The sequence below is a fragment of the Rhinatrema bivittatum genome, chromosome 2 (genome assembly GCF_901001135.1).
Source record: "Rhinatrema bivittatum chromosome 2, aRhiBiv1.1, whole genome shotgun sequence".
NCBI classification, from domain to species: domain Eukaryota; kingdom Metazoa; phylum Chordata; class Amphibia; order Gymnophiona; family Rhinatrematidae; genus Rhinatrema; species Rhinatrema bivittatum.
Window position 1 is genome coordinate 338,846,776 of NC_042616.1, and position 113,070 is coordinate 338,959,845.

General features: G+C 46.2%; 1 protein-coding gene across 3 annotated transcripts; it reads right to left on the minus strand.

Annotated features, from left to right (window-relative positions):
• Positions 1-1,987: 1,987 nt before the first annotated feature.
• Positions 1,988-88,156, minus strand: C2H18orf21 (chromosome 2 C18orf21 homolog). 3 transcript variants are annotated; one of them, XM_029589847.1, is made up of 5 exons: positions 87,685-88,063; positions 76,880-76,902; positions 63,056-63,255; positions 18,780-18,994; positions 1,988-2,348 (listed from the first exon to the last, which is right to left on the minus strand). In XM_029589847.1, exons 1-5 carry the CDS (start codon positions 87,687-87,689, stop codon positions 2,195-2,197), a joined length of 597 nt encoding a protein of 198 aa, XP_029445707.1. In that variant the 5' UTR covers positions 87,690-88,063; the 3' UTR covers positions 1,988-2,194. The 3 variants fall into 3 exon arrangements, 2 of the variants coding, with proteins under 2 accessions (XP_029445707.1, XP_029445706.1); XM_029589846.1 differs by having other exon boundaries at positions 87,712-88,057; XR_003854624.1 differs by having other exon boundaries at positions 2,213-2,348; positions 18,696-18,994; positions 87,712-88,156.
• Positions 88,157-113,070: the final 24,914 nt, after the last annotated feature.

Here is a 113,070-nt window from a genome sequence, read left to right on the forward strand (position 1 = left end):
GTATCGCAACTCCCCTCTGCCTCGAAGTGTAAGAGTAGTAGTAGCAGCAACTCCCCACCCACTCTCTCTTCAATTTGTTATGCTCCACGTCTGTCAAGTGAGTCTCTTACATAAAGACACCTGTGGTTTTAGGCGTTGGAATAAAGATAAAAGTTTTTTCCTTTTAATTGGAGAATGGACGCCATCCACATTCAAGGAAATTAACAGAGACTATTTCAGCTGTCTAGATGAAAAGAAACTACCAACTTTAGCAAGAAAAAATTATAGGCAGTGTCAGGACCAGACGCCCCCCAGCCTGAGCGTCCCATCCCACACCCTGTAACATGTTCTACAGACACTATATGCATGTTTTTAAGACTCAAAGGCCTCTGGGCATACTTCTAGTCCCCTCCCTCCCCCCCACCGCAGTTTCTTATATCTACACATATACTGCAACCATACCCACACAAACCACAAGCACACTATACACATCCATACCCAGAACTCTATGTTCCTCAAGAGGCACGAAGTACCCATCATCCCTAGACAGGTCGGTGGGCTTCCCTCTGCCCCCATATCTCCCCCCCTCTTCCGCCTCCAATTTTCAGATCATATATCCACTGCAACTAATGATGAACGAAACATAACTGGCTAACTTCAACCAACATCTTAAACCTCCCCTCACTCAAAAAATGTCAAAAGTAGAAAATCTGTGAGGAGGCGAGGGGTAAACCTGCTTTGTGGCTCCGAGACCAATCTTTAGAGGCTGTGAGGATATACTGTATATATAATTATATATATATATGATTATATATAATCAGGAGTGACTGCCCAGTTCAGGTGACGTTTTCTCGCTCCAGGGAGGTTATAAAGGAATTAGCTTCCTCTCTTTTGTAGAAAAAGAGGACTGTGCCATTGTGCTGAACTCTCAATTTAGCAGGAAAAATTAGGGCTAATGGTATCCCCCCTGCTTATGTAGCTCGGTGCAAGCTGGTGACATTGCTTTGCGTTGTGCTGAGATTGCGGAAGAGAAGTCATGGAACAGCAGGATCCGATGGCTCTGGTATTCCACACCAGAATGCTGCTGAAAGGTTCTCATCAGCTGGATTTTATGCGACCAGTTTAAGATTCTGGCCATCACTGGCCGTGTGTTATTCGCAGCTTTCCTGGGCGGCCCCATTCTGTGCACCCTTTCACAGCAAAGATGGCCAGAAGTTAAATTTAGGTCCAGCTGGCTCGGCAGCCAAGTTTCAATAATTTCATACAGTTCCTGCTCTGGCACAGATTCCGGTAGGCCTATTATCTTAATATTATTGCGCCGGTTCCTATTTTCCTGATCTTCTATATGTTCCAGCAGTGAGGTATTTTGTGTGGTTAGGATTTGTACTTGCCTCTCCGCAGTTTGCAGCCAATCCTCCTGGTCTGGACACCCTTTGCTCCACGTTGTCCCTCTACTGCATGCTTAATATCCTCCATAGATGTTTGAAGTTTTAGGAGCCGGGCGTCCAGGGCTTCCGCGACCCTCGCTGATATTTTGATCAGGGCCTCCTCAGAGACCTCTGCTACCTGATTTGCACCGTCTCCTGCAATCGCAGCCATCTTGGCCATGTTGTGTTTGGGTGCTGTGAGCCTCGCGCCGATCTCTGGTGCATTACGGGTCCTGGAGCACTCGTTTCTGCGGCGATTTTGTTGCCGCGACTGTCTCCTACTGCCTGCAATCAGCAGAAGATGCGGGCGGAAGCAAAGAGCGAGAATGGCGGCCGATTTAGGGGGGAGAGGGCCCAGAGCTATCTCGCTATCCAGCTGCTTCCGATGACATCATCCCAGAAGTCGAGCATAATTTTATGCACACAGGGCCCTGGGTTAATTTAGTTCTGCCATTTATGTGCATAAAACCCAGTTTTGTGTGTATAAATAGCCTTGAAATTTACCCCCTATGGAATCAAATCACTCTTAAGAACATTTTACCCAATTTCAAGGATGTGACTGTAAAAGAAATACCAATAGATTAATAAAAACATCTACTTTAATAAGTTTAAACCAATTGGAAGTCTTACTTGACATCACATCCTCCAATAATACCTCATGTACTAGGAAATTCTCATTCCTGGTGCTAGCAGGAAATTCCCAGACAAGCTCTCTTTAAAACAGACATACAGTGTCCCAGCATGCTGGCTAGTAAATCTTAATCACAGCTGAATCCACATATCAGTTTTCAAAGCATAGAGAGAAAATTTTGTAAATTCCCCTTTTTTGATGTTGGTTTCTTATCCTGATTAAGCAGCATCTTTAGCCGTGAGAAATGAAATTTGCTCTTCCTGGCTGATTTTGTGGAGGTAGATGGTGATGAAGAACTTGAATTGCATGTTCTGAAAGAAGGGAAAAACAAACCTGAATGAAGGGAAAAAGCAAGTAGCACATTTACAATAAATCAGAGAAATTTCTTTTTCACTCAACACACAATTAAACTCTGCAATTCATTGCAAGAGGATGAAGTTAAGGCAATTGGTGTAGCTGGGTTCAAAAAAGGTTTGGATAAGTTTCTGGGGGGGAAGTCCATAATCATGCTGACTTGTGGGTGAATTTTAAAAGCCCTACTACTGCCAAAGCTGGGAGATACGCGCATATATTGGTCCAGCGTGTGCTGCGCGGATTTTAAGAGATGCCCAGGTATGCGAGTAAAAGTTTTTCATAGCAGGGGTAGGGCATGAGTGTTCCAGGAAATATGAATGAAACCAGCGCTTAAGTATTTGCGCACACCAGCACGGGCTGGGGGTCCCTATCCGTGTAACTTTACTTCTGCTATGGATGGCATGTAAGTCATGTAACAAAAAAAAAAACCAAACTAGGCTAGTCAGCAGGGTTTTAACGGTCGGGGCTAATAGGGTAAAAGGGAAGCAAATTAGCTAGGGGGTTTAGGAAGACCTCTCCTTTACTGGGAACAAACTGGGGAAACTCAGCACGCGCATCTACTAAAATCCTCCCCACTTATGCGATCAAGGCATTTAAACGCAGATGAATGTAAAATTGTATGCACACATACGTGCGTATAGCTGATTTTATACCATGCTTGCATAATAAAATCACACATCCATGTGTGCGTCTGCACAGGTCTTAAAATTCACTTTTTAGGGAATAGCCACTGCTTATTACTGGTATCAGTAGCATGTGATTTATTTAATGTTTGGGTATTTGTTAGGTATTTGTAACCTGGATTGGCCACTCTTATCTCAATCCCTTCTTGATAAAGCAGAAGAATTAAATGATTTTAATTCCTACAAATATTTTAAATTGGTCCAATAAAATAAAAAACACCTTTAACTTGCTTGCTGACCTTTATTAAATATTTCCTTTTTTTTCTTTTTAATCAACACAGACTTCTGTTTATAATCTGTCAGGTTTTGCATACAATTTAGCTATATGGCTATATAACAACAAAGAAAATCTTCAGCTATCTCAGCAATTAAGTCACAGATCTCGTGAACTATGAGACATTCAGAAGACTTGATGCCCATTTTCCTACCTAACACAAACATAATACCTGGGCCATTCCAAGATAGATGAAATTTGTTCTTTCCTGATAATTTCCTTTCCTTGAATCCAGCCAGACCAGTCCAGGTGCATGGGTTATACCTGCTGATCATCAGATGGAGACAGATAATAGACCTTCTACTTCATAGTATATAGGATCCCATGCTGACCTCAGACTGCCAGTACGCTGTACATTTGAGCCAAAGAAAGACATCTTGCTTGGCTTGGAGCTTTTATGGGCAGGTTTTACAGCATCCCATCCAGTTGACAGGTAGCTTGAGTATATTCCATGTGTCTTGGCTAATCTGACTGAATAAGAGGAAGATGAAATTTTGTACTTACTTAATAATTTCCTTTCCTTGAATCCTGCCAGACCAGTCCAGAACCCTCCCTAGTCTGCCAAAAGTGTTTGTCTGCAGTTTTTTCCTTTAGACCAGATATTGTATTTCATTTTCCACATGTAAGCATGTTTTGAAGTGTTTGTACTTCATTATTTTTTCTCTTGGAAGTTCCCTGGTTTTGCGAAGGAAGATTAACTTTGGTGTAGTTTGTTCTTAATCTTCCTTCGCAAAACCAGGGAACTTCCAAGAGAAAAAATAATGAAGTGTAAACACTTCAATATATGCTTACATGTGGAAAATGAAAAACATTAATATCTGGTCTAAAGGAAATAACTGCAGACAAACATTTTTGGCAGAATAGGGAGGGTTCTAGACTGGTCTGGCAGGATTCAAGGAAAGGAAATTATCAGGTAAGTACAAAATTTCATCTTCCTCTTATTCAGCCAGATTAGTCAAGACACTGGATGGGATGCTGTAAAACCTGCCCATAAAACCTCCAAGCCAAGCAAGATGTCTTTCTTTGGCTCAAATGTACAGCCAATAATGTCTAGCAAATGAATGCAGAGACGACCAGGTCACCACCTCATAAATCTCTAGCGGTGACACCAACCATGAAGTTGCCTGCACTCTTGTTGAATGAGCCCTCACCCTCACAGGAAGCGATAGACCTTTCTCGCGTAAGCCGCTGCAATAACTCCTTTAATCCAAAGTGGTTCCTAGAACCTAAAAAAGAACAAACAAATGGGACTGATTTCCTAAACTAATTTGTAACTTTCAAATGTCCCAAAAGGACCTTTCTTACATCCAAGGAACAATACTGAGAATACTCTTCTCCACACAACTCTCTACAAAAGGAAAGGAGAAACACAACTTGATTAACGAGAAATGAAGAGACCATCTTTGGAAGAAAGGAAGGGACTGTACGAATATTCACCTTGTCCTCCACAAACAACAAAAATGGTTTAGAGCACAAAAGAGCCTTCAACTCTGAATTTGCCAAGTGGAACAGATTTTCACCAAAAACTCCAATTTCAAGGTGAGAAGCTTCACCAAAATCCTCCTTAAGAGCTCAAAGGAGTGCCCTAAAAAAAAAAGTAAACATTCAGAATCCAAAAAGAGACAGGCTCTTTCAGTGGAGGTCTAATATGTTTCACCCCTTTCAGGAAATGAGTCATACCTGGATGACTCATCAATGGTCTACCATTAAACAGACCCCTATAAAATGCAATTGCTGCTACGTGTATCCTGAGGGAATTCAATGCTAAACCTTTAGCTAAATCCTCCTGCAAAAACTGTAAGATGGATGGACTCAAAGCCCCACGAGCATGAATCTGACGAGCAGCACACCAGTCTTCAAAAATCTGCCATACTCTGACGTAAGCCAAAGAAATAGAACTCTTCCTAGCACACAGCAATGTGTTCACTACCTCTTTAGAGTATCCCTTGTTGGATAAACAAGGACCTCTCAAGGGTCAGGCAGTGAGTCAAAACCAATCCATATTTTTGTCATGTAGGACCATGTTTCAACAGATCCAGACTCTGCAGCAACAGTATGGGACTGTCATCCAATAACCTGATCAGATCTGCACAGCACAGATGCCTGGGCCGATCAGGAGCTACTAAGAAAGCCATTCCCTGATATCTGTAGATCTTCTGTACCACTCTACCTATTAAAGGCCATGGTGGAAAAACAGAAACTGATGTTCTGGCCACATCCAGACCAGATGACCTTGACTCTCTTTGCTGGCTGTAAAACCTTCCCACTTTAGCATTTCTGTGGGTCACCATTAGATCCCACTCTGGCATCCCCCTGCAAACTACAATCTGAGCGAAAGCCTCCTCTGAAAGTTCCCACCATCCAGGATCTAATATATTGCAACTGAGAGAATCTATTTGAACATTCTGTTCCTCTACTATGGAGACACTGACTACCTTAAGTGCTTCTCTGCCCAGGTCAATATCAGCATCACTTCTGCTGATAACTGAATGTTCTTTACACCTCCCAGATTCACATATGTCATTACTGTGACACTGTCCGATAAACATCTAACTGCCTTCCCCCAAAGAATGAGCGCAAACTGAACCAGCACAAGCCAAATAGCTTTGGCTTCAAATGATTGGTGAATCACCTGGCCTCCTCTACTGCCCAAATACCTTGGGCCACCTGACTTGGCAATAAGCTCGCCAGCCTTGAAGACTGGCATCCGTTGTCACTACAATCCAACAAGAAGTTTCCGAATCCATTCCCTTCTCCAAATTCCTAGTACTCAGCTACCAGCACAAGCTCATCCTCACATGATCCAGAATGGAGTCAGATTGAGTAATCCTGAGATTGTGGATCCTACTTGGATAACAAAGTTCTTTGTAAGGGGCTCTTATGAATCCTTGCTGAAGGGACCAAGTCTAAAACTGCTGCCATGGATCTTTGAATGGGGGAGAGGAGGCCGTGAGACAGTGGGGAAGGGGCAGGCCTAAGAGAAAAGCTGGGGAGGACATCCCAGTAGAAGGATGAGGCATTGCAGAGGGCCATGCAGCGCAGGCAGCTGTGAGTCACTACAGAATGACATTCGGAAACAGGAAGGAACATTCAGCCTCTGCCTGAGAAGCAGCAACATGTCACTGACAAGGGGAAGTGGGCACATATGGGGAAAACGAAAAACCACATTGATCCTCCACTTGGGTCGAGCTCCCCGAGGCGAGCGCTCCAATGGACTGCGCTTGAGGGGACAAAGAGTTCCAGGGAGGTGAGGTGGAAACATGTGACTGGCCCCACCATACACCTGTAGGAAAACACCAAGGCGACTGATGTATGGGTGATCCTCAGACAGGCATAGCCTTGAGAGGAACCCAGGTCTGCAAGGTGAGTTCGACGTGTTGATAACCAATATGTCCTGCAATTCACACTAATTCTCACAAGCTAGCTGTGTTCTGCACAAGCAGAGTAATTCACTGCTAAGAGTCACAGGTGAGCTCTTACCTGTTTAATAGCCACTGCTGGTGTCTGTTGTTGTGAAATGCTAAGAGCAGAGTCTAGATGCTGGTCTAGATCTGGGCATCAGGCAATGGAGACTATGCCATGGTATACTGGTAGGGAAATACTGCTATATTGGATGATGTCAGCAAAAGGAAAATTACTTTACCTGATAATTTTCGTTCCTGTAGTACCACGGATCAGTCCAGACACCTAGGTTTTGCCTCTCCTCCAGCAGATGAAGACAGAGTATTTTCAAACAACCCTGCCATATATACCAAGGTGCCACCCACAGCCCTCAGTCTTACGTAATGGCAAAGCAGAATGGAACAAAACCAAACTATACAACTATCTTTCCTTCTATAATAAGGCTTAGTCAAACCCCAACCGGGAACAGAACTCGCAGAACCAAAAGAACAAGTGATAAGGTAGTACAAATATCCAGAAAAAAATATCATACAAGTACTTTAGTGTACACAGTCATGAGCGGGGCTCTGGACTGATCCGTGGTACTACAGGAACGAAAATTATCAGGTAAGAAACTAATTTTCCTTTCCCTGTACATGCCCGGATCAGTCCAGACACCTGGGATGTATCAGAGCTAACTTACCGAGGGTGGGAGCCAGAGAGGCCCGCTCGGAGCACCCCTTCTCCAAATCCCCGGAATCCAAAGCTTGAACATCCAATCTGTAATGCCTTGCGAAAGTGTGCAAAGATTTCCAAGTAGCCGCCCTGCAAATTTCCTGAGGCGAGATTTGATGACATTCCGCCCAAGAAACGGCTTGTGACCGTGTAGAATGGGTGCGAAGTCCCACCGGTACCATCTTACCATGCAGTAAATACGCTGAACCGATAGCTTCCTTCAGCCAGCGAGCTATTGTAGTCTTTGAGGCCACACTACCTCTTTTTGGACCACTCCACAACACAAAGAGATGGTCTGTTACACGGAAAGGATTCGTAACCTCTAGATATCGTATCAGAGCCCTGCGTACATCCAGTTTCCGTAAATCCTTCGCCATAGGATCTGATCGGTCCACATCGGAGAATGAGGGAAGCTCAATTGACTGATTCAAGTGAAAGGAAACCACCACCTTTGGGAGAAAAGAGGGAACCGTCCGCAAGGAAACACCTGAATCAGAAATCCGCAAGAAAGGCTCCCTGCATGACAACGCCTGCAATTCAGACACCCGATGTGCCAAAGAAATTGCAACCAAAATTACCACCTTCAGCGCGAGATCCTTCAGCGTTGTCCGCTTTATACGCTCAAAAGGCGGTACACACAAGGACGAAAGTACCAAATTGAGGTTCCAGGAAGGACACGGATGGCGAAGCGGAGGTCATAAGTGCTTTGCCCGTCGAAGAAAATGTGCCACATCTGGGTGCATCGCCAACATTACCCCCTGGACGTTACCTCGGAGACAACCGAGCGCCGCAACCTGTACTCGGAGGGAACTACGAGAGAGACGTTAGAAAGACCGGCTTGAAGAAAACCTAAGAACATAAGAAATTGCCATGCTGGGTCAGACCAAGGGTCCATCAAGCCCAGCATCCTGTTTCCAACAGAGGCCAAAAACCAGGCCACAAGAACCTGGCAATTACCCAAACACTAAGAAGATCCCATGCTACTGATGCAATTAATAGCAGTGGCTATTCCTTAAGTAAAATTGATTAATAGCTATTAATTGACTTCTCCTCCAAGAACATATCCAAACCTTTTTTGAACCCAGCTACACTAACTGCACTAACCACATCCTCTGGCAACAAATTCCAGAGCTTTATTGTGCGTTGAGTGAAAAATAATTTTCTCCGATTAGTCTTAAATGTGCTACTTGCTAACTTCATGGAATGCCCCCTAGTCCTTCTATTATTCAAAAGTGAAAATAACCGAGTCACATCTACTTGTTCAAGACCTCTCATGATCTTAAAGACCTCTATCATATCCCCACTCAGCCGTCTCTTCTCCAAGCTGAACAGCCCTAACCTCTTCAGCCTTTCCTCATAGGGAAGCTGTTCCATCCCCTTTATCATTTTGGTTGCCCTTCTCTGTACCTTCTCCATAGCAACTATATCTTTTTTGAGATGCGGCGACCAGAATTGTACACAGTATTCAAGGTGTGGTGTCACCATGGAGCGATATAGAGGCATTATGACATTTTCCGTTCTATTAACCATTCCCTTCCTAATAATTCCTAACATTCTATTTGCTTTTTTGAATGCTGCAGCACACTGAGTTGACGATTTTAAAGTATTATCCACTATGATGCCTAGATCTTTTTCCTGGGTGGTAGGTCCTAATATGGAACGTAACATCGTGTAACTACAGCAATGGTTATTTTTCTCTATATGCAACACCTTGCACTTGTCCACATTAAATTTCATCTGCCATTTGGATGCCCAATCTTCAAGTCTTGCAAGGTCATCCTGCAATGTATCACAGTCTGCTTGTGATTTAACTACTCTGAATAATTTTGTATCATCTGCAAATTTGATAACCTCACTCGTCGTATTCCTTTCCAGATCATTTATATATATATTGAAAAGCACCGGTCCAAGTACAGATCCCTGAGGCACGCCACTGTTTACCCTTTTCCACTGAGAAAATTGACCATTTAATCCTACTCTCTGTTTCCTGTCTTTGAACCAGCTTGTAATCCACGAAAGGACATCGCCTCCTATCCCATGACTTTTTAGTTTTCGTAGAAGCCTCTCTTGAGGGACTTTGTCAAACGCCTTCTGAAAATCCAAATATACTACATCTACTGGTTCACCTTTATGCACATGTTTATTAACCCCTTCAAAAAAATGAAGCAGATTGGTTAGGCAAGACTTCCCTTGGGTAAATCCATGTTGACTATGTTCCATTAAATCATGTCTTTCTATATGCTTTACAATTTTGTTCTTGAGAATAGTTTCCACTATTTTTCCCGGCACTGAAGTCAGGCTCACTGGTCTATAGTTACCCGGATCGCCCCTGGAGCCTTTTTTAAATATTGGGGTTACATTTGCCACCCTCCAATCTTCAGGTACAATGGATGATTTTAATGATAGGTTACAAATTTTAACAAATAGATCAGAAATTTCATTTTTGAGTTCCTTCAGAACCCTAGGATGCATACCATCCGGTCCAGGTGATTTGCTACTCTTTAGTTTGTCAATCTGGCCTACTACATCTTCCAGGTTCACAGTGATTTCGTTCAGTTCGTCTGAGTCATCACCCCTGAAAACCATCTCCGGAACTGGTATCTCCCCAACATCCTCATTAGTAAACACGGAGGCGAAGAATTCATTTAGTCTTTCTGCAATGGCCTTATCTTCCCTAAGAGCCCCTTTAACCCCTCTGTCATCTAATGGTCCAACCGACTTCCTCACAGGTTTCTTGCTTTGGATATATTTAAAAAAGTTTTTATGAGTTTTTGCCTTTATGGCCAATTTCATTTCAAATTCCCTCTTCGCCTGTCTTATCAATGTTTTACACTTAGTTTGACAATGCTTATGTTTTATCCTATTTTCTTCAGATGGATCCTTCTTCCAATTTTTGAAGGATTTTTTTTGGCTAAAATAGCCTCTTTCACCTTACCTTTTAACCATGACGGTAATTGTTTTGCCTTCCTTCCACCTTTCTTAATGCGCGGAATACATATGGACTGCGCCTCTAGGATTGTATTTTTAAACTATGTCCATGCCTGTTGAACACTTTTAACCTTTGCAGCTGCACTTTTCAGGTTTTTTCTAACTATTTTTCTCATTTTATCAAAGTTTCTCTTTTTAAAATTTAGTGTTAGAGCTGCATATTTACTTATTGCCCCAGTTCATCAACTGTTCTGCCCAGTTCATCAACTGTTGCGCTTCCGTTGCCACCGGGCGACTCTTGGTTCCTCCTTGGTGATTGATATAGCCACTGCGGTTGCACTGTCTGACAAAACTCTGACCGACTTCCCCCGAAGGATCGGGAGGAAGGCTTGCAATGCCAGAGCCACTGCTCTGATCTCCAAGCGGTTGATTGACCACTGAGATTGTTCTCTGGACCACTCCCCCTGCACCAACTTCCCCAGACAAACAGCTCCCTAGCCAGAGAGATTGGCATCCTTGGTGACGACTGTCTAGTCGGGCATTACCAGGGGAAGTCCACACTCCAGATGTTCCGAGACAAGCCACCACTCTAGACTGACTCTCGCGGAGTCTGTAAGCGGAAACGGTAGGTGAAACTGTTCTGACACAGGATTCCAGAGGGACAGCAATGCTGATTGTAAGGGACGCATATGAGCAAAGGCCCAGGGTAACAATTCCAGCGTGAACGTCATGGATTCCAAGACCTTCAAGTAATCTCTCACCCTGGGCATACGCATGGACAACAGGTCCCTCACCTGTCCCTGAAGCTTGATTACAAGTTCTATGGTGAGGAATACTCTCCCCTTCTCTGTGTCGAACAGGGCTCCCAGGAACTCCAGAGACCGCGAAGGGATCAGACGACTCTTGGCAAGGTTGACCACCCAGCCAAGCGATCGCAAGAGCTATAGCACCCGGATAGCTGTCTGACACAGGGCCTCGGACTTCGCCCAAATCAGCCAATCGTCCAGGTAGGGATGCACTAGCAAGCCTTCCTTCTGGAGTTGCACTGCAACCACCACCATCACCTTGGTGAACATTCTGGGGGCGGTGGCGAGTCCGAAAGGCAGAGCCCGGAACTGATAGTGATTTCCCAAAATGCAGAACCTGAGGAACTTCTGGTGTGATGACCGGATGCCGATATGGAGATACGCTTCCGTGAGATCCAGAGAAGCCAGGAACTCTCCTTGTCGTACAGAGGCGATGACTGATTGAAGGGTCTCCATTCTGAAACGTGGTACCCAAAGACATCTGTTGACTCTTTTGAGATCTAAGATCGGTCGGAAAGTACCTTCCTTTTTGGGGACTATGAAGTAAATGGAATAGCGGCCTCTGCGTTGTTCCGCGGACGGAACCGGTGTTATAGCCCCCAAGTCCAGGAGGCGCTGGAGCGTGCCTTGTACAGCCTCTCGCTTTTCTCGGTACGCGCATGGAGAGATCAGGAACTTGTCCCGAGGGCGCTGTACAAAATCTAAAGCGTAACCTTGACTTATCACGGTGAGGACCCACTGGTCAGACGTTAGCTTGGTCCATTCCTCGAAGAAGAGCAATAGTCTGGCTCCCACGATTGGTACTTGATGGACGACTGGTACTGAGGAATGGACCGGCAGTATCTCATTGTGAGGCCTTAGCCCCCGCCGCCTGAGGGTTACCTGGTCTGCCAAAACATCTGCCTCAAAAAGACTGAGACCATGACTGTTGTCTGTTTGAACCTGGGCGAAAGGACGATCTGGACGACTGCACCGGTCGGGGTCTCCTAGTACCATGGAACCGAGCACGAGCTGTAAACGATCCTCTTGACCTGGGCCAGTCATCCGGTAGTTTATGAACCTTGTTCTCTCCCAGAGATTGATCATGTCCTCCAATTCCTTGCCGAACAACAACTTTCCTTTAAAAGGAAGGGAACCGAGGTGGGCCTTGGACGAAATATCCGCAGCCCAATTCCAGAGCCAGAGGAGCCTGCGCGCGGAAACCATGGATCTGGCCGACGTGTGCAGATAGCCTGGATAGCCTCCCCCTCAGAGAGGTCGACATTGGCTTGGAGTTGCTGAGCCCAGCAAAGACCCGCACACAGCGTAAAATTACTGCACATCGCTGCACGGACCCCCAGCGCTGACACCTCAAACATTTTCTTGAGCTGTAACTCCAACTTTCTGTCCTGCAAGTCCTTGAGGGCCGTCACTTCCGTAACTGGGATAGAGGACTTCTTGGTGACGGCAGACACCGCTGCATCCACCTTCGGAACTCTCAGCAGATATAGCTTGTCCATCACTTTACTGACTTTCACCCCCTAAATCTGGAGTGTCCCATTCTCTAAATAGAAGATCCGTTGCCGAGAAATGGAAAGGGAAAGAAATGGCAGGACCCCTGAGACCCAGCAATACCGGATCCATAGCCCCCAACTGAGACTCCGCCGGTGGAGCGTCCAAGCCCAACTCCCCCAGGATGGCCGGAATAAGCGGATTCAACTCATCTTTCTTAAAGAGGCGAACCACTTTTGGATCATCGCTTTCCATAGCCTGAGCCCCTCGGCTCCCATCCTGCTGTGGATTTGTGTCCTCAAACCCCCCCCCCCCCCCGGGGGTTTGTGCTGTGGATCTGACGGTCCGACCCCCCTGTAGATCCCGCATGCTTCCTCCCTTTCCGGGAGCAGCCTGTGAAGGGATTTTTTTCCTGCCTTTTTCTCCTTAAAGGCCTTGTGCATCAGCAGCACAAACTCCGAAGAAAAAGAGGAATCAGAAGAGGTACCATCAGCCCCTTCTGGGCTACCCTCTGTTGCAGGAGAGTCCGGGCCCGCTGGCACATCCCCCTCGGGGACAATTCGCTGTGGAGATAGTGCGGGTGGTGAAAACCCCTCCCCCATCGCGGCCCGCGTGGCTGCCCAAAACCTTTCCAAGATGGCCTCCGTTCCCGCGCTCAGCAGGAACAGATCAGCTGGGGCCATGCTGCCTGCCGGCAGCCGCGTGGAAGACCAAGGAACCTGATGCCAACCTCCCCGGGGCAAAACGGAGGGTCCTTCCCCTCCGGGTAAGCAGCCAGCACATAGGCCCTCTCTTGATAGACGCACACGCAGCAAGCCGATCCCCGAGGTATCCTTGTCGCGACAAAAAAAAGACAAACAGCTGTAAAATGCGGCGAAACGTGGTGAAAACGGCGGCGCAGGGATGTGGGGAAGTGAAGGGAAGTACCAGAGAGCCAGCGCACAAAGTTAAAAAAATAACCCTTTTTTTGCACAGACAAATAGAAAAAAAATTTGCCCAATCGCTGTCCCTGCTCCTGTAGGGGTGAGTGAGCCAGGATCCCCGGTATCACCCCAATGCTGCTGACAACCAAGTGCAGGGTCCTCGACCCTTAGAAGCAGTGGTCTCGACCAGGAGGGATGGTCCCCTCAGGACCTAGCAACCTCCTGGGAGACTCACAGAACCTCCGTCGGTGAGGGACTTGCTTTCTCTGTTTTTTTTTTTTTGTAACCTATTAAGAATTAAAGGCACAGAATCCCCCTAATTTGCCAAGTCCAAACCTGACTACAATCCTACTCTACCAACTTATTGTAATCAGGTAATCAGAAGAGACTGTGGGTTTTGTACCTTCGCCATCTGCTGGAGACAGAGTAAGACCGAGGGACTGTGGGTGGCACCTTGGTATATACGGCAGGGTTGTTTGAAAAAACTTCTCTGTCTCCATCTGCTGGAGGGGAGGCAAAACCCAGGTGTCTGGACTGATCCGGGTAAGTACTGGGAAATAGTTGTTCTCTGTCTGCATCTTCTGGTAAAGGAACAATACCCATACATTTGGACAGGTCTGGTGGGATGATAAAGAATAGCTAATTCTTGTACTAGGTAAATTTTGTATTTGTATATAGTTTAAATATAGTTTAAATACTGTTTAAAAACAATGAAAGGTTTTCAATAAAATTTGACACTTTTTGCATAGACAAATGTGAACCTTTAACCAAAATTATACAAGTTTGTCACAATTACCACAGAATCTTGAAAACTCTTCTGCAGCAATTTGGGGCTGATCTGTCAATTGCACAAATTTTCAGGCAAAAAGGATTCAGTATTAATCAGTCATGCTTTGTTGACTACTAGGTTGAATTACTAGAGATGTGAATTGGAACTGAAATCCGACCCGATTCTGGTTCCGATTCACATCTATAGAGATGTGAATCGGAACTGAAATCCGAACCGATTCTGGTTCCGATTCACATCTCTATGAATTACTGTAATTCATTCAATCGAGGTCCATCTGTAGTCACCTTGAAGCAATTACAGATTGTACAGAAAATCGCTGCTATATCCACAGATATATTTGTAAGGAGTCTTCCCATTATCTAGCAGATTATTTAGTTCTTTGAGAGTATTAAGAGCTTCTGAGTTAAATTTACTTCATACTCTGGTTACCACAAGGAATTTAGCATTTAGCTGTACTGCACCTACCTTTTGGAACAGTCTTCCAATTAAAATGAGGCAGAAAGCAGAATTGCTTAACTGTAACAAGAAGTTCTCCAAGGACAGCAGGATGTTAGTCCTCACACATGGGTGACATCATCAGATGGAGTCCCGATGCGGAAAACTTATGTCAAAGCTTCTAGAATTTTGATTAGGCACTCTGAGCATGCCCAATAGCATACGTCAGTCTTGTAACATAGAATTACAATTAAAATAAAATAAGAAACCCAACTCCGCAGGGTGGTGGGTGGGATTCGTGAAGACTAACACCCTGTGTCCTCTGAGAACACCTGTTACATGTAAGCAACTCTGCTTTCTCTGAGGACAAGCAGGATGGTGGTCCTCAAACATGGGTGAATCCCTAGTTACAGTCTGCTCCCCAATACAAAAAGGGGACCAAGAGACACCCAACCAGGTGCCAACAGGCACAACACCACTGGTGCTGTTCGTAACAGAGGGGAGACAGCCTGAACCCAAACAATGGGCCCTAGGTTGGGAGAGTTGGATTCTACACCTCAAACAGGTTCCGAAGGACAGACTGGCTGAACCTACCGTCGCGTCAGCCATCTTTATCCAGACAGTAATGGGATGTGAATGTGTGGAGAGAACTCCATGTCACAGCCTTGCAGATCTCCTCCATGGGAACTGCTTGCAAGTGGGCCACCGAAGCTGCCATGGCTCCGACAGAATGAGCCTTGACATGACCCCCAAGATGCAGTCCTGCCTGGCCAAAACAGGAGGAGATACAATCTGCTAGCCAACTGGATAATGTGTGTTTGGCAATGGCAACACCCAACCTATTATTGTCAAAAGAAATAAAAAGTTGAGTGGACTGTCTATGGGCTTCTGTCCACTCCAGATGGAAGGATAAGGCTCGCTTACAGTTCAAACTGTGCAGTGCTTGTTTGCCTTGGTTCGAATGGGGTCTGGGAAAGAATATTGGCAGGATGATTGACTGGTTAAGATGGAAATACATCACCACCTTAGGCAGGAACTTAGGGTGCATACAAAAGATCACCCTGTTGTGATAAAATTTAGTATAAGGTGGATAAGTCACTAAGGCCTGGAGCTCACTGACACTGCACGCTTAAGTGACTGCCACCAAAAATATGACCTTTCAGGTCAGGTACTTCAGGTCACAGGTGCACAGCGGCTCATAAGGAGCTTTCAACAGCTGATCTAACACTACGTTGAGGTCCCAAGACACAGAGGGAGGCCTTAGGGGAGGCTTCAATTGAAGCAGGCCCTGCATGAAATGTACAACTATAGTCTGTACAGAGATAGGTTCACCATCTGTACCATGGTGGTATGCGCCAACTGCACTCAGATGAACTCTTAACAGAGTTGGTTTTCAAGTCAGCCTCCGATAGGTGTAGAAGGTAATCAACTGTTTTTGTTAGGGGCAGAACAGATCAAGAGCCCTTCTGCTCACACCAAATGGAAAACTTCCTCCATTTCAGTCCGTAGGTCTTTCCAGTGGAAGGCTTTCTAGAAGCAACCAAGTCCCAAGCAAATCTTCTGAAAGATCAAGTAGCTGTAAAATCAACCTCTCAATTTCCAGGCTGTGAGTGACAGGGCCTGGAGGTTGGGGTGCCATAGCCTGCCCTGATCTGGTGAAATCCCCAGACTGTTCGGTTTCCAGATGAACAATTCCCACAGGAGTGGAAACCAGACCTCTCTCTCAGCCAATGAGGGGCTATGAAGATCACAGTCCTTGGGTCTTCGCCACTAAGGGAATCTGAGGATACACATAAAAAAGACCCTTGTCCCAATGAGGGGCTAGGGCATCAGAGCCTGGTTTGCCGTCTGACCTGTACAGGAAGCAGAACCAAGGCACCTTCCAGTTGCAGGGGGACGTGAACAGATTTATGTCTGGGCTCCGCCAGAGGTGGAATATCCGATTCACTACCTCCTGGTCCAGGGACCACTCATGGTGTCTGAAGGCCTGTCAAACTCCACATTCTCCGTCCCGGCCAGGTACATGGCCCCGAGCACCATCCCGTGGGACAGGGCCCACAACTGGATCTGTACCACTTTCTGACACAGGAGGTATGATCCTGTGCCTCCCTGCTTGTTGACATACCACATGGCTACCTGGTTGTCGGTCTGGATCAGGACAACTTTGTTGGATAGCTGATCTCAAAGCCCATAGTGTGTACCGGATCGCCTGAAACTCCAGGAAGTTGATTTGAGAAAAATGTTCCTGAGCGGACCAAAGACCCTGGATACCGTGCCCATTTACATGAGCTCCCCACCCCAGGATAGATGCATCTGTGGTTAGTAAAATTCGAGTGGGGAGACTCGGAAACGAGATCCCCCGTTCCAGATTGGAAAGTACCCGCCACCAGGACGAGTCCCTGAGAGGCAGGGTGACTCAGATGCAATCCTGGAGGCTCTGAGTGGCATGGCAGAAGGCTCCATGCCAAAACCAGAAGGCACCTGAGGCATACTCAATGAGCTACCCTCCCCCGCTGATGAACCAGTTAGGGGAGTTCCAAGATCAGACACCCATCCTGACACATCTTTACCCAGACCTTCATCTGGCTGGGAAGAATCAAGCTTAGTAAAATCAGAGGAAGATAATACTCCCTGAGCCTCCAAACACCGCTGGCACAAGCTAGCGGGCACACCAGGCTGAGATGCCCGAATTTGACAGGCAGCACAGAGGGAAAGGCACTTAGGTTTCTTACCTATAGGCACCATTAGGCTGTTAGTATGCTTAACAGGTGACAACAAGTAACTGCTGTTTTCATTCCCCCAAAAATGTAGGCATCCCAAAACCTAGGTGCTCAAAACTTAGGCACCCTTATGGATAGGCGCCATAATGCAAGATGCCCCAAATTTAAGCGCGCAACAAACTTCCAACTTGTGCGCACAGGTAAGAGTGTGGCCACTAAAGGTGCTGTTTAACTTGGACGCACAAACAGAGGCCTGTCTAAACATCCAAAAAACACTGGATGCACAGCCTGGATGCACAGTTAGACGAACTAGTTGAACCGACAGTCCTGAAGATGGCAGCCTAACAAAAACACACAAAATGCCTTTGAGGCCTACCACACGGCGTGCAGCGAAAAAGTCTCAGAGTGGTGCCTAGCCTAAGAAGGCTGCTCAACCTGCCAGACTGCACATAGAGCGGGATGAACGTCTGAATGGTGTCCTAAGCACGGAGACAGGAGGAAGCACTACATAAAAAAAACCCTCCTCTGTTTCTGTCATTTTTCTTTTTTTTTTAAACTTACCTGAGATCAGCTCTTCCTGGCTGAGTACAGAGATGGTCTCTGGCTGCGGGGGGAGAGGGCATATACGGTCACCGCCGTGCTCAGATTCCTGCACCCGCTGCCTAACAGCTGTTTGAACAGCTAAGTCCACGCTGACTGCACAACCACTTACCGGACCAAGGCACTCATCTGAGGGACCACAGAAATTACCTCAGGAATTCTCATCTGGGGGAAAGACCATTTGGTATCACCACAGAAGAGCAGGGCAAATTAATTTTCTTTTTATTTCCCCTTTTCAAAGTAAAGCAATCCCCAGTAAGAAGATGCACGTCCATTATCTGTTGGAGATGGAGAATACTGGCAGGCTGTCACTGTAGGGGTATATATTTTGTGACGTCAGTTTGCTCTGTCTCCATCTGCTGGTAAAGGTACATAACCCACTGGGCCTGGATTCATCTGACCGGATGCTAAGAAAGTGGGGGATGAGGCAGAATCAGCTGCAGAATATTAACATTTTTTAAAACTTGAGAGCAAGAGACTGGGCTATCTCCACTCTCATCTGAGACAGGCAGTTTGGTATAAGAATTCAAGCATATACCTCAGAACCCTAAGAAAATGAACTAGTCCTTGGGATAGAAGACTTGGAATTTCCCTCTGTGGTCAACCACCACGGAACAGATACCTGGGTGTTATTGCTGGACTCCTGCTTTTAGGACATGGCTTGTCATCAACAAAGGCAAAGTTTGATTTACGCCCAGATGTTGGAGTCTTCACATCTGGAATCTTCATGCCATGTTTAAACTTAGGAGTACTGGAACCACTTGATGCTGCTGCCAGTAAGCTTCTGCTTGTGCCAGGATATTTAGTTATTTTTTTGCACATGTTACAAGTAACCATCTAGGAAAATAATCAGAGATAGAGAGAGAAATAAAGTAAGATTTCCAATAGCAAGCACATTTTTCCATTGCCTATCAAAAATGCCCCCAAATATGAACAATGTAATAAAAGTGGTATGTACTTATAAAGTGGCCAAAATCCAACGCTGCCACAAAGAATACATATGCATATTAAATCTGACTAGATGTTTAATATAAAGGCAAATTACAGTATCTGAAAATCATAGTCATAATAAAGTATATTGTAATCAAACTTTAAGAGAGCCACTAAATCATTAAAAACATTCTTTACAACATTTTCCTCTTGTTCTAAGTTTTTATTGGAAAATATACACATCACATATTCTAACAGAATTCGTATGCTTCTAACCCTGCACAATTATGCCATTTTAATACACTTATCTACATATTCAACATACACTGAATTTGAACAAAGCTTATTATGCAAACTGTAAACCTTACTGTGCAAAATATAACAAATATAAGTAATGACTGCACACAGGGAAAAGAATTTTATAACATCACAGGTAACTTATGCATTATCTACATGCATAATTATACCCATTTTCAAAGCAAGCTCATGCATGTTTCTTTTGAAAATCAGGCAAAACTATTTGCAGAAACTGGCCCACAGAAAGTTACACCCACTTTTTGCAATAAGTAACTTGTGTGTGTGAATTTACCTACATAAACCCAAACTCCTCAGTTCCACCCCCATGAATACCTCTTTATGTGCATAAAAGCATTCGCAAAATCTCAAAGCAATTTTATAACAAGCCATTTATATACATAAACCCATATTTTGTGTGTGTAAATGCCTTTGGAAAATTCACTCCATTTTTAACAAAACTATCTTTTCTCAGATAAAAAAAGCCAGAGAACTATCCCTGTATACATATTAGTTAGGACTGGATAAAGCAAAGAGACCATTTAGCATACAGTGAGAATTTAAAAACATTGGTATTTAAATTGTGCGTAGCTTGCATGTTGACAAAATCGTACCATTTTTTAAAGAACTCAACTGCGGAGTCCATTCTTATGTAAATTGCAGTTGTGCTAATCTCCATTATCTAACACTTAAGAATTCACATTTAACTATAAAATGCAGCTATACTAATGAATTGTTGCCTAGTTTAAGCAAGTCTCCAAGGAAAGGGTTTTCTAATTACTAAATGTGTGTCCTATATAAAGAACTGGAACCATTTTCTCTGTTTGACCAGATTTTCTTTTTTATACAAGAAACTTACTTATTGCTGATTTTTAGGTTGCATGCACATCATTTGCGAGGCAATAAGGACAGACTTTGCATCTCTCTGCTCTTGTATTAACAAAATGCTTTTTCTTGTTTCCTGAATTTTATATATTTTCAAAAAACCAAGGTTGATTTTTAACAGCATTCCTTAAACCTAATTATCTGCGAAGAATAGATTATCACACCTACGACATTCTTACAGCTCCAACTGAAATGCTTCAGCCATGAACAGTTCTTAGAAATTCATATTGGCATTTTAGCACCGAATGCATACTGTATTTTCCAAGACAAATATAGGGAGGCTAATTCTCAAAGGAACTCCTATGGGTAAATTAGTAATCTGCAGAACTGGCCCTTTAGAAGATTGTGTGATTTATACGCAACTTTTTCACGAATAGAGGTGAGGCATTCTGGGGTTAGAATCTGGATGGGGTTGGGACTTGTGCACACACTTTATGATTTTAAAATGCATGCGTATAAATTCTCTCAGCCAGTGTGTGTGTACTAAATAGCTGGTGTAATTGTGTGTCTGCAGTTTAGCCAGGATAATTTTCAGTGTGGATTTATGTGCATAAGCCTGCTTGAAAATTGATGTAATCTATGAATGATGTTGGAAAATTACTCCCAAAATGTTATCTATACATGATTGTTTCTCTTTATAGATATATCATACTCTTATACATCTGTCTACACCAGAGCTTTCCAAAGTGTGTGTCGCGACACTTTGGTGTGTCGCCTGAGGTGTGCCGGTGTGTCGCGCAAGCCCGGTGCACGTGACACACCGGCAAGTGGGAGCCAATGCGGCCGCCGGTGGAGCTCATCCCACTGGCGGCTGAGCAGCGAAGAATCGTTGTGCTGTGTGCCGCACACACACAGCCGGAAGATCGGTAAGGCCGTGGTGAGTTCACATCACCACGGCCCGAAGAAAAAGGGCACGTCTGAACGTGCAGGTCCTCCGCCTCCTTCCTGCCCACGCGGCCCCGGAAGAAAAATGTTGCCGGAGCCACACGGGCAGGAAGGAGATGAAGCAGCCGCGTGCAGAAGAGGAGCCGCGTTGTTGCAGCGGGCGAGAAGAGGCCCGGTAGCAGGGCCCCCACCGCGGATCGGATCGGCCCGAGAAGATCAGGGCCGCTGCAGAGCCGATCCTGCAGCGACCCGTGAAGAGGAGGCCCAGAGGTAAGAGAGAGGCTGAGGGCCCGTAGAGTGTGTGTATTAGCTGAGTTGAGAGATTGGGTGCCTGTATGAGCTGAGCTGAGTTGAGAGATTGGGTGCCTGTATGAGCTGAATTGAGAGATTGTGTGCGTGTATGAGATGAGTTGAGAGATTGGGTGCCTGTGTGAGTTGAGAGATTGGGTGTGGGAGTGAGGATCTCAATGTTTGCAGAGACAGCATGTGAGAGCCTGTGTGTGTGTGAGAGAGAGACAGCATGTGACAGTGAGAGCCTGTGCATGAGCAAGACAGCATGTGGGAGTGAGAAAGAGCCTGGGTGTGTGAGAGTCAGACAGCATGTGCAAGAGAGAGACTGTGTATGAATGATTGTATGAGAGAGAGAGCATGTGAGAGCCTGTGTGTGTGAGAGAGAGAGAAAGCATGTGAGAATGAGAACCTGACTGTATGTTTGAGGGAAGAAGATAGATGGAGAGAAAAGAAATAGAAAAAAAGACAATATGAAATGAATTGGCAAAAAAATAAGAAAGGGGAGGTGGAACAAAAAAGCCTGGGACCAACCAATTAGAAAACTAAGATCAGACAGCAAAGGTAAAAAAAAAAAAGAAATAAATTACTTTTTACTGATTGGTACATGTAATCTTTGTTAATGTCAAGAGTAGCACTTTCTCTATGCGGATCTCACAATGTACGAGATCAACATGGAGGAACTGGAAACCCACAGGGCCTGCACAGAGGAGGCAGCAGAATGGGCTTCAGTGCCAATAGCAGCAATCAGCGCCTCCCCAATAGCCATGCGGCATCAGTGGCAGCAGAGGAATGAGAGAGGCTCAGAGGTTGCTGGCAAAAGAAAGAGAGGGGGTCTGCCTTTAGTGTGTGCATGTGTATGAATGGGTGCCTGCCTGGGGGTGTATGTGTGTGAATGGATGGGTGCCTGCCTGGGGGATGGTGAGGGAGTGGTGTGAAAATGAATGGGAGCCTGCCTGGGGGTCAGTTTTAGTGTGTGAGAATGACTGGGAGCTTGCCTGGGTGTGTGTGTTTGTGTGTATGTGAGGGAGCCAGAGAGAGTGTGTATGAGAAAATCCAGGGGAGTAAGAGTTTGTGTGTGGGGTGTGTGTGTGGAGGGGGAGAGAGTGTCTTAGAGCCTGAGAGTGTGTCAGTGTCTGTGAGAGCGAGAGGTTATGGTGGGTATAAGAGCATGAATGTGTATGTATGTGACAGTGTATGTGTGAGAGAGAATGGACATGTGAGTCTGTGTGAGAGAGGATAACCTCTGGGAAATTGTAAAAAATGTATATGGTTTTAATTAATAGAAATTCTATTTATCAGTAGTTTTAAAATATTCTTTTATTAGTATGGTTTTACTATTATAACTGATGCTTTATGTTTCTTGATTTTGTTTGTTTTATGAGGAATGGTGGTTCTGTTTTTCCATTGTTAATACACAGAGTCTGGCTTCTTGGAGTTTCCATTTCAGTTTTTGTCTAATTTGTGCTCCTTTATTTTGTATTCTGTATTTGGTGAGGGTCTGTCTCTGATCTGTGTGTGTGACCATGATGAGAGATTCTGCTAGCATAGGGATCTATAGCAATCGGGTTTGTTTTGTTTCCTCAATAGGTGGTGTATTGGTATTCTAGGACCCAGTGTAATATTTACCCATGCTTTTTCACAGGTACGGTTATTGTTGTTTGAGTCCTTGGTGTTATTACTGTTATGTTACAATGGGATTGCAGTATAGATTTTGAGTGTCTTTTTTGTGAGGTTTTATTTTAGTTCACAATGTGCCTGGCAGTGGAAGGTGTTTGTGCTGCTGTTACTGTGAGGTGACACCAGCATTTGAAAATATCTTTTAGTATGATGAGCTGTAAGGGAAACATCCAAGCTCCATTGTTTGGGGGAATTTCAGTGGATGCACAGAGTTACAGAACTGGAGGTGCAGGATTTATATTGACATTCTGTCCCTTCCTATAAATTCCAGATTTCACTCTCATAGCCATATAGAATTAGTTGAATGAGGCTATCAAATAATTATATAGTGTGAAACTGGCCAGCTTTTTAAAATTATGCAGAAGACCCTTTGGACTTTTTTTATTAACACCAAATATTCAAAAGCTGTGTTCATCCCATCAAGCTCATATATCTCATTAAAGAGGTAAATCGAATAACACAATAACTTTGTTTTATTATTGTTACTCATAAATTATAACAATAACATTAATCTTGGAATATTATATATTTTTAATATAAACGAAAGGTTTTCACAAGATATGTTGTGTCGTGAAACATTTTAGGAAACATACATAAATTGTCGAAATACATTTCGTTCATTTAACCTTTAACCTCCGGTTTGCTTGTAGACTAATTACTGTGTCCTGAAATTATGTTTGTCTAAAAAGTGTGTCACCAACATGAAAAGTTTGGAAAGCTCTGGTCTACACCTTTATTTATTTATTGATCATTTTTGTATACTGACCTTCCTCACAAGATATCAAGTCGGTTAACAGTACAACAAATACTTCTCAGTACCTCCAATATATCTCATATGGTTTACAATAAAATGGACTTAAAACATACATAAAATAAAATAAAACACATAGACAAATAAAACTAGGCCTAAAATTGATCTCTCACCCCATTGGTCACATCTGAACATCATTTCTTCAAATAGTTCTATCCTAATAAATCATTATTAAACCCATTTCCCCAAATGTACCCTATCCTTCCTAACCACCATGACTATTGAAATACACCCTCTTACTAGTGGAATAAGATAAATCAAACCATGTTGATGTCATAATAGTCGAGACCATAATTAACTACTAGCCCCCTTGACTTCATTGAACGCCTGCTCGAATAACCAAGTCTTTATTAATTTTTTAAACTTCTGCATGCATGGCTCTAATCTAATATCGAGCAGTAGTGCATTCCAAATTTTTGGGCCAGCCGGGGAGAGAGTCCTCTCTCTGACTGAGATCAGATGTGCTAGCTTAGGTGAGGGAATCGTAAGCAATGCTTTCCCTGAAGATCTTAAATTACGGGCCGGGGTATGTATACGAAGAGATGCATTTAACCATTTGGTATTACTACCATAAATTGTTTAATGAATTAATATTAAGCATTTAAAAAGGATTCTTGCATGGATTGGTAACCAATGCAACTCTCTTAAAACGGGTGAAATATGATCATATTTTCTCTTATTAGTTAGTAGCCGTACTGCTGCACTTTGCAATAACTGCAAAGGTCGTAAAGCTAAATTTGGAACTCCCAACAGAAGAGCATTGCAATAATCCAATTTCGGTGAAATAATTGCCTGTAACACTGTGCGAAAGTCTCCTGTATGCAGCAGGGGTCTTAGTTTTTTCAAAATTTGCAATTTGTAGAAGCCATCTCTATTTATGGCTTTTATTGAAGCTTTCATGTTTAATTCAGCATCTAGGATGGGGCCTAAGTCTCTTACTTCATACTTGATCTCTTGACAAGGTAACAGTGACTTAATATCTGTTTCTATCTTCTCTGTTACTTTGTTACTCATATATAATATTTCTGTTTTTAAGCTATTTAATGATAGCGACATGTGGGTCAAGAGTTGTTTTATGGATGTAAAATATACTTCCCATAGAAGTGAGTCATTTATAGGTAGTAAAATTTGGACATCGTCCGCAAATAGGTAATGAACCAAACCCAGCCCAGCTAAAAATCTACATAATGGAGCCATATATATATTAAAAAGAGTGGGAGACAGTGAGGAGCCCTGAGGGACCCCAGTCTGTGTCTCCATGGTTTCCGATTCTGAGGTGCCCAATTTTACTTTAAAAGATCTCTTGGTTAAAAATGATCTAATCCAGGCAAGTGTTGTATCTTTCAACCCAATTTCTTGTAGTTTATCTATTAGGGCTTCATGATTGATGGTATCGAACGCTGCTGATATATCCAGTAAGATCAATAGATACGATTTATTCTGATCGAATCCTCTTTGGATCGTATCAGTCAGGGAAATTAGTAGAGTCTCTGAATTATGGGATTTCCGAAAACCAAACTCTGAAGGGAAAAGCAGTTGGATTTCTTCAAGATATTCCATCAGCTGTTGATTTACCACTTTCTCTAATAATTTCGCCACAAATGGGAGTATTGAAATGGGACGATAGTTTGCCATAACTTCAGGATCAAGTTGTTTTTTCTTCAATATGGGCTTTACTATGGCACATTTCAAAAGATCCGGAAATATTCCCTCTTCTAAAGATAAATTAATAATATCTGCCAACAGTTTAGCTATGATATCTGGAACTGTTTTCAGAGCCTTTGTTGGGATAACATCCAGAGGATGGTTGGCTGGATTGGACTTATTTATCAAATTGCATACTTCTAGAGAGGATACCGTTTCAAAGGAAGACCAGGTAACTGATGGATTACAGGGGAGTGAAATGATTTGATTAGGTTGATTTTTTTTAACTTCTTTACTATCATCTGGACTTTATTTGTGAAAAAGGTAGCAAATTCATTGGCTTTATCCTTGGGATTTTCAAAAGAATACATATTTCCTTTAGGTTTGGTAAGATCCGAGACATATGAAAATAATATCTTAGGATTGAATTGGAATTTATGTATCTTTTCAGAATAAAAATTTCGTTTAGCAGTATTAATCTCCCTTCCATACTCATGAAGAGCAGTTCTATAATTTGATAACGTATCCGCATTTTGCTTTTTTCGCCAGGTTCTTTCTAATTTTCGCAGTCCTTGCTTCAAGGTTTTTAATAGAGGGGAGAACCATGGGGCTTTATGTTTGTTAGCAGGAGTTATCCATTTCTTTATAGTTGGACAAATTTTGTTGGCTGGCTCCGAGGTGGACTCTATCCATGAGCTAATTGCTTTTAATGTATTGGAACGATCTAATTTTGCCATTTTGCAATTTTCAAAGCGTTTTATACAAATAAGGAGAAATTTCCTTGCCTGGTAATTTCTTTTCCATTAGTCCTTCTACACCAGTCCAGCGCTGAAAAGTGGGTTAATTCCGCCTATCAGCAGATGGAGGCAGACTATACTGATTTTTACTGTGACATCACAACCACTACATAGCAGCAGAGATCCAGTATCCTTCTGACAAAGCTTCAGCTGAGACTTTACCAATGAAGAGTAATTAAATATTTTACTCAAATTCTGAGAAGTTTCCCCTACAAACAAACAAGAGGGAAAGAATCTGAACACAAAGGAAAAGGAAAGTTTCTCAACCAAAACTTGAAACAGCCTGAAAACCCAGATCCTCGCTTCCTGGGAGGGTCCTGGACTTGTGTAGCAGGAAAAATAGAAAGGAAATTAACAGATAAGGAAACTTCTCTCTCATTCTGCTACACCAGTCCAGCCCTGAAAAATGGGAAGTACTAAAGCTTCATCTACCTGGGCAGGAGGAAGCGAGGGCTGCCCTTAAGGATCCCCTCCTCAAAAGCCATATCCCTCCGATGCCATGATGTCCAGCCGATAATGCTTCACAATATCAGCCAGCGCCAGCATCTCTGCCCAGGACGTGAACTGCGCACACATGAATTCCTGAAGCCACTTGCTCTTGGAGGCTGCCTCTCCTTTATGTGGACCCCCAAAAGGACAAATAAATTGTCCGACTTGCATAACCTGCAAGTATCGCAGTATGAGCCTCCACGCATCCAAGCACCTGAGAGAACGATACCTAGATCCACACTCCTTGTGAGAAAAAAATCAGAAAGAGAAATCGCCTGATTGATGTGAAAAGCCAAACTGACCATTGGGAGAAAGGTTGGCACTGGATAGAAATCCATCGCATTCGAAGAGATCACCAGGAAGGGATCCTGACATGAGAGGGCCTGAAGTTCTGAAACCCACCATGCAGAACAGATTGCAACTTAAAAAGGCAGTCTCCAGCAACAAATCTTTCAAACAACTCTGCTTTAATGGTTTGAAGGCATCCCCATTAGAGCTCTCAAAAACAGATAAAGGTCCCATGGTGGGGGTGTGTGTGTGTGCGCAATAGACCAGAAAGACGGCCATAGTGTTTTCACACCCCTCAAGCAGCAGGATATACCCGATGACAAGCAATAGAGGATCCCTCTATGGTCCCCTGGTAACATGAGATAGCTGCCACTTGCATCTTTAAGGCGTTCAGGGTGGTCCTTTACCTAGGCCACCCTGAATAAAGGCCAAGATGCGGGAAACCTTAGCCCGCCAGGGCAACTCTGATCTGGATTTACAGAAATGTTCAAACAGATAGCAGGCGTGGATGCAAGGCAAAGAAATGGATCATTTTCAGGACTTTAACAGCGTGGAAATCGCTGCGGAAGAAAATCCCTTCTTACAGCATCGTCTGTGCTCAAGAGCCAGGAAATAAGAGAATGGAGCCAGATCCTCCATGACCACAGGCCCCTGAACCAACAGACTTCGCGCCTTTGAGAGGCGCAAAGGTCGGGCCACTTGAAGCCGAAGTAGATAAGCGTACCAGGGCCTGCTTATAAGAGCCCACGGCAGGAAGGCATACAGTAGCTCTCCCTCTGCCCATGGCTTCACTAGGGCATTGATTCCCATTGAGCCTTGCTCCCGTCAATGGCTGAAGAAACAGCCTACTTCGCATTCCATTGGGTCACCATCAGATCCAGCTAAGGATGACTCCATTTGTGACAAATTACTTGAAACGCATCCATGCTCAACTCCCATTTCCCAGGAACTAACAAATTTTGGATGAGGAAGTCGGCCTGAACATTCTTCTGGCCTGTGATATGAGCTGCCGACAACAGGCAGAGGTGCCTTTCCCATCATGGGAAGAGGAAGGACGTTTCCAGTGAAACCCTGTGGCTCCTGGTACTCCCCTGCCAATTTACATAGGCCACCGCCATGGCGTCGTCCGAAAGAACCTAACCAGCTCTCCCCTGAATTAGTGGAAGGAAGTGGACGAGAGCTAGGTGAATCGATCTGGTCTCCAACCTGTTGATGGGCCAGAGGCCTCCTCCGGGGACCAACTCCCCTGAGCCACCTGAGTCTGGCAGTGAGACCCTCAGCTGGAGAGGATCACATCCATGGTAACCAAGCTTGAAGCGGGCACATGTAAACTCTGGTCCACAATACCAAATCTAGATTTGCCGCCATAAGCTTAAGTATCTGCAGAGAATCCCATGCTGAGGACATCAACAATTCGAGGAAGCTCTGCACCTGACTGAGTATCTTGTGTAGCTGCTCGTCCGTGAGAAACACTTGGCCCACCTGCGTGTCGAACCATGCTCGTAACTACTTTAGGGACTGCATGGACTCTAGAGAACCTTTTGCAAAATTGACTATCCAGCCCAAGTCTTGTAAAACTTGCGCAACTCAACGAGTCACCCGCTTTGCCTCTTCATGGGACAGAACTCAAATTAACCAATCGTCGATATAAGGGTGAACCGTGATTCCCTCGTACTGCAGAATCACCACCACAACCATCACCTTGACCGCATCAAGAGTCTTCACCTCCAGACCAAAAGGTAATACTTGGACCTGGAAATGTTCTCGCAGGACACAGAAATGTAGATGCCTCTGATCCCTGTTCCGAATGGGAATATGCAAGTAGGCTTCCAATACATCCAATGAGCATAGAAACTCCCCCTGTCGAACTGAAGCCAGGACAGAGAGCAACGTCTCCATGCTAAAGCGCAGAACTCTGGGACAGCAGTTGACCCCATTGAGATCCAGGATAGAGTGAAAGCACCCATCCTTTTTGGGGACAATGAAGTAAATGGAGTAATGTCCTTGACCTCGCTCTTAAGGGGAAATGGGCAGCACTGCCCGCAAAAAATGTAGTTTGACCATAGCTTTGCAAGGAGCTATCATAAAGGCATCATGAATGGGACAATGCAGGTCCAGGCTGTAACTAAAACAGATGATCTCCAAGCCGTTATATGGGCCCACTCCCTGTAGAACTCCTATAGGCGGCCTCCTACTGGTGTCAAAAGTGAATTAATCTGCAGGGCCTCATAAGGAAGCTCTGCTGGCTTCTGAGGTGGGAGCAGAATCCCCTTTTCTGCCTTTTGGCTCCGTGAAAGAACTGACCCCAGACTTTGGGATTCAAATATGAGGCAAAAGCAACCCCAAAATATTCTGTATTTGACCGATACAGCCGCAAAGCTCAGAACTGTCTGCGACCCCTTCCAGGTCTGTAGAAAGATAAGCCCTTATCCTCCAGTAGATGTTGGGAAATGGGGTCTCCGAGATTCTTAACCAACTGGTCAAGATCCTCCCCAAAGAGCAGCTGGCCCTTAAAAGGCAGCTTCCCCAGGCAAGTCTTGGTCCAGGAGTCCCAACTGCCTAATCACAAGAGGCAACGCACTCCAACCGACAGGACCACCAACCTGGCAGAGCGCCATAAATAAGTCATACTGGGTATTCGCCAGGAAAGCCATGGCCGACTCCATCCTGACCACCTCATCGCTCCTGGGGAGCTGTTTTATCCAACGAAGAAAAGCATGGGCCACCAGAGCCCAACAGATGGAGATCTGTGCCGCAGTGGCAGAAGCGACAAACAAGCTCTCAGGGGCGGCTCCATCTTCCTATCTTGAGGATCTTTAAGCGATATACACCCCCTCCACCGGGATAGTGGTGCGCCTGGTCACCGCCATAACCAACGCGTCAACTACTGGAACTTGAAAAAACCTCTGGACCGCCATAGGTGGAAGGGGATAGAAGCTGCTGCAGGAGATTGACTCCCTTCAGGCCCATCTCAAAAGACTCCCATTTCGCCTACAACTTCTCTTCCACCTCCGGGTGGAGTGGCTTATTGGATTCAAATTTTTCATAAGCTTTTACTGTTAAGACAGCATCAGTGACAATAGTGTACACTTGTTTGCATTTTCACTGAGCAGGTTTTCTATTGGACCAGCCCCGACCATGTTTCAAACTGTATCAGTATTAGTTTACAGCTCACAGAATCAACGCTGCTCTTCAAGCTACTGATGTAATCACAGATGGAAGAGGGGATATAAGAGTGCTCCCATGCTCAGCAAGACTTGCACAATAGAAATATCTCTTAGATACAGACAAGCGATTACATTCAGGATATGCTTTACTCTGAAGACAAGCGTAAATAGCTAGACAGCCAATAATCCTTGATTAAGAACTCCATTAATATCATGGCCGTTGTATCTGAGAGCTGTGTGGTAGACTGCTGGAAGCAGAAAATACTGGATCTCTACTACTAGCCCCATTTGCTAAGTAGAGGCTATGATGTCACAGTAGAAATTGGAGAAATTACTTACCTGATAATTTTGTTTTCTTTAGTGTAGACAGATGGCTGTGCTCCCCTACCAGCAAATGGAGATGGAGTCAGGTTTCAAAGCTGACGTCACCCTAGATACACCCCTGCAGTGAACTCAGCCCTTCAGTATTCTCTTCAAAAGCCACTATGGACATACTATCGAAAAAAACTTGATTAAAAAAGAATAACTGTAACTGTACTCAACCAGACACTGAACCCCAGCAAGATTATAGATGCCCTGATCTAGGGACTGGATGACGGTTTACTCATAATTTCTTGGAACGGATATACACTCCACAGGCGAATCCTTGGCATTGTTCTTGGGTAGTCGGGGGGCGAGATGCTGAGTCCATCTGTCTACAATAAGGAAAACGAAATCATCAGTAAGTAATTTCTCCATTTCCTAACGTGTAGCCAGATGGACTCAGGACCAATGGGATATACAAAAGCTACTCCTGATCGGGCGAGAGGCTGCCTGCAGTCCTGTTAATACTGCCCTTGCAAGGGCTGCATCTTCTCAGGCCTGTACATCCAGGTGATGGAACCTGGAGAAGGCCAAACCTTTATTCAAGCTGTCCTGCAAATTTCCAAAATGGGATTTTGACCGCTCAAGGGAAGACAGAGTTCCTCGCACCAGGCCTCAAATACTCTCTAGGCCTGTACATATGCAAGGGGCAAAGAGAACGTCCTAGAACGGAGTAAAGTGGCAATTACCACCACAGAATATCCTCGCTTCATCAGGCGAGCCCTCTCAAGGGCCAGACCGTAACACAGAATCGAGTCGGATCCTCATGAAGGACCGGTCCCTGCTGTAGCAGGTCCCTGTGCGGTGGGAGGCACAGGGGGGTCTCCACCAGGAGTCTCCACATGTCGGCATATCACTGATGCCTGGGCCAATCTGGAGCTACTAGTAGGACATCCCCTGAGGTGCTCGATTCTGCAAATGATCCTGCCCAGCAGGGGCCATGGAGGGAAGGTGTATAGCAACTCTTCTTCTGGCCAGGACTGAATGAAAGCGTCAGTTCCCAGGGACCACAGATTTCTTCTGCGACTGAAGAATCGGGGAACCTTTGCATTGTGAGATGCGTCCAGAAGGCCGATGGACGGGAGGGCCCCCAGAAATCTATCAGTTGAAAGGCTTCGGCCGACAAAACCCACTCTCCTGGATCCAGATTCTCCCTGCTTAGAAAGTCTACTCTGATGTTGTCTTTTCCTGCGATGTGTGAGGCTGAGATCATTTGTAGATGTATTTCCGCCCATTCCATAAGGAGGTCTATCTCCTGGCTCTTGGTTCCTCCCTGGCAGTTGATGTAGGTTACTGTTGTTGTGTTGTCCAATATTATGCAAACCGCTTGACCCTTGAGTCTGTGGCTAAATTGCAAGCACGCCAGCCTTGCTGCCCCGGCTTCCAGGCGATTGATGTTCCAGAGGGCCGCTTCCTCCATCCAACGTCCCTGGGCCGTGAGTTCCTGACAGCGAGCTCCCCAGCCCTGGAGACTTGTGTCCATTGTAAAAACCAGCCAGTTCGGGGAGGACAGGGACACTCCCCTTGCTCAGATGAGTTTCCTGCAATCACCACTTGTGGTGAGAGCAGATTCCCATCGTTAAGTGGAGCCGAATCAAATAGTCTTGAGACTGGGAGTTCCAACATGACAGCAGTGAGCACTGAAGTGGGCGCATGTGTGCTCTCGCCCACGGCACTACTTCCAAGTTTGCTACCATCAAACTGAGAACTTGGAGTTAGTGCCACACCGTCGGGTGTATTGTGTTCATCAACTGACACACCTGGAACATCAACATTCGTATCCATGTGGTCAGGAGGAAGACCTTTCCCTGTCTGGTGTCGAACCAGACTCCCAGATACTCCAACTGTTGGGAAGGCTTGAGACTTCTCTTGTCCAGGTTTTCTACCCAACCAAGTGAGGCAAGGAGGTCACCCTGTTGGTCACCCAGAGACTTTCTTCCACGGACTTGGCCCAGATCAACCAGTCGTCCAAGTACGGGTGTACCAGGATTCCTTCTCTTAATGCTGCCGCCACGACCACCATAATCTTGGAAAATGTTCTTGGGGCAGTGGCTAGGCCAAAGGCAGTGCCTGGAACTGATAATGGCGACCCAGTACAGCAAAGCATAGGAAGCGCTGGTGTTCTTGATAGATTGGAATATGTAGGTAGGCCTCGGATAGGTCCAGGGAAGTTAGGAACTCTCCCGGTTGTACGGCCATTATCATGGAGTGCAAGGTTTCCATGTGGAAATGACTCACTCGTAGATGACGGATGACACTCTTGAGGTCCAGGATGGGGGTGAAAGGAACCTTCCCTTCTTGGGTACGATGAAATAGATGGGGGCGTAGGTACTGGAATTACAGCTCTCATCCTGAACAGCCTTAAGAGAGTAATCTCCACTGCATGCTTTTTGTGCTGGGAGTGGCAAGGAGACATCATGAATATGTCCCGAGGAGTGCTGCGAAATTCCAGCGCATATCCTTCGCGTGTGACTTCCAGTACCGACTTGTCCGAAGTGATCTTGACCCACCTTTGGTAAGAGACAATTGGCCCCCTATCTCCTCGTTCCGAAGATGAGTTGGTAAAATTTCATTGAGAGATTTGGGACGATCCTCTTGGACTGTTGACTATAAAAGAATTGAGTCCTTCCAAAGGGTCGAGACCTCTGAAATGTCAAGTTTCTGTAGGGACGGAAATGTTGAGAGCCCCTGGACCGGCCCTCATAGGGACACTGGAGATTCACCTCATTTACTGGCCAGTTTTTCCAATTTGTTTCTGAATAGGAATGATCCTTTAAAGGACATCTTTGTAAGGTTGGCCTTGGAGGTTGCGTCGGCTGACAAATTCTGCAGCCATAGCTGTCTTCTGGCCACAATCACTGAGGCCACTCCTCTGGCTGAAGCATGGACTAAATCTGAGCCCGCGTCTTCTAAAAAGGCAGAGGCGGGTTCCATAACCGCTCTGGGGTTCATCCCCGAGTCATCCACATCCTGAGAGAGAAGTAGACATGAACGCACTACCAGGGCACAAGAAGCAACCTGTAAGGTAATTGCTACTGCATCAATGGCTTGTTTAAGGATAGACTCCAACCATCTATTGTGCACATCCTTTAAGTACATGCCTCCCTCTACTGAGATAGTTGTTCGCTTAGAGAAAGCGCAGACCAGTGAGTGCATCCACTTTGGGGAAACGCAAATGTTCTCTCACTGCTGGATACAGTGGGTATAGAGCTTCTAATGCCCGGCCCCTTTTGAAACCTGCTTCTGGGCATCCCATTCCAGGTCAATCAACTCCTGGATGGCTTCCAGTACTGGGAAGTAGCAAGAGGCTTTGCGCAAGGAAATCAGAATGGGATTCTTTTTTGGTTCCGTCATAGATTCCGCGCCAGAACTCCCAGTATTTTCAGGGTCTGGGAAACCAAGGCCAGCAATTCATCTCTCTGAAAGAACTGTAATATGGTTGGATATGGTTCCAATCCCAGGGGAATTTCCCTTTCTTCCAAGGGATCTTGCTCTTCATCTGTGCCATCAGGGTCCCCTCTAGGGATACCCTTAGTCAGCTGGGGCATGCCTCGAGATCTGCCAACAGGAATGGGAGAGGAAGATGAGGCCGGCTGGGGTTCCATCCGGACAGGGGCAAGCAAGGAAGTAGACTGGGCCTGTACAAAGGCCTGTAGACCCTGGAAAAATTCCACCCAAGAAAAGGCCACCGGGTCCATGCCTAGCCCAGGGGGAACTGGGTGGGTCCAGCCAAGTTTCCCTCTCCCATGGAAGCCCCAGCCAAGGGGTTACTCAGATCCGGAGTACTTCCAGTTAAGGCTGCCAATCCATCATCTGAATGGGAGAAGCCAGGCTTCCTCACAGTGCTGACAAGTTGGAATCCAGGTCAGGCTGGGAAGCCCTAATATGACAAGCAGCACAGAGAGCAAGACGCTTAAGTTTCTTGGCTGCCGGCATCATCGGTGATGGTAACTGTGTGCTTGATTGGCTCATACTTAAAAATTTATGCACACAAATTTTGAGCGCCTAGGCGGGGCGTGGTGAGGTACACGTAGACTGGGCACCCAGCTTTCCTGTATCCTGCACTTACTTTATTGTGTGTGTAAGAATGCGCATGACAGTTATGTATGCAGCGCGTGCGCAAAGCCGACGCACTACACGTACCGACGTACTATGGTGGGCAATCCGAGAGCTCAAAGATGTGCTCAAGATGGTGCCGCCGCGGCCTATCACACGGTGAGCTGACCAAGTTTAAAGTGTGGCCTAGCCTACTGGGAGGTCTGCTCAACCCACTCGTAAGCCCACTTCCCTATGTCCCAACAGGATCGGGAATGACATTGGAACAGCGCGCCGAGTAAGGAGACCAGAGGAAGTCTCACCGAAACCCCTCTTATCTGAAGGTAAATCTTCCTTTTTTTTTTTTTTTTTTTTAAACTTATCTGGGCTCAGCACTTACCGGCTAAGTACAGAGATGATCTCCAGCTGTTGGGGGAGAGGGCTTTGGCCGTTACCGCTGTGCTCGGCTTCCTGCACCCGCTGCCTTGGGCTGTTGACTATAAAAGCAAAGAAGTCCACAGCGGAAACCAGCTACTGGACCAAGGCACACCTTTGAGGGATCTCAGAAATCATCTCAGGAATTCTCAACTGGAAGAGGGACCTTTAGGTTTCACCACAGGAGAGCGGGACTCAATCTTTTCTCCAATTTAAATGTAGAATTTCTTCTTCCAAAAGGCACAGCGATCCCCTTAGGAAAAGCATGTCTACATCTGCTGGAGACTGAGAAATACTGAAGAGTTCAGGTCACTGCAGGGGTGTATCTAGGGTGACGTCAGCTTTGAAACCTGACTCAGTCTCCATCTGCTGGCAGGCGAGCACAACCCATTGGTTCTAAGTCCATCTGGCTACATGCTAGGAAAAAATATAGGTTGCCTCCATCTGCTGGTAGGGGAAAATAACCCATTTGTCTGGGCTGGACTGGTTTAACAGGACAAGATGGGAAAAATAATTTTTCCCACATTTGATTGTTTGAAAACCGCCGTGTCTGAATGTGAATATAAGTCTGTGTGCTGTGGAATAAAACATACTTTTATCCACAGTGAGAAGAGGCATTCCTAAGGCCGTGTAGGTCAGGGGAGAAAACATATACACACAGATGGCATTTTCGTACCTACATGCCTTCTTTTCAGCAAAAATCTACCTGCAGAAAAAGCAGGGGCAAATAACCATACATACTTTGTATCCATGGCAAGTTCCAAAAGGTAAAGTATGCACGTGCGTTCTCTTTGAAAATAGCTGCAAAGTCTACAGGTAAAAAACACATGCAAAGCTTATTCCAATGCGGACAGTATGGAAAGTGCCCCATTACTTTTTCTTTTAATCATTCTCTTTCTGCTACTCAGAATTGGGCTTCTTCCTGGCCACTGTATCTTCATTACAGGTCACCACAGATTCTCCCCACACCCACCAGCCTGGCTGTTGTAGTGACAGTTCTTGCCTTCCTATGAAGCCTGGTACAAATACTCTGTTCGGCTACTAGGTGTCACAGCAGCACAACAGCCTGAAACCTTTTCTCCAGAGGGGCTATGAATACTGTTTCCAAAGCATCCGCAGCCAGAGGTTCACATGCCAGGTCTACAACAGAATCTGTACCTCCCAGGCAATAGTGCTATTGAGCTATTGGAATGGCCCTAGGTCAATGTTATTAAATGCAATTTTTTTTTAAATGTTTCCTTTTTGTGTGTGGGGTTTTTTTTTTTGGGTTTTTTTTTTAAAGCAAACAAACAAATAGAAAGAAACAAAAAACTAAACAGCCTACACTCAGTTTTCTAAACTAGTTTGATTAAAAACTGCAAGATAAAGCACTTTAAAGAGCAGATTAAAAAATAAATTTTCATTTAGTAAAAGTAAATAAGTCTCACCAGAGTAAAGGTTGCCATGGTGCTCTGTACTGCTCATTGTTCACAAAATAAGCAGGGCCAGTAGAACTTGCAGATGCTTCTCAAATTTACCTGAACTCTAGATCAGTGGTTCTCAACCGGTGTGTCATGGCACACTAGTGTGTTGCAAAACACCAGCAGGTGTTTTGCGCACCCGCTACTCTTCCCCCCCCCCCCCTTTCACCTCAGCGAGACAAACACTGCTTCTGTTCCTGCCCGGGCTATCAGCACATTAAAGTCCCGTGGGGAACGGCAGCAGTGTTTTGTGGAAGCCAGCAACAGGAACGTGACTTTTCTTCTTCCCGTCCTTGTGGCCCGAAAGAGGAAGTGAAGTTTACTGGGCACGCGGGAAGAAGAAAAGGCCATGCATGTTGCTGCTGCAGAAGGAGCATAGCGCCGCTGCCCCCCCGCTCCGACCTCCCCTTCTCTCACCAGCGCGACACTAGCAAGAAAATATAAAATTAATAATCAAACTGAAAAAAAAAAAAGGCTGGGGTGGGGAGAAAAGCATAATATTACATTCTCAGCTGATTGCTCTGTGCCATGATCGATCGCAGCACAAGCAAACAGCTGAGTGCTGCCTTCTTAGCGCTGGTTTCCAGCCTGTCAGGACACTGCTTTTAATAGCAGCATACCAGCTACCTTGGCTGCTATGTGTGCTGCTATGTGTGCTGTAGGTGGGGGTGAGTGAGACAGAAACTGAGTCAGCATGTGTATAAGTGTATGAGAGAATGTGTATGTAATTAAGAGAAATGTGTGAGAGCAAGAGACTTCTCAGGAAAGTCACAGGTGTGTGTGAGAGAAAGATTGGTCAGGGACGTGACTGGTGTGTGTGTGTGAGAGAGAGAGAGATTGGTCAGGCAGGTGACTGGTGTGTGTGTGTGTGTGTGTGTGTGTGTGTGTGTGTGTGTGTGTGTGTGTGTGTGTGTGTGTGTGAGAGAGAGAGAGATTGGTCATGGGTCCTAAGGAAGAAGAGCATGAGGACAGAGCTTCAGCAGCCCTTGCTGCTTCTGGTATGTGCTATTGGCCTACAAGGGAAAGGAGTAGGAGAGTTACTGGAGAGGGTAGTAAGTAAAGGTGGCTTTTTAAGTTTATCTTTCTTGATTGACTGCCATTTTAATTATTAGGTATTATGTGATGTGTCTGCTATTATTAAAAATTCTCCAAACACCAATAAAATATTTCTAATTGGATGTTCCATTTATGTTTTGAAACATTTATTATATTCTAGTTTTAGAATTATTTTATATTTCTCAGGGAATGTATAAATAGAAATGTAGAGATAAAAACTGAACTGGAAACAGCAAGAAGCCAAACTCTGTATGCAGTAAAACAACGCAAAAACAAAATCATTAGCTTTATGGTCACTTTATACTATATTTGGTGAGGGTCTGTCTGTGTCCTGCATGTGTGATCCAGCTAAGGTGTTCTGCGAGCTTGTAGTTTCTTGGTAGGGATCTATAACAGCTTGGCTTGTTCTGTTTTCCTAATAGGAGGTGTATTGGTGTTTAGGGCCTGGTTTAATATTTGTAGTGTTGCCTTTTCATAGAAAGGTTGTTACTGTTTGAGTTCCGTAATGCAGGTGTAACTTTGTGCACATTGATTTGTGTACATTATTTCAGATACTGGAAGTCTGATAGGTGCTATATTTTTGTTTTGCACAGAATGCAGAGTGGCTTTTTTTGGGTTTCCATTCCAGTTTCTGTTTCCATATTTGTAATTTGTGGTCTTTCTGTACTTGGTGAAGGTTGATTCTGTGTGTGTGACCAAGGTGAAGTATTTTACTAGCTTGTAGGCATTTGTATCCATATTATTTGTTGTGTTTTCTCAAAAGAACATGCATTGGTGGTAAATTACTGTTTTTTAATAAGGAGGGCTATTGCACCTGGTAGGAGAGAGTGTTTGTGTTGCTGTTATTGAGATGTCACCAGAAATATCTTTTTTTGTATGGTAAATTGAACGGGGAATGTCCTAGTTCTGCTCTGCACCCACTGTTGGGAGTCGAGGGGGTTCCTGTGGAATGCAGAGTGTTTGTTTACATTTAGCCTGGTTATGGTCACATGTTCAGTGAGTCACGCATGTGAGAACCATCTGTCAGGTGTGTCCCGACAGAAAAAAGGTTGAGAACCACTGCTCTAGATGTTCTAGCTGTTTATATAACAGTCTCTAGCTATGGCTTTTTTTTTTTTAACCACTACAGGGAATCTATTAAAGATGATTAAGTCTTGGGTATTGGCTTTTGATGTTATATCTATTATGCAATTAAGAAATGAAAATCTGTTCTTACCTGCTATTTTTCGTTCCTGTAATACCACAGATCAGTCCAGAAAAGTGGGTTGTGTATCCCTACCAGCAGGTGGAGTCAGAGAACAATTAGAACTTTGGGCACTGCTACATAACGAGAGTGCCACCTGCAGTCACTCAGTATTGACCTGTACCCAAGCCCATGCTAACAGAACTAAATAACGAAGGGTAGCACCCAACCAAATTTCCGGACTACCACTTCGTCGCTGGCAAAAACCGGACCAAACAACTGCTAAAAACTGCTCCATGAATCATGTCTGCAAAAAAGGAGCTTCAACAAAAAAAAAAAAACTTAAGCAGGTTCTGACCAAGATAGTCTTTCGGTATCTGAAGAAAGGGGTGGGCCTCTGGACTGATCTGTGGTATTACAGGAACGAAAATTAGCAGGTAAGAACCAATTTTCATTTCCTGAACATACCCAGATCAGTCCAGAAAAGTGGAATGTACCCAAGCCACCCGACACTAGGCGGCAACCCGAAAGACCCGCACGAAGCACAGTCTCCCCGAAGGACGGTTCATCAGAAGCCTTAACGTCCAATCGGTAATGTTTCGTAAAAGTGTGAATAGACCACACCTGAGGTGTCAGTAACTGACACTCTGCCCAGGAGGTAGCCTGAGTCCTAGTGGAATGAGCTCTGAGACCCAAAGGCACCCGACGCCCTCGGCTATGTATGCCGCGCAAATGGCTTCCTTAATCCATCGAGATATGGTCGCCTTTGACGCTCTGTCCCCCTTCTTTGGGCCAGCCAAAGAGAACGAACAAATGATCAGAACGTCTAAAGTCACTGGTAACCTCCAGATAACGCAATAAGGCGCGCCGCACATCCAAAAGATGAAGGTCTCTGTTCTGAGAAGACTCCCGGGACCAGTTAGGGAACCCCGGAAGCTCCACAGGTTGATTGACATGAAAGGCTGAAACCACCTTAGGGACAAAGGATGGAACCGTACGTAATGATACCCGATCGTCATAAATCCGAAGAAAAGGATCCAGACAAGACAGCGCCTGCAACTCTGAGATCCGACGGGCCGAGCAAATGGCCACCAAAAATATTGTTTTCAAAGTCAGATCTTTCAGGGAAACTCCACGAAGAGGCTCGAAAGGAGTGCCACATAGAACTCGCAGGACTAAATTCAAACTCCAATCCGGACACACCGAACAGATGGGAGGACGCAAATGTTTGACCCCCTTAAGAAACTGAGCAATATCCGGATGTGCTGCCAGCGAACAGCCGTCAAAGTTTCCCCGCAAGACACCTAGAGCTGCAACTTGTACACGAAGCGAATTGAACACTAAGCCCTTAGTGAGGCCCTGTTGCAGAAAGTCAAACACCTGAGGAACATGTACCACTAAAGGGTCGCAGGAACGCTGATGACACCACGTCTCAAAAAGCTTCCAAACTCTCACACAGACCATAGAGGTGGCTGGACGTCTCACCTGTAGGAGGGTGGAAACGACTTGTTCTGAATAACCCCTCAAGCGTAAAAGTCACCTCTCAAAAGCCAAGCTGCAAGAGAGAAGCGATCCTCCCGATCTGAAAATATGGGCCCCTGACGGAACAGATGCGTTAGATGAGCCAGCTGAAGTGGACCCTCTAGAATCAAGCGTACCAGATCCGCGAACCACGGACGACGTGGCCACTCCGGCGCCACCAGAATCACCCTTCCCGGGTGCTGCTCTATGCAACGGAGAAGCTGACCTATGAGGGGCCAGGGCAGGAAGGTATACAGCAGAATCCCCGTGGGCCAAGGACACACGAGAGCGTCTATGCCCACCGAGCCCTGTTCTCGGCGACGGCTGAAAAAACGAACTTTTTTGCGTTCGCCTGCATTGCCATCAGATCCAGCTGAGGAGTTCCCCATCTGGCGCAAATGAAATTCCACACCTCGAGAGATAGTTCCAATTCCCCTGGGTCTAGTTGATGACGGCTGAGCTAATCGGCTTGCACATTCTCTACTCCCGCGACTTGGGATGTGGCAATGCCCTCGAGATGGCACTCTGCCCAGGTGAACAGAAGATGTGCCTCCAGTGCTACGGCGGGACTTGAGTCCCAACCTTGCCGGTTGATGTAGGCCACCGTTGTCGCATTGTCCGAGAAGACTCGCATCATTCTGCCCTGGATCCAGGGAAGAAACGCTCGCAGGGCCAGACGTACACAGCCCTGGTCTCGAGCCGGTTTATGGACCAGAATCTTTCCATCGCCGACCAGAGCCCTTGGGCGGACCTGTCTGCATACACCGCTCCCCAACCTGAGAGGCTGGCATTGGTGGAGATTATCAGCCAATTCAGTGTCCAAATCCATCCCGCGTTCCAGATAGTCCAGTGACAGCCACCATGACAGACTGGCTCTGGATTCCGGAAGTAGAGGCATTGGTAGATGGAAATTGCTCCGACACCAGGCTCCAGCAAGTCAAAAGCGCACGCTGTAAAGATCTTAAGTGAGCTAATGCCCAAGGAACCAAGTCCAAGGTTGAAGCCATGGAGACCAGGACCTGAAGATGATGCCACACTGTGGGATTGTTCCTTCAAAGAAGGGAATGTATTTGTTCCTGCAACTTCCCTATTCGGTCCGCCGCTAGAAACACTTTGCCCAGCAAGGTATCAAATTGTGCTCCGAGATAAATCAACTTCTCAGTGGATTCCAAGTGACTCTTATGCACATTGATTACCCAACCTAGGGATCGCAATGTGAACATCACCATGTGCGCTGATCTCTCGCAGTCCTCCCGAGACTTCGCGCGAATCAACCAGTCGTCCAGGTACGGGTGGACCAAGATTCCCTCCTGATGAAGGAAGGCCACCACCACCACCACCATCGTGAACGTGAGAGGAGCTGTTGCGAGACCAAATGGGAGGGCTCGAAATTGGAAGTGTCGTCCCAACACCTTTAACCGCAGAAACCTCTGGTGATTAAGCCGGATCGGAATGTGTAAATACGCCTCCGTGAGGTCCAGAGAAGCGAGAAACTCCCCTTTTCGAACCGTGGCCATCACTGTCCTCAGGGTTTCCATACGAAAGCAAGGAACCCAAAAGGCAACGGTTCACCTTCTGCAGATTGAGAATGGGCCGAAATGTGCCCTCCTTCTTGGGGACCACAAAGTACACGGAGTACCAACCTCGTCCCTGTTGAGCCTCCAGAACTGGGACATTAGCTTTGAGCTTGAGAAGTCGTTGTAGAGTCACCCGGATCGCCTCTCATTTGACACTTGAGGCCACTTGGGACTCCACAAAAACCTCCCGGACCGGGCGCAAGAACTCCAGTGCATACCCGTCTTTGATCACTTCTAAGGCCCAGCGGTCTGATGTAATTCTTGCCCATTCCATGTAAAAGTTGGATAATCTGCCTCCGACAGTTTCGACGATGGAATTGGTGCTCATGGCTTCATTGGGTTTTGTTTTTTTTTTTTTTTATTATTACTTCCTGCACAAGATGTCCCGAATCTCTTCCGGGCCGGCGACCCCCTCAAAAGGACTGCTGGCGCCCCGAAGCAGGTTTAGAAGCAGGAGGTGTGGAGTATCTACCCGCTCTGAAGCAGCGAGGGAAGACTTTCTTAGAAGATCTTTTATCTTCCAGCAACCAATTGCCCTTGGATTCAGCAAGCAGCTTTACAAGCTGATCCAGATCCTCCCCAAACAGGAGCTCGCCCATAAAGGGTAGATTACAAAGCTGGGACTTTGAGGACAAATCCGCCGCCCAATTTCGCAGCCAGAGGAGACACCGCGCTGACACCAAGGACAACATAACTCTCACCGAGGTCCTCACCAGATCATACAAAGCATCTGCAACATAAGCGATGCCTCCTTCTAGGTGGGCAGACTGCAGAGCCTCACTGTTGCCCGTACTGACCCCGGCAGCCGACTCCTGGACCCAACATGGACAGGCCCTCTGCATGAGGCTAGCGCAAACCGCTGCCCAAAGGCTTAGCGTGGCAACCTTGAATGCTTGCTTCAACTGGATCTCCAGTTTGCGGTCCTGCATATCCTTAAGGGCAGCCGCTCCAGCAATCAGGATAGTGATCTTTTTCGTGACTGCCGAGACTGCGGCGTCCACCTTTGGAATCTTCAGTAAATCCAAAACATCAGACGATAACGGGTACAGTTTCGCCATAGCTCTGCCCACCTTCAAGCTGGAATCCGGAGTCTCCCACTCCCGGGTCACTAGTTTGCGAACCTTCTTAGGCAAAGGAAAAGTTGTTGTGGGACCCTTAATGCCATCGAGGCCTGGATTGACGCCCTCGTTGTCAGACTCTTCTTGAGAAACCTTAAGTCCCAGAACTTCAAGGACCTGGGGAATAAGGGGTCTTAACTCATCCCGTTTGAACAAACGCACCACGCTGGGGTCATCCCCCTCCGCAGGAGGGTCATCGGGCTCATCAGTATCCACATCAATCGGATCCGGCTGCAGATCCAGGTCTGCCGCCCCTACTACCCCAGAAGCCGGCGTCGCCCCAGACCCCGGGACTGGATTTTGCGTACCCTGAGGAGAATCCCCTGTGGGGTGAGCCTGATCAGAGAGACGCTGACGAGGGTCTGTACCCAGACCTCTTTTCTCAAGCGGGTCCGAATCTGCCCCCAGGAGACCGGGCCGCTTTACCGCCGAGCGTTTCCTTGCCAGGAAAGCCTGGTGCATAAAGAGGACAAATTCTGGGGAAAACCGCTCCGGGTCCCCCCTCCCCCATTGGAGAGTCAGCTGGGGTGATATCATCAGTTCCCCCTGTGAGGTCTTCCCTCACCGGGGCTAGAACAGGCGGAGAATCCTCTTCCTGCGAAGCCGAGACAGACATTCCTTCCCCGAGGGAGGAGGCAAGAAGCCCTTAAGAGCCCTCTAACCCCGGGGAACATGCTGCGCATAAAGAGGCCGCATCTAAGGCCTGGCCGCATGACCCACACGCGCGGCAGACCTGCGATTCTGTTTTCGGTCCCATTCGCAGCAGCGCGCCGATAGTCTGAAGTGAAATAGAAAAGGGCGCGAATAAAAAAAGAAACGCTCAGAGCCACAATGCGGAGAAAATTTCAGTCAGGCAGGACCAGAAAAACAAACTTTTCATGAGGCTGAGGAGAAAAAAACCCAACAAAAAACGCGTGCAGCCATGCCGCGGGAAAGGAGCCTGTCTATAGTGAAATCGCAAGGCCCCCAAAGCAGGAAAGCGCTGAGTAAACGAGGCACACGGAGAAAAACTCACCCTTGCCCTCAGAAAACGACCCGGAGCCCCAGGAGCTGAGGGGAACACTGCTGACAGCTTCCCTGGCCAGCCTTAAAAGACCAGGTCCCTCCTGCACCTATCCTTAGCTCAGCACTGAAGACTGACAGTCAGCCGCAGTGAAAACAGCTCTTTTTTTTTTTTTTTAATTAAACTTTACCAAGACACAGAGAAAAGCTGTTGCAGGAGACAAGGGAGCAGCTTTAGCAGAGACGGTGGTGAGTAGCCAGGAGCCCCTGGTCATCAGACACCAAACTGTGGTGGGCGAAACCCTGACAGAAATATCCAATTCCCCGGACACCTGGCTTCTACTGAGGGATGGCCCACGAACGCGCCTAACACCTCAGGAAGCGACTGTAAACAAAATTAAACTCAAACTAAATAAAAAATATAACTAAAGACTGCAGGTGTGCATCTGTACCACCCGCTGGAGTCAGAGAAATACTGAGTGACTGCATGTGGCACTCTCGTTATGTAGCAGTGCCCAAAGTTCTAATTGACTCCACCTGCTGGTAGGGATACACAACCCACTTTTCTGGACTGATCTTGGTATGTTCAGGAACATTATTTTTTTATTTTCTTTTTTTTCTATACTGCCCATCATCAATCTAGGTGGTTTACAAATTTTACATACATTAAATTTTAAAATAAATAAAAATACAATACCATTACAAAATATAAAACAAACAACACGAATAAGCAAACCATGACCTTCCCCTCTAAGCCCCCTTGCTGCTTAACTCTTCAGTCCTGTCTCTTTGCCTTTAGATATTATAATCCTCCTTAAAAAGCCAGGTTTTTAGCATTTTCCTAAACAGCTTAAGTTGTCTCATTAGCTGTAACTTCTCTGGCATTGAATTCCAGAGTACAGGTCCTGCCACTGTAATCACTTGCTCACACACTATGTACAAGCTAGCTTCCTTCACTTAGGTGGTCACTAAAAGACCTTTATTCACAGATTTGTGGCAAATGACTGCAATCTGGATCTCAAACATCCATTTTCCAATTTATAGAGTACCTTATGTATTATTACACTTTAAAACGGATTCTAAAAGATAGTGGCAACCAATGAAGGTCCTTAAGTAGGCATGATATGTTCATACCTCCCCACTCCACAAAGTACTCTGGCCAGAGAATTTTGTAACAACTGTACCAATTTAATCATGTTTTTTGGTAACCCTAAAAATGTGATGTAACAAGAGTCAATATTATTTAGTACCATCATTTGCATAACTAACCAAAAATTATCAAACCCCAAATATGGCTTTAATCGCCGCAATATATGCAACTTGAAGTACCCAATTTTCACCAGCTTATGCACATGATCTTTCATAGTTAATTCGCAATCCAGCTGAACTGCCAAGTTACGTACAATGTTGAGATTACTTACCTGATAATCTCCTTTTCCTTAGTGTAGACAGATGGACTCAGAACGAATGGGTATAGTGTGCTCGTGCTAGCAGTTGGAGACGGATCTGATGTCAGCACGGGGCATATATACCCCCACAGGAAGCGTAGCAACTCAGTAATCTTCCTTGCAAAAGCTGTTATGGATGTGTGTACTAACGCTCAGTGAAATAGTGAAACAGGATTCCCCTGACCGATTGATAGTAGCTGGAGACCACCAGCATTTCCAACCGGAAGGCGTCGACACCTGGCAAAAGGGGACGCTCTTATGTAAACAAATGACATGGCTTACCTTGAATCGGTGAAACCCATGTACACTGGCAGCTGGGCGGGATGCTGAGTCCATCTGTCTACACTAAGGAAAAGGAGATTATCAGGTAAGTAATCTCAACATTTCCTGGCGTGAAGCCAGATGGACTCAGAACGAATGGGCTGTAGAAAAGCTTTACTCCCAGCCTGGGCGGGAGGCTGCCTGAGGACCATGTAGTACCGCCCTCGCAAATGCTGTGCCCTCCCTGGCCTGGACATCCAGACGGTAGAACTTGGAAAAGGTATGGAGGGAGGACCATGTCACTGCTTTACATATTTCTGCAGGCGACAGCATCCTGGATTCCGCCCAGGATGCCGCTTGTGCTCTGGTAGAATGAGCCTTGACCTGTAGAGGCGGAGACTTCCCGGCCTCTACGTAAGCTGCTCAGATAACTTCTTTAATCCAGCGGGTGATGGTGGGCCGCAAGGCCGCTTCACCTTGTTTCTTTCCGCTGTGCAGGATGAACAGATGGTCCGTCTTTCGTACTTCTTGTGTCACTTCCAGATATCTGGGAAGCAATCTGCCAATGTCGAGATGGCGTAATAAACGCCCGTCTTCAGATTTCTTCAAACCCGCCATGGTAGGCAAGGATATGGTTTGGTTAAGATGAAACTGTGAAACCACTTTAGGGAGAAAGGAGGGTACCGTACGAAGATGGATAGCCTCAGGAGTGATTCTGAGAAATGGATCATGGCAGGACAGTGCTTATAGCTCTGAGATGCGGCGTGCTGAACATACAGCCAGCAAGAACACCATCTTCAAAGTGAGAGAACGGAGAGACAGGCCCCGAAGGGGTCTGAAGGTGGATCCCGCGAGGAAATCCAAAACAAGGTTGAGGTTCCATAAGGGCACAGGCCACTTCAGTGGCGGACGAATATGCTTGACTCCTTTCAGGAAGCGAGAAACATCTGGGTGTTTGGCAATGGTCTTGCCATCCCTCCTGGGACCGTAGCAAGACAGCGCAGCCACCTGAACCTTGATGGAGCTGAGGGAGAGACCCTTCTGAAATCCATCTTGCAGGAAATCCAACACAATAGGAATTGTGGTCACATGTGGATTGGTGCCATGAGTGTCGCACCATGCTTCGAATACTCTCCAGATCCTTACGTAGGTGAGGGATGTGGAAAACTTGCGAGCCCGGAGGAGTGTATCTATCATGGGCTCCGAGTAACCTCTTTTCTTCAGTCTAGCCCTCTCAATGGCCAGACTGGAAGAGAGAATTGAGCTGGATCCTCGTGGAGGATGGGACCTTGACATAGAAGGTCCCGTAGAGGAGGCAGGGGAAGAGGCTCCCCTGCCAGCAGTCTTCTCATGTCCGCGTACCAGGGTCTTCTTGGCCAGTCTGGTGCCACTAGAAGAACTAGTGTTTCTGAATCTTGTGGATGATGGCGCCCAGCAGAGGCCACGGAGGAAAGGCATATAGCAGAGTCCCTGGAGGCCATGGCTGAACCAGGGCATCGATCCCGTGTGAGAACGGATCGCGCTTGCGACTGAAGTATCTGGGTACTTGAGCATTGGACTTGTCTGCCAGTAAATCCATGTCCGGAATCCCCCAGTGATCCACAATCATCTGGAAGGCTGTGGGTGACAGCTGCCACTCTCCCGGATTTAGGCTTTCTCTGCTGAGGAAGTCTGCCATGGTGTTGTCCTTCCCGGCAATGTGGACGGCGGAGATATCCTGAAGATTCGCCTCTGCCCAAGCCATCAGTGGGGCGATCTCCAGAGATACTTGTCGGCTTCTGGTTCCGCCCTGACGGTTGATGTATGCCACCGTGGTGGCGTTGTCGGACATTACTCTGACTGCTCTGTTCTTCAGTCTGTGAGCAAATCGAAGGCATGCCAATCGGACTGCCCGAGCCTCTAGACGGTTGATGTTCCACGCTGACTCTTCTCTGTTCCACCGCCCTTGTGCGGTAAGTCCCTCGCAGTGGGCTCCCCAGCCGCTCAGGCTGGCATCTGTGGTGAGCAGAGTCCACGTGGGGGAGGACATCTTCGACCCTCTGCTCATGTGGTTGGACTGCAACCACCACAGTAACTGGGTCCGTACTCTGGCAGGCAGAGGTAGGTGCGTGGAATAGTTCCGTAGACGGGGGCTCCAGCGAGAGAGCAGGGAGCGTTGCAGAGGTCTCATATGGGCCCTTGCCCAAGGTACCACTTCCAGGGTGGATGCCATGAGACCGAGAACCTGCAGATAATCCCAAGCTATGGGCCGACTGGCTCCCATCAAGTACCGGATACGTGTCTGGAGTTTTAACCTTCTCTTGGTAGTGAGACTGACTGTGTCTGCCTGGGTGTCGAACTGTACTCCCAGGTATTCCAGCGACTGGGAAGGCTGTAGGCAACTCTTGCTGAGATTGATTACCCTAGCCCAAGCTTTCCAGAAGGGCGATCACTCTGTCGGCTGTCCGATGGCTCTCCTCTCGTGATTTCGCCCTGATCAGCCAATCGTCTAGGTAGGGATGGACCAGAATTCCTTCCCGTCTGAGTGCCGCTGCTACCACGACGACCACCTTGGTGAAGGTCCGCGGTGACGTGGCCAACCCAAAGGGCAAAGCCCGGAATTGGAAGTGGCGTCCTAGAACCTTGAAGCGTACATAGCGCTGATGATCCAGATGGATCAGGATATGCAGGTAGGCTTCCAACAAGTCTAATGCCGTGAGGAATTCTCCTGGCTGTACTGCGGTCTTGACAGAGCGCAGAGTTTCCATGCGAAACCTCGGGACCCTTAAGTATCGCTTGACTGACTTGAGGTCCAGTACGGGCCGAAAGGTGCCCCCTTTCTTGGGTACCATGAAATAAATGGAATAGTGTCCAGAATTCACTTCCCAGGCAGGTACTGGGATGATGGCTTTCAAGGACAGGAGCCTCGCCAGGGTAGCTTCCAATGCTGCCTTCTTGTGTATGGGACAGGAAGATTCCACGAACTTGTCCGGAGGGAGGTGATGAAAGTCCAGATAACACCCCTCTCGGATGATGGAGAGGACCCACTGGTCCGACGTAATCTCGACCCATCTGGGGTAGAAGAGGGTTAACCTGCCCCCTATGGCTCCGTCCCCCAGATGAATCGGCGGATTCTCATTGTGAGGCGCGGCCGGGACCTGAGCCCGGGCCTGCTCCCCTCTTGCGCTGCTTGGTCCGAAAGGACTGATTCCGGGCCTGAGGACGAGGTGCCTGGTAGCGACTCCTGTAGGGAATGAAGCGCTGGGAGCTTCTACCCCTGGAGAGCCTTGGAAAGGCGTGCTGGTTCCTTCTGAACCGATCTTCCGGCAGTCGAGGTACTGGAGAGGCGCCCCATGTGCTGGCCAGTTTATCAAGGTCGCTGCCAAACAGGAGAGAGCCCTTAAAGGGCAATCTGGTGAGGCGTGTCTTTGAAGGCGCATCGGCTGACCATTTCCGGATCCAGAGCTGCCTCCTGGCGGCTACGGAGGATGAGATCCCCTGGGCTGTTGTCCGGACTAGGTCTGATGCAGCATCCGTGAGGAACGAGAGAGCTGACTCCATGTCTGCTGCTGGAGCGTTGTTCCTGAACTGTGACAAACAGGAACGCGTCACCACTGTGCAGCAGGTTGCGATCCGCAAAGATAGAGCTGCCACCTCAAAAGTCTGTTTCAGAATGGCGTCCAGTCACCAGTCATGAGGCTCCCTGAGGGCCGCCCCCCCTTCGACTGGAATGGTAGTGCGCTTGACCACAGCGCTAATCAAGGCGTCCACCTGAGGGCATGCCAGCAGGTCCTGGATAGCTGGTGCCAGTGGGTACATGCCTGTCAAGGCCCGACCCCCTTTGAATGAAGCCGCTGGTGCAGCCCATTCTAAATCTATCAATTGTTGTGCTGCTTGCAAGAATGGAAAATGGCGGGCTGTAGGACGAAGACCTTCCAGCAGGGGTTCTGCGCAAAGGGTACCGTAGCGCTGGGACCTGTAATATCCAACTCCGCCAGGCACTGAGACACCAGGTCGGAGAGATCCTCTTTAGGGAAGAACCGCCTCATGGTTCTATATGGCTCAATCCCTGAGGGAAGCTCCCCCTCGTCCGGGGGTTCAGACTCGTCCGGTGAAACCTCCTGGTCTGACTGATCCGGACTGTCTAGCGGCGGGAGGTCCCGCTCACGATAAGGGCGTGAGGGTCCAGGAACAGGATCCGCTGGAGCCGCAACCGCAGCAGCAGCCGCAGTCGCAGCCACAGCAGGAACCGCAGGGCCTGGACGGGAAGCCGTTTGCATCTGTACAAAGGCATGAATTCCCTTAAAGAGATCCACCCAGGAAATTGAAGCAGTCTCTAATCGCCGGGTACCAGATCCCCCGGGATTCCAGAGTGGTCGAGACTGCCCGCTAAATCCGGGGTAGCCCCTGGGGAACTGTCAGCAAATCGTGGCTGAGTCTGGTCCTGGCCCGAGGGTCCCACGGCCTCCTCACATTGGGCACATAGGGAGTCTGGCTCTTCACTGTGCGTGGCTCTAAGCTGGCATGCGGAGCAGAGGCCGAGGGCTTTAATGCCGGAGGCAGGAGGCGCCCCCGCTGAAGACGCTGAGGCGTTCTGTTCCATTGAAAAGTATGCGCTTAATGATATGCGGCAGCAATATACGCTTAATAGAACAGACGCACAATAATATGCGGCAGCAATATACGCTTAATACAACAGGCGCACAATAATATGCGGCAGCAATAACAGGCGCACAATAATATGCGGCAGCAATATACGCTTAATCTAACAGGGGCACAATAATATGCGGCAGCAATGTACGCTCAATGATATTCAATATGCTCTCAGCAATATACGCTCAATGGTATTCAATATGCTCTCAGCAATATGCGGTCAGCAATACACGCTCAATGGTATTCAATATGCTCTCAGCAATATGCGGTTAGCAATACACGCTCAATGGTATTCAATATGCTCTCAGCAATAAGCGGTCAGCAACATACGCACAATGATGTATATAATATGCGCTTAGTCATAGACAGGCGCCTATTACGGGTGCTCAATACCTGAACAAGGCCAACAAAATGGCGCCCTCCACGGCGTGCCGCCTACAGGCCACACCGCCGATCCTCGGTTCCTCGGAGACCAAAAGTAAGAGATGTACGCCTTACCTGATCCTCGGCGCTTCCCGGCTGGAACCCGGGCGGTCTCCGGCTGCGGGGGGAGAAGGCAAGTACCTTCACCGCCACGTTTGAGGATATGCACCCGCTGCCTCGTCCACGCCGGGACCGAGGCACCTCGCTCGCCACGCCCGAGCCTCGCCCGGGGGCTACGTCCCTGCCGCGATTCGGCCACCGGACCGAGGTCTTAAACCTCCGGGGGATCACGGAAATCACCCCGGGAAACTCTACTGGGGGAAGGACCCCAAGGGTATCACTGCAGGAGTGCGGGGCTCGATGTCGTAGTAGAAATTTAAGAAGAAGAAAGTAGATTGGAAACACGCTCAGCGAGCGTGCAGGCTCTCCAAACTGCTTTGGAGACGGAAATTACTGAGTTGCTATGCTTCCTGTGGGGGTATATATACCCTTGCTGACGTCAGATCCGTCTCCAACTGCTAGCATGAGCATACTGTACCCATTCGTTCTGAGTCCATCTGGCTACACGCCAGGAAATTGACAAGAGTACAAGATCAATTCCTTCAAATGACAAAATCGGCAGCCTGGCTCTGTTCCCCCCGAGGCCGCTCCGAAATCGGAGCGGCCTCGGGGGAACTTCTTTTTTTGTCCCTCCCCACCTTTCCCTCCCTTCCCCTACCTAACCCACCCCCCCCAGCACTATCTAACCCCCTCCCTACCTTTACTCCGCGAGTTCCGCGCGATCAGGCTGCCAGCGGCCACGCCCCTGGAACGCCCCCTGGCCGGAACCACACCCCCAGACCCACCCCGGGCGCCGCATCACCTCCGACACACCCCCCAAGCAAAGGCCCAGGACTTGCTCGCGCCGGCAGCCTATACAAAATAGGCGCGCTGGCGCGCGAGTGCCCTGAGCACATAAATCTACCCCTTAGGTTCTATCTTAGGAGTTCCCACCCCAGAAAGAGATCTAGGCATCATAGTGTTTAATACATTGAAATCGTTGGCTCAGTGTGCTGCGGCAGTCAAAAAAGCAAATAGAATGTTAGGAATTATTGGGAAGGGAATGGTGAAGAAAATGGAAAATGTCATAATGCCTCTGTATCGCTCCATGGTGAGATCGCACCTTGAATACTGTGTACAATTCTGGTCGCCGCATCTCAAAAAAGATATAGTTGCGATGGAGAAGATACAGAGAAGGGCAACCAAAATGATAAAGGGGATGAAACAGCTCCCCTATGAGGAAAGACTAAAGAGGTAAGGACTATTCAGCTTGGAGAAGAGATGGCTGAGGGGGTATATGATAGATGTGTTTAAAATCATGAGAGTTCTAGAATGGGTAAATGTGAATTGGTTATTTACTCTTTCGGATAATAGAAGGACTAGGGGGCATTCCATGAAATTAGCATGTAGCACATTTAAAATTAAGCAGAGAAAGTTCTTTTTCACTCAACACAATTAAACTCTGGAATTTGTTGCCAGGGGATGTGGTTAATGCAGTTAGTGTAGCGGGGTTTAAAAAAGGTTTGGATAAGTTCTTGGAGGAGAAATCTATTAGCTATTAATCAAGTTGACTTAGGAAATAACCACTGCTATTACTAGCATCAGTAACATGGGATAGACTTAGTTTTTGGGTACTTGCCAGGTACTTATAGCCTGGATTGGCCACTGTTGGAAACAGGATGCACAGGATGACTCTCTGGGATTCAATCTCTCCTGCTAAGGAAGTCTGCCTGATGGTTTTACCTTCCCTGCTACATTTACCAATAAGCCTGATACTTTTGATGCAACTCCAACATTGCTCTCTGCTTCAACAGCAAGAGGTAACGGGGAATTAGACTGTGACAGCAACCAACAAGGGCCCTGACGGACGTCTGGGAAACTAAGTATGGGGGTGACCTGTATGGCATGGCAGATGCTACCATAAGCTTGCTGGGCAGACTGGATGGACCATTTGGTCCTTTTCTGTTGTCATTTCTATGTTAAGAGTAAGATCAGATTGGCTTCTGCCAATTGCACATCTGGCCTGCCTCCTGTACTAGAGAGCAGTTGCAGATGCATCCTTGTTTGTTTACATATGCCACAGCCATGGCATTGTCTGACATTACTCTGATTGCTCTCCCTTCAGCAATGGGAGTGCTGGTCTGACAGTTCTTGTCTCTAGCCAATTTATCGACCACTGACTTTCATCTTTTGATCATTTTGCTTTGACCACTTGGCTTTAGCAATGGATCTTCCAACCTTCCAGGCTGGTATCCGCAGTGAATTTGATACGTCAGGTGACTCTAGTGCTACCCCTTCAGCAGGTTGGATCCTCCAGTCCCAGCCTCTTATATAAGAACATAAGAAAATGCCATACTGGGTCAGACCAAGGGTCCATCAAGCCCAGCATCCTGTTTCCAACAGTGGCCAATCCAGGCCATAAGAACCTGGCAAGTACCCAAAAACTAAGTCTATTCCATGTTACCATTGCTAATGGCAGTGGCTATTCTCTAAGTGAACTTAATAGCAGGTAATGGACTTCTCCTCCAAGAACTTATCCAATCCTTTTTTAAACACAGCTATACTAACTGCACTAACCACATCCTCTGGCAACAAATTCCAGATTTTAATTGTGCATTGAGTAAAAAAGAACTTTCTCCGATTAGTTTTAAATGTGCCCCATGCTAACTTCATGGAATGCCCCCTAGTCTTTCTATTATCCGAAAGAGTAAATAACCAATTCACATCTACCCGTTCTAGACCTCTCATAATTTTAAAAATCTCTATCATATCCCCCTCTCAGTCGTCTCTTCTCCAAGCTGAAAAGTCCTAACCACTTTAGTCTTTCCTCATAGGGGAGTTGTTCCATTCCCCTTATCATTTTGGTAGCCCTTCTCTGTACTTTCTCCATCGCAATTATATCTTTTTTGAGATGCAGCGACCAGAATTGTACACAGTATTCAAGGTGCGGTCTCACCATGGCGATACAGAGGCATTATGACATTTTCCGTTTTATTCCCCATTCCCTTTCTAATAATTCCCAACATTCTGTTTGCTTTTTTGACTGCCGCAGCACACTGAACCGACGATTTCAATGTGTTAACCACTATGACACCTAGATCTCTTTCTTGGGTTGTAGCACCTAATATGGAACACAACATAAGAAAATTAGGTCTTACCTTTGTTAATTTTCGTTCCTGTAGTACCAAGGATCAGTCCAGACTACTGGGTTATGCCTCCGCACCAGCAGGTGGAAAAAGAGCAAAAAACTTGATGAGCTCCACTATATATACCAGGGTGCCACCCACAGCCTGTCAGTATTACTCAATGTCAAATCAGTGGATATTCCCCATTTAACTAAAACTATCTACACAAAAACCAACCAGGGGAACCATGGGTCACTTATCCCAAAAGAACCCAGATTCAGAGACCAAACCGAACTGGCAAAACAGCCAACGACAGAGAAGAAAACCTTTCGTCCACCACAGCAGACTCTCCGAAATAAACGGCAGAAAAACAACGGGCGGGACTCTGGACTGATCCTTGGTACTAAAGGAACGAAAATTAATAAAGGTAAGACCTAATTTTCTTTTCCCTGTACGTACCGGATCAGTCCAGACTACTGGGATGTACCAGAGCGCACTACTTAGGGGGGGGAAATGGAGAGGCCCGCTTTCAGGACGCCTGCTCCAAAATTTCCCTCTCTGGAATCCCGCACGTCCAGTCTATAATGACGCGCGAAAGTGTGCAACGACTTCCAGGTCGCTGCCCAGCAGATCTCTAGAGGGGAGACCTGTTGAAACTCGGCCCAGGACGCAGCCTGAGACCGCGTAGAGTGTGCCTTCAGCCCCAACGGTAGGGGGCGACCTGCAAGAAGATAAGCCAAATTTATTGTTTCCTTCAGCCAGCGAGCTATGGATGTCTTAGACGCCATATTACCCTTTTTAGGCCCGCTCCAGAGAACGAAAAGATGGTCTGACACCCGGAAGGCGTTTGTAACCTCCAGGTAGCGCAAGAGAACCCTGCACACGTCCAACTTCCGCAGATCTCTAGAGGGCACATCCGGATGCTCGACATGGGCAAACGCAGGGTGATCTACTGACTGATTCAGATGAAACGCCGACACCACCTTGGGCAGAAAAGAAGGAACGGTTCGGAGAGAAACCCCGGACTCCGAGATTCTTAGGAACGGCTCCCGACATGAGAGAGCCTGCAGTTCCGAAACCCTCCTGGCGGAGGTGATCGCCACCAGGAAGATTGTTTTCAACGTGAGATCCTTCAAGGTGATCCTCTTCAGTGGCTTAAAGGGAGGCTGACACAGGGCCCTGAGCACCAGATTTAAGTTCCAGGACGGACAAGGTGAGACAAGTGGAGGGTACAAATGTGTTGCACCCTTTAGAAAACATATTAAATCGGAGTGAGAAGCTAAGGGCCTCCCATCCACTGAACCGCGTAGACCCCCAAGGGCCACTACTTGGACCTGCAGAGAAGTACAGGACAGTCCCTTGGTCAGACCATCCTGTAGGAAAGACAGGATATCAGGAATGGTAGCCCGGGTAGGCCGGACCGACCTAGCCATGCACCAGGATTCAAAAACCTTCCAGACCCGCATATAGGAACGAGACGTTGACACCTTGCGGGAGCTGAGCAGAGTGGCCACCACCGCATTCGAATACCCTTTACCTTTCAGACGGCACCTTTCAAAAGCCATGCCGCTAGAGAGAAGTGATCCACCTGGTCGAAACAGACGGGCCCCTGATGCAGAAGATTTGACAACGGCAGAAGCCGAAGAGGCGCTTCCAGGGAGATTGATGAGATCCGCAAGCCAGGGCCTGCGTGGTCACTCCGGGGCCACCAGAATAACTTTCGTGGGGTGATTCTCTATGCGACGCAACACTTTTCCTAGGAGAGGCCACGGAGGAAAAAGACGTACAGGAGGATCGACGGGGGCCATGGGAGCGCCAGGGCATCTACCCCCTCCGCCCCTGGTTCCCTGCGGCGAGCGAAAAACCGCGGTGCCTTCGCGTTCAGATCCATGGCCGGTCGTCCCCATCTGTCGCAGATGAGCTGGAACGCGACATCCGCCAGTTCCCACACGTCCGGGTCAAGATGATGACGGCTCAGGAAATCCGCCTGCCTGTTGTCCACCCCTGCGATATGGGACGTGGCGATCTGAAGTAGATGCTTCTCCGCCCACTGCATTAGCAGGCGAGCCTCCAGAGCCACTGGCCGGCTCCCTATTCCCCCTTGACGGTTGATGTAGGCCACCGTGGGCGCATTGTCCGACAAGATCCTGACCGCTTTCCCCAGGACCAGAGGCAGGAAAGCTCATAAGGCCAGGCGCACCGCCCTGGTCTCCAGGCGATTTATCGACTAACAGGACTCTGTCGCCGACCATTGTCCCTGGCTGACTGCCTCAAGCAGACCGTCCCCCAGCCGGAGAGACTCGCGTCCGTAGTAACCACCGTCCACTCTGGGGTCACGAGGGAGACTCCCTGTAGAAGGTTGTCCTTTCTGAGCCACCACTGCAGGCTGGCCCGTGCTACCGCCGGCAAGGGCAGCGGGAGTTGGTACTGTGCGGAGACTGGTCTCCAACGGGACAGCAACACCGACTGCAAAGGCCGCATGTGCGCAAAAGCCCACGGAACCAGCCCCAACGTCGAGGTCATGGACCCAATCAACTGCAAGTAGTCCCAGGCCGTTGGCGGCCGCATCCGTAGAAGGCCTTGACCTGATCCTGCAGCTTGCGGCAACAGTCCCAGGAGAGGAAGACCCTGCCAAGACATGTATCGAATAACGCTCCCAAAAATTCCAGGGATTGTGACAGTTGGAGATGGCTCTTGGCCGTATTGACCACCCAACCAAGGGAGTGCAATAGGTGCAGGACCCGCTGGACCGCAGACCGGACAGAGCTCCTCTGACTTGGCCCGGATCAGCCAATCATCCAGATATGGATGGACCAAGAGACCCTCCCGGCGGAGGTGGGCCGCCACCACCACCAGGATCTTGGTGAACGTCCTGGGGGGTGTCACAAGGGCAAAAGGCAACACTTGGAACTGATAGTGTCTTCCCAGAACAAGGAACCGTAGATATTTTTGATTGTCCTTCCAGATCCCGATGTGCAGGTATGCCTCTGTGAGGTCCAGAGAGGCCAGAAACTCCCCCGGACGGACTGATGCGGGCACGGACCTCAAGGTCTCCATGCGGAAACGCGGGTTCCAGAGACGACTGACTCCCTTCAGATCGAGGATGGGTCGATACGTGCCTTCTTTCTTTGGCACGACGAAGTATATGGAGTAGTGTCCTATTCGTTGCTCCGCGACCAGGACTGGGACGATAGCTCCCAGTTCTTCCAGACGGACCAACGTCTGTAGGACCGCTTGCCTCTTGTCCGGATGTCCGCAAGGAGAGGGGAAACACCTTGGCCGGGGAAGGTAAGCAAAATCTAACGCGTAGCCGTGTCTTATCACTGAAAGGACCCATTGGTCTGAGGTGATTGTGGCCCAGGTTTCGTAAAAGAGGGACAGTCTATCCCCCACCTTTGGACTCGACACCTGGACTGGCCTGACATCACTGCGTAGACTTGCCACTCGGCGCAGCAGAGGAGGAGGCAGGTCTGCCAAAACGCCTCCCCCGAAAGGGTTGGGACTGTTGCCTGCCGCCTCCGGAGCGAAAGGAAACAGAAGAGGAAGCAGAAGACGAAGAACCAGGGTGAGAGGACCGGGGCTTCCAGCTACTCTGGTATCGGGAACGAGAAGAGAAAGACCCCTTAGAGCGCGGTCTGTCCTCTGGCAGACGGTAACCCCTCCTATCTCCCAGCAGCTGAATCATGTCGTCCAGTTCCTTCCCGAACAGCAGCCTGCCTTTGAAGGGAAGAGAGCCCAGATGAGACTTGGAAGCCCCATCCGCCACCCAGTTTCTCAGCCACAGGAGATGTCTGGCTGTGACGGCAGACACCATGGACCGAGCTGAGGTTTGGAGAAGATCATGTAGGGAATCCGCACTATAGGCCACCACCGCCTCTAAACGTCCGGCCTGTCTGGCTTCCTCCTCAGAGAGACCCTCCTTGGCGAGGAGCTGCTGGACCCAACGGAGACCCGCCCGTAATGCAAAGTTACTGCAGATCGCCGCTCGGACTCCCAGCGCAGAGACCTTGAAGATCTTCTTCAATTGGACTTCCAATTTCCTATCCTGAAGATCCTTCAACGCCGTGGTACCCGTGACCGGGATAGTGGTCTGCTTCGTCACTGCCGAGACTGACGCGTCTACCTTCGGCACCCACAGTAGTTCCAGTGCGTCTTCCGGCAAGGGATACAGCTTCTCCATGGCCTTTGAGACCTTCAAGCCCAAATCTGGCGTATCCCATTCTCTAAAAAGCAGATCAGTGGAAGAAAAATGAAAGGGAAATGTTGTAGGGGGACCACTCAGGGCCAACAACACGGGATCCATGGAACCACCCCGGGGCTCCCCCGGAGGTTCCAGTAGCCCCAATTCCTCCAAAATAGCGGGGATAAGAGGAGCCAATTCGCCCTGGCGGAAGAGGCGAAGGACCCTCGGGTCATCGCCCTCCGAGGCCTGCCCCTGGCATGCCGATCCATGCGCGGTACCATCCTCGCCCTCTGCCCCCCCTCGGGGGCGAGGAAGGGTCCTCCTGCTCCTCCGACATGTCCGAAGAGTCCACTTCATCCCTAGGTGGGACGGCCCGCAGTGGCCGTTTGGCCTTGGGGGGGCCCGGTATTTCCTCCGCACATGGACGTCGCACCTTGGTGCCGCTGGGGGTGTCCCCACGGGATCCTGCTGCGAGGAGCGTCTCTCTTAAGGGCCTTGCGGGCTTTAAAAGCCCTATGCATGGCCAGTATAAAATCCGACGAAAAGGAGGTACCGGAACCGTCCGAATCCGAATCGCAATCCCTGTCCCTCCCCCGCCCCACGGACCCCGTGGGGGAAGCCGTCCTCGACGGGGGTCGCTGTGGTGAGAGGGAGGGAGGAGAGCCCCTGGCAGCGTCCACAATAGGCCCAGAGATCGCGGGGGCCGGTGGTAAAGTGGGGGGGGGGTCACGTCCCCCCTAGCTGACCTATGAACCGCAATGGCCACGGAGGTTCGCCGCAACACGACCCCCCTGAACGCCCCTGACGTCCCCTCTCCCCCCGGGATGCAAGCCGAACACAGCCCATCCCAGGAGAGGCGCGCGCTTCAGGATCCGCATGCCGTGCCGACTGAAGAGAACCACGAAAAAAGCCCGCGAAAACGCGCAGAGAGAAGGGGAGAGAGGAGCGGAACAAGCGAAAATAAACAGTCGAGGTCAGGGAACCGGCGCGGTGGAGAGAAGGCTTTCAAAATTAGTTTACTTTTTTTTTTTTTTTCCTCAGAACTCACCGGCGCTGTCCCTCACAGAGTTCTGAATCGGGCCGTCGGGGGTGAGTGAGCCAGGCTCCCCGGTAACACCCCGGCTGGGCTGTGAGAGCGGGATCCTCGACCCCTAGCACCAGCGGACCGCTCTACCAGGAGGGATGGCCCTCTCAGGGCCTGCCCACCTCCCGGGAGCGCTGAAGACTGCAGCCAAACTGAAAAACAACCCCCCCCCCCCTTTTTTTTTTTTTTTAAAGCTTAAAACTTAATTAAGGGAGGCTGGAGGGACAACCAGAACAATCAACCTGCCTAGCTATCCCCTAACTTACAAAACCTCTCTTTCCGAAATAAAACTAAGACCAGGCTGTGAGCTATGCACCCGCACCACCTGCTGGAAACAGAGAAATACTGACAGGCTGTGGGTGGCACCCTGGTATATATAGTGGAGCTCGTCAAGTTTTGCTCTGTTTCCACCTGCTGGTGTGGAGGCATAACCCAGTAGTCTGGACTGATCCGGTACGTACAGGGAATGTGTAATTGTAGCATGGGTTATTTTTCCCTATATGCATCACCTTGCACTTATCCACATTATTAAATTTCATCTGCCATTTCGATGCCCAATTTTCCAGTCTCACAAGGTCTTCCTGCAATTTATCAAAATCTGCTTGTGATTTAACTACTCTGAACAATTTTGTGTCATCTGCAAATTTGATTATCTCACTCGTCGTATTTCTTTCCAGATCATTTATAAATATATTGAAAAGGGTCCCAATACAGATACCTGAGGCACTCTACTGCGAAAATTGTCCATTTAATCCTACTCTCTGTTTCCTGTCTTTTAGCCAGTTTGCAATCCACGAAAGGACATCGCCACCTATCCCATGACTTTTTACTTTTCCTAGAAGCCTCTCATGAGGAACTTTGTCAAATGTCTTCTGAAAATCCAAGTATACTATATCTACCGGTTCACCTTTATCTACATGTTTAACGCCTTCAAAAAAGTGAAGCAGATTTGTGAGGCAAGACGTTTTCTGGGTAAAGCCATGCTGACTTTGTTCCATTAAATCAGGTCTTTCTATATGTTCTGTGATTTTGATATTTAGAACACTTTCCACTATTTTTCCTGGCACTGAAGTCAGGCTAACCGGTCTGTAGTTTCCCGGATCGCCCCTGGAACCCTTTTTAAATATTGGGGTTACATTTGCTATCCCCCAGTCTTCAGGTACAATGGATGATTTTAATGATAAGTTACAAATTTTTACTAATAGGTCTGAAATTTCATTTTTTAGTTTCTTCAGAACTCTGGGGTGTATACCATCCGGTCTGGGGGTACCTGTAACCGGCGCTGGTAACCCTAAGCGAAAAATGAGCAGACAGTAAAGACTGGTGAAAGGGTCTGAAATGGGCCAGGTTTAGTGCTTCCACCATGAGACCAAGCTTTAAAAGTAAGACAAGCTATTTTAAAATGGATTCGCAAAGTGAAAGGAAGCCAGTGCAGACTTTGCAGAACACTTCTGCAAAGTCTGCACTGGCTTCCTTTCACTTTGCGAATCCATCCACTTTGCGAATCCACGTGTTGTCACGTGATCATATTTTTGCTTCCCAAAAATAAGTCTGGCAGCTGTGGTCTTAATTTGTTGAAGACAGTAAGTATATAGCAGGTGAGGAAATGCAGCGATATAGTGTGTTGCAACAGTCTAGCTAATTAGGTGTAAAATTACACAAGTTGCCAAATGTATACGCATAACTGTTGGCCCTGTCCCACAACACCCCTAGTCTGATCTTTTTTTATGCATATCTGTTCATGTGAAACATAAGGGATGTCTAAATTCCATGTAGATGAAGCAATTAGCTATTACCCCCAATGCAAAAAATCACTGGATGCCCAACACACTCTTTTTTAAGGCGGCAAATTTAAATCCAGTTCTGGAGGTGGTGTAAAATGAAGCCACGAGTCAAGGGCTAATAGGAAATTAAAAAAATATGGTCCTCTTATGGTTCCTTCTACTTAGTATTGTCGCGAAACTTCAATTTACTACTTGCAGTGTTGAAAAATAAATATATATTCACTTGAATACTGTGTACAATTCTGGTCGCCGCATCTCAAAAAAGATATAATTGTGATGGAGAAGGTACAGAGAAGGGCTATCAAAATGATAAGGGGAATGGAACAGCTCCCCTATGAGGAAAGACTAAAGAGGTTAGGACTTTTCAGCTTGGAGAAGAGACGGCTGAGGGGGGATATGATAGAGGTGTTTAAAATCATGAGAGGTCTAGAACGGGTAGATGTGAATCGGTTATTTACTCTTTCGGATAGTAGAAAGACTAGGGGGCACTCCATGAAGTTAGCATGGGGCACATTTAAAACTAATCGGAGAAAGTTCTTTTTTACTGAACGCACAATTAAACTCTGGAATTTGTTGCCAGAGGATGTGGTTAGTGCAGTTAGTATAGCTGTGTTTACAAAAGGATTGGATACGTTCTTGGAGGAGAAGTCCATTACCTGCTATTAAGTTCACTTAGAGAATAGCCACTGCCATTAGCAATAGTAACATGGAATAGACTTAGTTTTTGGGTACGTGCCAGGTTCTTATGGCCTGGATTGGCCACTATTGGAAACAGGATGCTGGGCTTGTTGGACCCTTGGTCTGACCCAGTATGGCATTTTCTTATGATTTAAAAATAAATAAATAAATTTCTTCTGGACGCACAATTTAGACGCCCATAGCAAGGGGCGCTTAGCTATGGGCGTCTTCAGTAACCACAGCAAAATCAACCAGAAGAAGCGGGATTAAAACGGATGTTCGTATTGAGCACCTGTTGCAACTGTGAGCGCCCGATGCATTTGAGCACTAGAGATGCAGAATTCTCCCCTAGCATGTCCTTTTTTAACATAGCCCTTCATTTACCGTATTTTTCGCTCCATAAGACGCACTTTTTTTTCCCCCAAAAGTGGGGGGAAAATGTCTGTGCATCTTATGGAGCGAATATTAAAAAAAAACCCCAAACACAACTACAACCCCCCCACTTGCCAAAAGTCCCTGGTGGTCCAGCAGGGGTCCGGGAGCGATCTCCTGCACTCGGGCCGTCGGCCGCCAGTATTCAAAATGGCGCCGATAGCCTTTGCCCTTACAATGTCACAAGGGCTACCGGTGCCATTGGTCGGCCCCGTCACATGGTAGGAGCAATGGACGGTCGGTGCCATCTTGTGTTTTTTGAATACTGGCAGCCGACGGCCCGAGTGCAAGAGATCGCTCCCAGACCCCCGCTGGACCACCAGGGACTTTTGGCAAGTCTTGGGGGGGTCAGGAGGGTTGTAGTTAATTAAATTTAAAGGGTTGGGATACGGAATGGGGACAAAAAAACAATTTTATGCCCTCCCCTAATTTGCTCCATAAGACGCATAGACGCCCGGGAACAGAGCCAGTTCAGCACACAATTTGGTTTTTTTTTTTAATTTTCCTGCTCGGAATCCTAGGTGTGTCTAATGGTCAGGTGCGTCTTATGGAGCGAAAAATATGGTAAATACTGCATCAGATACTCAGTGAATGTGGCTGCGTGAGCATTAGGAAAACGGGAGCTCAATATGAGCACCTGTTTTAACGCGCATCTTATTGAATCAGCCCCTCAGTGTATTCAGGAGTTGATGTCTGAGGATGCGCTGATATACAAGTCAACCACCTATTGGAGCTCAAGCCCAGCTTTGTGGCCTCTGAGCTGAGTGTTGTCTGTGACTCGTCCCCATAGTGATACTTATCTCACATACTGCCATCCTAATCTCCGTGTCTAATGCCCACAATGACACCTTACAGTATTCTGAACAAATTAGTGTGTTTGCCTTTATATTATGAATCTTACCAACAAGCTTCTTGAGACCTTGTATCTTCTCAGAAGCTTTATTTGCTTCAAATCAAGTCGATGGCACTTTCCCTCCAGCTTCAGAAGTTTCTGGATCTGTGATGATGCCTTCATCTTTGGTTTGAGTCGCACTGTGTAGTTACCAGGGATCAGACATTGAAAACAAAATGGACATATCTTTTCCAGAGTGGTTTTAATAGCTAGAAAACAGAGCACATCATTGTAATTTGTAATAGCTAAGTGAAATAATTTTTCTTAACATTTATTATTCTCATGAAGCAACAGTTTAGCAGAAAGTGTTTTCTGCAGACTAAAGTACTATGCTCTACTATGAAGGTACTTTTCAAAGCCATTTCTATGACTAAAACAGTGCTTTACCCATGGAAGTGAGTTTTTAGAAAACTGCCCTCCTTCCATGACAGTAAACTTATGTTTATAAAGCCTCCTTGCACATACATTTATTTGCAGCGACAAGAGGCATCGGTGAGGTTGAGGAGGAGTTTGGGACTATATGCATACTTTTGAATTTTCAAAATTATCCACACAAATTTCAGGTCTAAATGTGTGCAGGTAGTTTTCCTGGGCTAATGATCAAAGAGAAAGTACTTGTCTACCTTCCCTTTGAAAACTGCTGCAAAGTCTGCAGGTAATAAGTACCTGCAGGCTTTGTGCTTAAATGGCAATTTTAAAATGGAGAAATTACTTATCTGGTAATTAGTTTTCCTTAGTGTAGACCGAAGGACTCAGGACAAGTGGGTTTATGCTCCCCTGCCAGCAGATGGAGATGGAGCAACCTGACGTCACAGTATACGTAACCCTGCAGTGACCCAGCCTGCCAGTATTCTCTTCAAAAGCAACTGTGGACAGAGTAGCAAAAAACTTGATTAAAAACAAGAAAATAGAACTGTACTCAAACAACCATAACTGAACTCACATAAGATTCTAGGTACCCCAAGCCAGAGACTGGATGAAGAATTACCAGTAATGCCTTGGGACCCAGAGCCCCACCGGAAGACTATTCACACACTCATGCAGCAGCCGAAGGAGGGAAGCTGAGTCCATCTGTCTACACTAAGGAAAACAAAATTATCAGGTAAATAATTTCTCCATTTCCTAGCCTATAAACAGAAGGACTCGGGACCAGTGGGATGTACCAAGGCTACTTCCCAACAGGATGGGAAGACTGCCTGCTGTCCAGTCAACACCGCGTGTGCAAAAGTTGCATCCTTCCAGGCCTGCACATCTACACGACAAAACCCTGAAAACATGTGTGAGGAGAACCATGTTGCAGCTTAGCAGATATTGGCGGGAGACAACAGACTAACCTCCGCCCATGTCACTGCCTGAGCCCTAGTGGAATGAGCCCTAAACTGAGTAGGCAACAATTTTCCCACATCCACATATGCAGCCGTGATCACCACCTTAATTCAACAAGTTAAGGTAGCCCGTGAAGCTGGAGTGCCCGGCTTACTCTGCCTTGAAGAACAAACAGGTGATCCATCTTTTGAAAAGACTCAAGAGACCTCCAGATACCGCACAACAAGATACCTAACATCCAAGGAGCGCAAAAAGCGAAACTCCTCTGTATTCCTGACTTTATCCAAGGATGGCAAGGAGATGGACTGATTCAAATGAAAGTCTGAGACTATCTTGGGCAAGAAGGATGAAACAGTACACAGTACCCAAAGGAATGGCTCCCGGCAAGACAGTGCCTGCAGCTCATAAATCTGACACGCAGAACATATAGCCACCAGGAACACAGTCTTCAAAGTCAACTGTAAGGAAAGGCTATGCAGTGGTCAGAATTTAGGGCCTGCCAAAAAGTCCAGCACCAAATTAAGACTCCACAATTGAACCGGTAACTTCACGGGAGGTCTAAGGCGCTTCACTCCCTTCAAAAAACGGGCCACGTCAGGATGAGACGACAAGGAAACACCATTCACCAGGCCTCAAACAGGCAAGAGTTGCAACCTGCAACTTCAAAGAATTAAAGAGTCAAGCCTTGATTCAATCCATCCTGCAAAAAATCCAGAATGAGAGGGATCTTAACTGAACGAGGAAGAACACCCCGTCCTTCACACCAGGCCTCAAAAACACTCCAAACCTGCACATAAGACAAGGAAGTGGGGAACTTGCGAGCATGGAGTAAAGTGGCAATCACCGCAGAAGAATAACCATGCTTTAACAGATGAGCCCTCTCAAGGGCCAAACAGACAGAATCAAGTCTGATCCTCATGAAGAACCAGTCCCTGCTGAAGCAGATCCATGTGTGGTGGAAAACAAAGGGGGGCCTCCACCAGGAGGCGTCGCAGATACGTATACCAGACGCCTGGGCCAGTCTGGCACCACCAGGAGTACTAGCCCCCTGTGCCTTTGATCTTGCGAATTATCCTGCCCAGCAAAGGCCACAGAGGAAAGGCATAAAGCAATCTGTCTTCCGTCCAAACCTGTACCAGAGCATCTATTCCCAAGGACCATGGATCGATCCTGCGACTGTAGAAGCGAGGAACCTTTGCATTTCGAGAAGTAGCCGGCAGGTCTAGGAACGGAAGACCCCAGCAATCCACAATGAGCAGAAACGCCTCACCTGACAACACCCACTCTCCTGGGTACCTGCTGAGAAAATCCACTCTTATGTTGTCTTTTTCTGCAACGTGAGAGGCCAAGATCTTCTGGAGATAACCTTCTGCCCATTCCATCAGCTGATCTATTTCCTGCAACACTTGCTGAGACTTGGTTCCTCCCTGGCGACTGATATAGGCCACCGTCATCACATTGTCAGACATCATGTGAACTGTTTAATTCCGCAGCCTATGGCTGAACTGCAAGCATGGCAGCTGTACCGCGTGGGCCTCTAAGTGTTTGATGCTCCAGCAGGACTCTTCGGCATTCCAGCACCCCTTAGCAGTTAACTCCAGACAGTGAGCACCCCCAACTGTGGAAACTCGCATCTGTCATACCAACTAGGCCGGAGAGGACAAGGGAACTCCCATTCTCAGATGATCCTCCTGCAACCACCACTGGAGGTGGGAGCAGATTTCCATTGGCAAGTGGAGCTGAACCACATAATCCTGAGACTGCAGATTCCAACAAGATAGCAGAGCATGCTGAAAAAGACGCATATGCACCCTTGCCCACGGCACCACTTCCAGGGTAGCTGCCATCAAATCAAGTACCTGTAGGTAGAACCACACAATCGGGCATATGGTGTTCAACTGATGCACTTGAGACATCAATCTCTGGATCCAAACTTCTGGTAGGAAAACTCTGTCCTGTCCCATGTCAAATTGGACCCCAGATACTCCAACGACTGGGATGGTTGAAGATTGCTCTTGGTCAGGTTCACCACCCAACCGAGCTCCTGCAATAAGGAGATCACTCGTGTGTCACCAGGCAGCTCTGTTCCTGAGATTTGGCTTGAATAAGCCAGTCGTCCAAATACAGGTGCACCAGGATTCAGTCTTTTCGCAAGGCCGCAGTTACAACCACCATAATCTTGGAAAATGTTCTGGGAGCAGTGGTGAGACCAAAAGGCAATGCCTGAAACCGATGTCACCCCAACACCACAAAGCGTAGAAACTGTTGGTGTTGCAATCTGACAGATCCAAGGAGGTCAGAAATTTCCCCAACTGCACTGCCATTATTACAGAGCATAAGGTTTCCATTCAAAAACGAGTCACCTTCAAGTGACGGTTGATCTTCTTGAGATCCAAGATGGGACGAAAGCAGCCTTCCTTCTTGGACACAACAAACTAAATGGAATATCACCCCACACTCTGAGACGTGGGCACTGGAACAAAGCCCTCAGTCTGAGGAGCTTTTGAAGCGTGAACTCCACTGCCTGCTTCTTCTGCGGGAAGTGGCAAGAGGACACCATAAACATGTCCAGAGGAATACCTTGAAATTCTAGTGCATACCCCTTTGTGTATCACCTCCAGGACCCACTGGTCCGATGTGATCTCAACCCACCTCTGATAAAAGGAGAGAGACATCCCCCTATTTCCTGTTGCAGAAGGTAGGTTGGCAAACCTTCATTGGGAAGCTCAGGAAGGTCCACCACCCGAGCCCACTCCTCTCTTGGGCTGCCGGGGACAAAAGGACTGAGACCTGCCAAGACTGCTGAAAGGTTGTACCTCTGTAGGGACGAAAAAGGCCTGGAACCCTGAAAACAACTCCTCATACCAAGGGGCGCTGTAACAGTTTCTCATCCTCTGGCAATGAAGGCACCACAGACTCACTTCACTTACTGGCCAGTTTCTCCAACTCGCTCCCAAACAAGAGTGAGCCTTTAAAGGGCATCTAGGTAAGACTGGCTTTGGAAGCTATGTCAGCTGACCAATTTCGCAATCAGAGTTGACGTCTGGCCACTATCACCAAAGCCACCTCTGGCCAAGGTCCGGACCAAATCACAGCCTACGCCTGCAAAAAAGGAGGTTAGCAGCAGGCTCCATAACGTTCCTTCTAGACTCATCAACCTCCTGAGAGAGAAGCAGACAAGATCTCGCCACTAGGGCGCAACAGGATGCAGCTGTAAATTCATCGCCACTGCCTCAAAGGATTGCTTAAGAATAGCCGCAATCCTATCATGTGCATCCTTCAAGGCCGCTCCTCCCTCTACGGGGATAGTCAACTGCTTAGACCCAGCACATACCAGAGCATCCACTTTGGGAAAAAACAAACACTTTCTCACAGCCGGATCAGGGAGTACAGGCATTCTAATGTCAGACCCCCTTTAAAATTTGCCTTTGGGGCAATCCCATTCCAGATCAGTCAATTCCTGGATGGCATCCATCGCCAGGAAAAAACAAGAGGCTTTACATAAGGAAACATAAATGGGATTCTTCCTTGGCTCTGACTAGCATCTGAACCAGGAACACCCAGCTGTTTCAAGGTCTGGGAAATCAGGGCTGATAATTCATCTCTATGAAAGAACCACAGATATGGTTCCAGCCCTGGAGAAATTTTCCCATCTTCCAGGGAATCCAGATAAATCTCATCAGTGCCATCCGGATTCCTGTCAGGAAGCCGGGGCAAGCCCCGGAACTTGAGCATAGGACTGGAAGAGGGAGGAGACACCGGCTGAGGGTCCAACCGAACAGAAAAGGGGGAAGCGGAGGAGTGTGCCTGAAGAAAGACTTGTAAGCTTGAAAAATTCCACCCAAGAAAAAAAAGCAGCCAGGTCCTGACAAAGCCCAAAAGAAACTGGAGCTGGTCCCACAGAACTGCCCTCACCAGCAGAGGAGCCAGTCAAGGGAGAACCAAGATGTGGCATCCCCCCAGTCAAGGCCATGACCAACCCATCAGAATGGGAAGATCCAGGCTTAGCAAAATCAGAGGAAGACAACTCTCCCTGAACATCTGAGCAGCACTGACACTGATTAGAAGGCAGATTATAAGAACATGCCATACTGGGTCAGACCAAGGATTCATCAAGTCCATCATCCTGTTTCCAACAGTGGCCAATCCAGGTTACAGGTACCTGGCAACTACTCAAAAACTAAGTAAATCCCATGCTACTGATAATAGCAATAGCAGTGGCTATTTTCTAAGTCAACTTGATTAATAGCAAGTAATGGACTTCTCTTCCATTAACTTATCCAAACCTTTTTTAATCCCAGCTACACTAACTGCACTAACCACATCCCCTGGCAACAAATTCCAGAGTTTGTGCACTGAGTCAAAAAGAACTTTCTCTGATTAGTTTTAAATGGGCTACATGCTAAATTCATGGAGTGCTCCCTTGTCCTTCTATTATCTGAAAGAGTAAATAACCGATTCACATTTACCCGTTCTAGACCTCTCATTATTTTAAACACCTCTATCATATTCCCCCTCAGCAGTGCCTTCTCCAGTCCTAAACTCTTTAGTCTTTCCTCATAGGGGAGCTGTTCCATCCCCTTTATCATTTTGGTCACCCTTCTTTGTACCTTCTCCATCGCAACTATATCTTTTTTGATATACAGCGACCAGAATTGTACACAGTATTCAAGGTGCTTTCTCACCATGGAGCAATACAGAGGCATTATGACATTTTCTGTTTTATTCACCATTCCCTTCCTAATAATTCCTAACATTGTTTGCTTTTTTGACTACTTCAGCACACTGAGCCGACGATTTCAACGTATTATCCACTATGATGCCTAGATCTCTTTCCTGGGTGGTAGCTCCTAATATGGAACCTAACATTGTGTAACTATAGCATGGGTTATTTTTCCCCAATATGCATCACCTTGCACTTATCCACACTAAATTTCATCTGCGATTTGGATGCCCACTTTTCCAATTTCACAAGGTCTTCCTGCAATTTATCACAATCTGCTTGTGATTTAACTACTCTGAATAATTTCGTATCATCTGCAAATTTGATTACCTCACTCGTCGTATTTCTTTCCAAATCATTTATAAATATATTGAAAGGCATGGGTCCCTGAGGCATTCCACTTCTCACCATCCTCAACTGAGAAAATTGTCCATTTAAACCTACCCTCTGTTTCCTGTCTTTTAACCAGTTTGTAATCCTTGAAAGGACATCGCCACCTATCCCATGACTTTTTACTTTTCCTAGAAGCCTCTCATGAGGAACTTTGTCAAATGTCTTCTGAAAATCCAAATACACCACAACTACCGGTTCACCTTTATCTACATATTTATTAATTAACCCCTTCAAAAAAAGGGAAGATTTGTGAGGCAAGTCACCTTGGATAAAGCCATGCTGACTTTGTTCCATTAAACCATGTCTTTCTATATGTTATATGATTTTGATCTTTAGATCACTTTCCAATATTTTTCGTGGCACTGAAGGCAGGCTAATTGGTCTGTAGTTTCCCGGATCGCCCCTGGAACCCTTTAAATATTGGGGTTACATTAGCCACCCTCCAGTCTTCAGGTACAACGGATAATTTTAATGATAGGTTACAAATTTTTTCTAATAGATCTGAAATTTCATTTTTGTGTTCTTTCAGAAACCTGTGGTGTATACCATCAGGTCCAGGTGATTTACTACTCTTCAGTTTGTCAATCAGGCCTATCACATCTTCTAGGTTTACTGTGATTTGGTTCAGTCCATTTGAATCATTACCCATGAAAACCTTCTCCGGAACGGGTATCTCCCCAACATCCTCTTCAGTAAACACCAAAGCAAAGAAATTGTTTAATCTTTCCGCGATGGTCTTCTCTTCTCTAAGTGCCCCTTTAACCCCTCAATCATGTAATGATCCAACTGACTCCTTCGCAGGCTTTCTGGTTCGGATATATTTTAAGAAGTTTTTATTGTGAGTTTTTGCCTCTACTACCAAATTCTTTTAAAATTCTCTCTTAGCCTGTCTTATCAATGTCTTACATTTAATTTGCCAATGTTTATGCATTATCCTATTTTCTTCTGTTGGATCCTTCTTCCATTTTTTAAATTAATATCTTTTTTGGCTAAAATAGCATCTTTCAGCTCAACTTTTAACCATGGCAGTAATAGTTTGCCTTTCTTCCACCTTTCTTAATGTGTGGAATACATCTGGACTGTGCTTCTGGAATGTTTTTTATTTTGTTTTTTTACAATGTCCATGCATCTTGCACACTTTTTACCTTTATAGCTGTTCCTTTCAGTTTTTTTTCTATTTTTCTTATTTTATCAAAATTTCCCTTTTGAAAGTTTAGCACTAGAGCCATAGATTTGCTTACTGTCCCCCTTCCAGTCATTTATTCAAATTTGATCATATTATGATCACTATTGCCAAATAGCCCCATCACCGTTAACCTCACTCACCAAATCCTGTGCTCCACCTAGAATTAGATCTAAAAATGCTCCTTCTCGTTGGTTCCTGAACCAATTGTTCCATAAAAGTGTCATTTATTCCATCCAGGAACTTTATCTCTCTAGCATGTCCCGATGTTACATTTACCCTGTCAATATTGAGGTAATTGAAATTTCCCATTATTGCTGCACTACCAATTTGGTTAGCTTCTCTAATTTTTCTTAGCATTTCACTGTCCGTCTCACCATCTTGGCCAGGTGGAGAGTAGTATACTCCTATTACTATACTTTCCCCCAACACACAAAGGATTTCTACCCATAAAGATTTGATTGTGCATTTAGTCTCATGCAGGACCTTTATCTTGTTGGACTCTATGCCATCCTGGTCATAAATCGCCCTTCAAACCGCCCTTCATTAAGACAGACACCTTCCTTCATCAGTCCACAGACATCTCTCTTATTCATACAGACTCTCACCAGTCGTATCCAGTCCCAACCAAAATATTTCTCAGACTAAACCTCTCCCGGAACCTCATTCATCATGTGCACATACAACATCCCAATCATTTACAGCCAGAGGAGAATCTCCTTACCTATTTCCACAAATGTCTTACAAAAAAGAATCATTCCAATCATGACGTCACCTTTGAACCAACTTCTAGGCCTCACGCTACTCTCAGTAACCCTACTCAATGCACAATCTTTAACTAAAAAGACACACATCCTCAATGATTACCTCCTGGACTCCAACCCAGACATCTGTGCCATCACAGAAACCTGGTTAAAAAACTCGGACATTGCCTTAACCAACCAACTACCTATCCAGTTATATGACATCTTCACCTTCCATAGACACAAAAAAAGAGGAGGCGGACTTCTTCTAGCCTCCAAGAAAGAACTCAGACTGACCGCTCACACCATCAAGACTGAATCCAAATTGGAACTAGGATTAGTCAAATCAAAACTGCTACAAATTTTGTTAGTCTACGCTCCTCCAGGAGTTTTAGAAACTGACCCCTCACCCCTCATAGAATCCATAGCAAAACATATTAACTTAGACCTACCAACAATGATTATGGGTGATTTCAACCTCCATACAGACGCTATACCGCGATCTGCGAAGCCTTCCTCACCACCCTCACTGCAATGGGATTCTCTCAAACTATCAACAGCCCCACACACAAAGCTGGTCACATCCTGGATTTAATATTCATTAACTCTAAATTCACGTGCACAGTAGATCCCACATGTACCCCTATCCCCTTGGTCAGATCATTTCTTGATAGAATCTTCCTTCTCCACATACAAACAGACCCACACCTCTCCACATCGCTCCACCATTCAATTCAGGAAATCATGTCCATCTGATATACTCAGCGAGCAGCTCTCCAAGGAACTCTCCAACCTGGACCTATCTAATCCCGAATCAGCCCTATCCTCCTGGCAAAAAATTACTGAAGCAGTCGCAAACAAATGGTGCCCAATAACCTCCAAAACAATCAATCCAAACAAAAAGGGAAATCAACCCTGGTTCAGCACCGAACTAAAACAGATGAAACAGGACTTACGCCATAAAGAAAATAGATGGCGAAAAACCCCCAACTCAACTACCCTTTCAGCATACAAGGGTTTCTTACATCGCTATAGGACCTGCATACTACAAAAAAAAAAGGAATACTACGCCAACAAAATACACCACTACCAGTACGACGCCCAGGCCCTATTTGCTTACGTAACACAAATAACTAAATCAACCCCGCCACCTATTCCAGATGAACAAGCTCTATCCAAGGCTAATGAACTCGCCTCATTTTTTCAACTGAAGATTCTAAATACCCTCGCCCTACTTCCGCCTAATACAACACCTCTCAAATTAGATGAGAATCTCAATTCCTTCTTTAAACCTAAGTTGGACAGCTTCGAATTAATCTCCACCAAAGAGATTGAAGCCCTTCTAAAAAGACAGAAACCATCTAGTCATCCAGCTGATAATATCCCTTCAAGACTCCTGCTTCTAATCCCAGACACGATCTCAGGACCTCTAACAAATATCATCAACAGCCTCCTAACTCAAGGAAGCTACCCAGACAGTCTAAAAACCGCTTCTCTTAAGCCCCTCCTCAAGAAACACAATCTAGACCCTAACGTACTAGCCAACTTTAGACCCATCTCCAATCTACCATTCGTTGCCAAACTTACAGAGAAATTGGTAAACACCCAGCTTTCAGAATATCTAGAGGACCATAAGATCCTACACCCTTCGCAATATGGCTTCCGGAAATCACGCAACACGGAGACCCTCCTCATTTCGCTTACAGACCATATTATAATGGGGTTAGACAAAGGACATTCCTTCTTATTAGTTCTGTTAGACATTTCGGCGGCATTTGACACCGTCAACCACACCATCCTTCTGGATCGCCTAGAGGATATCGGCATCTCCGGATCAGCCCACAATTGGTTCAGGTCCTTCCTCAGCAATAGGACTTTCAAAGTCAAAATCAATAACAAGGAGTCACCGCTAACAAAATCTTCCCTTGGCGTACCACAAGGATCCTCCTTATCTCCAACCCTCTTTAATATATACCTCCTCCCCCCCTGCCAATTACTGACAGACCTCAACCTAATTCACTATCTGTACGCAGATGACGTACAGATTCTAATCCCAATAAAAGAATCCATCTCAAAAGCTCTCACCTACTGGAACAACTGCCTTCTATCCATTACTAATCTACTCAACAGCTTACATTTGGTCCTCAATGCCTCAAAGACAGAGCTTCTCCTCATCTCTTCAAATGAAAACAATCTGCCTCCAACTCCACCACACAATGCTCACATCACCTGTACGCACGTTAGAGACCTTGGGGCAATAATAGACAATCGTCTAAACCTTAAAAAAATGGTCAACACAACTACCAAAGACAGCTTCTACAGACTACAGGTTTTGAAACGACTGAGACCACTCTTATTTTTCCAAGACTTCAGGACTGTCCTCCAGGCTCTTCTGTTCGCCAAAATAGATTACTGCAGTGCCCTCTTTCTAGGCCTCCCCAAATCTACCACCAAACCACTGCAGATGTTACAAAATGCGGCAGCGAGACTGCTGACCAACACCAGCCGCGGTGAACACATCTCCCCCATCCTCAGAAATCTACATTGGTTACCAGTAAATTTCAGAATCCTGTACAAATCTATTACCCTAATACACAAAACCATACATAAGCAACTTCAACTCGACCTGGAAATCCCTTTCAAACTCCACTCCTCTAACAGACCAACGAGAGATATCCACAAAGGCACTCTGAAATTTCCCCCTACTAAAGCCTCACGCCTCTCCACGACCAAAGACAGAGCTTTTTCAATAGCAGGCCCATCTATCTGGAACAACATCCCAGCAAATCTCAGATTGGAACCCTGCCTCTTAACCTTCAGAAAAAGACTAAAGACGTGGCTCTTTCACCAAGCCTTCCCAGATCCTCCGGATAATCACTAGCTTGAGCCGCACTTCTTACAAGGTCTTTGACACACTTCTTCCTGAACAATGGACACTGGCATCTCCAGGTTAAAGCACTTGCTCTAACCCGTTAAATTATTCGTATCACGTTATATTTATTCTTCCTGCCTTTATCTTCCTTCCAGCTTGTCTTCAAGCCTCCAAGTTTTATACATTCCTTGTTGATTGTAACTTTGACTTATTCCTTTTTCCTTTGTTATCCATTATTAACCAGAATTGTTACCTTAGTTTACCCTTGTTAAAATGTAAACCGATCCGATATGGTTATCTACTATGAAGGTCGGTATAAAAAACTGTTAAATAAATAAAAATAAATAAATAAATCACCACCCTGCCTAGCAAATGCTCCTCTCTGTCATTGCAATATAATTTGTACCCTGGTATAGCAGTGTCTCCTTCCACCATGCCTCCGAGATGCCAATTAAGTCTATGTCATCATTCACTGCTATACATTCTAGTTCTCCCATCTTACTTCTTAGACTTCTGGCATTAGCATACAAACATTTCAAAGTTTGTATTTTCATTGTGCTTTTTAATTGATAGGGATAAATTGGAATCTTTTAGCTCAGTTGAGTTTTATATTAAAGGCACTTGGGACTACTTTTCTTTTTATTGTAACCTCACTGTTGGGATGCCCTAATTCTAATGCGTCATTAGTATCCTTTGAAGATACCATAGGGAGATGTGCGGCCATCATCTGCTGGAGACGTAGAATATTGGCAGGCTGGGGGTCACTGCAGGTTTATGTATACTGTGACGTCATTTTGCTCTTTCTCCATCTGCTGGCAGGGGAGCATAAACCCACTGGTCCATAGTCCATCTGTCTACACGCTAGAAAATTATCCCCTTTAAGGACACTTTTGTGATGAACAAATACAAATTAGCTAAAAAATTCACAATAGGCTCTTGCAATTACAATAAAGAGTTCCAGCTGTAACAAATTCGACACAAAAGAGACATTTTTAGCCCGTGGAGTTTGCGATGTTCACAGCACTTATTGCCATTACACTTCAGCCAATTTTCAAAAAGGAAACCATGGGTATTATTCCCTTTGAAAATAACCAGTTGCAAAGTCTGCTTGCTAAAAGAAACTGCCTTCTTTTCACCTATTTGTGTGTGCGGCTGAGGGTGCAAGCACACAAATAACACTTGAACTTTTGAAAATGGCAGGTACACATGCTGCTTTCCTCCCTGATCTAAACTTGGCCCCCAGGAATACCTTTGATTAACTTAGTTAAAACTACGTGTACCATGGAAACCTGTGCGTATTTTGAGCCAAGTCATTTGCCCAAGCTTTGAAAATTATCCTTCATATGATTTGCAAAATAAATACATTCAATCATTTTCTTGGGTAACATCAGACAAACCCTCTTATGAACAGCCCTTAGAGGGTTTTATAAGCCCTTGTGAGGAGGATCAAGGTTTGATAGGTCTTTGGGAGAATTAAATTATTAGATTGAAAAAACAAATAGTGAAAATTAAATTTCTTCAGTGTTCACATGCTCCCATAGCTAAAAATATCACAATTTTACAGTGTATTTTCATTTACAGTGACAATTCCATAAAGAGGAATAGCCTAGTGGTTAGAACAGTGGACTATGAACCAGGAGACCAAGGTTCAAGTCCCGCTGTCGCTCCTTGTGACCTTGGGCAAGTCACTTTACCCTACATTGCCTCAGGTACAAAAAACTTAGATTGTAAGCCCTCTGGGGACAGAGAAATTCCATTCAGTACCTGAATGTAAACCGGTGTGATATCTCAATTGAGATGAATGTCGGTATATAAAAATAATAAATTTTATTTTATTTATTTATTTTTAATTTTTATATACCGAGGTTCTTATAGAGACTATAAATCACTCCGGTTTACATATAACGATAAACTGCCCAACAGAGATAAGGGGGCTTTACATAGAACAGTGGTACATATGGAACATTATAACTGGATGACAATTTAACATAATGATAATAAATAATATAGAATAGTTTTACTTGTAATTAATAAAATTATGTAATATAAACTGTATAATTTAAATATTTAACTTGGATATAGTGACATATTAACCATGCCAAATATAAATAATAAGATAAAATGAATTTTGAACTTAGAAATTGTAGTCCAGTTGCAGAGGAAAATATTTATATAAATATTTATATATAAATTTATATATAAATATATATAAATATAAATATATATATATAAATATATATATATATTTATATATATAAATATATATATATTTATATATATAAATATATATATATTTATATATATAAATATATATATATTTATATATATAAATATATATATATATATATATATATATATATATATATATATAAATTTATTTATATAAATAAATATAAAAGCCATAGGTCTGCCAAGTGATTTGCATAGCACATCTCCTCTCAGGTATGATTCTCTTACATTTCAGGGTAGATTCATATAAAGCTGAAATTTTCCCATACAGTTGTTTCACAAGCAACAGGAAATATTTACTCTGTAAATTAAAATATTTAAATTGTAGTTTTAAAAGAATAAAATGTTTTACGTTTTCACTCACTTTGAAAGCCACTGCGGGTATAGCTGAAAAGAAAAATGAAAATAAATCTTATTTTATAAATCATAGCTCAGAACATTAATTAATCCAAGTAAACAACAAGCCTTCTCAAGCCTGCAATATCCTCGTCTCCTAATGAGGATTCTTCCTTTCTTACAATCTCTTCTCACACTGCAATATGTCTAGATCTGAAACCTCATGTATAGGAAAAGCAGAGTTGTTTACCTGTAACAGGTCTTCTCCAAGGACAGCAGGATGTTAGTCCTCACACGTGGGTGAAATCATCAGATGGAGTCCCGAGAAGGAAAAGTTATGTCAAAGTTTCTAGAACTTTCACTTGGCACACTGAGCATGCCCGGCATGTCCTATACCAGGTGCCCACGTGAGGTCCCTCTTCAGTGTTATAACATAGAATTAGACATAAATCAAAAAAAGGAGACACCCAACTCCATGGAGAGGCATGCGGGTTTTGTGAGGATTAGCATCCTCCTGTCCTCAGAGAACACCTGTCACAGGTAAGCAACTCTGCTTTCTCAGAGGACAAGCAGGATGGTATTCCTCACACTTGGGTGAATCCTGATACTTCACTTTCAATGCATATCCAGCATAGCTCTCTGCTTCAATGGCAGAGGGGAATGAAGAACAGTGGATCTATATACAGACAACCACCAACAAGGACTGAATTACATAGTCTGGGTAAACAAATAAGCATGGGTGTAGCTTGCTTATTGCGGCAGTTACTACCTCTAACTAATTAAGCTAGATATTTCACTTAGATGCAGTTCCAACACTGCTCTCTACATTAATGGTGGGGGTGGAAGGAAAATAGAACCAAAAGGTTACTAAGGGCCAAGAGTAACAGAAGTATGAAAAAAAAAAAAAAAAAAAGAGTGCAAAAGCTTGCTGGGCAGAATGGATGGGCCGTTTGGTCTTCTTCTGCCATCATTTCTATGTAATCCCTAACTACAGACTGTCCCCCAAAATAAAAGAGGACCAAACACCCAACCAGGTGCCAATGGGCACAACAATGGTGTTGTTGGTAACAAGAGGGGGAAGACAGCCTGAACCCAAACGGGCCCTAGTTGGGAGAGAGTTGGGTTCTACACCTCAAACAAATTCCGAAGGACAGACTGGCCAAACCTACTATTGCATTGGCCATCCCTATCCAAGCAATGGTGAGATGTGAATGTGTGGAGAGAACTCCACGTCGCAACTTTGCAGATCTCCTCCATGGGAACTGCTCGCAAGTGGGCCACAGACGCTGCCATGGCTCGGACAGAATGAGCCTTGAGAAGATCCCCAAGATGCAGTCCCGCCTGGGCATAACACAAGGAGATACAATCTGCCAGCCAATTCGATAGTATCCGTTTGAAAACGGCAATGCCCAACCTATTTCTATCAAAAGAAACAAAAAGTTGGGTGGACTGTCTATGGGCTTTGTCTGCTCCAGACAGAAGGCTAAGGCTCACTTAAAGTCCAAAATGTGCAAGGATTGTATGCCTTGGTGCAAACAGGGCCTGAAAAACAAATGCTGGCAGGACTATGGACTGATTAAGATGGAAGCCCGTCACCACCTTAGGCAGGAACTTAGGGTGCATATGCAAGAACACCCCGTCATGATAAAACTTAAATGTAAGGTGGATAAGTCACTAAGGCCTGGAGCTCGCTGATCCTGCGCACTGAGATGATCGCCACCAAAAATTTGTGACATTCCAGCGGCTCAAAAGGAGTTTTCATCAGCTAAGCTAACACCACGTTGAGGTCCCAAGACACAGCAGGAGGCTTTTGGGGAGGCTTCAATTGAAGCAGGCCCTGCATGAAGAGTACCACTACAGGCTGTACAGAGATGGGTGTACCACATACACCATGGTGGTATGCGCCAACTGAACTCAGATGAACTAACAGAGTTAGTTTTCAAGCCAGCTTCCAATAGGTGTGGAAGGTAATCAGATTTTGTGTGGGCAGGAGAACAGATTTAGTGCCTTTTGCTCACACCACATGGAAAACCTTCTCCACTTCAGTCTATAGGACTTTCTAGTGGAAGGCTTTCTAGAAGCTACCAGGACTCAAGACACATCTTCTGAAAGATTGAGCAGTTGCAAAACTAACCAACCAGGCTGTAACAGGGCCTGGAGGTTGGTATGTCTCAACCTGCTTCTATCTTAAGTGATGAGATCTGGGGAAGTCCCCAGAGATTCTTTCCAGTGCATGGCACATCAGCGAGTCTTTCCTGTACTTCCAATCAGAGATCCGAGGCTCACAGCCATGCCATTCTGCGGATGCCAATTCCTGCTGCAGAGACTTTTGATGCCATTTTGAAAACATTGTCGGTTGCTTGTATTTCATGTTTTCCGCATTCTAGGCCCTTATTCACCAACGATATGAGGGTTTCCTGCTGCTGCTGAGGCAACTGCTCAGCCACCTCCTACACCTGCTTCCAGATGTCCCGCAAGTACTGGCTCATGTACAGCTGGTAGGAAGTTATGCAGGCAATGAGCATGGCTCCCTGAAAAACCTCTCTCCCAAGAATATCCATCACTCTGTGATCCTTTCCCGGCGATGCTGAGGAATGGGTCTGAGAATACTTGGCTCTCGTTAACAGATTTGCCAACTTCCGATTTGTGGGGGAAGCTGACGCTTATCAAATCTGGGAGCCTTCTTGATGAGGTAAATGCCGTCAGCCTTCTTCACGGAAGGCACCGTGAGGGGTGTTCCCAAATCTTCAGCAATAACTCCTTAAGGATGTCATGCACCGGGACTGCCACAACCTCCTTAGAAGGCTCCACAGACTGGATGATTTCAAGCATTTTGTGCCTGGCATCCTCCTGTCGGCAACTGAAACGGGATGGCCTCCACCATCACCTGAACAAAATCTGCGAAGCTTAGGTCCTCAGATGGCGACCTTCCTCGCGCCTCTGGAGGAGATGGGTTTAAATGGAAACCATCAGAGCCACTGGTGGAGGACTCTATTGTGTCATTCCCCAGTGGTCATAGGGACCCTCATCCTGACCGACAGGGGATGGGGCCCTGGGCTCTCGGCCTTTGTCCAGTGGGGCAAGCACTGATGAGGCTGCAGGCCTTGGCATCTCGGCCAGCCTAGGCGGAGCTTCCTCCTCCTAGGAACGGCCACCATATTAGCAGGAGGCGGCCGAGTGCCCCTACAGGCACCAATGCCAACCTGGGAACCAACATTAGCTGGGTCATTAACGTGCTGATAAGCATATGGAGAGACTCCAACAGCAGCTCCAAGACTGACAGTACCGGCTCCAGTATCATCGGTGCTGCGGGATCAATGTCCCGCATTGCCTGCTCGACTGCCGTTACTGCCAGCTATGGATGATATGTAAGTTGTAAAACAAAAAACTACTAGGCAGATCAGCAGGGTTTTAAAGGTCTAGGCTAAAATGGAAGAAGGGAGGCTGTTAAACTAGGGAGGGTTTGGAAGTCCTATCCCTTAACTGGTAGAACTGGGAAAACTGGCAATGGCATTTGTGCGCATGCCTTTTAAAATTGTCCCACTTACGCAGCAGAAGAGGCATTTGCACGCACAGGCGCATATCTACTTAAAATTGCAATCACATGTGGGTGTGGACCTATGTATGCGCTCACATACGCACCCATGTACCTCTTTGAACGTTACCATCATAACTTTCAGCCACTGTGACAGGATCAATTCTCACACACAGCAATCTACCCAGATAAATATATTTGAAAATCATTCTCCCAAGCAACATATCCCGTTTAAAAAAAACAACCTGCCTTATAACCCAATTCACACATTTTGTTACAGAAGGTGGCTAGGAAGGAAGCACTTCAAAAAGCTTTAGAATAATAATAGCTCGGTCATAAATTAAACAAATCAGAAGAGAAACTAAAAAAAAATAAAATTCTGTGCATATCTACATGTAAATATATTTATATATCTCTCACTCCCTGGGTCTAATAGGGTTGCCAACTTTTCCACAGACCACAACTGGACACTTGAATGCTCTGGGGGGGGGGGGGGGGGGGGGGAAATCACAAGGAGGCATGTTTGTTTCCCCTCATTTGTATACATTTCAGATCATCCACCTTGATCTCAAGGTATCAGGCCTATTGTAACATGAATTGCTTATGGGCCTGGCCCTCAGAAAGCCATTAAAAAATTAAATTACTATTACAAAATGGTAAACTTCCTAGACAAAAACAGAATGAACTGCTAGCACTCAAACAGTAACAACCTTACTCATAAAAAGGCAACACTGCAAATATTACAACAGACCTAACACACCAATACACTTCCTATTGTGGAAAAAGAATAAACCAAGCTGCAATAGATTCCTACAATAGAAGCTACAAGCTAGCTGCCTCACCTTAGTCACACATGCAGAGTCAGACACTTGCCAAAAACAGAATAAAGAGACCATAGTATAAATAAAAACATATGACAAGAACTGAACTGGAAATGCAAGTCTACATGCAGTGCAATTATGGAAAAACAGAAACATCACAATTTCTCATAAAATAACTAATAAATCAAGAAATATAAAACATCAATTGTAATAGTAAAACCATATTTAATAAATAAGAGTAAATAATTCAAAACATTTGATGAACAGAACTTCTAATATTTATTCAGTAAGGGGTAATAGCACGTTGAAAACGCGCGGCCAACCTCCCCAATACTAATAGCGCCCACAACATGCAAATGCATGTTGATGGGCCTATTAGTCATTCCCGCGCGATACAGAAAGCAAAATGTGCAGCCAAGCTGCACATTTTACTTTCAAAAATTAACGCCTGCCAAAGGCTGGCGTTAATTTCTGTCGGCTTTTCTATACATCCTCCGACTTAATATCATTGCGATATTAAGTCGGAAGCCCCAAAACTAAAAAAAATTTTTAAATCGGCCCGCGGCCCCGCAAGACGGACGCTCAATTATGCTGGCGTCCGTTTTCCCGAACCCGTGGCTGTCAGCGGGTTTGAGAACCGACGCAGGCAAAACTGAGCGTCGGCTGTCAAACTCGCTGACAGCCGCCGCTGTCAAAAAAGAGGTGCTAGGGACGCGCTAGTGTCCATAAGAACATAAGAAATTGCCATGCTGGGTCAGACCAAGGGTCCCTCAAGCCCAGCATCCTGTTTCCAACAGAGGTCAAAACCAAGCCACAAGAACCTGGCAATTACCCAAACACTAAGAAGATCCCATGCTACTGATGCAATTAATAGCAGTGGCTATTCCCTAAGTAAAATTGATTGATAGCCATTAATGGACTTCTCCTCCAAGAACTTATCCAAACCTTTTTTGAACCCAGCTACACTAACTGCACTAACCACCTCCTCTGGCAACAAATTCCAGAGCTTTATTGTGTGTTGAGTGAAAAAGAATTTTCTCCGATTAGTCTTAAATGTGCTACTTGCTAACTTCATGGAATGCCCCCTAGTCCTTCTATTATTAGGGCCCACTGTGGGCCCTAATTTGCATAGGCCACCCTCCTGAATCACGTGCCCAAGAGAGTGGCCTGTGCGCGCGCCGGGAGAGCTGGAGTTTGCCGGCTCTCTTTTTCTGTATCGGCCTGATAGTTGGTCACCCTAGCCCTCACAGGCTCCCTCTATCCTTCTCTCACCACCCTTACACAGGCTCCCTCTCACTTGCACACAAACATGCACTCTCAGATAGGCTCTTATCTCTTTCTGGAAAACACATTCACACAGGCTTCTTCTCTCTTTTGCATACAGGCTTGCTCTCTCACTCATACACATATGGGTTCCCTCTCATACACACACACCCACTCACTCAGGCACAAAGGCTCTAAATCACTCACATACACACTCTCCTGTCACTGTGCCTGCCATTTGGTGCACGCACACACACACACACACACACAGGCCTTCTGGAGGTCATAAACTGCTTACTGCTCTTCGGCTGTGGTCCACCGGCGCCTTCCTCGTCTTCAGCCTTGAGCGGGATGAGCTCAGCTCATGGCCCATGGGGGCTTCCTTCCACTTTGCATCATTCTGCTCACAGAGCACCCAGGGCCTTTTCCGTCTTCAGCAGCAAACGGGATGGGCTCTGTTCACGGTCCACTGGAGCCTCCCTTGTCTTCAGCCGTGAACATCTTCACCCTTTCCTCGACTTGGTTTTACCGTTTGTAACTGGACACTGTATAACAGCCTGCAAAACCGGGCTGTCCTGTCCAAAACCGGACAGTTGGTCACCCTAGGGTCTAATTTACTAAGCCTTCTAACCAAAGCCACAGAAAGGGAAACAAACCCCTGTAAATCAGGCCCTTTCACTCTCATTAGAGGCAGCTCTAAAGAGATATGCCAGTAATACCGGCTAATTTACAAAGGGCCTCGTTTACTAAGCATTTTTCCATAGAGACAGAATGGGGGAAAAGCCTTAGTAAATCAGGCCTAACGTTTGTTATGTTCCTTCAGGCCGATTCAAAAAAAACTGCGGGAGAGCTGGCGCTCCGAGGCGAGTGCCCAGGCACCTCTCCTGGGCATGAGAAACAGTATTTAAATTAGTGCCGGCGCTAATAAGGAGGCGCTAGGGACTCTAGCGTGTCCCTAGAGCCTCATTAGCGGAAGCAGCGGCTGTCAGGGGGTCTGACAACAGACGCTTAATTTTACCAGCGTTGGTTGTCGAACCCGCTGACAGCCACGGGTTTGGAAAATGGGCGCTGGCAAAACTGAGTATCCGTTTTCCAACCCATGGGCCAGCAGGCAGATTTTTTTTTAAAGACGTTTTGGGGTTTCTTTTTATTTTTGGGGCCTCCGACTTAATATCGCTATGATATTAAATTGGACGGTGTACAGAAAAGCAGTTTTTTCTGCTTTTCTGTACTCTTACCCAGTACAGGCGTTAATTTCTGTATTTTGTCAGACTAATAGGCTCATCAATGTGGATAAGTGCAAGGGGATGCATATAGGGAAAAATAACCCATGCTATAGTTACACAATGTTAGGTCCCATATTAGGTCCTACAACCCAAGAAAGAGATCTAGGCATCATAATGGATAACACATTGAAATCATCGGTTTAGGTTGCTGCGGCAGTCAAAAAAGCAAATAGAATGTTGGGAATTATTAGAAAGGAAATGGTGAATAAAACGGAAAATGTCATAATGCCTCTGTATCGCTGCATGGTGAGACCGCACCTTGAATACTGTGTACAATTCTGGTCGCCGCATCTCAAAAAAGATATAATTGCGATGGAGAAGGTACAGAGAAGGGCTACCAAAATAAGGGGAATGGAACAGCTCCCCTATGAGGAAAGACTAAAGAGGTTAGCACTTTTCAGCTTGGAGAAGAGACGGCTGAGGGGGGATATGATAGAGGTGTTTAAAATCATGAGAATGTGTGAATCGGTTATTTACTCTTTCGGATAATAGAAAGACTAGGGGGCACTCCATGAAGTTAGCATGGGGCACATTTAAAACTAATCAGAGAAAGTTCTTTTTTACCCAACGCACAATTAAACTCTGGAATTTGTTGCCAGATGTGGTTAGTGCAGTTAGTATAGCTGTGTTTAAAAAAGGATTGGATGAGCCAAGATGGCCGAAGCATAGGACACGCAGGAGGAGCTCTCTCAGCGTTCCTTTGTAATTTCCTTTTGAAAATTGCCTTAAACTATTTGCTTTGCAGGATGCCGCATAGAAAGCACAAAGCTAAATTGAAGAACATTTTACCTTTGAAACTTGAGGACACCCAGCAAAGCAGAATAGAGAGCTTTTTCGATTCCAACATAAAGACACGGGAAACGAGGGCCGCGATGAGGGCCAGGAGCTCGGCTCTCCCTCAATGGCCGAAATGATTTTGTTGAGCCCGGGGGCTCCGGACACTCCCTCCCCGCCACGGATTCAGACGGAGGTTGGAACTGAAGATCTACCGCAGCCCCCGAGTGTGGGTGAGAGGGAGTTGGCGCCTTCTGGTCTGGATGAGGCGAGCGAGGAAGGAGTAGATGAGGGGGATGTGAATGTCCTGGTGAGAGGAATCACATCGACACCTAGAATCCCAATGGCTCCACCGGCAATAAACATCGAAGGACCCAATTTGCCCCAATTGGTGGAAGGATTAATTTCAGGTAAAACTCTCTCATTGAATAAACCCTCGATTGTGACACTAGACACTGTTTGGTCAGCTTTAGTGTCTACTGAAACTGCGATAACAACATTGACTCAGGTGTGTGTGGAAACAAATAAAAGAGGGTTAAAAATGGACAAAACTGTGATACAACAACAAGAAAATCTAGAGAAGGTACAAAAGAAGATAGTATCGATGGATCAGATTCAGACAAACTTGATTAAATCAAATACTATGACTGAGAAAAAATTTGAGAATATTGAAAACTCTTTACGTATGTTAAATCTACGGGTGGTGAATTTTCCTGAGTTAAAAAAAAGTATCACCGATAGATATGTTTAAGAATTATATGAAGGAGTGTCTTAAAATGCCACAAGAGATTTTTCCTGTAATAACAAAAGCCTTTTTTACATCAAGAAAAACTGGACTACAAAAGAGCCCAGGAGTTCAAGAACAATCTACAATGAATATAACTGAGTTACTGGAGTTATCAGTTCAAGATCAGATTACCACAAGAGAAACGTTAATATCATTTGCACTGGAATATGATAGAAACTTAGTATTAAGTAATTTTTTCAGAAATAGATTGGCTTGTTTCCATGGCCAACAGGTCTGGATTTATCCAGACATTGCACGTACTACACAAGAACGTAGGAAAAAATTTATTCTGATGAGAACAGAAGTTATGGAAAGAAGGGCTAGCATGATACTCAGATATCCTTGCAGATGTTTGATAAAATATAATAATGAAAAATATGTTTTTCTTGAACCAGAACAATTAAGGGGATTTCTGGATGGGAAGCCAAGCGGGGTTTAATAGGTGGGAATAATGTTGGTACTGTCTTATGCGTGGCAATACTTGTAATTGTATCGTAAATGAGCTCCTATTATCCTGCAAAAGTTCTTGGCTCCCAATGTTCCTTTAATTAGAGATCTTGACTTGTGAATATAGCAGTTTTGTTTCCTGTGAAGTTCTGAAAATAGAAATGATGTATGATCTCTTATTTTCCTTTATTGTGATATATCTGAAAATGCAAAATTAAAAATTAAAAAAAAAAAGGATTGTATAAGTTCTTGGAGGAGAAGTCCATTACTTGCTATTAATTAAGTTGACTTAGAAAATAGCCACTGCTATTACTAGCAACGGTAACATGGAATAGACTTAGTTTTTGGGTACTTGCCAGGTTCTGACACAAAATTGTTCAGAGTAGTTAAATCACAAGCAGATTGTGATAAATTGCAGGAAGACCTTGTGAGACTGGAAAATTGGGCATCCAAATGACAGATGAAATTTAATGTGGATAAGTGCAAGGTGATGCATATAGAGAAAAATAACCCATGCTATAGTTACACAATGTTGGGTTCCATATTAGGTGCTACAACCCAAGAAAGAGATCTAGGTGTCATAGTGGATAACACATTGAAATTGTCGGTTCAGTGTGCTGCGGCAGTCAAAAAAGCAAACAGAATGTTGGGAATTATTAGAAAGGGAATGGTGAATAAAACGGAAAATGTCATAATGCCTCTGTATCGCTCCATGGTGAGACTGCACCTTGAATACTGTGTACAATTCTGGTCGCCGCATCTCAAAAAAGATATAATTGCGATGGAGAAGATACAGAGAAAGGCTACCAAAATGATAAGGGGAATGGAACACCTCCCCTATGAGGAAAGACTAAAGAGGTTACGACTTTTCAGCTTGGAGAAGAGACAACTGAGGGGGGATATGATAGAGGTGTTTAAAATCATGAGAGGTCTAGAACGGGTAGATGTGAATCGGTTATTTACTCTTTCGGATAGTAGAAAGACTAGGGGGCACTCCATGAAGTTAGCATGGGGCACATTTAAAACTAATAGGAGAAAGTTCTTTTTTACTCAACGCACAATTAAACTCTGGAATTTGTTGCCAGAGGATGTGGTTAGTGCAATTAGTATAGCTGTGCTTAAAAAAGGATTGGATAAGTTCTTGGAGGAGAAGTCCATTACCTGCTATTAAGTTCACCTAGAGAATAGTCACTGCCATTAGCAATGGTAACATGGAATAGACAGTTTTTGGGTACTTGCCAGGTTCTTGTGGCCTGGATTGGCCACTGTTGGAAACAGGTTACTGGGCTTGATGGACCCTTGGTCTGACCCAGTATGCAATGTTCTTATCAACATGTGTGTTCATCTGTCATCGTTTCAGACATGTCCATAGATTGCAATTTTAGCACTTAACATGCAGGCCGATACAGAACGGTGTGCTCGACCGACTGCACGACCTTAGTGCCTCCTTTCTAATGCGACCCTGCAGTTACCGGTTATGAACACAGACGCCGATAAATTCGTCCGAGCGCACTGTTTAGCCGTATTTTTTTGATACGCTATTATTACCCCGAGTTTATCGGCGTCCATAACCGGCAGACCACCGGTGGCCGCGTTAGCAAGGAGGCCTAAGATCATGCAAGCGGTCATGTTAGTGCGACCCCTTAATTTGTTTATAACATGCTGCCCCCCCTTGCACGCGTTAAGAAAGCGGGCACTGAAAAATCAGCGTCCGCTTTCCGTGTTTATTATAGCATCAGCCCCGCCGAACGCACCGTTCTGTATCGGCCTGCTTGTAAGTGCTAAAATTACGTGCTAACCACGTGTCTGAAACGATGACACACGAACACGTGCAAAACCTGGCAAACGGTCGGTGGTGCTGTGCACATAACCACCGTTCTTACAGTGCCAAGCAGAGACAAGAGTCATGAATGCACGCACATCATAGGTTGAGGGGGAGAAACTCACAGCAGGTGGCGGCATTCTCCCGGGCAACGCTCTCTTAGCGCCAGCGCCGCGCGCGCCAGGTAGTCCCGCTCTAACCGGTGTTCACTCATCTGACAGAGCAGGAGAATCCAGCGTTACCAAGTAGTCGATTTTCCTGACAAAACTGAACTACTTTTGAAGTTTATGGGCGACTTTATTTTCCTACAGCAGATTTTTCACCGCGCTGTCGCTGACCAAAAGCGATAAGTCTTTCTCGCTTCCCGGCCAACCCCTAAGAAAGGCAAATGGGAACCAACACGAAGACGTCAGCGCAGTCGAGTTCCTGCTGGAATTCAAGCGCTGCTTCCGGTCTTGCAGAGGCCGATAATGCTGCGCATGCGCTTTGCGACTAGCGCTGCCCTTGTTTTAAAACGCGACCTTTCGTGGAAATGGTGTTTACATTATTATTGTAGGTAATCGTTATTGCTTTATTTAAGGACTAGCCTATGAATGTGCACACCGCCGTGCTGGAGCACTGTTAGGGAGGAAAGGGCTGAAGCGTTGACCAAGACCAGGGGGCGGGGAAGATTTTGTGAGATCTTGAGCAACTCCGAGCGCCGGGTCCTAGGATGAACTGGATTTCGGTTCTTGCGCTCACGATGACTGAAGACGCTGAATGAACACATCTCTGTAATTGTTAGCCTGGAGTTGTCATGAGGCCTCAGCACGCCCTTGTGACTTATGAGTCCAGAGCCACTGAGGCATAGGTATGATTTGGGGAAAGGTGGTCTCCCTAACAGTGCTGCAGGTGCCATGGCAAAGGAGGAGGAGGTGACTAAATCAAGGTCACAAAGAGCAGCAGCAAGATTTGAACTTGACTTTACTGGATATTCATACCGCTGCTCTAACCACTAGGCTACTCCTCTACTCCAGTGTAATAATATTTTAGTATTTTAAGAATTATGAAAGGGCTGTGGGCCTCCAAGTTTCGAGAGATGCCTGTACAGTTGGAAGGAAGAAGAATAATGGAATTATGAAGGGCCGGTATAAAAAATAGGTGTTTATTGCTGTTTTCAAGGGTCAAATTAACATTTTTTGTGTATTTAGGTGGATTCATTTTTATAACCTGTAAATCAGTTTATCTGCAAATGTTTACTTGCCTTTATAATAGTAAAAATTGCAAAATGCAACTTCAGTGCTGTGTTGTGTGGCTATGGTTAGGGCAAGGGTGGCAGGGAGTGTCTCTTGTTAAGGGGAGTAGGAGCATGTCAGGATGTGTAGGTGGGAACAGTGGGAGTGGCGGTGGGTGTGTACAGCTGTTGGAGTGGTGGGGGTTATGGCTGGTGTGTAGCTGAGTGGGTTCCTCCCCCATTCCACACACACCCCCTCCTCCTTTTCACCCTCTGTATCACACTCATCTTCCCCTGTTGGCTGCTCCTCTTCTGCCAGAAAGGCTTGGGTTCACTGATGCCCTGTTCTTCCCCCTTTTTTGTTGTTGTTGTGCCAGTGGGACTTAGGTTGCTCACTGGCCTGCTCTAAATGATATGTTTCCAAGATTCCATCTTGTGAACACTGTAACACACCTAATTCACTCCACCACTTGCAGTGATTTTCGCATACAATCAATCAAATTGGACCTAAAAGTCCCGTCACAGCTATGTTAAATCAATAATTCTTTTAAACACAATTTCAAATTTTTTTTACCTTACCAGAAACCTCTGGCTCTCATATTCTTTAATATTTTTTTTTAATTATTTTATATTGAAACAAGTTTTTGTATCTATGAAAACATTATTTTAGAAGGGGTTGTAAGTTTCATATAATTATTAGAGTCCCAGCACTGTGATACTTGTATAATCATCAACTTATTTATTTATTTAACAGTTTTTTATACCGACCTTCATAGTAAATAACCATATCGGATCGGTTTACATTTAACAAGGGTATAACTGGAGTAACAATTCAAGTAAACGAAAGAAAACAATAGGTAGAATAAGTCAAAGTTACAATCAACAGGGAAGGAGAACTTGGAAGCTTGCAACAAGCTGGAAAGAAGATAAGGCAGGAAATAACTATAAGGGTTACCATAGAGCGTACGGGTTAAAAGCTTAAAAGGTGCTTTAACCTCGAAGTGTCAGGGACCATTGTTCGTGAGTATAAATGCCAGACCGGGTAAGTGTGAGGACAACTAGTGATTGTCTGGTGGATCGGCAAAGGCTTGGTGGAAGAGCCAGGTTTTAAGTCTTTTTCTGAAAGTTAAGAGGCATGGCTCCAATCTGAGATTTGATGGGATGCTATTCCAGATAGATGGGCCTGCTATCGAAAAAGCTCTGTCTTTGGTCGTAGAAAGGCGTGAGGCTTTAGTGGGGGGAAATTTCAGAGTGCCTTTGTGGATATCTCTAGTTGGTCTGTTTGAGGAGTGGAGTTTGAGTGGGATTTCCAGGTCGAGTTGAAGTTGATGATGGATGGTTTTGTGAATTAAGGTGATTGATTTGTATAGAATTCTGAAAATCACTGGTAACCAATATAGGTTCCTGAGGATGGGTGAGATGTGTTCGCCGCGGCTGGTACTGGTCAGCAATCTCGCTGCCGCATTTTGTATCATCTGCAGTGGTTTGGTAGTGGATTTGGGGAGGCCTAGGAACAGGGCACTGCAGTAGTCTATTTTGGCGAACAGAAGCGCTTGGAGGACTGTCCTGAAGTCATGGAAGAATAAGAGTGGTTTAAGTCGTTTTAGAACCTGTAGTCTGTAGAAGCAGTCTTTGGCGGTTGTATTGACCATTTTCTTCAGGTTTAGTCGATTATCTACAATTACTCCAAGGTCTCTAACCTGCTTACAAGTAATGAGAGAATTGTGTGGTGATGGTGGGGAGATATTGTTTTCATTTGTGGAGATGAGGAGAAGCTCTGTCTTAGAGGCGTTGAGTACCAAGTTTAAGCTGTTGAGTAGGTTAGTGATGGATAAAAGGCAGTTATTCCAATGGGTGAGTGCTTTTGAGATTGATTCTGTTATCAATCTCAAACCACCTCCATATTTTTCTTAATTTGTTAAAGTCCCAAATTCTTTCAATCGAATGGCATCAACTTTTTTTACATGTTTTCTTTTTTTAACTATTTTTTGTTGTCTTATTTTCCACATTTCAATATAAAACATGAACCCTACCACAAGTCCCAAATAGTTATAAACAATCCCCATGTGTCCATGTTTCAAACAAACCGTCCTTCCTCAGGTGGTGTTAGTCTGCATAAATGTATAACAGGTCCTCTCCATGCGCCTTGTTTATTCAGAGCGTCCTCTCTAGCCGCGCCATGTTCTTCAAAAAGACGCATTTCGAAATCAGCTGATCCCTAGCATAAGACATTTTATAAGTACTCAGAGCTTCTCTGCTCAACCAATCCGCTATCGCGCCCTTACTCTTTAACCAAAAACCTGGAATCCTTGTGCTGGGCCCAACACCTGAACTCTCGACAAGCGCGATGGTCACTCTTCTTTAGCAGATTTAATTTCCTCCTCCGATACAGGCCAGCCTCCAAGAATATTAGGGCAGATGCCCTCTCACGCACGGCTGAAACTGAAGATAACCCGGAACCATCCCGATATATCCTCGATCCAGCCAAAGTCCTCCTTGCAGCATCAGAGGTAGTTCCTATGGGTAAGACGGTCATACCTGCTTGTCTGCGCAAGAAGGTGTTGTCATGGGCTCATGACTCCTTGATTGCAGGACATTCAGGGGTTACTCGGACCTTGGACCTGCTGACCGAATATTACTGGTGGCCTCAGGTCAGGAGAGATGTTCGTCTCTTTGTAAGCTCCTGTCCGACCTGTTCTCAACAGAAGACGCTGCCTAGTCGGCCCTGGGGGCTCCTTCAACCATTGCCTATCCCCACCGAGCCTTGGACCCATTTGTCGACCGACTTCATTGTAGACTTGCCACAGTCTGAAGGGAAAACTGTGATATGGGTCACGATCGATAGGTTCTCTAAGATAGCCCACTTTGTCCCCCTCTCTAAGTTACCAATGGCACCTGAACTCACCAGCCTGTTCGCCCTGCACATCTTCCATCTACACAGACTTCCCCTCCATATTGCCTCCGTCCGGGGCTCACAATTCACGGCGAAATATTGGAGGGCACTCTGCAGGAAATTTGGGGTTCAGTTGGACTTCACGACCATCTTCCATCCCAAGGTAATGGCCAAGTGGAGCGCACGAACCGGACTTTGAAAGCTTTCCTCCGAGCCTTCGTGGGAGATCTACAAAACGATTGGGTGGCTCTACTCCCATGGGCAGAATTCTCCTACGATCACCATAGACATACGGCCACTGGTTGCCTTTACCATTGGCGGTCCCATCACTTGCCATGCAGCTCACAGCCCAGCAACTACGCAGCCTCTGGAGCTCTACTCGGGAGAAACTGCAATGCACCGCAGTCACGCTGAAGAAGTACGCAGACCGTCTGCGATGTCCCGCTCCAGCATTCCTTCCTGGGGACAAGGTATGGTTAAGTACCTGCGGGTTCCATCTATGTGCTTGGCTCCGAGGTACATCGGCCTGTTCCCCATCACGGAACGGGTGGGTGCTGTCTCCTACCGACTTCGCCTTCCCTCTACGCTCTGAATGCATAACGTTTTTCACGTCTCGGTGCTCAAGGCGTTGGTCTTGTCCGTCTTCCATAACAAGATTCCTGAATCTGCCGCTCCCGCAGCCCAGGAGGATACGGTCTACCAAGTAAAGGACATCCTGGATGTACGGTTCCACCACCGCAGGTGGGAGTATATCCTTTCATGGGAGGGCTACGGTCCCGAAGAGAACACATGGGAACCAGCCTCTAACATCCTGGACAAGGGCCTTCTCTGCCAGTTCCACTTGGATCATCCGGCAAAGCCAAAACCCCCGGGATGGGGGCATAAGGGGGGGTACTGTTACGGGACTGGGCCGTGCCCCGGTCCCTCCACTCACCTCAGAGCCGGCCCGGACCACTATTGTTCCGTCCCGGCCGGCAGGCCCCGTCGGGGTCTTTCCCGCAGCGCTCCCTCCTCGAGGGAGACGCCGCCGATCAGTCTCGGCTGGCCCCACCCCCTAGGCTCGTGTTCGCGCAGGAGCTCCAGATTTAAAGGGGCCAGCGCGGGAACAGGCAGGACAGCCCCCAGATGACGTCAGACGCTGCAGGAGTATTTTAACCCTGCAGCTAGCCCTGGGCCTTTGCCTTGCAACGAGGTTCACTCTGGTAAGAGTTGCTAGTTGCTGCTTCGGATCCTTTGGCTTCTGACTCCGGCTTCCGTCCACAGACTTCTGATTCAGCTTCATCCTTAGCTTCTGACTTCGGCTTCTGACTCCTGGCTTTTGACTCTGGCTTCCATCCACAGACTTCTGATCCAGCTTCATCCTTTGGCTTCCGACTTCAGCTTCGTCCAGGAAGCCTCGCCTAAGTCCAGGTGGCTCGGGTCCTCACGAGCTCCTCTCGGGGGGACCGCAGGCTTCCAGTGGTGAAGTTCCAGTTGGCCTCCTGGCTCCAGCTCTTTGTCTCCATTCCCTGGATACCGCCTCGCAGGAGACCACTCGTAAGTCCAAGCAACCCAGGTCCTCACGTGCTCCTCCTGGGGGGACCTCAGGTCTCCAGTGGTGAAGATCCCTTGGTTTCCTGTCTGTGCCGCCTCCCGGCTTCGACACCCAATGGGTATCTCCTCAGTGAGCCACCAGCTGTCCTAGCCGGCTCAAGGGTCCACGAATCCAACACTCTCTTCCGCCGAGCACAGAGACGAGAGGAAATCTTACACAACCCCTGTTAGAATGTGCACACAGGTGGCACACCCATAGGAAATTGGGCACACAATTTGGATGCACTTGCGCAAAGCGACGGTCCTGTAGAGGGCAACTGAAAGCACATAAAAGCACACAAAGACACTGCCATTTCCTACTACGCAGCACACATGAAAAAGCCTAACAGCGGGGCCTAGCCAACCTGGGCTGCTCAACCCACCTGGCTGCCTAGTTCCCTTAATACCCCACAGGAGCAGGAACAAATGCCGGAATAGTGCGCCAAGCACAGAGATTAGAGGAAGGCCTACACAACCCCTTTATTCTGTGTCTATTTTTTTTTTTTTTATTTTAAACTTACATGAGCTCAGTCCTTTCTGGCTGAGAACAGAGAGGTAACCAGTTGCAGGGAGAGAGGGCAGCTGCCATCACTGTCGCACTCGGCTTCCTGCATCTGCCGCCTTTAAGCTGCACAATCAGCTAAGTCCATGCCAGCTGAAAAAACAGCTACCGGACCAAGGCACTCATCTGAGAGACCACGGAAAACACCTCAGGAATTCTCAAATGGGGGAGGAACTATTTGGTATCATCACAGGAAAGGGGGGCTTTTTCTTTGTAAAATTCTCCTTCTAAAATCTGAAGCAATCCCCAGTAGGGAGATGCACATTCACTATCTGCTAGAGACAAAGAATATTGGCAAGCTGATGTCACTGCAGGAGTAAATATACTGTAATGTCAGTATGCTCTGCTTCTATCTGCTGGTAGAGTTGCATAACCCACTGGTTCTGAGTCCATCTGTCTACATACTAGGAAATGTTCATTTTTCTACCACATATATGGTCTTTAAAGCCACTCATTGTAACTTTTTTCTTGCTGGACATCATGAAGAAAAAAATAATATTTTTTTAAGTAGTACTTTGGAGTCTGCTGAGGCAGTGAACCAACTTTGAAGAAACAAATATTAAGAAATTTACAGAAATGTGAATAAAAATTGAGAGATAGAGTACAAGTCTGTGCTGGTACAGAGACAGAAAAAGACCGAGGATGCTCACACAGGAATTTTTTTCGTACATCCTCAGTAGAGCAAAAGCTCAATGAGCTTTGAAGGAAGGGTCCATTCTATACTGCTGGATGACATTATCTCCACGTGTAAGGCTAATTCAGTCCTGCTTGATGATGGAGAAATTATAATTAGGGCTTCTAATTTTTGGGTATAACTGAAAAACTCTGAAGGGAAAATGAGGGTTTTTCAATTTTAAATAACCCCCCCCCCCCCAAAAAAAAAAAAAAAACAACCTTGAAGGTGCTCTGACATCATTTAGAGCCGTAATTCTTTTAAACACAATTTCAATTTTTTTTTACCTTACTAGAAACCTCTGGCTCTCATATTCTTTAATATCTTTTTTTTTTTTTTTTAATTATTTTGTATTGAAAAAAGTTTTTGTATCTATGAAAAAAATTATTTTAGAAGTTTCATATAATTATTAGTGCCTCCAGCCATTGCCGCCACTCCTCTTGCGCGAGCTTGATAGCCAGCAGCTCCTTATCGCCAATACCATAGTTTTTCTCCGCCAGAGAGAATTTTCGAGAGTAATAGGAACAGGCTAGGAGTTTGCCTTTAGTGGATACCTGGCTCAGGACAGCCCCTACTGCAAGGTCCGATGCGTCCACTTCCACGATGAACTGGCGCTGCGGATCCGGGTGATGGAGACAGACATCAAGAAAAAAAGGCTTCCTTCAGATTCTGGAAGGCACTTATTGCCGTCAGGGACCAATTCTTCGCATCGGCACCTTTCCTGGTAAGGGCCGTGAGTGGGGCCACCATTCGAGAGTAGTGGGGTATGAACTGGCAATAGAAATTGGCGAAGCCCAGAAAGCGTTGTAGAGCTTTAACCCCTAGCGGTTGTGGCCAATCTCAAATGGCCACCACCTTATCAGGGTCCATATGGAAGCCCGTGGATGAGACTATATAGCAAAGGAACGGTAAGGATTCCTGCAAAAACTGGCACTTCCCTAGCTTGGCGAAGAGGCGATTATCGCGGAGTTTCTGTAGTACTCACTGCACTTGTATGCGGTGTGTGGGTAAATCCTTCGAATAGATCAAGACGTCATCAAGGTACTCTATGACCGAGGTGTGCAGCATATCCCTTAAGACCTCATTCATAAGGTTCTGGAAGACCGCAGGGGCGTTGCATAAGCCAAAGGGCATGACCAAATATTAGTAGTGCCTGTCTCTGGTATTGAATGCGGTCTTCCATTCGTCGACAGGTCGTATCTGTACCAAATTATACGCAGCCCGAAGGTCCAGCTTGGTGAAGATCTTAGCTCCTTGCAGACGGTCTAGCAACTCAGGGATCAGAGGCTACGGATATCTATCCCGCCACGTGATGGCATTGAGGCTGCGGTAATCAGTGCAGGGTTGGAGTGACCCATCCTTTTTGGCCACAAAGAAGAAGCCAGCCCTGGCGGGGGAATTAGAGGGCTGAATGAAGCCCCTCTCCAAATTCTCCTGAATGTATGAGGACATGGCTTGAGTCTCTGGAAATGACAAGGGGTAGACTCGTCCCCTAGGAGGCGTGGTACCCGGGATCAGATTTATGGCACAGTCAAAGGGCCGGTGCTCTGGAAGGAGTTCAGCTTTCTCCTTAGAGAAGACATCTTCATAGTCTTGGTACTGTGGTGGGAGTGCCATGGGTGTGGTCAGGAGAGGCACACTGGGATGAGGAATATTAGGCAGGAGTCAAAGCAGGACGGGCCACAAGCTGCGATCTGCAGAGTGTCCCAGTGAATCACTGGGGAATGCTTCTGTAGCCAGGGCAAGCCCAAGACGATGGGGTGAATAGACCTCTCCAATATAAGGAAGGAGATCTCCTCCACATGTTGAAGGCCCGTGCGGAGAACCAAGGGTTTGGTGCAAGTAGAAATACTCCCCAGGAGGAGAGTACCACAAATGGAAGATACTTGGATAGGAGGAGTTTGGGGTTGGACCCCAATTTGCAACTGCTGGACGAGGTCTGCAAGGATGAAATTCCCTCCTGCTCCGGAATCAACTAAAGCCAGTGTATCAAACGTGCCCCCGAGGTAGATGAGGTTAATAGGCACAGTGCATGAGGAGGCGGAACTTGTATTACCTAGGGTCAGCTCCCCAATGATCCCTAGGTTCTGGTGTTTACCGAACGCTCACCACATTGAGCTAGGAAGTGTCCCTTGCCTCCGCAATATAGGCACAAGCCCTGAGTGCGGTGCCGTCTTCTCTCCTCCTGCGAGATCGGACCTCGACCAAGTTGCATAGGTTCAACGCCTTGGTCTCTGGGTGAGGCAGAGGAGGAAGGTACTGGTCAAGGCAATGTAGATCCCGTGTTACCACGCTGACGTCACCGACGGAGATGGCAGCTTGAGGCGAGAGTTCCCGGCGTTTCTTTTATTAAACTACCCGAAACAGCACCATTACGCGAAACACCATGCTTCAATATCGCCGATTGGGGTAAGAGGACATCAACCATGGCGGCCAAACGAAAAAGCCCGGACCTCGCACAGTTCTCATACCTTAAACATGGTGAGGAGCTGGCGGAGACCAGCCCTCACCAGGCCGCACACGAGGCCATCACAAAGGACCCGAACCGGTGGGGCTGGCGTCCCTTGCCTAACTGCCCTCTCGCTCCGAGCTCCGTGAATGGTTTGTTGATCTTCGCAAAGATCTCAAACAGCACAATCAAGAATTGCTGCAATCCATCTCTGAGGTGAGGGAGGACCTGGCAGAGAGAATAGCCACTGCCATTAGCAATGGTTACATGGAATAGACTTAGTTTTTGGGTACTTGCCAGGTTCTTGTGGCCTGGATTGGCCACTGTTGGAAACAGGATGCTGGGCTTGATGGACCCTTGGTCTGACCCAGTATGGCATTTTCTTATGTTCTTATGGGTCAAAGAGTGGATGACCTGGATGTGCGGGTAGAAAGGCAGGAGGATCTGGCTCACAAAATGGCGACCGACCAGCAGCAATATCGGGAGGAGCAGTTCACGCTGGCAGAAAAGGTCGAGGATTTAGAGAATCGGTCATGGAGTAACAACATTCGCATCCGTGGGGTACCAGAGCTGCAGGAGTACACCGATTGCAGAGAAGTGGCGATGAAAATTTTTCAATTCCTGATACCCGAAGGAATGGATGCCACCTCAGGGTCTGAACCTACCATGTTCCATATTGAGAGGGCGCACAGAACACTCGGCCCTAGGGTCGCGGAGCGACCTAGAGATCTGCTCATCTGCCTGCAAACATTCCAGGAAAAATCCCTGATTTTCAATGCCTCAAGAAAGTACCGGGAATGGCTCTGGGAGGGCCATAAAATTTATGTCTATCAGGATCTGGCAGCCACTATGCTGTGCAAGCGTTTTGAATTGCGGGCAGCAACCACTGTGCTTATGGAGCGTAATATCAGATACAGATGGACTTTTCCTTTTGGCCTGCAATTCACTTTTGACGGGGTTACCCATCGGATAAAGAATGTTGGGGAAGCCAGAGGCCTTTTTTAAAGCTAACCTGCCGCTAGCTCTCCCAGCCACGTGGTCACAGCCTATATCTGCAAACATGGCGCCTACTCCCAGGTGGCAGCGAGTGGGCAACAATAAAAGGCTCGAGCAACAGAAAGGTGCAATGCAGAAGGACGTGCAACGGGAGAACACCTGATCGCAGGAGATGACAGAAAGACAACGATGGACTGTTCTGGAGGATGGATTATTCCTGACCAATTGCCCTAAGTTCTCTTCATATTGAAATGTTGAAATTTTGACTGCATTTTGGCCCACTCACTAGATATGATCTATGGACAGTAAGAACTGGAGCTTAGCTTTGGGACTTGTGATCATTTAGACGCCGGGTAAGCGGTCATGCTGTCAGGTATGCAGACCCCACTCACGGGTAATATCCAAGGAATGGATACATTTACTTTCCTTGATTGGGGAGGGAGGGGGGTTACATCCATGAGCTCTAGGGTTTTGCTTTTTTGTATATTGTATTGTGCAGTTATTGCAGGGAGGCTATTGTCCGGGGGCATAAAGAGGGATTGGAGGGGAAGAAATCTGATGACATGATGGCCTTGAAGTTTTGGTCTCTTAATGTTAAGGGCCTTAATATTCCAACCAAGCGACAATTCTTAATTCGAGACCTGCAGTGCCAACATGTGGACATAGCCATGATTCAGAAGACGCATATCCGCAAACACCATGAACGGCTGCTGCAGTTTCGGGGCTATCCCAATTGTTACTATGCAGCCAGCTCGAAAGTGGCTAAGTATACAGGGGTTGGTATACTCATTGCGCATCGTGTTACCTTTGCATACCGGTCACACTTAGCGGACCCCTTGGGGCACTACCTCTTATTGAAAATTCAAATAGATGAGCAGGTCCTTATACTAGTTAATGTGTATGCACCCAACACGGGTCAGGGTGCTTTCTTACAGTCTTTAGGGGATATACTCACCACCTATGCTGAAGGCCAGATACTGTGGGGAGGGGATCACAATTTGATTCGCAATTCTAGACTTGACACTTCCAATCCTAGGAAAACTGGAGGCTGGACTGCTACTTCAGAATTGTCCAGGCTTCTACATGATTGGGACTTAGCAGACATATGGAGGCAACGCTATCCTACCTCTAGGTCCTACACTTTCTACTTGAACCCACACGATCCCTATTCCAGGATCGATTTTTTCCTCCTGGATAAAGGTCTCCAAAATCAGGTCACAGACGTGGGAATAGGAGACATTACTTGGTCCGACCATGCACTGGTCTGGGCCTTGGTAGTGGTGGCTGCCCCGGATCCCGGCCCTAGATTTTGGCACTTGTGGGATGATTTGCTGAGGGACACGGAGAATAGTAAGTCCATCCTGGGCCATCTTCAAACTTATTTCCAGATTAACACGGGATCTGTGCAGTCGGTAGGCTCTCTGTGGGAGTGCTCAAAATTGGTGATCTGCAGGCACATGATAGTACTATCGGCTGCATTGAAAAAAAGACGGGACGCCAAGCCTGCTGACCAGGCGCCATTCCCAAACTTTTAGTGAGGCCACACTCCGACAGCTACGGGCTGCAAGGACTGAGTTGAACCTGCTAGAGTCCTCTAACATTGCGCATGCTCTAGAACGGACCAAACAGCGGTACTTTGAGGGACATAATAAAGCGGGACGCATTCTGGCCAGGCAATTGAAAAGGCGCCTCACTCAGAATAACATTGCTAAGATTAAGAATAGAGATGGGCATATGCTAATTACTACTGCTGACATTAGGGCCTGCTTCACTACTGCTGGTGAAGACACCAGCATTTCTTCTGAGACTATAGCTCAATATTTGCAAACCATGACTCTTCCGTCGCTATCAGATGATCAACGGCACTCCCTAGATAGCCCTATTAGTGAAGCAGAAGTCCTAACGGCTATCTCTGATTTTAAGCATGGGACAGCACCCGGGCTAGATGGATTCACGAGTACTTACTACAAGAAGTGCAGTCCGCAACTCGTGGGCCCACTTACTAACTTTTATAACAGCTTACGACAGGGAGAACCTTTACCTTCTTATTCTAATGTGGCGGGCATTACCGTCTTGGCCAAGCCTGGGCGGGACTCCACCCAGTGCGGGTCGTACCGACCCATATCTTCAATAAACGTAGACTTGAAGATTCTGGCCAAGGTCTTAGTGGTGCGATTGAATTTAATTTTTCCCCAGCTAGTACATAGGGATCAGGTAGGCTTCATCCCTCATAGAATAGCAGCGGATAACGTGCGCAAGGTAACTGACATACTGGGGTGGGCGATGAAGGAGAAGGTCCCCCTGGTCTTATTGGCTATTGATGCTGAGAAGGCCTTTGATCTTGTGCACTGGGATTTCCTTTTTCAAATGCTAGCCAAGATGCATTTTGGGCCTGCATTCACGGGTTGGATAAGCAGTCTATATTCAGATTCCAGTGCACGGATCAAGGTGAATGGTGGCTATGGAGACCCTTTCCAGGTTCAAAGGGGAACTCGTCAGGGATGCCCCCTGTCCTCGCTCCTATTTGCTCGTTTCCTGGAACCTTTCACCACCAGGGTACGGCAATCACAACAGATCAAAGGAGTGCAACTGGGACCATTACATTTAAAAATCTCACTCTTTGCAGACAATATTCTCCTTACCCTTACTAACCCTGTTATTTCAGTCCGGAGGGTCACAGAGGAAATAAGAGCCTTTAGTGAGGTGTCTGGTTTTAAGATAAATATGGATAAGACCGAAATTTTGAATGTCACAGCTGACCCCACTATCCTGCAGGTGCTGAAGAGGCAATACCCTTTCTGAGTGGTCACAACATATCTCAAATATTTAGGAGTGCATATAGGGCCCGATGTGAAGGACCTCTTTCATTTAAATTATACCCCACTAGTCAACAATATCAAACAGGACCTCCAAAAATGGGATCGGGATCCACATTCCTGGCTGGGGCGCATCACTATTGTTACAATCAACGTGTTACCCAGGTTTCTTTACCTTTTCAACACTCTGCCAATTTATATTAGCTCAGCTATTCTACGATCCTGGCAAAGAATTTTGTTTGATTTTATATGGCGCAGGCGCCCGCCCAGGGTATCCAGACAACTATTGTACCAACCACGGGACAGAGGTGGCTTGGGGGTGCCCAAACTGGAAGGATATTATGCAGCTGCGCAGCTCGCTGCTATAACAGACATGCATTGGCAGAGCACGGCAAAACAATGGGTGACTTTTGTGGAGCACTTGTGTGGGGGAATGCCTCTGGCAGCCATGGTCTGGCAACCTAGGTATACGTGGATGACTTCCCATGGGACATTGCCAACATCCTTACATACCACCATGAAACTGTGGTCAAGATGGAAAGAGCGTTTAGTGGGTAAGAGGACCTATTTTTATTCCACTTGCATCCATCACCTAGCTCAGTTCCCCATGGGACGAGAAAATAGAACTTTTAGAGAGTGGAAATCTAAAGGTATCACTAACTTTCACCATCATGTCATTGGGGTGGGTCCCCAATGACATAGGCAGACATGCAACAGGTACATAATTTACCCGATCGGGACTTCCTGGCTGGTTGCCAGATTATTCATTTACTGCATACACCTCAGGTACTCTCCTCCTTACACCAGGGTAAAACGTTACTGGAACACTATTGCGAAGCAATTGATACCAAGAAAGGTATGATCTCTAAGTTGTATGCTTTATTATTGGGTAGAGAGCTCCAACCCTTTCCGCATGTCAAAAATGGGAGGTAGACCTGGGACGGGCATTGAGGGCAGACGAATGGGACCAGATTTATTTAACTGTTCGTAAGTGCTCTGTGTCTGCCTCTTTGCAAGAAAATTGCTATGTTACTTACCCGTTGGTATCTTACCCCGCACACCTTACACCAGAGATATGCACATATGAGTCCCTTGTGTTAGAGAGGTTGCGGTCACTGTGGTACCTTCCTACATATGTGGTGGTCGTGTGTACATGTGCAATTATTGTGGAAGGAGGTTGCTATGTGGACTGAAATAGGGATGTGAATCGTTTTTTGATGATTTAAAATATCGTCCGATATTTTTTAAATCGTCAATCGTTAAAGAGTGCGATACAATAGAAATTCCACCGATTTATCGTGAAAAAAATCGTTAATCGGGTTAGTGCACACTAACGGGAGTTAGGACACAACCTAAAAACCCACCCTGACCCTTTAAAACCGTTCCCTTAGCCTCCACCACCCTCCCGACCCCCCCCCCCCAAAAAACGTTTTAAAATTACGTGGTGGTCCAGCGGGGGTCCTGGGAGCGTTCTCCACTGGATGGCCCGCGCCATTTTTAAAGATGGCGCCGGCTGTCCAGTGCTCCTACCATGTGACAGGGGCCAGCCAATGGCACGGTTACCCTGTCACATGGTAAGGGCAAAGCGCCATCGGCGCCATTTTTATTAGTGGCGGCCGACGGCCCGAGAGTGGGAGATCGCTCCCGGGGCCCACTAGACCACCAGGTAATTTTAAAATGTTTTTGGGGGGGGGGGGTCGGGAGGGTGGTGGAGGCTAAGGGAGCGGTTTTAAAGGGTCGGGGTGGGTTTTTTGTTTATCGGATCGGGTGCAGCCGATAAAAAAAAACAAACCAAAACGATCGGGCCGGATGAAAAAAAATGCACGATTTGAATCGGAACCGGAACCAAACCGATTCCGGTTCCGATTCACATCTCTAGACTGAAAGCATTCTGGGAATCCAAGGTATACAGGATGCTGGTTTTATGCTCCTTCATCTCCCTTCCCAGGCTACCAAAAAGGATCCCACCATGTTTTGTCATCAGGTCTTTAGTGCAACAAGGATGGCTATTGCACAGTTCTGGAAATGGACAGAGACACCCACACTTCGATTGGTACAAAGGAAAGTACATTTTTATTGTAAAATGGCGGCAATTACAGCTGAGGTACATGACTTGGTGCCCAGGTTTCAGGCCATTTGGCACCCATTCATCAACTGGGAGAAGCAGCAAGCAGCCCTGTAACATTACTTATTTCTGGACCTAATACAAATAGTAGTTTAAAGCCAACCCGGACAAATATAGTCATATTTTACACTTCACTTTGGACTTTTATGCTAGTCCTGGACTATCCCCTTAGCATAGCATGATTGAGCTCATGGATGGGGGGTGGGAAGGGGGGGGGGATCAGGTTGGGGTTACATGACTTGTTTGTTCGTTTGCTATGTTCGCCATGCTTGCGAGAGACTATTGTCTTGGTTTATGTCTACAGTATGGTGTATGTCACTAGTTATCACATACTCAATAAAATTGTAAATTGAAAAAAAAAAGTTCCTAACTTGGAATGTGATCTTTTTGGTGGAAATTACATCAGCAAGAAGAGTAAATGAGCTGCAGGTCCTTGTGAACGTCCCACCTTACCTGCAATTATTCTGTGACAAAGTGGTCTTGCAAACCCACCCAAAGTTCTTGCCAAAGGTTGTCTCTGCTTTTCACCTAAATCACTCTATTTTGCTTCCCACATTTTTTCCAAAACTGCATAAACATGAGTGAGAGAGGAATTTGCATTTGCTGGACTGCAAGAGGGCCTTGGCCTATTATAAATGATGAACGAAGGGTCATAGAGAATCCTCTCACTTTTCATGCCTTATGGTGCAATCAGATTGGGAATGCCAGTTCCAAAAATAACTCTTTCCAGTTGGATTACATCCTGCAAACAACATTGTTATGCAACAAAATCTCTTACTTTGTCACAGCCTGTGAAAGCCCACCATATCAGCGTGATGGTAGCTTCCCTGGCGCATCTGGAAAATGTGCCCATTGATAACATCTGTAAAGTGGCCTCATGGTTGTCCATCCATACATTCAAATCACACTACTGCCTAGACGAACAGGCTAACTCAGATGGTGCAGTGGGACGAGCAGTATTGCACTATTTATCATCCAGATGGATACTGTCCACAGAGGTGTCAGAGTTGTAAAAAAAAAAAAAAAGATATAGAAAGAATAGAATAAATATGTTACTGGCCTCATGGCCAAAGTGTGTTTTTGTTCACAACCTTCAGTTTGGGACTCCCCTTGCAGCATGGCTAATTCAGCCTGCTTATCAACCGAAAAAAGCAAGTTTGCTTATCATAAGTGGTGTTTTCTATAGATTGCAGGACGAATTAGCCATGCATTCCCACCCTTCCTCTCTGGACAGCATCTCTACATGCTCTGGATATTTTTTTGCTTTTATATGAACTGAAGAGAATTCTAGAAGGCTTGTTTGAGTGGGAACTACCACACATGCCCAGTAGGGCTAAAAGCCTTAAGTTTTGAGAGACCGCTCCGCCTAGTGCCGCCCTGATAATGTCACCCATGCAGCATGGCTAATTTATCCTGCTATCTACGGCAAACACTGTTTATGGTAAGCAAACTTGCTTATATACCACCTATTCATAAAGACTCCAGTCTGGTTTACAAAACCAGTATACATAAATGTATAACAAAATACAATAAAACTGTAAATAAAAAAATGAAAAATTAAAGATAATACAACTTAGATTATACTTACAGTAAAACCAAAACATAATATTAAAACCAAAATAAATCCATGGCAACATAATAAAACACCTAAAAATCTGATTATCATCACTCAAAAGCTACTCTAAAAAGCCAAGCCTTACTCTGTTTTCAAAAATTTAGGTAATCTAAAATATTTACAATTTCATTTGGCATGGAATTCTATAAAACTGGTCCTCTAAATGAAAAAGATTATTTTGTGTGTTTCTAAGAACCTCACCTCTTTGGGGTGAGGGGACCTGAGGTCGAAACTCTTTGGAGGCCCTTAAGTTCCTAACTGAAGTAGAAAGCATTAACCAACCCATTAAATATTTTGTAAATAATCCATGCAGAATTTTACCTTACAATTATATATAAACCTGCACCGGATGCACTCACATAGCATGAGAAATATCTTGAGATCCCTATGCCACTTATATAGAGGACAGGTGATTAAGACATTTCAGGACTTGATATTCGAATTCCAGATTCCTCAGCATATTTTTTGAGAACTGGATTCACTGGCTCAGAATAGAGTAATAGCACTCTGGTAAGAGGATCTCATGGAACTCCACTAATATACTATCCTATTGGCATAAGGTGAATTTGTAGAGACTGGGAAAACTGGGGTACATTGGTTCCAGTCTTTCTTACAGAAGTGATCATTTTAGGTTTGCCTGGGAAAGAAAGGTCGGGCTGGAAAACCGGTACAGTGGGCATTCCCCAGGATCTGTCCTCTCTTCAATATTATTGAATTTATATCTTCAATCCCTGGATGCTTTAATAAAAGCCATGGGCATTAGATACCAAATCTATTCAGATAACATCCAACTTGTCTTTTCAGTCTGTGATCATTGATGACCTTGGCTAGCCCAGAATGGACTCATTCTCATTGCTAAAAAAGCAGTGATCCTGTGGATCAGTAGGGGAGTAAATCCAGATGTTATCCTGCCAGTGAGGGTTAAGGGCACATAGATTAAAATAATTTCAGAAGTGCAAGACTTAGATACCCAGCTTTCTACAAAAGTGAAAATTCAAGCAGTCTTAAAGTCTGCATTTTATAAATTGAGAGTATTACAGAGACTGAAATACATTGTGATGCTTTTGAACAGTCATACAGGCCATTGCACTGAGTGCAACAGATCATTGTAATGCGCTCTATGTTGGTCTATCTAAAAATCACCTCCGTGCCCTTCAGATATTGCAAAACGCTGCTGCCAGGTTAATTACTGGGAAGCCTTGTAAGGAACAAATCACTCCACAATTAGTTGAACTTCACTGGCTACCCTTGATGTATAGGGCCAATTTCAAGATGGTCACACTTTTTTTTTACAAGGCTTTGAGAGATGAGGGAGCTCAGTATTTAAAAGATATTTTGTTGTTCTACAGCCTTGTTTGTGTACTGAGATCAGCAGATAAGACGTTGCTAGTAGTTCCTTCTCTTGTTGATGTTCATTTGGTTTCATCCCCAGCAATGGGCTTTCCTGTTAATCAGACCAATTTTGTGGTAGTTCATTCTCCTGTTGATGCTCATTTGGTTTCATCCCCAGCAGCGGGCTTTCTCTGCAATCAGATTAATCTTGTGGAATGCTGTACCCATTGCTATTTGTGAAATTGATGTTTACCATGCTTTTTGGGAAGCAATTTAAAGAATTTATTTTACCCAAGCTTTTGGAGGTGGAAACAGACATGTTTTTAGTTTTATTGATTTTAAGTTTATCAATTCTAATTTATGACTTATGTTCTTATTTGTTATATATGTCAGAAATGCTGTTTTTTGTTTAAATTGTAAGCCACCCTGTACTACTTCCTTGAGTAGGGTGGAATGTAAATGATTTTAAATAATTTCAATCCAGTGACAATATAGTAGATTTTGTTTGTTTTTTTTTACTTTTTATTTAAATAGTAAGCAGATAGCATATAAAAAATAAACATTAGCACAGCGAAAATGTTTGTAGAGAAAAAAGATATACAGAAGAACATCTTTGGACATGCAGTTAATCATTTCCTAAATCCTATACAATATAGCATTAAGCTAATTTCCAATATGGAAATTAGCTTAATGCACAACGCATATGTCATTTTTTCAATAACTGCAATGTTGTGAATTTGCATGAACTAGTTTAAAGGAACAGTTGAGACTGCCAGTGTGATGCAATAGTAAATCTGGCAGCATGAATGAGATGGTTGCCAAGTTAGGGCCGGGTACTCGATAGGGAGAGATCACTCTAAAAACTGAGTAAGCAAAGTACAGGAGAAAAGCCAACAGGGCAGCCCAGTATATCCGCCAAGAACGCATCAACCCATTTCCAAAAGATAAAACCAGTGGACATGTCCACCACATATGTAGATAAGACCTTTCCTCCCCACAATTTCTCCAACACAACCTAGATGCCCCAGCAGAAAAGCACATGTTATACAAGGGATATCTATAAGTTCTCCTCACCAATTTATACAGCAGTTCCAATCTACAAATGCAGATCGAGGTTTTGTGTATTCTACTCCAGATACCTACCCAATCCCTTTCTGTCAATTGTAGCCCCAGCTCCCTATTCCACTGAGCTATTAGAGCTGCACTGATCTCCAACCTTTCAAGAGTTAATATAATTGCTCGATATAAATGAGAAATAACCTTTTTGTTGGGACCGGACACCATGAGCACCTGTCCCACCCGGGAAGGCATCTGTTTGACCCAAGTCACTCCTTCAGATTTAGATAACTGAGTCATTATTCTATCATAACACTCTCTGGAGCCCTCATCCAGATCAAACTCATCCCATAGATCCTCAAAGGAAATGCAACCCTCTTTGTCCCATAGTTGTCCCAAATGATGTAAACCTTCCCTTCTCCAGTTAACCAAATCTAGGTGAAAGGTAGCTATAGACAAAGACAGGTTGTCCTTTTAACACTGCTAATGGTGCATGATCCTCAACATTTAGTCTTAGAGCTTTGCACATCCTTCTCCACACCCTCTTGGTATGTACAGTAATGGGATATTCTCAGGTAACCTTGCAAGTCTGTGGAGACATTGGGGAAAGGAAAGGCAGAATAGCCAAGTCCAGTGCCCCAGCTTCACCTGCCTCAAGAAAGCCCAGGGCTGAGTGAAATCTCTGCTAAGCCAAACCTTCAGGCACAATAGCTGGGAAGCCAATAATATCCTAATAAATTGGGCAAGGACATCCCACCCCATTTCTTGGTGTGCCATAAAATGTTTAATTTCACTCAGGGAGTACTGTTTCGGCAGATGAAACTTGATAAATGCCCATTGAGATTATTGAAAAACTTTTCAGGCAGGTCAATGAGTAGGTGTTGAAACAAATATATCAACCTAGGCAGTATATTCCTCTTCAATATCCCTATATGCACTGCCCAGTTAATCAGAACAATCAATTTGTTCAGATCCTCAATTATTTTTGTGTATACCAGTGTGTAATTAGTCTTGTAGATATCCTCCCACTTTTGGGGAAAATAAATGCCCAGGTACCTAAATCCTTCCCGAACTATCCGGAAACGCTTGATGCAATCCAGCAGAGATCCCTCCCAACAGAAACAGTTCAGATTTCTGGAAATTGACTCTGTATCCAGACATTAGTCCTGTAGTTCTCCAACCCCTGCATAATCTTGGGCACAGAAACATCAATATCTGTTAAGTAGAGTAAGATATTGTCAGCATACAGTGATATTTTTGTTGCGGACATGCCTTATAGCAAAATATTCCATGGTGAATGCGTGCAGGAAGCCCTGGGAAGGGGCATAGAGGCGTGATCGCTTGCTCCTGTGTGAGTGTGAGCCCTTGGTCCATGAGATAACTCAGAGAGGAGCCCCAAGATACCCCGAGGATAGGAAAGCAAGTGTGAGCTTGGACACAGTTCGAACTCATGAAGAATGGAACCGGGACAGGGGACTCCTGGACCGGAGAGCTTAAGAGTCAGAGTTCATAGAAGAAGGAGGATTCCTGGAAATTGGACTAGATGAGGACTCCTGGACATGGATGAAGGAGAGGTGTTCTCTTGAAGACGACAAGACTAGACTCTTGGAGTCAGTGAAGAGGAACCCTCTTGGGTATGAAGAAGAGACAAGCCTCTTGGAGTTAGGGAGTGCGATCCCTCAAGGTGTCCTACACAGCCTGAAGACTGGTCGTGGACTACCTTGTCTTTGTCTACTGCGCACCCTACACAACCCGGAGGCTGGTCGTGGACCATGCTAAGAATGGGAGAAGCACCAGATGGAGAGGAGTCGGGCAGCACTCAATGAAGTCCAACGGAGGGATTCCAATCTATCAAGCATATACTGATTGGAGAGTCCGGGGAACACCAAGACCTGCTGACATGTTCTCCAGGATAAAGAAGTGTAGTGAAGAGAGAGGTACGCAGAGGGCAGTACCTCAGAGAAGCCATCTTGACATCAGGATACCTAGACATCTGAAGAGATGGACGACAGCAGGAATGGGCCTCTGCTTAAGGTAGGATCTGGAATGCTTTATAGAAGAAGACGGATGAACATCTGGATGAAGGACGTCGGAACGCCAGGGCATCTGGGACTCAGAACAGGTGGACTTCTGGACGTCAGGACATCGAGACATCGGAGCATCAGGGACATCTAAGAATAGACGAGGGATCCCGAGGCTTGTGGAAAGGAAGCCTGGGCTGGAACATACCACGAGGAAGGTAGACGAGAGGGGAGACCTGGACGTCGGATGAAGACATCACGAAGAAGACATCACGAAGAGAGAAGACTTGAAGACGAAATCTTCTGGACAGAAGCTTGAAGAAACCCACGTTTGAAACAGTGGAACTCCGAGGATGGAAGCTGGAGAAGATGGAACTCCAAAGATGGACTCTGGAGGGTGTTGATCCTGGAGGGTGTTACTCCATCCGAAGGCACTGAAAGAATGAAGCAGCGCCTTTTTATAGGGCAGGAGCAGGAAGAGCCCTGAAGACATCATCTGGGAGGGCTGAAGAGGAACTTCCGGCCATGGCCCTTTAAAAGAAGAGAAGAGCTGTGTGGCCAGCCCCTAGAGGGAGCCCTGGTGCACAGGGGCGGAGCCAAGGCCTGCAGCGACTCTGAGAAGCAAGAAGGAAGGCCAGAGGCGGTGTTGGCGGCTCTCTGCTGCGAAGAAGGCTTCGGCGGCAGCACTCGGGCCACGGAGGAGGGGAATCCCTGCGGAGGGATTCCCCCGATGGAAAAGCACTCCGGCGGCAGCGTTCGGCTGCGGAGAGAAGGGAATTCCCCAGCGAGGGGAGTTCCCTCGAAGAGACATCAGCGGCACAGCTCTGGCCGCGCAAGAGGGAGGAGAGGCAGCTGGCGGCTCACACAGCTGTGAAGAGAAGGGCAGTGCAGCTCGGCAGCAGTCCGGGCCGCGGGACGAAGGTGAGGCCCTGTCCGCGGAGCAGCCGCCAGCAGGGGCTTAACAATTTTATGATTTCAACCAGACAAATGAAACCCCTTAATCTCCTCATCGGCTCGGATCAACTAAGCTAACACCTCACTTGCCAAGTCAAAAAGGAGAGGCAATAGGGGACATCCCTGCCTTGTGCCACAATCAATCTTAAAGGAATCTAAAAGAAGACCATTAGTCAAGACCCGAGCCATGAGATGCATGTATAGAGCCCTTATCCACTCTATAAACAGTGGGTCCAAGCCATAATAGTGCAGTGTCTTGAACAGGAAAGACCACTAGAGCCTGTCAAAGGCCTTTTCAGCATCTATAGATAGCAGTACACCCATATTCCCTGGTGTTGAGCCACTGAAATAATGTGAAAGGCCCTCCTGGTATTTGCTGTGAACATGCAACCCTTAATAAACCCTGTCTGATCTAGGTGTATCAATTGAGGAAGTATATCCTCCAGTCTTAACTGAAGTATCTTAGTCATGTCCTTAAGGTCAGTGTTTAAAAGGGAGATGGGTCCATAGGAATCCTGGTAAAGTTCTTCCCATCCTTTCTTATGAATCAAGACTATGGTGGTATCTGGGAGAGTATGTAAGCATTGCAGATTGTCCCTAAGGTGCTCAAATGCACCGGCCATCAAGACAGCCACTCAGGGAAGAATTATTTTATAGAAATCGAGAGGGAAACCATCAGGACATTTGCCCATTGGGAGTGATTTCACTGCTCTCTCAAGCTCCTCCAAAGTTAAGGGAGCCCTGAGCCGTACATTTTAATCAAGAGTGACCTTCAATTAGCGCACTTTTCACAGACACTCCTGAAGATTTACCTGGGAGCCAGATTCCATCCCCTCATACAGCTCTTCATAGTAAGAATGGAAGGTGTTTTTAAGACTACCTGACACCTGACCATCTACAGTTCATATAGACAAAATCAGCATACTGCACATCTTCCTTTAAAGCAATCCAGCAAGCAACTTGCCTGCTTTGTTGCCATGTTCATAGAATTTTTGTCTTGTGAAGTGCATTGATTTCTCAATAACATCAATCTGCAAAAGTTCTAATTCGCGCCTCCCTGCCACCAGTTGTCTCCACACTTTTTTGGAACCTCTCTGCTTGTGCAGTATCTTCAACCGCATGATTTCATGTTGCAACCGTTTTTCTTTGGCTTCCCGGACTTTCTTTTGGTAACTTGTGTAATCTATAATCCTACCCCTTAGTACTGCCTTCAGTGTTTCCCAAAGTAAAACTTTCTGCACTATAGTGGATTTCCTGAAAACATATGATCTCCTTAGAGATCATATCTAAGAAATCCCTCCTTCCTAGCACAGACTGATTAAACCACCAGGAGCGTGTCCTAGGGACCCCCTGTGGGATATGTAAACCAAGCACCATGGGATGATGATGATTCGATAAATGACACGGTAGGATACCACTGGGCAACAAATTTTCACAAAATTCATATTATGGAAATGAAATTAGTCAATTTTTATACATTTCCATGTGCTAAACACGAATGTGACTGTGAAAATGCAAAATTCGCTCTAGTTTTTTTGTAATATGCAATAATATAATTACATCTTGAATTGTATGCCAATAGTAGGAGACCTACGGTTAATACCGTTTGAAAAATGAAGTCATAGACTACGCCTTAGATTTCTTTGCTTGTCTCTTGTACTCCTGTTCGGGAGCATCTCTGCGGAGTGTCCAGCAGTAGTCAGCCAGCATGAATATTTCAAATGCTCACCCTTTCTGACTGGGCTTCATATAGTACACTGCTGACGTCAGCTTACTCAGCAGCAGCATGGCAGTAGAACTGCATTGCATCAGAAAATGATGTAATAAACTCTGGATGATGTGTGCATGATGATATTATGCAATATGATGCAATATTACATCATTCTAGGCTTATTTACAGTCCTACTGGATAAATTTACATGACTAAACATAGAAAGTGAACTATATTAAATATCTTCAAAATGAGAGCCAATAAAAACTTTTCATGGTCATATTCGTGTTCAGCACATCAAGATACTACAGAGTAGGACCTTTTTAGGTCAGTAACACTTTCATTGTTGCCCAGTGATATCCCACCTGTAAGATAATGCGAGAGAGCTCTAGAGCACAGAAAAAAGTCTAGGTAATTGTACATGGCATGCACCAACAAATAATGGGGTAGATTTTCAGACGAGCGCGAACAGCCTACTTTTGTTTGCGCTCCAGGCACAAACAAAAGTACGCTGGATTTTAGTAGATACGCGCGTAGTCGCGCGTATCGGCTAAAATCCTGGATCGGCGCGCGCAAGGCTATCGATTTCGTATAGCCTGCGCGCGCCGAGCCGCGCAGCCTACCCCCGTTCCCTCCTAGGCCGCTCCGAAATCGGAGCCGCCTAGAAGGGAACTTTCCTTTGCCCTCCCCTCACCTTCCCCTCCCTTCCCCTACCTAACCCACCCGCCCGGCCCTGTCTAAACCCCCATCCTACCTTTGTCGGGGGATTTACGCCTCCCGGAGGGAGGCGTAAATCCCCGCGTGCCAGTGGGCCTCCTGCACGCCGGGCCGCGACCTGGGGGTGGGTACGGAGGGCGCGGCCACGCCCCCGGGCCGTAGCCACGCCCCCGTACCCGCCCCCAAAACCCTGCCGACACGCCCCCGCAACGCCGCACGCTCCGGCCCCGCCCCCGGCACGCCTCCCGACACGCCCACTCCGAAAACCCCGGGACTTACGCGAGTCCCGGGGTTCTGCGCGCGCCGGTGAGCCTATGTAAAATAGGCTCACCGGCGCGCAGGGCCCTGCTCGCGTAAATCCGCCCGGTTTTGGGCGGATTTACGCGAGCAGGGCTCGGAAAATCCGCCCCAATGAGTGTAATTGTGCCCACTAGGAAAAATTGCCCTCCACACATCCATCAAATCTAAGCCCTGCAACAGAAGATGTAGCCCTTTATTCTGCTCCATCCCACCCTACCATGATCTATCAACTATTGGATTCAGACAGGTGTTCCTGCAGCAATGACTAGTTGTGATGAGAACTCCCCAATTGTCAACTGTTACTATGAGAAATATAGATTCTCGTTTTTATTGGGACCATAACATTTAACACCACTATGGGCTGTTCATAAAGTACCCCCTCAATTAAAATAAACCTACCCTCAGGGTCACTTTGTGTTTTGATAACTTTCAGGGGTATGTCCTTGTGCACCAAAGTACAAACTCTCTTACTTTTAGAA

What these genes read in the sequence shown, in the direction of transcription:
- C2H18orf21 (XM_029589846.1), bottom strand. Translation starts at nt 87,800, where the DNA reads ATGAGTGAACACCGGTTAGAGCGGGACTACCTGGCGCGCGCGGCGCTG. An exon ending in TACCCGCAGTGGCTTTCAAA is followed by an intron (nt 63,256 to 76,879) that starts GTGAGTGAAAAC and finishes TCTGTTTTCTAG; the next exon opens with CTATTAAAACCACTCTGGAA. An exon ending in AGGTCTCAAGAAGCTTGTTG is followed by an intron (nt 18,995 to 63,055) that starts GTAAGATTCATA and finishes TTATTTTCCTAG; the next exon opens with ATGGTTACTTGTAACATGTG.